This window comes from Oryza glaberrima, chromosome 1 (assembly GCF_000147395.1).
Source record: "Oryza glaberrima chromosome 1, OglaRS2, whole genome shotgun sequence".
NCBI classification, from domain to species: domain Eukaryota; kingdom Viridiplantae; phylum Streptophyta; class Magnoliopsida; order Poales; family Poaceae; genus Oryza; species Oryza glaberrima.
In genome coordinates, this window is record NC_068326.1 from 5,239,882 (window position 1) to 5,363,236 (window position 123,355).

At 44.2% G+C, this 123,355-nt stretch overlaps 11 protein-coding genes and 1 non-coding gene across 12 annotated transcripts in view; 7 read left to right on the plus strand and 5 right to left on the minus strand.

Moving 5' to 3' along the window:
• The window catches only part of LOC127774210 (WAT1-related protein At5g64700-like), a 1,985-nt gene extending 1,838 nt beyond the window's left edge, over positions 1-147 (plus strand). Inside the window, exon 3 of the mRNA XM_052300478.1 lies at positions 1-147. This exon is cut by the window's left edge and continues 930 nt beyond it. The gene's annotated coding sequence lies outside the window, so the exon portion shown is untranslated.
• A 6,406-nt stretch (positions 148-6,553) lies between these two features.
• On the minus strand, positions 6,554-8,671 carry LOC127774181 (peptide-N4-(N-acetyl-beta-glucosaminyl)asparagine amidase A-like). The gene has a single exon (XM_052300458.1). The coding sequence runs from the start codon at positions 8,612-8,614 to the stop codon at positions 6,764-6,766; it is 1,851 nt and encodes a 616-aa protein (XP_052156418.1). The 5' UTR covers positions 8,615-8,671; the 3' UTR covers positions 6,554-6,763.
• A 12,665-nt stretch (positions 8,672-21,336) lies between these two features.
• Positions 21,337-30,637, plus strand: LOC127782698 (SCAR-like protein 2). The gene is made up of 10 exons (XM_052309969.1): positions 21,337-21,979; positions 22,953-23,116; positions 23,593-23,716; positions 23,779-23,911; positions 24,470-24,573; positions 24,708-27,621; positions 27,717-27,806; positions 28,090-28,194; positions 28,470-28,577; positions 28,663-30,637. Exons 1-10 carry the CDS (start codon positions 21,756-21,758, stop codon positions 28,711-28,713), a joined length of 4,017 nt encoding a protein of 1,338 aa, XP_052165929.1. The 5' UTR covers positions 21,337-21,755; the 3' UTR covers positions 28,714-30,637.
• LOC127782709 (phosphoenolpyruvate carboxylase 1-like) lies at positions 30,527-40,455 on the plus strand. The gene is made up of 9 exons (XM_052309980.1): positions 30,527-30,865; positions 30,968-31,362; positions 31,463-31,547; positions 31,654-31,876; positions 31,975-32,078; positions 32,375-32,465; positions 37,770-37,924; positions 38,097-39,488; positions 39,906-40,455. Exons 1-9 carry the CDS (start codon positions 30,563-30,565, stop codon positions 40,200-40,202), a joined length of 3,045 nt encoding a protein of 1,014 aa, XP_052165940.1. The 5' UTR covers positions 30,527-30,562; the 3' UTR covers positions 40,203-40,455.
• Positions 40,456-41,033: 578 nt separating this feature from the next.
• LOC127759399 (dol-P-Man:Man(6)GlcNAc(2)-PP-Dol alpha-1,2-mannosyltransferase) lies at positions 41,034-46,149 on the plus strand. Its single transcript, XM_052283973.1, has 10 exons — positions 41,034-41,447; positions 43,038-43,125; positions 43,239-43,398; positions 43,506-43,726; positions 43,804-44,099; positions 44,663-44,774; positions 44,863-45,001; positions 45,337-45,533; positions 45,621-45,710; positions 45,799-46,149. The coding sequence occupies exons 1-10, from the start codon at positions 41,173-41,175 to the stop codon at positions 45,937-45,939; spliced, it is 1,719 nt and encodes a 572-aa protein (XP_052139933.1). The 5' UTR covers positions 41,034-41,172; the 3' UTR covers positions 45,940-46,149.
• Positions 46,150-47,134: 985 nt separating this feature from the next.
• On the plus strand, positions 47,135-50,591 carry LOC127754582 (uncharacterized). Its single transcript, XM_052280160.1, has 3 exons — positions 47,135-47,152; positions 47,376-47,621; positions 50,454-50,591. Exons 1-3 carry the CDS (start codon positions 47,135-47,137, stop codon positions 50,589-50,591), a joined length of 402 nt encoding a protein of 133 aa, XP_052136120.1.
• Positions 50,592-55,657: 5,066 nt separating this feature from the next.
• LOC127775739 (14-3-3-like protein GF14-G) lies at positions 55,658-59,413 on the plus strand. Its single transcript, XM_052302033.1, has 7 exons — positions 55,658-55,838; positions 56,969-57,275; positions 57,354-57,441; positions 57,960-58,069; positions 58,152-58,300; positions 58,626-58,678; positions 58,773-59,413. The coding sequence occupies exons 1-7, from the start codon at positions 55,775-55,777 to the stop codon at positions 58,773-58,775; spliced, it is 774 nt and encodes a 257-aa protein (XP_052157993.1). The 5' UTR covers positions 55,658-55,774; the 3' UTR covers positions 58,776-59,413.
• Positions 59,414-59,527: 114 nt separating this feature from the next.
• LOC127775733 (polyadenylate-binding protein-interacting protein 9-like) lies at positions 59,528-64,542 on the minus strand. The gene is made up of 10 exons (XM_052302025.1): positions 63,966-64,542; positions 63,027-63,140; positions 62,902-62,946; positions 62,028-62,100; positions 61,830-61,942; positions 61,667-61,726; positions 61,482-61,529; positions 60,232-60,300; positions 60,011-60,072; positions 59,528-59,926 (listed from the first exon to the last, which is right to left on the minus strand). Exons 1-10 carry the CDS (start codon positions 64,248-64,250, stop codon positions 59,869-59,871), a joined length of 927 nt encoding a protein of 308 aa, XP_052157985.1. The 5' UTR covers positions 64,251-64,542; the 3' UTR covers positions 59,528-59,868.
• A 5,799-nt stretch (positions 64,543-70,341) lies between these two features.
• Positions 70,342-79,438, minus strand: LOC127762374 (uncharacterized). The gene is made up of 10 exons (XM_052286870.1): positions 79,276-79,438; positions 77,201-77,327; positions 75,993-76,120; positions 75,626-75,809; positions 75,420-75,520; positions 74,609-74,692; positions 74,451-74,499; positions 74,274-74,365; positions 72,833-72,947; positions 70,342-72,678 (listed from the first exon to the last, which is right to left on the minus strand). The coding sequence occupies exons 2-10, from the start codon at positions 77,291-77,293 to the stop codon at positions 70,978-70,980; spliced, it is 2,547 nt and encodes an 848-aa protein (XP_052142830.1). The 5' UTR covers positions 77,294-77,327; positions 79,276-79,438; the 3' UTR covers positions 70,342-70,977.
• A 7,828-nt stretch (positions 79,439-87,266) lies between these two features.
• LOC127760896 (small nucleolar RNA Z247) lies at positions 87,267-87,405 on the plus strand. Its single transcript, XR_008015171.1, has one exon. It is a non-coding gene; the product is annotated as a small nucleolar RNA Z247 (small nucleolar RNA).
• A 6,472-nt stretch (positions 87,406-93,877) lies between these two features.
• LOC127777023 (gibberellin 2-beta-dioxygenase 3-like) lies at positions 93,878-97,552 on the minus strand. The gene is made up of 3 exons (XM_052303543.1): positions 97,060-97,552; positions 94,851-95,208; positions 93,878-94,333 (listed from the first exon to the last, which is right to left on the minus strand). Exons 1-3 carry the CDS (start codon positions 97,467-97,469, stop codon positions 94,094-94,096), a joined length of 1,008 nt encoding a protein of 335 aa, XP_052159503.1. The 5' UTR covers positions 97,470-97,552; the 3' UTR covers positions 93,878-94,093.
• Positions 97,553-108,759: 11,207 nt separating this feature from the next.
• On the minus strand, positions 108,760-111,008 carry LOC127776993 (cationic amino acid transporter 5). Its single transcript, XM_052303524.1, has 2 exons — positions 109,554-111,008; positions 108,760-109,457 (listed from the first exon to the last, which is right to left on the minus strand). The coding sequence occupies exons 1-2, from the start codon at positions 110,900-110,902 to the stop codon at positions 108,956-108,958; spliced, it is 1,851 nt and encodes a 616-aa protein (XP_052159484.1). The 5' UTR covers positions 110,903-111,008; the 3' UTR covers positions 108,760-108,955.
• Between the last annotated feature and the right edge of the window lie 12,347 nt (positions 111,009-123,355).

Sequence of the window (123,355 nt, forward strand, 5' to 3'; positions counted from 1 at the left end):
TCTAAATTCTCATTGTATGCATATCATACAAATTGGTTATAAAAAATATTAAAAAAATCAATTGGATAGAATAATATGTGACAGACCACTCCACAAATATACAAGTAAAAATTTAACTTCTATAAATTATAACAAATTAAACTATGGCTATTTAACGTATATTTACAGTCAAAATTATTATTTTTTGTTACTTGTAAAAGTTAAATTTGACCTTACATGTTTATCATATATTAATTTTTCTTGTTGATTTTTTTTCAATTTTTTCATAACCATTTAGATAACATACAAACAACGAAGGGATGTCTCCTCAAAAGTTTAGAATAGTTTCCCAACAAGAAAATCGAATATAGGAGCAGAGAATATGTATGTGATTTTCGGGCTGTCAGGTACGCTTTGAGATTCGTGCAACCTAATCCTCTTCTCTTTTTTTTTGAAACCTAAGCCAACATTGCTGGTTATATATTAAGAGAGGGAGAAGCTGTACAAACAAGAGACAATGATCCAGTTTATAAGGGAAACCGGACCTAAAAACCATACAACTACACGGTTAATTATGGGGAACTGGCTAAAACCCAACAGACAGAGGAAAGCATGGGACCTAACTACACAACTAACAACAACGACTGAGCCCAAACGCAGGACATCGTTGCCAAGCTAAACATAAAAATGGCACAACAGGTCCGACATTACAGAAGAGGTGTTATCATTGCCGAGCTTGCCGCCCAAGCGACCAGCAGTGCAGACTTCACCACCGCAGCGACACTGAAGCCATGGAAGTCGCCAAAACGAAAGCAGCTCCGACATCCACAATAGACATCAGCCAAGCCACCAAAGAGCCACTTCCTTCACATGGTCAGCACCAACTCTTTGGAAGAGACTACAACACGTCATCGTTGCTCCGACTTCCTCTGCAGAAACAACCGAAGAGCGTGTCGCCCACCACAAGAACAAAGCGGACCCAAGAGGCTTAGGCCTCGCCGAGCACCAAGGAAAGAAAGCTTTTGAACCGAAGAGACCATCAATAGTTGTCGATGTAAAGGAACTTCCTCGAAGCGACGCCCCCAGGACGACGCGTAACGCCGCCGCCGCTCGTCCGAAGCTGGAGCAAGGTTTTCACCTAGAGATTTGTGGGGCAAATAGGAGAGCGCCATGACAATGCATTCAAGAAGGGAAATGGCGCCAATGGCGTCGTCGTCATCGAACCGGCCAAAGGCACGGCAAGGCTTTCGCCATCGTCTGCACATTACCCACACAAGCACCCCCACATCAACGGCCACACGATAGTCCAAGACGACTCACAAGCAGTCAACCCTCGACGCATCCTACCGTCGCCCACACTCCTCTGCTGCACCGACCAGAACCGGCCAAGGGACCAGTCGTCGAAGCTCAGCTAGCCATCGTCTCCACGAGCGCCCACACCCCGCTGCGCCACTGCCACCGTCGCCACAAGCGCCCGCAGCCCCGCTGCACCGTCGTCAAGACGCTGGTGGGTGCAGCCGGAGGCTGCCACCGCACCGACAAGGGCCTCTCAACCGCCTCCGTCGCAGCACCAGACCCCCGCCTTCGTCACACGTGCCCGGCTCTGACTTGCGTCAACGGCCTCCCGCAGCAGCTCCGACGAGGGCACATCGGCCCCCACCTCGCCTTGGCAGCACGCCGTCGTCATCCAGCCGGGAGGGCGGTGGATCTAGCCAAGGGGCGCCGGATCCGGCCGCCCCCATCGCCGGGCCGAGGGCCACCGCCGCCTCGCAGCTGCCTCGCCATCGTCTCGCGGGGCCGCCCCCATCACCGGCCGAGGGCCGCCGCCGCCTCGCAGCTACCTCGCCGGCCGGGGGCCGCGTCCTCCCTCGCGCCGCTCGCCGCCCCTCTCCGCCTCCGTCACGTCGCCAGCCTGCTGGCCGAAACCGCGGGTGAGGGGGCCAGATTCGGCCACAGAGGCACCGGATCCACTACCCCAAACCGACCAGCCGTCTCACATCCGGCCGCGCCGTCGTCGGCCTTCTCCATCCTCCTCACGCAGAGGACGGTTCCGCCGAGCTATTTGGGCCTCGCCGCCACCTTCCCGGCTCACCACCAGCTTTGCCGCCGGCGAGCTCCGGCGGCGGCGAGGTGGAGGAGGGGGATGAGGGTGTGGCAGCACGGGCGGCTAGGGTTTCGCCCCCGAGCCGCCCACGTGAGAGCGACGTGGGGGCCACTCCTCTCTTTTCTTCTCTTCCCTTATGTTATAGTAGTACTGATGAATATCAACGTTTTTAGATTCAATCCTCTTCTTCTCCTCCACCTCTTCCGATGATTAGTGTAAGTAAAATAAACCACAACATAAAAGGAAGACTGAAAAAGCTATCGCACAATCAGTTTCACTTTTTCTGTTTTGAATAGCCTAAAAACAATACGCCTACTTTATATTTTAATGACTCTTTCCCCTGACGTATTTGAACAGCGCGCGTTAGCGAGGGACACCTTCCGAGACGGGCTGATTTTGTTCCCAATAAAACATTTGTTTTTCCCTTTTAGGGCCTCTTCGGATTGAGGGATTTTTAGAGGATTTCCAGAGGAATACTGTAGATAGAAAATATTTCCTTTCCTTATCGTTCGGTTCACATGAATCAATCTAAAGGAAAATCAAAGGAAACATTCATCTCCTGTGCAATCAATAGAGAAACAAAGGAAAATTTACATCCACTCCTACCTCATTTTTTCCATTTCCTACGTTTTTCCTCTGTCTATCCGAACACATGTTTACCAATCCTATCTACAGAATTCCTGTGTTTATCAATCCTCTGTTTTACACATGCATTCCTATCATATTCCTGTGATTTTTCTATTCCTAAGTTTTTACAATCCCGTTGTCGGTGATATGGACCCGGGGGTATCAGGTTTAGAGGGAGCAGGCTGCCCCCCCTATGCCACGTGACCCTCCCCCGAGGGGAGTCAAGCCCAAGGTGGGGTGGCGGCCACTCCTTCCCAAAAAGGCTAAACGGAGGAGGCTGCCCCCCGATGCCACGTGGCCCTCCCCCGAGGGGAGTCAGGCACGAGGTAGGGTGGCGGCCACTCCTTCCCAAAAAAGGCTAAACGGAGGAGGCTGCCCCCCGATGCCACGTGGCCCTCCTCCGAGGGGAGTCAGGCCTGAGGTGGGGTGGTGGCCACTCTTTCCCAAAAAGGCTAAACGGAGGAGGCTGCCCCCCGATACCACGTGGCCCTCCCCCGAGGGGAGTCAAGCCCGAGGTAGGGCGGCGGCCACTCCCTGGCCGAGACTAGAGGGAGAAGGCTGCCCCCAGGTGCCACGTGGCCCTCCCCCGAGGGGGGATCGGGCCCGAGGTCAGGCGGCGGCCGCCGCCTCCCGTGACTAGGGGTTGAGCTCCCTCGACCCCCTCTCTAGGTCACCATGTACGGTGGGCTAGGTGTCCGCCTCCAAGTGCCCACCTACCCGTATTTATGGCGACCCGAGCGGTCGCAATGCGGCGTGCTGCGCTTCTGACCGGTCGAATGACCGATGGGACGGCGACTGTGTACCCTCGCCATGTTAGTGTGTCAGGCGGCGTGCGGCGTGCTCCGTCCTGTCCCATCATATTGATGAGGGGCTCCTCAGCCTCTTATCCTGGTTAGAGCTGATGGGATGGCGACTGTGTACCCTCGCCCTGTCAGTGTGTCAGGCGGTGTGCGGCGTGCTCCGTCCTGTCCAATCATATTGATGAGGGGCTCCTCAGCCTCTTATCCCGGTTAGAGCAGGTCCAACCACTCTGAACTGACCCGGGTACCTGTTTCCTGGTGTGAACGGGAACCCGGAAGTCCTCAGCCATTAAACGGCGAATGACAAGGGCGCCCCGCATGATCTGATGGGCCCCACGCAGCAGCCGACGCGCAGATAGCTTCTGGGCTAAGGCACAAGACATGTAATGAACATAGAGAATATTTTTCCTTCTCCCTAGGTAGCACTCGCAGCATATGTGGGATTCCCTTAGAGTATAAAAGGAGGACCATGCCTAGCGAGAGAGGGAATAGGACTCTAGATCCCAAAACTAAAGCTTCTCTAACCCTAGCTTGTACTTGGGAGATTCAGAGGCTTTGCAAGCATAGAAGAATCATCATACACATAGGAGTAGGGTATTACGCTTCATAGCAGCCCGAACCTGTCTAAATCCCTGGTGTCTCTTTCGTCTCGAGGAACCTCGGATCTCACCCGCTCCCCCGGCCGAACTCACAAAGGGGGGTCTCACGACCTCCCGCTAGAGAGGATCACTCCTCGACACCCGTGATCCAAATAAGCCCTTAACTTGTATACCATATTGATCTACACAAAGTTTCTACACGAAAAGTTTATGCCTATAAAAATTCTATAAGAAAAGTTTATGTGTACAAATTTATATATGAAAAGTTTATGTGCATAAATTTTAAGTGGATTTTTTAATTTTGCATAATGATTCTAGGTCAAAATTTTCTATTCATGCATAATATTACAGAGTAGATTTTTTTTAATTTCGTATAGCGGTGATTTTTATGTAGAATATTTTTCACTAGAAATTCTGGTCTAGTTAAACGGAACGTTAGAACCTAATTCCGATCTAATCACGAGATAATGATGCACCACATATGAGCTAACGACAAAATAGATACATAGAGCTTGTTGATGGTTGGCAGGGCGTGTGCGATGCACATGGCCATACCCCATACACGATCGCGTGGGTTGTAGTAGTGCGATGCACGCGCAAAAGGGAAATCAGGAAAACACATTGGCACGTAAGTTGGCTTTCCTGATCACGCACCTAAGGGGGGAGAGCTGATTAGCGAGTCCAGCCCCTTAAGTCTCTCCTATATACTACTAACATACTATCATCCTCACTTTTTATACTACTATACTATGTATAGTATATATATACATATGTGTAAACTTTGTATTACACTATGTATAGTATATATATACACATGTATAAACATACGTATATAATATGTATTTGTACATTTATACATATAAAAACTTTGTATACGTGGGTAAAAATATATACATGTATATAAACTTTATGCATGACGTATACAAATTTTGTATATGGGCGTATACAAACTTTATATATGTATGTAAAAATATATACATGTATATAAACTTTATACACGTACGTATACAAACTTTGTACATATGCGTATATAAAGTTTACACATGCGTATACAAACTTTGTACACATGCATATACAAACTTTATATACGTGCGTATACAAACTTTGTACACATGCATATACAAACTTTATATACGTGCGTAAAAATATATACATGTACGTATACAAACTTTGTATACGTGCGTATACAAACTTGCTACTGAAAAAAAAAGGAGAGAAAAACCGAACAAAGACGGAAGAAACCAAAGAAGAAAAACGAGAGAACCGAAAAAAACAACAGAAGAACGGAAGAAACCAACGAATAAAACTAGAAAACCAGAAAAAAAAACGGCTTTGCTAAAATTATGTTGACATATTTCTGGGCTAAATACAGTCAGTTTGACGATCTGTCATCTAATCTTCTTCATGATTCGTGCAAAGTACATCTGATTAGCTGATCGAACAACTTGCTCCTAAGTTTCGCGACTCCTTTTTCTTTGCATGACACGTGTTGGTCATCAGCGAATATAATTACTCTATTTACACAATAATTACACATGTATAATTTAGGACTTACATATGTAATTTTGGTACTTACATTGTAAATACACTAAAATTACATATGTAGTTTAGATACATACATATGTAATTTCAAGACTTATTGTAAATATACTAAAATTACATATATAATTTAGGAACTTACAATATAAATACATGCCGACTATTTTTTTATGAAAAATATGGTTCCATAAATATATAGCTACTAAAAAAACCAACTAAACGAACGGAAAAAAGGAAAACCGAAAAAAACAGCGCTACCTAACTCCTCCGCGCGCAGTCCGCCGTCCCCTCTCCGCGCGCGCGCCACGTGGCTCGTCACGCGGGAAGGGACGCGCGCGAAATTAGCCTTTTCGCACCTAAGGACCGTGCGATCCATTGCACAATATTAGGGGCCGGCATCGCCAAAAGACCGAGAAACATGTCCAGTAGTTTGGTCTCAGCTTATAGCTAACCAAATTTTATCCGGACAAATCGATCATCACCAAATTTTATAAAAATTGTCACTTTGCTACAACTTTAACTTTGTACTTTGCAAAACCGCAATAATAGCAAATGATTTTATCAATATGTGTATATGACATGTGGGCCTAACTTAAAATGACATGAGTGTTATATGATAGGTGGCCCGAAAAAACGTCTAGGGTCTTCCGGTCACAAGGTGGTGGGCTAGACGACCTGGGTTCGAAGCCTCACCCCCTTCCTTTTTATCATAGATGGCCCAATTTTATAAGATAGCCAAAAGTTATAGTTTTCTGATAACTAGCTGGGTGCCCCGCTCAATTGTGCGGCTAGCACCAAACAAAATCATATATTTTTTTAATATGATTTTACTTAAAATTTATTAAATAGTTATCTCATTGTCTTAAGATTTTTTTTTTGCGGGGATCATTGTCTTAAGATTTTGAAAGACCAAATATTATCATCCTCGTGTTTTTATTTTACTTAAGATTTTAATTAAAGCTGTCCACATCTCTCTTATGCCAACAGATAAAACGATAAATCTTCACCAAAGTGTACACTTGACGGGCACATCTCTATGTGTAGTGTATAAAGTAATCATACAAATGAAAGGAGCTTAATTAGATCGCGCAAACACTCAAAAGTGCAGCCATTTCTCACGAGCTCAGCCGTGCCACTCCCGCAGCCGCCGCGGCGTCGCCGCCTAACTCCGTCGCGGCGCCGCCGGCAATGGCACGGCCGGCGGCAGGCGATCCCTTCGCGCAGACCTCGTCGGCGTGGTCGGAGACGACGCCGTAGCCCTGGCTGGCCACGTCCCGGTAGTAGCACCCGTCCGTCGCCTCGTACCTGTACGTCTGCGCCGCGCGCCACGACGTCCCGACGGCGTCCCCTTCCTGCACGCGGACGTCCACGGCGGAGTCCTGCGCGTTGCTCAGCGACCGGGACCAGAACCCCGGCCGGCCGGCGGCGACCCTCTCCTCCTCGAACCGCAGCTGCACGCTCGTCTCCTCGGTGAACGAGTCGTTCGACGTCTGGTTCACCTGGCCCTGGTAGATGTAGAGCGGGAAGCTCTGCTCCGCCTCCTGCGAGTACGCCACGCCGGCGTGGTCGGTGACGTGGACGCCGGAGTACGCGTCGGTGGTCTGGTTCACCGTCTGCTCCGTGTCCTCACGCACCTGGTTCGTGTTCACGAAGCTGAACCGCTGCGTCCATGTCGCGGTGATCTTGCCGTACGACGACGTTTGCACCCACCCGGCGGCGGAGATGCGCCGGAACGCCGTCGTCTGGTAGTACTCGTTGCCGGGACCCCTGGACGCGACGGCGGTGACCTTCTCCAGCGGCGGCGCGTCGTAGCTGATGATGCCGGCCGTCGTCGCCGCGCTCCTGGGGTCCAGCCAGAGGTGGAGGTTGCCGTCGACGTACCAAAAGTCCTGGGCGTCGGTCACGGCGAACCCGAGCTCGTGCTCCTCGCCGTCCAGCAACCAGCCCAAGAACGGCGTGAGCTCGATGTCGTACGACGGGAGGTTGAACGAGCCGATGCCGCTGATCGGCCTCCAGAGGAAGGGGCTGATGCCTCCGGTGTAGATCACCGGGAACGGCCAGACGGCGCCGACGACGTCCCCGTCGATCCGAACGGTGACCTCGCGGAACGGGCCATTGCCGTTGAACGGGTTCCCGTAAGTGTACCAGAACTCGTCGGAGCCGTGGTAGGAGAGGTACACCTCGAGGACGGCGCGGTAGGCGTTCGCCGGCACGGCGAGGCTCGCGGACTCAACGTCCTCGTTGTTGTTGATCTGGAACCACTGCCCGCCGTTCAACGGCAAGCTCTGCGAGATGGGGACGATGACGTCGGCGGGGCCCAACCCCGGCTGCGGCGGCTGCGGCGGGTGGCGGAAGTAGAGGTGGAGCGTGACATTGGCGTGGTAGACGCCGGTGTACTGGTCGTTGACGAGGTTGCCGAGGTAGACGGCGAGGGTGGAGGAGTTGCGGGCGGCGAGGAGGGACACGTACTTGGTGACGTCCTTGGACACGGACCAGACGACGCCCTTGGGCCTCGGCTCCGCCGTGCAGCTGCGGAGGAGCTCGACGCCGCCGAGCCAGACGCCGAAGATGCGGTCGAACTGGACGCCGCGGCAGGTGGCGCGCCACTCGAGGACGGCGAGGGAGATCGCCGACGCACGGCCCCCCGCGGCGGCGAGGCAGGGCGGCGGGGAGTACGGTGCCGTGACGGGGGGGAGCGTGTAGGTGAAACCGAAGGAGTGGGAGAGGAGCAGCGTGGAGCACGGGCCGAAGCTGCCCGGCGGCGGGCGGTGCGGCCGGTCCACCTCGAAGTAGGTCGTCGGCGTGTCGGGCGGGGGCGGCGGCGGCGGCGGCGGCGCGTGCGCCTCAAGCGCGGCGACCTCGGAGGCAGATAGCCGAAGCTTGAGAGGTGAAGCAATGGAGATCGGAAGGGGCGTGACGACGAGGAGGAGGAGGAAGAGGACGCGCACGTAGCACGACTCCGCCATGGCTGTGGAGTGAGGAGTGGAAGGAAGAAGAGTGTGGCCGAGTTGTGTTTGGCGCGCTTCTCTCCCGCTGGAATTTAAAAGTTGTGAAGAGTAGAAGTGAAGAAGAGAACTCTTTTTGCAGGGACCATGTAATGATCTGAAATTCCGATTCCTGCAGGTAAATTGGATTGCAAGTCTGAAGTACAGCGACACTTGGCCTCACCCCAGGGTCTAATGATGTGATTAAACTAAGTTTGGATTGCAAGCTTAAACTGCTAGATTAGATGCATATTTATATGTGTAAATAGCACTAATTAGCTGAGGATGCAGTAAATGTTGGTTAATTTACTGTTGATGCAGGATGGATTTTTATCATATACAGATCATACTCTTTCTTGATCTAGCTATAAGACATTTGGTGTAGAATGGAATTCCAAAATAGCTAACTTGAACAATTGTGTACTGAAAAACACATTCAGAATCCATTCACGTGCAAAATTGTTTGCAAGAGCAACAATTTCGTCACGGTTTGTGTTACTGTTCTGTTTAAGTTGCAGAAACCAAAAGTTTATTTTGTATCTAAACTACTCAAATCCAGTCCAATCAAGGTTGCAAATACTGATTTTGTCCATATTTATTGGCCTCCAAGTAATTAAATATGGTAACCGGCTAGTTAGTACGGGTTATCGGATTTTATCCGACAACTGCTTGCTATGTAAAAGAACTAAACTAAATTAGTTTTTTTAGTATCAACTGACTGTAAATTCAAATTTTTTGTTCGGAGTTTGAATTCATAGCGTCCTTGCAGGTAACCACCCTCAGCAGCCTCGGCTTCAGACCAGTAACCAACCTGTTACCACTGATTTAGGAACCTTGGTCCAATTAGCAGGGGCGGACCTAGCATGGGACATGGGGGTACATCTGTACCCCCAAAATTTTTGACAAATAATCTTTGAATTAATAGGTATATTACCTATATATATCATTAGTTGGGTCAAAACAGCTATTCTTTAGCCTAAAATCACAATACAACTCATAGAAAACGGCTCTGGCAGACCAACACAAGCTCCTCAATCTTGTCTCATGACCTTGAATCTCTGGTTTGTCTATGGGGCTTACAACCAGAATACTGAGCATATTGCGTGCCTTCCTATGGTTTGGGACAACCAACCAATGGCAGCCATCTGCAGGCGCTGCTCGTGGTCACGGACAGAAGCCGAGAACAAGCAGCTGATCGACAAGCTGCTGCACTGGAGAAGCAACCTCATGGCTCAATGGGTTGAATGTGTTCGTATCATATATTTTTTAGGCTCCTAACTCATCTTTCTGTAGTTAATGTTTGACTCAATTGATGGTTGCTTTTAAGAAATTTGATTAATGTGCATATCTGAATTTATATGGTAGAGCAGTCAAAAAGTTAGATGGTAGTGCAAAAATCTCTATGGAGTGTTTGGGATGAAAGCATCCTATCTCTTCTCCAAGATTTAATTTTTCTTTAGCTATTTTGCAATGTTTCTATTTTTATTTGTTCTAGCAAGAAAAACTTGCTCATTACTTTTCCTACTATTAAGCTTTAGTTTCTTTATGGAACAGCGATTTGATAACTCTGTACCCCTATCTTCAAAATCCTGCGTCCGTCACTGCCAATTAGGTAGCAAGCTAATGGATAAGTACTCAAAACCAAATGATATCTTCAGTTCTGTCCTCCAGATGGAATGGCCGACGTGGTGGACGACATCATTTGTCAGCAAACTCAAGTGGATTAGTGGAAAGAGAAAGAAAAAGGAATTATCTTGAGAATCACTCGCCCTCGACTGTACTGACCCTATATATCTATTGGGTGAAGCAGTGTTTTACATCAGCAACAGGCAACTCTGCTTTGCGTTGCTTTGCTTTGAGGCTAGGTCTCGTCTGATTTGGATGGTGCGCCTGACGCCACAGGATTGCAGTGTTTGATGCTTTGCGACAGTCTTTTGCTATGATTTTGCTAAGGGATTAGCAGCTACATAACATTCGAAATAACATTCGAAAGTCTTTTAAGAAATTACATATTCTTATAACTTTATAATTATTGTCAATTCACACCCCCGAAGACTTAATATAATTCAAACATTGTGGGTTTTTTTTTCTTGCCAAAGGAAGTACTACCTCCGTCTCAATATAAATGCAATTATGGTTTTCCGTGTATAATGTTTAATCGTCCGTCTTATTTGAAATATTGGGATGGAGGTAGTAGTAAATTTAGTCTAGCAGCTAATCCCACATTATAGATATGCCAATCAAGATATATTAGCAAAATATATGAATGTGGTATCAATATGTAACATTTTTTTTCATGTTGGCCTTAGCACTTGTTATAACCAAAGGGGTTAAATGACAAATCATGGTTTTTACCAACAGAATCACAAATTAACAATACAAATAATGCAAGATGATCTAAGACCTCGGCTTCTCCTGGAATTGAGGGTTTGAGGAGGAGGTGGCGACTTGCGAGGTTGAGTCCCACTATCTGTACTGTATGTCTTGATTTTTTTTTTCCCATATGTGTTTATACGAATCTTAGAGCATATATAATAGCCACAATTCGAAAGTTCTTTGTGCCAACAAAAATCTAGCAAATCCGTTTTGCTAAAGGTCTACCATGTGATTCCCCTCTCTTCTCCCCATTCAATGTGCATCAAAATTCGTGTTGGTCGTTGGATAAGCAAACAGTGTCGCTACGGGCAGGGCCGGCTCTAGGCCTAGGCGTGTTGTGTGATCGCCTAGGGCCTAGGCCAGCGGAGGTCACCAACCCAACCCCACCCCATACTGTCTTCTACCGCACAGGCTGTGAAGGGCAGCCGGAAGCCCAGTTGGTGTAGCACGTGTTCGCGCAATGTGATTAGCAGGGAAGGAGGAGCGAGCGCGCGGCGCCATCGAAGCGACGCATCGATTCGTTCTCTATGCTTCTTGTTTCTCCTGACGATAAACGACGCGATGATGCCACAGACAGCCCACACAACGAGTCCACGACGTGACACTAATGGGCGAGGGCGACCGATGATGGGGCAATTGCGAGTGCGAGTCACGGCTATGGAGTTCGAACTCCCTACTCTGACAAGCGGCAGCAGCATGCACTAGCTCTCGCTCCCAGCATCCTAACCTCATCAGGATTTGGATCATCTGCCTTCGCAAGCAGGGGCGAAGCTGGCATAAAAAAAGGAAGGGGTGCACTACCATTGAAAATCTACAAAATTTCAATGTAATATTGTACATTTTAGTGTTTTCAAGTAAGAAATTATGAATTTAGGGGAGGGTCATGTGCACCCTCTAGCTTTAACGTGGCTTCGCCACTGTTCAGGGTGAAGGCACGAGCATGCAGTCAGCCCCTTATCCACCGTTGAAGTAATCCAACGGCTCACGTTGCATGTGCGCTTAAACAGATTTATCTGTCAAATCCCACGATGGTTGTTTTGGACTGGGAAGTGTCAGCGTACGCGAGCTGAAGCAACTTACCAATTACTTTCTCCGCTTCACAATGTAAGTCATTCTAGTATTTCCTACATTTATATTGACGTTAATAAATCTAGATAGATATATATGTTTAGATTCATTAACATCACTATGAATGTGTGAAATGTTAAAATGACATACATTGTTAAACGGAGGAAGTACATTAGTGCTAATACACATGAAAAAAAAATACGGATGATATCACCAAAATAAAAATACAAGGAAACCGAAAGTTTCAATAACAGCACTAATTCATTACAAAGTAGTACTCCCTCTCTTTCATATTATAACTCTTTCATTTTATAAGTTATTTGACTTTTTTCCTAATTAAAAATCGTTAAGTTTGACCAATTTATAAAAAAATTAGTAATATCTAAAATATCAAATTAGCTTTATTAAATCTAATGTTGAATATATTTTCATAATATATTTGTTTTGTGTTGAAAAGTCAAAAAAAAAGAAGTTTGACTAGAAGTCAAGCGACTTATAATATGCAATGGAGGGAGTATGAGGTCATGTCAAGTCACATCATAAAAGCAAAAGAAAAATTATGATTAGAGCATAGGATTGATAAGAACAAAAGCAATGCCCTGGAATACAATATTCATAGCTAAAATATGCCTTCAGTGAAACTTGGATTGGAATACATTCACTAAATTTGTATTTCTAGCTTATGATCAACAGTGTTATTAATGGTTGAGTCGAGTGAAGATATTAATGATCTCATACCATCCAAAGTCACTAATGCTGTTCTAAGAAATGTTATCTTCTACCAGCATGTGTCATCAGCTGAAAAGAGAACGAAATTTATAATGCAAAGATTATTGGTATTCGGACTGAAATATAGCAGTAGTCCTTCGTGGGCTTTGACAGACCGATATCCATTCAGACGTGCACAGGCGACGTGAGCCGTTTGATTATTTGAACGGTGGATGAGGTGCTGCTGCATGCTCATGCCTTTAAGCCGTGAGGGTAGAGGCCCTCATCGGATGGCCCATTCAGTCAAAGAAAAAGCCAAATTTTTAATTTTTAAATTTAATTTTGAGATCGATTTTGAGATATTTTCAACGTAGTTTCTTTTTAGCATTGGCTTAAGTCACCAAGAATACATATATAAAAGTTTTACCTGCAAATTCATTTTTATTCCCTAATAAACTGTTTTGGCTTATTAAGGAAAAAAGCCAACCGATAGGGCCTAGAGGATCCAAATCCGCCTCATCATGACTTGGTGACAGTTGCGGACTTTGAATGATATGATTTTCTAGTAATCTCATTTGCCTCTAGCCATCTACTCCTATTTAGTTCAAAAATTAGGATACGGTTTTGTTTTGTGTAAAAAAATAGGTTAGTGTCTTGTTTAGTTCTTGTTTAATTTAATTAGCAATTTCAAGCATTAGAATGTTGCCTAAGAAATGCTCAAAGAAGAGACTTTTTAAGACAGATATTGGATATTTGTGTATTTAAGATATTCATAATCGTACTACTTCGTTTCTGCAGTTCTTTTAGTTGTTTATTATACTTTTTTTCGTGAACACGCAAAATGATTGCACGTCAATATATTAGAAGAAAAGAGTTAAAGTAACACCACGCAATCGGCCAAACCGGCCTATGCCAGGGGAAAGGAGAAAAAGCAAAATAAAAAAACTGAGGCTTAGAAAAAGAAAAAACTACGGCGGCTGAAAAAAAAATCCAAATAGCAGGAAGGGCAATATTTATTGAGAATAAAATACCATCGCAATTTGCAACTAATTACTTTACTGTTTATCATGTTAGTAATGTTTATTTGTGTGGTTTATAGAATATATACTCCCTCTGTTTTTTAAGATGACAACGTTGACTTTTTCTCACATGTTTGACCATTCGTCTTATTAAAAAAATTATGTAAATGTATAAGATATAAATCACACTTAAAGTACTATAAGTGATAAAACAACTCATAACAAAATAAATTATAATTACGTAAATTTTTTGAATAAGACGAATGATTAAACATGTAAGAAAAAATCAACGTCGTCTCTTAAAAAACAGAGATAGTATATTGCAAGAAAAAAATAGAGCTTAGCGTCCGAGTTTTCGGAGGGCCGTCGAAATTATAGAGAGTCGGCCCTGCTACAGGGACTCGATCCCACGACCCTCGCATCGCGTGCATGTGCCTCTCCCAATAAGTTAGGACACTTTTTAAAATTTATATAATGGCTTTATATTATAATTGCATGCTATTTATATTAAGTACGTTGTACTATAGTTACATTCATCTAGTGAAAAAAAATCTATGGTGATTCATGGGTAATAATCCTCCTTGTGCTTTATATAAGCTTTTACCTTTTTTTCTGCCGAGCAGATGGGAAATTAGGAACTAGCTTTTTACTTGGATCGTCGTGGCTAGAGGCCTCAAGCATATCGGCCCATCTCTTGGGAAGCCTAGGCCCATCACAAGGACAAGACGAAGGTAGTAGAAAGTTGGAAAAAGTACACCAAAGGTCCCTCAACTTGTCATCGGGATAAAAAAACGTCCTCGAACTGCAATACCAGATATGCGGGGTCCCTTAACTATATAAAACCGGTCACCCGATGTCTTGGGGGGTGGTTTTGGCCCCGGTTTTGGTCTAGGTGGCAGCTGAGTTAGCGTGGGACCCACGTGGGCCCCACATGTCAGCTGGCCACGTCAGTCTCCTTTCCCTTTCTCCTCTCTCTCTCCCTCTTATCTTATCTTCTTTGAGCAACTGGGCAAGCCAGCCGGAGGTGACTCCGGGCGCGAGGGAGGAGGGCGCGGGCCTCGTCGTCGGCGCTGGCGGCGGGGGTGGCCTCTCCGGCGGTGGCGGGGAGGGGGTGGCTCCTCCGGCTGCGAGGGCACAGGAGAGGCTAGTGCCGCCGTGCGGGGTGCAGTCGGCTGCGGCTTGCAGCGGCGTGCGGCAGCGCAGTGCGGGGTGCGGCCAGCCGTGGCTCGTGACGGCACTATTCGGGGCGTGTCGGCTCTCGGTGCGGCGCCATGCGGCGGCGTGGCCATCAGCGGTGTTGTGCGGGGCGCAGCCGGCAGCGCGCGCGGTGGCGCGAGTGGTGGTGCCCGAGTCCGCACCGGCATGCCGCGGCGCGGCTCGAGGGAGGGAGGCGGTGGCTAGGTCGGCGAAGGGGACGGCGAGCAGAGGGGAGGCGGCGGCTAGGTCAGCGAAGGGGACGACGAGCCGCCGCCGACGAGGCCGATCTCTTCATCCATGGCGGGGAGCACAGAAGCAGCGGCAGCCCTTTCCTTGCCTGGAGGTGCCGACGACGACGAGGGCGAGCGCCGTATCCTTGCCCCGAGCCGCCGATGACAACCGCCGCCGACGACGAGGCTGAGCGCTGCCACTCCCCATTCGTGGCGGCGGCCCGTGGGAGAAGGACATGGCCGCCGCCGTTCCTCTCCCCAGCCTGCTCCCGCCTCGCCGCTGCTCTTCTCCCCTGCCGGTCGCCGGCCGCCGGCCGTCGGACCTCCTCTACTCTCCCGCCTCTCCATCCTCGTCACCGCCGCATCGCATCAGCCACTAGACAAGCAAACGAGGAGAAAGTGAGAAAGAGAGGAAGGGAGAGAGAGATGATGTGGCATCCTGACATGTGGGGCCCACGTGGGTCCCATGCTGACTTAGCAGCCACGTAGGACAAAACCAGGACCAAAACCGTCGAGGGACCTATTGTGACCAGTTTTGTATAGTTAAAGGACCTCGTATATCTGGTATTGCGGTTCGAGGATGTTTTTGTATCTCGATGACAAACTGAGGGACATTCGGTGTACTTTTTCCTAGAAAGTTTAGGAATAAGTTCACTTGGACTCCCTTAAGTAGTGACCGAATCTGATTCGTATTCTCGAATCGCAATACGGGATATCTCGACGCACAACTATTAAAACCGATGCAATTTGACTCCCTCCCTCGTTGGTTTCGGAGGGCGGTTTCGCTGACATGGCGTGTACGTGGTAGTGTTAACCTGATTTGTGGTGTTGATGTAGCACTTAGGTGGTATTAATATTAAAATTATATAAGTGGTATCCATTTGTTGCTCATAAAAAAAATTATGAGGCCCACTAACGTGTGGCGCGGGGGGGGGGGGGGGTGTTTGGTGGGTGTCGGGAGACATCCATCTTGGGCCGAGACAGAACGGCAACCAGCAAGGCCCACAGATAGCAAACCAATTAACCAACCCGAGCCCAGCACGTCTCCGCTGTCACGTCCAATTTACCGGTCTCCTTCCTCTCTCTCTCTCTCTACACGTCCACGAGACCGTACAACAGTTCTAGGGTCTACGTACAGGGTACAGCTAGTAGTACACCCACTATTCTTCTACAGCCCCAGTCAAATCTGGATCTACTCCTACGCGACGCGAACCGCAAATTGTGGTGTGTCCGCCTCTAGATCGGGCAACCCATGTGTTCGTCGTCCTCATCCACACCACCAGTAGTACGGAGTACGTAGTACGACGCCCCCAACCGCCGTCGTCCACGGTCTCTTCCCCGTATTTTTCCCCCTTGGCCTCTTCCCGCTGCAACCAACTCCCCCCCGCGTGCAGCTGGAAAGCGGGACGCATCTCGATCTGGCCCATCTCTTCCATGGAGGAGGAGATAGCAGTAGTACCAGTACTGCTCGTCTTGTATCGTCGCTACGGCCATCAAATTACCTGCATCGTCCCAAACCAACACCAGCTCGGCGGCAGCTCACATCATTTTTGCCCCTTTGACCGGTAGTGCTGGCATGGCAGCGGTAGTAGTAACCGTCGAGCCATGCGGCCATCCATCTGGCCGTCTCAATTCTCGTCTCATCTCCCACGTGCCCTTCTGCCATAGTGGCATCACGCATGTCACTTGGGGTCAGAGAATATGGGCAGAGAGCCTTTCTTGAGTGGTACTAGCACTAGCTGTGCGTTTGTGCTCTGTTAAGTTTTGTCCAGTGATTGTTTGCTTGATGGTATTAGGAATCCGGATTAGGTCGATCGATGGGAACGGTCCACATGCATGCTGATGCTGATCATCAGCGAAGTTAGTACTAGTACTAGTATATTAGGTAGTGTCACGCTCGTGTCATTAGTACTTGACACCGACAGAGGCACGGAGCAGCATCGCGAGTCCACGACGCTGCATCGAGCAATAAGAATGTGTCTCACCAGCGAGAGCAAGCAATTTGGCGGCCAATCCTTTTCTGGCCAGCACACCATCACCGTCCATTCAGCATCATCCGCTCATGGATGACTCTGTCCCGGTGTGGATTAACCGAAGCAGTAATCTAATCGGGTCACCGTGCCGCCACTGGCACTGACACACTGACACCGAGTACACCAACTCGGCAATTTTCCAAGTGCGTTTTTTTACTGTGGCTAGCAATAACTGCCTACTCCAGCTGGTGGTCAACCAATTCAGATCAAGTTTATTGGTAGTACTAACTGCAGGGGATTAAAGAAAGGACAGTAGATTCCGGGCTGGGCGAGTGAACCGTACAAGGAGAGAGCTGACAAAGACAGCGTGGGACGGCGGTGGAGCAGGGGAGAAAAAGGCAGTCGATGTCCAAGGGACGGACAGCGGCTGCTTTCCACGATCAATGTCATGGCCCTCCTGGGAGGAGAGGAGCGGTTGGTAGCTTGGTGCTGGAGCTGTGGATGGATGGACCCATGCTCTTCACCGTGCAATTCAGCTTTCAGAACCGTAGCCTTCTGGAGTCCCATCTAGCTCAAGGCCAGCATCAGGGAATTAACCCAATTCGGATTGGTAGATCAGGATCAGGATGAGTTAAATTTCTAGCCTATAATAGGTTGTCGGCTATAATTAACAATGATTGTTGCGTAGTACGTTATACAGTACAAGATGTACAAGTAGTCGATGAAATTTATTTTCATAAATTTCGTATAAAACAGTGTCGGATCCATGAAACTTTTAGAACCCAAACAATTCTAACTAGAGTATTTATTAGTGAAAAAATCTATTTTAAATCTCTACATTAACATAATAGTTCTATTGCATGTTCGACAAGGCGATGGTTCATCCATTGATACGAAGCATTCAATTCCTATAGGCATGAGTAGAAGTTGTTATTGTTTCAAACACGTTAAGTATTTTTTTAAATGGTTATGATTTAACATATAAAGTGGTGATGTGTATACCTCGCGTGGTTAGTGAAATAATATGGTGACATTGGAAGCATCGACTTGTTATAGTACTAGCAGAAAAATGTTAAAATATGGATTTCCCTCGAAATAGCGACCTAACAACAAAATATAGATTCACATCCTAACTTATACAAAAGTCTCCCAAGTAGCATTTTCTCACTACTTTATGAATAACTTTATTTAATAGTGCACAAAAGTGACCATTTTACTCAACAGATCCTTACCTCCTACTCATGAGAAAGACAGCTCCCAGGTATAGATTAACAACACCTGATGCTGTACTAGATAAATAAAATACCATAACAAACAAACAAAAAAGAGAGCAATCCAAGGACAAAAACAACATTAATATATGAACAATATGATACACTAGCAAAGCAAGAAAATCACACATTTGCTACCCTGTGGGCCACAAGCAAGAAATGTGGCACCTAGCCACCTACTCAGCACCCCTCCTCTCCTAACTTCCTTCCTAGTATATGCAAGTGCCCATCACAAATCCTCACTCACTGACATCACTGGATATGATTCTTCCTGATCCTGTGGTGCACCCCACCGGAGAAATGATGTGGTGAGAAAAGTTTACCCATGATCATGTCGTTGGTCTTTTACTAGTTATGAAATGGTGGAGCCACTGAGCTAGAGATGGCCACACTAGCCCATTGAAGGAGAAGATAATAAAGCAAAGGCTCCAGCACCCTGCATGGCTGTATCCCCCAACAACCAAACTAAAATCCATGGTCCTGACATCAAATGGATGGCCCCCGTTCTGTTTCTGAGGTAGAAACTTCCAAATTCTACCGTGTGATTCATATATTGTCCGAGCTGGGAGGTAATAGTGTGTAGGACGGTAGGAGTATTATGTAGATGTAGATGGATCTGTATCAGTTGCTACTATGAACCTCCACAGTATTCGAAAGACGGCACAATAAAATGGTTACTATAGCTGCAACACTTAGACCAAGGCACAAGTTACTGTTCACAGCGACCCTATGTGTAAATTACTCATTCCAGCCAAACAAATAGGCCTACCACTATTTTACATGTGAATTTGATCATGAGCGCAATGCCTTCCTCTTTTTCCCCATCTATTTATAACAGAAGTGCAAGGTTCAACTCACATCATTAAAAAACTAGGAAATACTCATTCCATCCCGAAATATAAAATACAACAACTTCTAAATTTTAGATTTTTATCTCAAATATAGCAACCTAAGACTTGTAAAATGTGACTTTTACCAATAAATTACCCATACTATCCCCACTGGGTATTGGTTTTATTATAGCCGTAACTAATCTGATCTTATACCCCACCCATAAAAAAACCAATTTGTTCCTCTCTTTTTAATATGGGTGAATAGCTAGTTTAATCCCTCAAGTTTCATCGAAGGCTCAATTTGGTCTTTCAGGTTTTATTTTGTCCACATAGATCCTCTAAATATTTGTTTTGGCTTAAAATCATCCTTGGACCCACTTATATGCCATATGACTATTTTTAGTCAACAATTTTGTTAGAAAATGTCCCTTTTGCTCTTAATTTGTATACAACTATACACTAGAAAAAAAAAGAAACCCAAAATAAATAAACAACATTGCATATGTACTTCCCATTATTTCAACATGTGCACATTAAACTTGAGCCTAATGGCTATTGTATACACTTACAAATACATAATTTATTTTTGTTTTACATAAATTGCTATGGATTATCTCTAAAAAGAATTTATTGCATACAATTTTTTCTCTTATATATGTGAATGAGGGGTATAAGTGTCATTTATCAAGAGAGTTGTTGGTTATGTGAGTTCAAGGATAAGTTTGAATTAAAATAAAAACTTGAAGGACTAATATGTACAGATTGAAACATTAAGAACTAAACCAATCCTTATATGAAACTTGGAGGACCACTTTGGCTATTCACCCTTTTAATATCTATGGCGAATGCTATATCTTGTTATATTTTAGGATTGATGGATTATATATTTCTCCACGAAAATGATAAAGTTTTTTTTGAGAAAATTAGAAACTAGGCTTCGTTTCACTGATAAAGAAGAGACACGCTAAGGTTTCACCCAAAAAATGTCACATTTTCGTCAAATTTGACATGATCATTGATCACCACTATTTACCCACTTTGGTTCGCTTTCCAGCAGCGCTGCTGGACGGCTGATCTCCTCCAGAAGCGTGGCATCGATAGTCACTCGGCTTGCCCCTTTTGTGCTCAGGATCTTAAGACGGCGAACCACATCCTCCTCGACTGCGTGTTCGCTCGGCAGGTCTGGCTCCGGGTGTTGTCGCCTTCTGGCCGGTCTGCCCTTTCTCCACCCCGTGGCAGTTGGTTTCAGGACTGGTGGCCGTCCTCCAGGGCCTGCTTACCAGAGTACCTCCGCGACAGCTTCGACTCCCTGGTGCTCCTGGTCTCTTGGTGTCTATGGAAGGAGCGGAACTCTAGGGTTTTCGACTCCGCTCTTTCTTCGGTCCCAGTGGTTCTAGAGTCCGTCCATGCGGAGGGCCATTTGTGGTCTTTAGCTGGCGTCGCCACTTTTGGGGATTTGTTGGGAGTCTAGCATGGCTTAGCCCCTTCCTGCTGCTTGGAGTCTGTTTTTAGTCGCCGTAGTTTCTCTAAAGCTTCAGCTTCAGTTTTTTCTTCTTTTGCTTTTTCTTCTTTCCCCTAGCATAAGCCAGTCTGACTGATTGCGGTGTGTAACTAAAACTCTTTTTCTTCTAATATATTGATGTGCAATCCTTTTACGCGTTCGAGAAAAAAAACCACTACTTACCCACTCTACCACCATCATTAGCCAGGCTATATCTCAATCTCAAGCACAAGTATATCTTAGAGTACATGATAGTACTACACCTAGCTGCTACAAGTATCCTACACACACTTGTTTCAATTATTGTGTCTAACCTACGAGCCAAGCATACAAATACAACAATCATATTAACCCCCCCCCCCCCCCCCCCCCCCCTATTTTCAGTCCATCAAAACAAATCCCCCCCAAAATAAAACCAATTGACCTCTCATATCTGTGTACAGCGTAACGACACAAAACGCATGTCCCAACTCCCAGGTTCCATTTCCCTTTTTCTTCTTCCAACTTCCAAGCCTCAAAGTCGCCACAACACAAGAAAAGAAACAGCGAGAGAGAGACACACAACACGCACGCACGCACCGCGCCTCCGACCAGTACAAGCCCTCCACAGTAGTAGCCACCACCACCACTTTACACCCCCCTCGCCTCCCCGTCCCTTTCGCCCAGCACCTTGTCGGAGACCGACGCGCCTCCGCTCGCTCGATCGATCGAAGTCGGCGTCGCTCGTCTCCACTGCTGCTGCTACTACTCCTCGCGCCCCTTCCTTCCTTGCGGAGGCGGCAACCTTTGACGCCACGACACCACCGGGGGAGAGCTCCCGGAGTCGGCGGGCGCACCGGCTCCCACCACCACCGGGGGAAAAGTAGCCGTTGCGGCGTCGCCTTTTTTATTGTTGTAGGATGACGGGTGCCGCTCGGCGGTGAGGTGGAGGTGGAGGTGGGTGGGAGATGCCGCTGGTGAGGTTCGAGGTGCGGAATGAGGTGGGGCTTGGGGACCCCGACCTGTACGGCGGCGGCGGCGGTGGAGGAGGAGGAGGAGGAGGAGGAGGAGGAGGAGGAGGAGTTGGGGCTGCTGCGAAGAAGGGCGGGGAGGCGGAGCCCAAGGCGCTGCTCGAGGGCGTCGCCGTCGCCGGCCTCGTCGGGATCCTGCGCCAGCTCGGAGATCTCGCGGAGTAAGCGCCCCCACATTACTTCTCACCCTCTCTCCTTGGCGCTGTGATTCAGGCGAGATTCGAGTTGCCGCGTGAGTTTGTGGCTCCAGCGCGGGATCTGGTGCGCTTCGTGTGTGATGATTTCGGCGAGCCGCTGCAGTTCCGGGGGGAAGTTTCGCGCTTGTTCGGGAGTGGTGGTGTGTGTTGGTTTGTGCATAGGATTGGGGTGATGAGAAGAAGGGGGATCTGGGGTTGAGGTTGGATTTGATGAGACGAGTGGCACGCTGGGTTTTAGGAATTAGAGTAGGATTTCGGTCTGTTGGTTATCGAGAAATTTTGCGGAGCTGCCTGTCCAGAACTGGATATGTGTCTGGGATCTCTTTCTAGGGTTGGATGCGTTTTAGGAGTGGGAAATGGCTGACCAATGTGGTTTTTTGCCGCATTTGCTTTGTTCGGGTTTCATGCTTTGGTGAATTGATCGAAACTGTTTATGTATTTTGAGTATCTCACTGTGGTTTTCAGTAAGATCTTGTGTTAGCATGGGGGTAATAGGTTATGCTTTGGAAAATTTCCCTTTTGTTTTTGGATGACATCGCCGGTAATTCTGAAATTTTCCTTTTCCATCAGTTAGTCTAAGGGGTGATTGGATGCATTTGGGTTTTGGGATAGATGTTATTGAATATCTTTGCTACTTCTGGCTTGAGGATTTCAAGGGCTGTTGGCAATTTCCATTGCTTGTTGATGAAAAGCTCCCACCATCATTTTGGAAGTTGTTTCTGGCTATTGATTTACTTTTGAATACCGCCCTACATCCCTACATACCTGCCTGCTTTTACTATGTTTCTTTCTTTTTATTACCGCTATATGTTTCTTAACCGTGTCTGGTAAAAATTGAAGTGCTGGCTATTAGTTGGGTTCGACTATGTTGTGAGCCCTCTATTTTCATGTAATCGTTTAGTTTACTATGGCTAAATAGATATTTTGGTCTTACCAGATTTGCAGCGGATGTTTTTCACGACTTACATGAGCAAGTTATAACTACATCTGCTAGGGGGCGCAAGGTGCTGACTCGAGTACAGAACATCGAGGCAGCACTTCCATCTCTTGAAAAAGCTGTCAAGAATCAGAAGAGCCATATACATTTCACTTATGTACCAGGTACATACCGTATCAGTGTCAATATATCATGACCAGGAGTATAAAAGAAACCATGCTAAGGGTTCCTATGAATATTTAAATTGTCAACAACCATCTTAACCAATTACTTGTCACTGATTTGCCCACAAACCCATCAGAATGCGCTGAAACTAGTTGAAGTAACCTGATGTTGTGCATGAGGTCCATAATAGTTTATCACAAAATGCCAACCTGAAAAATGGCCAAACCCATAAGGAACTTCCAATTGAAGTTGGTGGTGTCACTAAATTGCTATAGACCTTTTTGGCGGTAAGTTAACCTAGCCGTATGATGCTAGAGCTGCTCTGGTTGTTGGTAATGAATTAAACTTTAGTTTTACTGTTACTAGATCTACACGGTACAAAGTCAGATGCTGTCTCATACTTGAACGTCACTTGCTCTCACCGAATAATTTGGTTTAAGTTGGTCTCACAGTTTTGTTGAATGTGCTTATGCAGGCTCTGATTGGCATGCACAACTTAAAGATGAGCAAAATCACCTGCTTTCTAGTGATCTACCTCGATTTATGATGGATTCCTATGAAGAATGTCGAGACCCACCACGACTTTACCTTCTTGATAAGTAAGACTTGATTGTTTTCTTTATTGATGCGCTTGTGGTTCCTGAAATGTTTTGTCTTTTAGATTTGATAATGCTGGAGCTGGGGCTTGTTCGAGGAGACATTCTGATCCATCATACTTCAAGAAAGCATGGGATATGATGAGAGCAGACAAGACAGGAAATTTCCAAAGAGAAAAGAAATCTCAGAAAATCAAGGTTCCGTTATTTTACTTTCTGCATTTCTGCATCAGAGGATCAGTGGCATGCTTGTCTATCTTAGCAACAGACACATTTAATACTAGTAGTTAATATGTATAATTATGGTATTGCTGCTCCACTGTACTCTACAGGCAAACATATCAAACTGGTACTATCATGTTATGATTTAAACTCAATGATTAGAAATCACCATACCTAGCTCGTGTCAAGATTTGGCAGAAGTCTGAATGTTGTCCTTATGAAGAGATAGGAAATAGTTATTTAGAGTCACCAAGCTTTGTTACTGGTTAATAATCTCGTGGGAACAAGAAATAACCATTTCCATGAATACATTCATGTGCTAAAATATTTGAAACTCATTTTCTATGGTCATATTCTGCTTGAGCCTCTGAGTGAATGTTTAGGAATTGCTAGATGTGTTACTGAACTATCATCCATAGCTGTTTCTGATATGGAACGGCTGTAGCTAATTGAAGTTAGAATGGCAATTGTAATCTTTTATCATGTTGGTAAATATGTGGTGAAAGACTTAATAAATCTTTTGAACTTGAACAGAGAAAAGGATCACGCTTGAGAGAACCGTATCACGGACAAACTACACCCAGGCAGAGGAATGGTGAATTGCAGCGAGCACTCACCGCTGTTCAGCTTACCAGCAGGTGCAACACAAATCCCAAATTTGAAGAGACATAAATTGCATATCCTTGTCACCTTCTCCTCCATGACTATTTTTCTTGTAGTATTTAGATCATGCATCTCGAACAGCCTTCTTAGTAATGTGTTTTGTCAGCAGGCACTTTGCGACTCCTAGTACTGATGGCCGGAGCCTTTCAGAGAATAGATCTACATCTGATGTAAGATCTAACCCTGACAATATAAGCAGATCTTCTTCGTTTAGTTCGAAAGCACGACTGAGTTTCACAGAGCAAGTTCTAGATACAAAGCCAACTGTAGTTCCTCATGAAAATGGCCATGACAAGCTGTCAAATAATAATCTACACAAGCTTAGCAATACCCCCTTGCACACACGGCTTAACGGTACCAGTGCAGATGACCTGGGTGATGATTTGAAGCAAAGTTCCCTGCTAGATGATATGACTGCTAGGTCACCTTCTGTTAAATGGGATGAGAAGGCTGAAATTACCATGTCTACAACTTCCGTCTACTGTGATGATGTTGTCATGGACAAGGCTGAACATGTACAATCTAAATGTATTAGCCCTGAGCAGCAAGAAATCGACCATAGGGAGATGGAGACTTTGGAGCAGCAAGAGGCATTACATCAAAAGGCAAAACAGTTATTAGTGTCATCAGGCTTGAACCACCATGATGAAGTCCCCAGTGAAACAGACAACTATGTGGATGCACTTAATACACTTGAATCTGAGACAGAGACTGAACCCGAGCTTCAAACTAAAAGTCGAGTGAAACCAGTACCTTCTCTCAATGTTGATGTGCCTCAGGTGGAGCTGATAGATAACATTGTCACAGAGTCTCCTGATTCTTCTGTTGCTGAATTCCCTGATGCATATCAAAATTCAAGTATGCCTCCTGCTCCTGAGAGCGCAGCTGATTTTCCCAGTTTGTCAAGTGCAGATGCTCCTGACATTTCAGAGCCAGTATTATCAGGCTATACAGCTAATCCTCATCCTGAAGTGTCAGCTATTGCTACTAATACCCCTGTGAGCAATACAGAGGATGCTCCAGGTCCTTTAGAGATTTCAGAGTCAGCATCACGAGCCTATATAATTACACTTCCTAATCAAAGTTTCCCTGATTACAAAGAAATTCCAGACAGTAAGGCAGAAGATGCACCCATAGATTCTCCTGAGAAATTGGAACCAGGACCTTCAAGCTATACACCTACAATTCCCATTAAAGAGTCCTCTATTGTCAGTCAAAATACTAATGCAGAAAATGTTTCCGGAGACTGTAGTGAAGGCACTGCTTGTGCTATATCCTATTCCCAGCATATCATTTCTGATAAGCCAACTAATGAGGTATCTGCTACTAATAGCTCACATGATGATACCTCTAGCAATGAAGATACAGTTGAAAGTGGTGGCATTGTTGAAGTGTCTAATTCACAGCCCATGCCACTGAATGACTCATTGGAGAACGGATGTGCAACTCAAGGCCTCCCAGCAAATGCCCCTACTAATTCTACTGGAGTATCTTCTGTTAAGCTCTGGACTAATGCTGGGCTCTTTGGACTTGAGCCATCTAAACCTCCAGTATTCGGTGCCCATGATGGTCCAAAGGAGGATACTACACCTGGACACACACAACCTCAGCTTTGCCATTCAACTGGGTGCCCCGAAGTGCATTTTTCAAAGCCCACTGAATCAGCACAAGTAGATGTTCCAAATGGCAATTCGCCAATTACCAGCAGTTTTGTGGGGAAACTTGTTGGTATCTGTCCTGGTTCTACAAGCCACAGCTCAGAGACTAATCAATCAACAGTAAGAACACCTGATACTGTTATTGGTCAAACAGAGGGGTCCACAGGTTGTTCCACATCTTTTGAGCACAGTGATCACAAAAATATTATTGGTAAGCAAACTTCAATAAGTGAGCTCCTAGAATCTGAAGACAGTGCTGAAAATGGTGCTGAAATGTTCTCTAAAACTGACATGACTGGAAGGAATAACATGAATCAGGTGTCTGCATCAAGCTTTTCAAGCATTGCACAAAGATTTCTTGCTAATACACTTCAGCGAAGAACTCCCAAATACACTGATCTTCCTATGTCATCTGTTATAGTTAACACTGATGCAAACGGGACTGATGAATCTACCCAAATATCTTCTCTAGCCCCCAATGAAACAACATTCGAGGCATCTCAATTTGAGAAGAAAACAGAAAATGACACAAATGGACTGCCCAAATCGTCACTCTTCTCTAGTAGCCATTACTCTGAGAAATCATCTCCGCCGCTTGAGTACATGAAAATATCTTTCCACCCTATGAGTGCATTTGAAATGTCAAAATTGGACCTAGATTTCTCTGATGAAAATCTTCATGAGAATGCCGATGATATGATGTTACCAACGTTTCAGTTACTTCCAGGGTCTTCCGTTCCACAGCTTGGTAGTGGTTCTGAATCGGAAGATGATACTTTTGGCAGATCTTATAGTTATTCTTCGTATGATGATCTAAGTCCACGGTTATATTCAAACTCTGAGTTGTGGGATCAAGAAGACGCAAATGGATTGGAGGATCATGATATGCATAACAATCCAAATCAGATAGGATCCTTCGGAGCACCAATCTCTAGCTTTGTGGAATTTGAGCAGATGGACTTATCTGGTGCGAAGTCCACTGTATCACTTACAGATCTTGGGGATGATAATGGACTTGGCACGTTAGATTCTCATCCTGCTGGAGAACTTCCTAACTTCGATACTTTGATGGCTCATCAAAATGAGGCCTTCATTCCGCACAATCCAGTAAGTTTATCACCAGATGAAGGTCAGTTGCCTCCACCTCCTCCTCTTCCCCCAATGCAATGGAGGACAATGAGACAAGTAGCTTCTGTAGAAGAAGGAAGAGGTTCTGCAGCTAAAGAAGATATGCTTGAGAGTACCTCAGATCTACCACCAGTACACATTCCTGTTCAGGAAGAACATCTTCTACCCATCGCACCACCAGATCAACAAAATCTTCTGCCCATCGCACCACCAGATCAACAAGGGCATGCGAAGGAGGTAGTATGTCTCATCTTTAATTGACTCTATTTTGAATAATTCTGTATCAATAATCACTGTCTTTTATTAATGATTCATTAACTTGACTTATGCAGAATGACAGAAAAGTTGATGGGGTAAAAGAGATAAGCAATCCTCTCGACATTGAGATCAGAGCAAGCTTGCTTCAGCAAATCAGGGATAAGGTTTGCTTCATTCTTTCTTAAAAAAAAATCTGTTGTTCTCTATTGTTTCATAGTTTTGTTACTCTTTTGTGTTGAAACCTGAGCAATTTTAGAATTTTTAGTTACGAACAGATAGCACCAGAGTATCATGTGACAATATATCATGGAGGCTCTGTGCCTTCTTCTTTTGCCAATACAAATATTTTTTTTCTGATGGTTGTTATTTGATTCTTGAACTTGAAAGCTAGTTAGCAAATTTTTGGCATTCAATACTGATATTTTTGTTCATTTTAATAACTTGCAGTCAGGTCAGCAGAAGCTGAATGGACATGAAAAGTCAAAAGCAGTAGGCAATGATACTAAAAACTTGGATGAAAGGGAGGAGTTGCTTCAACAAATCAGGAGCAAGGTATTTCCATTATCTGCCCTATTGTACTTGTGTAGTATAATGCTACCTGACAGGTCTTTATGTTAAGTTTTCTTGATCCATGCCTAGTCGACAGACTTGCAGTTGAAACACGATACACTAGAACACCCACATTGAGGGCCCATCTCTCTCGACCAAACCATAAACACACAATAAGAAGGCTAAATAACTACTTAGTTTGTTACTATGCTCGTATGATGCATAGTCATCTCAGAAAATAACTGTAGCTAGTTTGCTAATATGTTCACATGATGCAGACATTCAATTTAAGACGAACAAATGCATCTAAGACAAACACCTCATCACCAACCACTGCCAACTCCAGCGTTGTAGCAATCTTGGAAAAGGCAAATGCAATCCGCCAGGTTTGTATTGATTCTTTTTTTCCCCTTGATGTTAGTTTATGCGCTACTTTCCTTATGTTTTCCCTGATTGTTTCCATGCTATCAGGCTGTGGCCAGTGATGAGGGAGGTGATGATGATAGTTGGAGTGATATATGAATACTCAACTGGAACGCATATGAAACTCTTTTTCTGTATATTCAGCTAGTACAAGATGAAGTGAAAAAATGTGAATAACATCCTTTTCTTCATTGTAATTAGATTTTCCAGGTCTGTTTTGTACCCCTTTTTAGTTCACATTAGTGTATTCTCTCATAGGCCCATGCGGTTGTGGAAATGGTTAGATCATTTTCACATTATGTAAATTAACTTTATTATTTATTTTTGATAGTGAAATTAACTGGTAAAATAAGCATGTTAAACTGTTTTTTCTAGCAATGTATTGAAATAATATCTCTTTGCATTCATAATAATATGGGGGTGTATCTGTGCAACAGATTTATCTTTTCTCCCCCCCCCCCCCCCTACCCTTTTGAAGTATGCTGTTGACCTATTGTCCTTCCCCTCAACAAAGGCAATAATTCTGAATTGCAAATCATTCACATTACTCTATCAGCTTTGTTTGGTTAACAGCATTATCTGTGCTATTTACTTCATTTGTTATGTTGGACCTACGGAAAAATCTGGTAGATACATACTTAGTTGTGCAAACTTACTACGTACATGGTGTTATTTGTTAAGTTAAAAATGCTGCTAATCAGTTTAAGTCTAGGTTCTTAAGCTTTGCTTCCAACTTGGTATAATACTATTTATGTTTGTCCCTTCCTGTTCTTATTACAAACAAGAAAGGCAGAGTATAGTATGCTTTTTTATCCTTTGCATGAGTTGCACAACCTGATCCTAGACAAGCGACTTCTCATCTTGATCCTGTGGTCTCTTACTACTACTGTTTTGAACATGGGCAGACTATGCTACAGTTATATCACTTGTCCATAGTAAACTGCTAAGTGTTTTCCTTCTTTTATTAGATGTATAGCATGCAATAATAATTAGTTCAGTCACCAATTTGTTACCTCTTAGGATGCTTCTAATGCCTTTTATTTTTAACATGAGTTGTGCTTTCTATTTTATATCATTGGATGTTCTTAAATCTATTACTGTTTGTAAACAAGCTCTTCTACGACAATGCATTTTTTTATGCCACATATGGTATCTATCTGTCATCAGATTGACGTGGTACACAATTCTTGTGGTTTGTGGGAACTGGGAAATGGTCATTTGCAATTGTTACTAAAGCAAGTGGCCTTATTTGCAATATTTTGTTTCTCACGTTGCAAACTGGGCTAGTTGAATATAATTTCCTTCTGCATTTTTCCAATGTGAATTCCTGAAGCAAATTGTCTTCCTCTCCTATTCGTTTGTTCCCAGTTTTTAACAGATTGTTCCTCTTACAGTGCCATGGTCTCATGGGCAAGATTTTGCAGCCAGGCCTGTCTCTATCGGTCCAATGTTCTACCAGCTACAGAAAACGAAAGTCTCAGAATCCCAGCCATGAACCCGTTGTGCAGCTCTTCAGCCCTCCTAAGCGCCAGTTCCTGAAAGAAAACAAAACAAAAGAGCCACCTGGAACGTAAAATACTTCCAGGGATGCAAAGGCTGACTTCTCACAAATCCTCACAGAAAAATGAAAAGACAGACAAAACAACACGCATCAGTCTCGCAAACTGGGATAATTTTCGGCTTCTCGCCGTGCCACGGGCGAGCCGACGAGCAGCGTGCGTCACCACCGTACGGCGAGAATTGTATGGCACGCACGGGAGGGTTAGCCACAGCGGAGATGAGACATCAGCAGCAGCCGGTGACACCACAAAATCCTCTCGCGCTCTCGCTCGCGTCTCCTCCCCCTCCCCCACTCCAACGCTTTAAAAAAACCGGGGGAAATGGCGTGCCCGCGCCTACGCCTCGCCGTGCAGCCGCGCGCGCGGTATAAATTCGCCCGCGAGCCGCGATGATCTCCCTCCACTCCGCCCCCTTCACCCTCCTCGTAAAGCTCCCCGGCCGGAGGAGGAGCGGTCTTACGCCGCCGAGGTGCGCCGTCCGGGGAGCCGGGAACGTGTCGTCGGCGGCGGTGCGGGAGATGGCGGTCGCGGAGGGGCGGCGGCAGCATGAGTACTCCATCGACGCACGCCTCCGGCAGCTCGCGCCGGAGAAGGTGTCCGCCGACGACCGCCTCGTCGACTACGAGACCCTCCTCGTCGCGCGCTTCCTCGACATCCTCGAGGACCTCCACGGCGGCGACTTCAGACAAGTGGTACGGAAACCCACTCAATTTCTTCTCGTTTGATCGTGTCGATGTGCTGCTCTGCACTGCGAGAATGACGAGGATTTAACGGCGCCATGTATGGCGGCGTAGGTGGAGGATTGCCTGAGGCTGTCCGGGGAGTACCAGAGCGAGGGCGACCCGGCGAGGCTGGGCGAGCTGGGCGGCCTCCTGACGAGCCTGGACGTGGGCGACGCCATCATGGTGGCGAGCTCCTTCTCCCACATGCTCAACCTGGCCAACCTCGCCGAGGAGATCCAGATGGTGTACCGCAAGAAGGCGGAGGCGAGCCGGCGCGGGGACTTCGTCGACGAGGCCTCCGCGCCCACCGAGTCCGACATCGACGAGACGTTCCAGCGCCTCGTCCGCGGCCTCGGCAAATCCCCCCGCGAGGTGTTCGATGCGCTCCGCAGCCAGACCATCGACCTCGTCCTCACCGCCCACCCCACGCAGTCCGTCAGGCGTTCACTCCTCCAGAAGCACGCAAGGTTAATTACAAGGGCACTACTGATGCAGTGATATGCTTCCTTTCACTTGATCATTGACGTGTTTTGCTGATGGATTTGTGAATTGTGATCATTGTTTCAGCATTAGGAGCTGCCTGACACAGCTCTGCGGCGAGGGCATCTCCGACAACGAGGAGCAGGAGATCGACGAGGCCCTTCAGAGAGAGGTGCTACGACAACTCTCGAGCAATCAATCTCGTCTCAAATTTGCGACTGATCGTGTCGTGTAATCACTAATCAGATGGAGATGTGTTCGTCGGGTCGAATTCGCAGATTCTCGCGGCGTTCAAGACGGACGAGATCCGGCGGACGCCGCCGACGCCGCAGGACGAGATGCGCGCCGGGATGAGCTACTTCCACGACACCATCTGGAACGGCGTGCCCAAGTTCCTCCGGCGCGTCGACACGGCGCTCAAGAACATCGGCATCGACGAGCGCCTCCCCTACAACGCCCCCCTCATTCAGTTCTCCTCATGGATGGGCGGCGATCGCGACGGTAGCTAAGCTATCCAATCCATCCATTTTCAAAATTTGAGATGAGAGGTGAGGAATTTAATCTGCAAGATCGTCTACCTCGTGAATTCGACGGTGCAGGGAATCCGAGGGTTACACCAGAGGTTACCAGGGACGTGTGCCTGCTTGCCAGGATGATGGCTGCCAACATGTACTTCTCCAAGATGGCCGATTTGATGTTCGAGGTGCTTGCTGCTCTGAATTTTAGATTTGAATTTCTCAGTACAGACATTGTTAATTCGGATTTCATCCCTGGAGGGGATATTCCCTCGTTTCGTGCATGCCACCTAAAAAGTCATAAAAAAATTAAAAAAATTTGGTATGAAATATATCATTTCACAAACATACGAAACCAAATTCACTCCTACAAGTGGCCTGTGGCTCTGAACTTCTAGTTTATCACTGTTATGCTATTTGAAGCGCTGGCCTGTGGCCTCTGAATGCGCATTTGCTTCTGAGTTCTGACCTTCTGTCTCTGTAGCTCTCCATGTGGCGCTGCAACGACGAGCTCCGAGCTCGTGCCAACGAGTTGCACCGGAAGTCCTCAAGGAAGTACGCCAAATACTACATTGGTATGATGCTTGATTGATTGTATCTATCTATTATATTATTATATTATTAAGACAACTCGAAAAGGAGGTACCACGTTCGCTGTGGAGGCTAGAAATTCCCACATTAATCGGAGAAAAAATAAAAAAGAAAAGGAGAGTACAAATAGAAATACAATATAAAAATAGCTGAAATTCAGAATTAAAAATAAGCAATATTGAAAGAAGTTTCCATATAAGAACCCAATAAGAGATTAATCAAAATTCGAAATAAAAATAAAATAAAATCCAAAATTAGAAAAAGGAAAGGAGAGACTAAGTAGGAATACAATTTAAAAATAGCTGAAATTCGGAATTAAAAATAAGCAATATTGAAAGAAGTTTCCATATAAGAACCCAATACGAGATTAATCAAAATTCGAAATAAAAATAAAATAAAATCCAAAATTAGAAAAGGAAAGGAGAGTCCAAGTAGGAATACAATATAAAAATAAGCAATATTGAAAGAAGTTTCCATATAAGAACCCAATACGAGATTAATCAAAATTCTAAATAAAAATAAAATAAAATCCAAAATTAGAAAAAGAAAGGAGAGTCCAAGTAGGAATACAATCTAAAAATAACTGAAAATTGGAATTAAAAATAAGCAATATTGAAAGAAGTTTCCATATAAGAACCCAATACGAGATTAATCAAAATTCGAAATAAAAATAAAATAAAATACAAAATTAGAAAAGGAAAGGAGAGCTCAAGTAGGAATACAATTTTGAAACAACTGAAATTGAAAATAAAAAATTAAAACATTAAAAGAACATAATACGGTAGTAACTATTTTTTTTAAAAAAATAAAATATGAAATTAGAAAAAGAAAAATAAGATTTCAATTAGGAATACAATTTATAAATAACTAAAATTTGTGATAAAAATAAAGACTATTGAAAAAAAAGACCATCTAAAACACATGACGAGATAAATTAAGTAACATGCCTATAGAGGAGTAGAGTGGTGGCGGTTGATACGACATATAAAAATTGTTAATAAAACACCAGATAGAATCCTAATGACGATTAAAAGGAGGAACGTTAGGTAGGCCGTAAAGCAAACAAGTAAGGCACTTGCTGGGACTTTTAGAAAGTAAAAAAAACCCATTGATAATCATATTCGATTTTTAAAATCTCAATGACAATAAAAATGAGAAGCAGCGGGCGAGATGTATAGGAGTATAGTTGCAGAGCCGCTGACGGTTGACGGGACTTCTATAAAATTAAAAATGAATTCCAACGATAGTTATGTTCGATTTTTAGAATCACAATGACAATAAAAGAGTAGGCAACGGACGGGCTGTAGAGGGGCACAGTGACATCATTTGATGGGGCTTCTAAAAATTATAAAAAATGAAACTACAAGTCCAATTTTTAAAGGTTCCGAACTTCCAAAAAGTAAAAAACCCAATCATAATCATGTTCGATTTTAAAATCTCAATGACAATAAAGAAAGGAGGCAGCGGGCGAGCTGTAGAGGAGTACAATGGCAAAGCCGCTGATGGTTTGGCGGGACTTCTAGAAAGTAAAAATAAACCCAAACGATAATTATGTTTGATTTTTAAAATCTCAATGACAATAAAGAGAAGAAACAGTGGACGGGCCGTAGAGGAGTATAAGGTAACGTTTGATGGGACATCTAGAAATTATAAAAACAAAACCCAACGTGACAATAAACTCTAAAAACTATAAAATCCAATTTTTAAAGGTTCCAACAAGAATGAATAGAAATAGTGGTAGATCGAGCAAGCAAATAAAGAAGGAAATGACATAAGGGGTAGCAACTGATGTGACTTTTAACAACTATATAATTAGAAACACGAGGATGATAAGGTTTGGTCTTTTAAAGTCTTAAGACAATGAGATAGCTATTTAATAAATTTTAAGTAAAATCATACTAAAAAATATATGATTTTGTTTGGGTGCTAGCCGCGCAATTGCGCGGGCCACCCAGCTAGTTTGTTATAAAACCGGCCCCGAAATCACATCGGAAACCAAACGCGGAAGAAACGCCATAGGAGATCCAAACATGGTGACGACACCGAGGCACGATATTTGATAACGGAGTTCAGCCGGAGCCTACATCTCCGGGGCACTGATTACGGGCGCTCCTCCCCGATCCAGCATATTACAGCGTATCAGAGTTACAACGACTTACGGCCGGTCGCTGTCGGCAGCCGCTCCCTCTCGCTATGCTAAGTCGCCATGCAGTTACAACAGGCACGCCCCTCTATTTATGAGAGATTCTAGGATAGAGTCCGACTCATACTCTAGTCCTACACCTATTACAACTCCAAGTCCTAAACTATAACCGACTACGTACACATATTTGACACAAACTCTAACAAACTCCACCTTGGCGAATATGCCACGCCAACCTGAATCTGTTACTTGCTCGAACCTCCGTGTACCCGGACTTGAGTTGGTCCTTTTTCGCCGCTTACGCCGAGCTGCCCCGACAAGCCTCCACCAGGCTCACCGTAAATAAGAGACTCCGCTATCCTTGTAATTTCTTCCTCCTGACTCCACCTGCAACAGTGCTCCACCTTCTCTCATATCCCATAGTCGTCTTGCCAAATGAAATTGAATTCCTTCCTAGCTATCACATCATAGACTCTCCGAAGACGAAGACCATGTTCACCTCCATCTTCCGTCTTAAATTTGACTTGATCTAATCCATGGCCAGATAACAGATGTCATCACCAAAATAGATAAATCAAACTCACCAGACATGAAGAGAACCCTTTTTTCCTTGTCGTCTTATGAACCAAGCTAATAAATCCAACATCCACGCTTTCCCACATCCGTAGACTGAATTCCGGATAGTTTGAGAAAATCACCGTTGCTTTGAATCATCTGAAAAAATTACCACCACAGCGCTTGCTCTTCCTCTTCAGTGACGCAGATTCCATATATCCTCATTATGCAAACCCCACAGATTCTGGATATATCCTGTACTGCCAAACAGACCGTTGACACCCTCAATGATTTTCCCCCGCTGTTGCCCGGGAAACCATCTTGCCCATCCACGACTGCCACTGCCGAGTCCACGAGTTAACACAATACCTTGCAATTCTACATGCACGATCCTTCTCGCATATAACTTATCTCACCAGACTACTACACAAGTATGTGCTAACATGTTTGTCCTTCGATACATGTACTAGGGCAACACCATCACCATGTATGGACACATGCATTAGCCATCAAACATCACGTGCGCATAGTCTAGTCTTCATCAAGTTCCAATGCACTAATCACCTTGCATGCTTGCTTGGTCCCACGTATAAGCTGCCTTGACTCAACCACCATAGCCCATCGGCAAAACTAGTCCACCGCGGAACAGGAGATCGGTCAAATAGAATCAGATCGATCGATCCCCTTCTGCTTCCTTCTGCTCGTGCTCCTACCGCAACAAGAGACCGCCGCTTACAACATCGCTCTCCACGCCTGCTGTGACCGTCTCCGTCTCGGATCTGCACAAGCACCAGGAGCCCGCACGCCTCACCAGCTTCCTCAACGCCGCCACCGAAGACGCCGCCTCGGTTTCCGACATCGCTGCCCGTCCTGAAGCGCTTCGTCGCCTCCTGAGCCCCGCCGGTGAGGGCGCCGCCGCCGTCGCCGTGGGCTTCCCGCCGGTGAGGATGCCAACGCCCACGGAAGCCTTCTCCTCGACACAGGAGCGTCGCTGCCGCCCCTTCACCGGTACCTGCCGCCTCCTCGCCGGAGCCGGCCCGCGTCGAACTCGCTGGCACCTGCACGACGACTACACCAAGCCGTGCTTCTACCGCTCGCAGTTCGTCGCCCAAACCCCTGCCGCCCAAGAAATCGGGTCCGATCTCTTCATTGCTTTGGTTGGTTTGATTCGATCGCAATCTCTACAATCCCGTGGATTCCTCTTGTTGATTTACAGGGACAAGTTGAGCCCGATTCTATTTCCAAATCGAATTCTCCTCCGGTCCCCTTTCGTGTCCGACGTGGTATCCTTCTCGATCTCTTCTTGTCGTGTGTATTGAAGCCGAACCTGTGCTCGACTCCTTTTCTACCACGGCCTCTCCGAGTCGAGTCCTGCATGAAACTGCTACTACCAGCACTGCTTCTATCTCCACCGCCGGCTCGGCCTCGACGCAAAACCGCGCACACCGCCACGACCCTGACCTCCAAGCTTCACATACCCCTAGCAATGTCCTGGTTCCAGAGCAAACGCTTCTCTGTTCTGCCATCCATTGCATGTACGCTGCTAAGTAGCAATCCTCCATGCAGTACTTGTCTTTAACACCTCCAAAACAGCCTGTTGGATCCACCCGCTCCGACTTCGGATTGAACGCCATCAATCTAGTCGCGAGCCAAAGCCGACAAGTCGTATGCCGTCTTCCCAGCATCGAACGACCCGAGTGCTACGTCTAGCCATCTCCCTGTCGAGTGCAGCTCATCGAAAGGCCCAGGCCACCCCGCCCAGAGTGTTCGATCCACCGACCGAGAACGCCAATCGCCTCTAGCTTCAATCAACCCGAGCATGGGGCCCCACGTCTCCCTGTTGAGAGTAGCTCACTGGAAAGTCCGGGCCACCCACCTGAAGTGTCCGACCCACCGATTGGATCGCCAATCGCTTCCGCCGCCATCAACCCGAGCACCACGTCTAGTCATCTCCCTGTTGAAAGCAGCCATCGAACGGTTCAGACCGCCGCCTGAAGTGTTCGATCCACCGATCAAATTCCGTTGATCGCCGCCGTGCTCCACCTTGCGTCCATGTCCGTCCATAGACACCCTGTGTAGTCGTCGCGGCATGGAGCACCTCCCTCGTACCTCTACCATGGATCTCCCGTAGGCTCTGATACCACTTATTATAAAACCGGCCCCGAAATCACATCGGAAACCAAACGCGGAAGAAACGCCATAGGAGATCCAAACATGATTACGAAACCGAGGCACGATATTTGATAACGGAGTTCAGCCGAAGCCTACATCTCCGGGGCACTGATTATGGGCGCTCCTCCTCGATCCAGCATATTACAGAGTTACAACGACTTACGGCCGGTCGTTGCCGGCAGCCGCTCCCTCTCGCTATGCTAAGTCGCCATGCAGTTACAACAGGCACGCCCCTCTATTTATGCGAGATCCTAGGATAGAGTCCGACTTATACTCTAGTCCTACACCTATTACAACTCCAAGTCCTATACTGTAACCGACTACGTACACATATTCGACACAAACTCTAACAGTATTTTACTTAGATGAGATGTTGAAATTATTTGCGATAATTGCTAGTTTTATTCATCTATTGCAGAGTTTTGGAAGAAGATTTCTCCAGGAGAACCTTACCGCATTATACTCGGCGATGTGAGGGACAAGCTGTACAACACCTGCGAGCGTGCTCGCCAGATCTTGTCGAAGGGAATTTCTAGCATTCCTGAAGACCAGACTTACACCAATGTCGAGCAGGTTGCAAAATTTAAGCTCAAAAACTATCACAGTGTTTGAAACTCAGGATTTTCTCTGTAAAATATATAGAAAGTAGTTTAGTTTCTTTATTGATCGGGGAAAAAATTCCCCGCATTCTAAATGTGACTTCTCTAAACCATATGAAGTTTATACTTGGTGAACTTTGCTGCAGTTCTTGGAGCCGCTTGAGCTGTGCTACCGATCGCTGTGCGACTGCGGCGACAAGCTGATCGCCGACGGCAGCCTGCTCGACTTAATGCGGCAGGTCTCCACCTTCGGCCTCTCCCTCGTCAAGCTCGACATCCGGCAGGAGTCGGAGCGCCACACCGACGCCATGGACGCGATCACCACGCACCTCGGCATCGGCTCCTACCGGGAGTGGCCCGAGGAGCGGCGCCAGGAGTGGCTCGTCTCCGAGCTCCGCGGCAGGCGCCCGCTCTTCGGCCCCGACCTGCCGCAGTCCGAGGAGGTCGCCGACGTGCTCGGCGCGTTCCGGGTCATCGCCGAGCTCCCCGCCGACAGCTTCGGCGCGTACATTATCTCCATGGCCACCGCGCCGTCCGACGTGCTCGCCGTCGAGCTGCTGCAGCGGGAGTGCGGCGTCAAGAAGCCCCTGAGGGTCGTCCCGCTGTTCGAGAAGCTCGCCGACCTTCAGCAGGCGCGCGCCACCATGGAGCTCCTCTTCTCCGTCGACTGGTACAAGGAGCGGATCGACGGGAAGCAGGAGATCATGATCGGGTACTCCGACTCCGGCAAGGACGCCGGCCGGCTGTCCGCGGCGTGGCAGCTGTACAAGGCCCAGGAGGAGATCGTCGGCGTGGCGGAGCGGCACGGCGTGAAGCTGACCATCTTCCACGGCCGGGGCGGCACCGTGGGGCGCGGCGGCGGGCCGAGCCACCTCGCCATCCTGTCCCAGCCGCCGAACACCGTCAATGGCTCGCTCCGCGTGACTGTCCAGGGCGAGGTCATCGAGAAGTCGTTCGGCGAGGAGAACCTCTGCTTCCGGACGCTGCAGAGGTTCACGGCGGCGACCCTGGAGCACGGCATGAACCCGCCGGTGTCCCCGAAGCCCGAGTGGCGCCGCCTGCTCGACGACATGGCGACGGTGGCCACCGACGAGTACCGCTCCATCGTGTTCCAGGAGCCGCGCTTCGTGGAGTACTTCCGCGCCGCCACGCCGGAGACGGAGTACGGGCGGATGAACATCGGCAGCCGGCCGTCGAAGCGGAAGCCCGGCGGCGGCATCGAGTCGCTGCGCGCCATCCCGTGGATCTTCGCGTGGACGCAGACGCGGTTCCACCTCCCCGTGTGGCTGGGCTTCGGCGCCGCGTTCAGGCACGCCATGCAGCAGAGCGACGCCGGCGGCGGCCTCGCCAGGCTCCGCGAGATGTACGACGAGTGGCCCTTCTTCCGCGTCACCATCGACCTCCTCGAGATGGTCTTCGCCAAGGGCGACCCCGGCATCGCCGCACTCTACGACGAGCTCCTCGTCCCCGACGACCTACGTCCATTCGGCGAGCAGCTCAGAGCCAACTACGTCGAGACACAGCGCCTGCTCCTGCAAGTAAGCAATCATCACTTCATCGGGAAAGTATTTTCTAGCACCCATGTATACTTAAGCGGTTTAAATAATTATATAAAAATTATAAAATTTGGTAAGATAGATTACAAACATGTTTATCTAAATTTATTTAGACACGAAGAAAAAATATTATCTACACTATATAGGTATTATTCACTGCCTGATTTTATCTAGTTATATATCAAATTTAGTCTTACATGTTTATCAATTAAATTTGTGTCGTCATACTAATTTTTTCTATAACTATTTAAGTCATACATGAATAATATGTGCCACGGCACATTTTATCTCCATTGAACACGCCGCCGTCATGATATATTTTTCGTGAAAGCGTAAAAAATTGCACATTAATATATTAGATCGCCATGACATATCACACGCATTTGTTCGTATTCATAGGTTGCTGGGCACAAGGATCTCCTGGAGAGTGATCCGTACCTGAGGCAGCGGCTGATGCTGCGGGACTCGTACATCACGGCGCTGAACGTGTGCCAGGCGTACACGCTGAAGCGGATCCGGGACGGCGGGTTCAGGCCGGAGACGCGGGCGCCGCTGTCGAAGGAGCTTCTGGGCTCGTCGGCGGTGGCGGAGAAGCTGGTGAAGCTCAACCCAAACAGCGAGTACGACCCCGGGCTGGAGGACACGCTCATCCTCACCATGAAGGGCATCGCCGCTGGCATGCAGAACACGGGCTGATCGATGCAAAAGCACCATGGCCTTGCCGGTTAAAACTTTGTAGAGAAGATTGGTGGGAGTGGATTGAGACTGTAAATTGGTGTTGCTGACTTGTTTCTGGTGCTTATTGGGTCAAGAACAGATCGTACTGTTCTTGTTTCTTCAGTTATCTCTGTTTTTTAGCAGTGATGGTACACGGATTTCCTGGTTCTAGCTTGAACCGTGATCACTGTTTTCTTTCAGTAACGTAGCAGATTAACCTGGAGTGGGGATATACCTGAGAATTCAGCTTCCCAAGCATATCTTTTTTTGAAACTAACTTCCCAAGAATATCTCCGCCGGAAGAAATCCAAAGTTCTTGGTCTTACTGATCAGCACGATTTATAACTGTGGATCGCCACTTTTACGCTTTGAACCCATACAGCATGTTGGATCTGATCATCTAGTGAAGGAAGCAAAGTATGAAAAACTGAACTTTTTCTAAAGAAGGTCGGAAAGCAGCTAGTCCCGGATTCACAGTACTCAGGGACCCACCTGTAAAGATATGTTTGAGAAACTTAAAAATCTGAGAAACAGTTTGTTTGGTAGTAGTATCCAATTTTTTAAAATCTACAAAAACTTGAAATTCAGTTTCTAACTTTCAGTTAATTTTTTAAATTCTATAGCTGTTCATAATTCCAACGAAAACTAGTCGAATTCTGCTAAATTTTGATGTTTCGACATGGCTCGGAATTAAGTTTCGATTGGAATTTCGAAGGTTAAACAGTGATTTATCGAAATTTAATTAAAATTTATTGAAAACCATGATACCCATAGAACTCGAAATTTAGTGGTCGTAAACCCCTGCTGTGACAAGCTCCAGCCCTGAAGTCCCAAACCATGGCCTAAATCTGCTTCAAGAGAAGCAAGAATTCCCAACCCCTTCCCGAGGGTCTGGGCCTCGAAGCGGAAGCATTCACACCCGCAACCCTCTCGCCTCTGGACTCCGGCCATGTCGCTCTCGTCGGCGCGCCAGCGTCGGGCCACGGCCGCGTCGCCGCCGACCGACGACGGCTACTCCAAGGAAGCCAAGGACAGGAGGCGGCGCCCCAGCGGCGAGGAGGAGGAGGAGGGCATCCGGTGGTTCCTCCCGTTCCTCGCCCTCGGCCTCCTCCGCCACATGAGCGCGTCCTCCAACCTGATCCACGACTGCGACGAGGTGTTCAACTACTGGGAGCCCCTCCACTTCCTCCTCTACCGCTCCGGCTTCCAGACCTGGGAGTACAGGTCTCGCTTTTTTCTCGCCTCACTCTCCCTAAACTAAACCCTAGCTGTACAGTTCGTTTTGATGCTCGATGCGCGGGCGGAATCGCGGACCGGGATTAAACGGATTTGTGCTGTTGTACGGAGCAGGAGAGAATCGGAGGGTAGATTTTAACAAGTGTTCGTAGTGGTTCGATGGGGATGTGAAGATCTGCCGCTATTTGGGGATGGTTTGCTGACACTTCTGGGTGGGCGAGTCTGAGTGGAATGGAGCCTTGGAGATTACCTGGGAATGCGTAGTGGCGGGTGAGCATTTGAAGGACTTCGGCTTGGGAGCAATGGTGTAGCCGTGTAGGTTAGTGGAGGTGCTTGATTGAAGGGTTTTAGGTCGCGTGAGTATGCACTGAGTTACAATTCGGAGGTTTATGACATGAAGCGTTTTGTTTTAGATTTGGCACCAATGATGAGTCTGTGTGTTGGGGCTTTGCATTGTCTGCTTCTGTAGTTTGTCTGATTTGGGGTTTTGCAAATTGTGGTGATTTGATGAGGCTGGGGTGTCCAAATGATTTTATGAGGTCTTCAGATGCATGGCAGATTTATGGAGCAAAATTGTTTGATTTTCATGGATCTGGGGGGGGGGGGGGGGGGGGTGGAATAGTTTTAGGTAAGGGTGACTGACTATACCACTAGGATAAAAGGCACTGGTGCAGTGATAAACATGGCCAACTATCTTAGAATCAAAGAAAACGGTATTTAGTTGTTTCAATTTTTATTGGGTTACCATATTTTTCTTGTATTCTAAGATTGGAAATAAGCTGTGATACTTAACAGCTCATTGTAACTATATTGCCAAACTGACATTTAAAATAAATATTGACGGTTCATTCATGTTTGAGGATCCAATGTTTTGCATTCCTAGGGGTTCCATTTGAAGCCTGGTTTCAGAGAACTAGTGAAGTTGCTGGTATGATTTTATTATAATTAGCATGCGGAAGTTTGTTTCGAGTGGCTTCAGAATCGGATGATGATAAGGCAGTTGCATGGTTTCTGTAACTGTGGCTGAAAAAATGTTGCTTACACTAACAAGGATTTGTTTTGATAGATTTTGTTCTAACAATATGATTCCTTCTATTATTATTATTTTTGCTAATCCATACATGTAACAATATGTGTTCTCACTCGATGGCGCCTCCCTGGCTGGCAATATGGAGGTGGATGGAAATCTTCATAGTGTAGATGGGCCACTTTGTGTTTTGGTTTCAGCTTCTGCAGTCTTTTATCTTTCAATTCCAGAGCTTGTAATTTTGTTCGGGGGATCACACAGGCAGTAGGATGGCATTGTTGCAGTGTGCTTACCACTTGTTATGCTTTTTCTATTGTTAGTTTACTATGTAGCGGGATGCTTTTCCTATAATGGAAAGGGGGGACTGGGGGAGGCATGGCCTCTCTGTTTTGAAAAAAAAAAAGAAAAAAAAAAAAGCTCTAGTATCTAAACAGAATCAACTAGACATAGATCTAATTCGAAGAATTCTTGTATATAATTTCACAGCATTTGTGAGTACATGACGATATGAATGGTTTTGATATTGATTTTGTGTAATTCTATCCTTGCAGTTCCAACTTTGCTCTTAGATCATATCTGTACCTTTTCATTCACGCTCTTGTAGCTGGGCCTGCTTCAATGATTTTTGGGGAGCATAAGGTTTGTACTGTTCTATTCTTTGTTTCCTCACCTTTTAAGATCTGCTAATTAAATTCTTACTAGTCAATACCTACCACTAATCGTATTTAATTTATTCTTTCATGATTGTTAAGGTTCGAGTGTTCTACTCTGTGAGAATCTTTCTTGGCCTTATATCAACTATAACAGAAACTGTTCTGGTTGTTGCTCTTTCAAGAAAATATGGAAAAAGACTTGCTTGTTATGTCCTTGCAATGCTGTGCTTAACCAGTGGCTGCTTCTTTGCCAGTACCAGTATGTTTCTCAGATTTCAGTTCTATATTATCATATGGAAGCTCTATTGCAGCTGTGTAACTATTCAAACTGAAGTGGTAGCTTATATTTTTTTTTCCTTATTGCAGGTTTCTTGCCAAGTTCATTCTCCATGTATGCTGTAACACTTTCCTCTGCACTCTTCCTACTTGAGAACTATGCTGCTGCAGTCTCTGTTGCAGCTGTGGGAGTTATCCTTGGTTGGCCTTTCTCAATTTTGGTGTTTCTCCCTGTTACGGTTTACTCACTAATTAGAGGATCTTTCAGAAGAGTATTTTTATCTGGATTTCTGACTTCCATGTTCCTTCTTGTAAGTTGCACATGTATATTGTCATTGTTTTTACAATGAAGTCCAAATTTGATCTGATTGTGAAAGTTGCATGCCAGGTCCTTTCGGTTATTGCTGATTACTACTGCTATGGCAAATGGACAGCATCAGTGTTCAATCTTCTGAAATATAATGTGTTTGGTGGTGGTGAAAGTCACTTGTATGGAACAGAGGGGCCTTCATTCTATTTTAAGAATGGATTCAATAACTTCAATTTTGCGTTCATCTTGGCTCTGCTATTTTTGGGGTTTGTGCCATTTGCAAGGAAGAAATATGTCCCAGATCTATTGATAGTTGTATCTCCTGTCTACATTTGGTTGGCTTTCATGTCCTTGCAGGCACACAAAGAAGAAAGGTAATCATCTGAATGTAAATATTAACTTGTTTATCAGTTGAGTATGCAATATATATAAGATTTATTAATCTGAGTGAAACGATTTTTCTCTGCATAAACACAATGAAGAGATAACTAAACATGCTTATTCTGTTTGTTTCCTCTCATGAACTTAACACAGTATCTGCATTTGTGTTTTGTATAGCTGTATGCCCCTGTTGCCACTGGCCAACAGTAGCAGTGTTTTCTTCCAGTTGCTTTATCGCTGGCATGTTCTTCATCCTATAAATTTCATGTTTGCCCACAGTAACAAGTTAAACTTTCTGAATCTAGAATTAGATACAGCAACAAGGTTCTCCCAAACTTGTCTTAACCTGGCAAACTTCAAGGCAGTGTGTTTGGCACCTTGTGATTATTAATTATGTTGATGTGGAAAAAAAACACCATTGTTCTGGGGCATGAAAACAATTATCTGTTTGAGTGCTTCTGATATTCTCCTAGTTTTTTTTATGGTTAATGCTACTCTACAGATGAGAACTACAAAAACTGACCATTTTTTTTCTTTCCTCTATCTGTTTATGCAGGTTTCTTTATCCAATTTACCCATTGATATGTGTTGCAGCTGCAGCTGTTATTGACACCTTTCCAGATTTTTTCCATGACAAATATTCATCTGAACAGTCTATCTTTGAAAAGGTGATCTTAAAGACCTTGATTGCATTTTTATATCATTTTGTTAATGTGATAATATTTTTTAAAAAAATTCCTCTGATAAATATGGCAGATAGCAAAGGGCCTGCGGCCTTTGATCCTTGGCTTCATTTTGTGTGCTTCCCACAGCCGAACATTCTCCATGTTGAATGGATATGGTGCCCCTATTCAGATCTACCAGCATCTGGAACATCATGAAGATACTGGGCCTGGTAAGGATCTACCAATGTGTTGATCCACTAATTAAACATTTCTCTCCGTGATACATTTTTTCTCTTGTTTGGAGTTTTGGACCTGTGGTTGCTTATTGCACACTGCGCAGAGCTATTATGGATTCGTGATATAACAATGGCTTCAACCTTGTGCGTATTATTGCGAGGGTTTGCTGTAGTCTTGCTCTTGTAGGGCTCTTACTGTAGTGATAGTTACACAACTGCTGATTGAGATTTATTGAGTAATCTTTCGATAGAATTAAGCAATCTTTCATGGAACGATGAATTATGAAGGAAGCATTTTGAACTCACTAGCTGTGTCTCTTTGTTTTCAGGTTCTGTTCTCTGTGTTGGGAGTGAATGGCACCGCTATCCATCATCGTTCTTCATACCCTCCTATATTAGTGAAGTTCGGTGGATAGATGATGGCTTCCGAGGGCTTCTTCCATTTCCCTTCAATGAAACCCTGGGAGGCACCACTGCTGCTCCATCTTATTTCAATGACAAGAACAAGGCCTCTGATGAACAATATGTATTTTCTCTTGCCTTTAAACTTTACAGCACATATTTTCTCTTGACAATACTCCGAGTAACAACCTCCTTGCACTTCTGGTTGCAGCTGAAAGACATTGGGGCATGTAGCTTACTGGTGGAACTTGATCTTAGACGGCCTTACCCATCCCGAGGAAGTGATTTGTCGACATGGGAGGTAATTCCATGTTCACAATTTCATTCATTTGTTAACTCTCATGTCTGTTTTCCTACTTTTGCCATCTGATAATTCGTTTAAACTCCAGACACTGGCTGCGCTGCCCTTTCTGGATAGAGAGCTTTCACCTGCATTGTACCGGTCATTCTTCATACCGCACCGATGGCAGCAAAACAATGTTTTTGGCCTGTACAAACTGCTGAGGAGGCTGCCTACTGACCAAGCGTAATCTAGTACTGGAACCTCATTATCTATAACACAGTGAAGTAGCAAATCGTATGATTGATTAGTCGGCATAGACTGATTCACAAATTTTGATTACCAGATGTTTTTCACTGAAATGCCCCTTTTCCCTATTTGTGAAATTCTGAACAATGTTATGTGTAGACTAATCTATCCCAACGAATGGAGTTGTATAACTGAATCATTTGCTTTTCTATTTTTCTTGACGGAATCTGAGGATTGCGTGATTGTGCCCTGGAAAGTGGAAAATAGTGCTTAGGCACTTAGCCAGCACTATACTCGTTTCTACTGCATGATGAATCCTTGGCAATGGTAGATTGTGAAGTTGTTTACTGAAGTTTAGTTCATCATTCCGGAAATTCTTTTGTGAAGATCTGTCTCATGCTGAAATTGAATTGGCTATGGTTTCCAATTTCCATTTCATGTGTTCGGAGGACTCATGAATTTGTAAAAATCGAAATAAATCAAACTGAAATAGTTTGGCTGAACATTGGAACGGTTACATGTTGGTTGGTACTTTTTGCTAGTACGCTAAATTTTAGGCGTGCCATAATTTCTTAGGCTGGTTGGTGTTTGGTGGATTCATAGGCCCTATTTAATAGCTCTCTGGAATCTTGCTATTTAGGAGTATTAAACGTAGATTACTGACAAAACCCATTTCATAACCCCTAGGCTATTTTGCGAGACGAATCTAACGAGGTATATTAATCCATGATTTGCTACAGTGATGTTACAATAATCAACCGCTAATCATGGATTAATATACATCATTAGATTCGTCTCGCAAAATAGCGTAGCGGCCCGTTTGGTTGGGGGGAGTTTTTAGGAGGGATTGGGAGTTTAGAGGGATGAGGCTATTAACTGTTTTGTTTGGTTGGGAGACATGAAAATTTTGGTGGGATGGGGATGGGAAATTGATGAATGAACTCCCTCCTTTTCAATACCTGGGTAGGGGGTGGTAATTGGGAGGGAATTCCTCCTTTACTTCGCCTAAACAAATCTCAGCAATCCGTTTTCATTAATGACCTAATCTCCAACTAAACTCCCTATCAATTTCCACCATCTCTACCAAACAAGAGACTGGGATGAAAAATCAAATTCCCATCTTAATCTCACCATCAATTCCCTCGTGTAAACTCCCAATCCCCTTCCCTCAAGTTGCCAAACAAGCCGTAGGGATTATGGAATCGGTTTCGTCGGTAATCTACGTTTAATACTCCTAAATAGCAAGATTCAGGAGGGCTATTTAATAGCTCGGAGGATCCAAACAAGGCCATAGTTTCATACAGTCGAGACAATCCACACTTTGTTTTCCACAAAAAGTTTCTAACCAAAGCTTACCATACTTGTGCATCAGCCTGCAAGTGGGGCGAGTCGACCCGTTAGGTCCGTGGCCCGAACCTAAATTCGTGGCACCAATAGGTTTTCGGGCCGGCCCATATTTTCTTAGGTGACAATGGGTCCAGGAGTCAGTTGACCCTAGGGGTTTTTGGGTCGGCCTTGTTCGAGCGCTCCGCTTGCTCGCGTTCGCATGGCGGCGGCGGATTTAGGGCTCCCGGCCTAAGGCGGTGCGGCTCCACCGCAGATGGAGGCACCGGCGGGTGGCGGCTACCTGCTTGGTGGCCAACCGGCAAGGTGCTCCGGAGGACACTCCACCGGCAGCAACAGCGAGGGTTTCGGAGGACACCCGGCCACATCGCCACCTTCGTGCAGCTGGGTTTCTCTCCCTCGTGAGCACAGGTATGATTTCCTCCATGAACCCTGTCTTGTTCATATGTCTTGCTCGGTTTTGGTTTGATTTGTATATATAGTTCATGTCTCATTCAGGAGAAAGTTTAAGTGACTCTTATAGCTAGGCTTTCATGCCATTTTGCTAGGCCCAGATTTGTATGCCAGGAGAAAGTTTCATTTTGCTTTCACGCCATTCAGGAGAAAGTTTCAGTTACTGCTAATTTAAAGTTTCCTACTGCCTTGTGTTAAATAGATGGTCTTTTACTTTGTCTCTGTATAACCTGGATTTTCTCAATATTCAGGATACACTGAACGAAACACTGAATAAGTAGCATTTTTGCATGCTGCTGACAACATGCTGTTGTGCAGATTTTTACACCAAAATTTTCTTTCCATACATTATGTGATAGAAAATTATTTTAGATGGCAAATGATACATTTGTGTTGTTCGTTGCTTTGTTTCAAGTGAGGAAATGCGGACACCCAACGCATTTTTTGGACTTGGCACTAACAGTGGTGAAGATATTGAGATGGGTGATGGTGATAGTGACTCTGAACAAGTTGGTCCTGTAGATGAGCATGTGAATCCAGTAATACAAGCTTTAACAAGGAAATTCAGATCTGAGGCTTGGAAAGAGTTTGTGCCGATACTCATTGATAATGAAGTTGGTGCAGGAAAATGTAAGCACTGTGATACAGAGATCCGTGCAAAGCGTGGAGCGGGAACAAGTTCATTGAGGAAGCATTTGACAAGATGCAAGAAGCGAATTAGTGCTCTTAAGATTGTGGGGAATCTTGACTCTACACTTATGTCTCCGAATAGTGTAAGGTTAAAGAATTGGAGCTTTGATCCTGAAGTTTCTAGAAAAGAGCTCATGCGAATGATTGTATTACATGAGTTGCCCTTCCAGTTTGTGGAGTATGATGGATTTAGAAGTTTTGCTGCTAGTCTTAACCCCTACTTCAAGATTATTTCGAGAACAACTATAAGGAATGATTGCATTGCTGCTTTTAAAGAGCAAAAGTTAGCAATGAAGGACATGTTCAAGGGTGCAAATTGTAGGTTCTCATTGACTGCATATATGTGGACTTCGAACCAAACAATGGGATACATGTGTGTGACATGTCATTTCATTGACACAGATTGGAGAGTACAGAAGAGGATTATAAAGTTCTTTGGAGTAAAGACACCTCATACTGGAGTGCAGATGTTCAATGCTATGCTCAGCTGCATTCAAGATTGGATATCGCATACAAGATATTTAGTGTTACTTTGGATAATGCTTCAGCCAATGATTCAATGGCTAAGTTGTTAAAGTGCAATTTGAAAGCTAAGAAGACTATACCAGCAGGAGGGAAGCTACTTCACAACCGATGTGCAGCACATGTCATCAATCTCATAGCCAAAGATGGGTTGAAGGTTATTGATTCTATTGTTTGCAGCATCCGTGAAAGTGTGAAGTACATGGATAATTCCCCATCTCGCAAAGAAAAGTTTGAGGAGATCATTGCCCAAGAAGGGATCACATGCGAGTTGCATCCCACTGTGGATGTATGTACTCGTTGGAACTCCACATATCTAATGCTCAATGCAGCCTTCCCTTTCATGAGGGCTTATGCTTCATTGGCTGTTCAAGACAAAAATTACAAATATGCACCCTCTCCTGATCAGTGGGAAAGAGCAACTATAGTCTCTGGAATTTTGAAGGTGCTTTATGATGCAACTATGGTGGTGTCTGGATCTTTATATCCAACATCAAACCTTTATTTCCATGAGATGTGGAAAATCAAATTGGTCTTGGACAAGGAACACTCTAACAATGACACTGAAGTGGCAAGTATGGTTAAAAAGATGAAGGACAAATTTGACAAGTATTGGCTTAAGTCTTACAAATATCTGTGCATTCGTATCATTTTTGACCCAAGATTCAAATTCAAGTTTGTGGAATTTCGGCTTGGGCAAGCCTTTGGTGAAAATGCTAAAGAGAGGATTGACAAAGTTAATAAGAGAATGAACATGTTATTTAAGGAATACTCTGATAAACTCAAGGATAGCAATGCTAACCCACTTCGCCAAGCTGAACATGTGATTGCTATCTCTGAAAATGATCCTATGGCTGATTGGGTTCAACACATCTATGAACAATAAAGTGAGCAAGTTGATACTGAATTGGATATCTACCTCAAAGAGAATCCTATTCAGGAATTTGGGAACAAATTTGACATTCTAAATTGGTGGAAGACCAATCGCTCAAAGTATCCAACTCTCGCTTGCATAGCACAGGACGTGCTAGCATGGCCTGCTTCAACAGTTGCATCTGAGTCCGCATTCAGCACAGGATCTAGAGTGATCAGCGATTTCAGATGTAGCCTTACAATGGATTCAGTTGAGGCGCTTATCTGCCTCCAAGATTGGTTTCGAGCTTCTGCCGGTATACACGACTACCCTCGTTCATTTACTTCTAGTATTTATCTTGCTAAAACTAATTTATTTTTATGTTTTGATTGCTAGGTCCTAACATAAATGTGAGCTCAGTAAATGAAATCAACTACAGTGATAATTTTGTGGTTAGTAAATTGCTCGTGCTCTTCTTATCATCTGTCTATTTAATTTTCTGAAAGAGAAAGATGTCTATTTATTCATTATTTGCTTGATTGCTTGCAAGATCTCTTCCAGCTTTTCTCTTTCTATTTATCCAGTATTGCACAATGCCTATATGGGTTTGTTGTCCTACTTGCTAGCTTTCTGTAAAATTGGAATATGAAGTTACCTGGACCTGGAGGATTCCATGGATGGACAGGATGGTGGAAGCTAGTTCAACTCTTTTACAACATATGAGAAGCTCTAGATGTACAAAAGGAATAAGCCTCATTTCTGGTATTGCAATGCTCTGCTTTCTGAAATAAAACAATAGCCTAAAAATAGACTGTACTGCACTACTGCTAGATAAATGAAGAAAATTAGTAAAATCTGCAAATTTGTGTAGCACCTGTTAGATGATTCTTGTATTCCTTAATCTCTGATTGTGAATACTATTGGGTGACTGCAGATTACTTCTGTTTTTCAAGCATGTTTTATATGTCAAATACTCAAATGCTTAGAACACCTACTGCCTTGATTCCTCTGTCTGTCTGCATATGCTCATGTCTTGATTCAGTTGTTGCCCATAAAACATAAATGCACCATTTCTTTTTCTGAGAGATATTGCAGGTTATTACCTTTTTAAAACAATTATTGTATATTTTCTTCCTGTCATTATACCATGATCATTCGATCTCTCCATCATGTTAACCTACAGAATCTAGACCTGGGTGATTCAACGAACAGTGTAAGCTAGGGAATGCCAAATGATGCCCACTTTGATCTTGGAAGGCTGCATTTTGTTTGATCTCAATGTAATGAACCGGATATTTGGGTTGTTCAAATCGATTTTTGTGAATGATATGAGTACATGCATGTACTTAGTTTTAATTGAACTGGGTGCCAGTACCCAGTGATTGATGTTTGTACTTTTGAATGCAAAAGATTAAGTCATTTCGGAATGTTTGCATTGGGTATACAGTGTGTTCTAGTATGGTTTTTGATTATTTATTTATTTTGCTGTAGTGCTGTTGATTTGCTTCGCACAACCGAAATTTCTAGTATGTTAGTATGTGTTCAGATATCATGCTAGTGTATGTGTTTTTTTTTCCTTATTTCACTTGATATCTGATTTATATAAAATTAGTATAGTACAAAAATGATATCAGTTTAATATAAAATGATTGTTCATATTATTTTTGAATCTTGTATAATTGAATTGACGTATAGCTACTTGCTTTAATGGTTCACTGATAACACATTAACACAGCCAGTCAACCATTCACTGGACACGGTGGCTCAGACGCTCAGTGCATCTGGCCCGCGGCTACGGTGGGTCGGCCACGAACCTAACGGGCCGGCTCCACTTCCACCAGAGACGGGGCGAGCTCAGGCACCAAGATAGATAGGGTCAGAGGGTATAGGAGATGGGTCGGCCCGATCCGCCCCCTTTGCAGGCTGACTTGTGCAAACGCATGGTTCTTTTCCGTAGTGCAAATGCATCGGTGTACGGTGTACCTTTTGTCTGGTACGCATGATTTTCATCACAAGAACAGTCTATAATTTACGCAGAATTGCAGAAACAAGCAGTTTCCAAATTGTCGTCCTACTACATCTTACAGAGTTACAGTTAACAAAAACACAGCTTTGGAGTAGTAGTAGCAATTCCGTAACAAAAACACGTCAACCGCCTCAAGTCCAAACCGAACCGTCGCATATAATCGCATTCATTTCCGTCTGCCCGTCTCCACTCTCCAGTTCTAACTTCCCATTTCCCCCTCCACACGCGCGCGCGCGCTAACACGCAGTCGACATGGGCCATGCATCCACCGACCCGTCGGCGTCCTTTCACGACGCCCCGGCGCGCCGCCGCCGCCACCGGCGCCGCGGCCTTCTCCGATTCCGCCGGCACCGATCTCCGACCCCGCCCTCCGCCGACCCACCAACGCCAGAACTCACCCCGTCGCCCTCCGCGCCGCCCTCCTACTTCTCCTACCCGGACATCGCCGCCACCGCCTCCTACGTCGTGGTCGCCACTCTGCCGGTCTTCCGCGGCGACCCCGGCGAGTGCCCCGACGCCCACCTCGCCCGCTTCGACCGCGTCGTCAACAGCGCCACGTCGCCGGACGCCGCGGCGCGCACCTTCCCGGCGTCCCTCGACGGCGACGCGGCGCTGTGGTACGATCTCGCGGCCCCAGGCGCCGACGACTCGCCTCCGCCGTGGGACGCCGTACGTGCCGCCTTCCTCGACTTCTTCCGCCCTCCAGGCGCCGCCGACCGCGCGCGCGGGGACCTCCTGTCGATGAGGCAGCGCCCCGGCGAGCCCGTCAACCGGTACTACCTCCGCATGCAGGGCATCCTCCGGCGGTTCCCCGGCCGCGGCGGCGGAGGCGCGGACGTCCCCGACTCGTTCCTCAAGTCCGCGTTCGTCGACGGCCTCCTCCCCGAGTTCCACGACTGGGTGGCGCCGCAGCGTCCGGAGGCGCTGGACGTGGCCGTGGCGCTGGCCCTGAGCTGGGAGCGCGCCGAGAGCGTGCGCGAGGCGCGGCGCGCGGCGAAGGCGGCCCGGATGACCAGGTGCGAGTTCTGCGACACTGAAGGCCACGAGGAGGCGCAGTGCGAGACGCGGAGGAGGATGAGGGCGTTGTGCCTGAGGAGGAGCAGCAGCAGCAGGAGAGGAGGCGCCAGCGCCACCATGGTAGTGGAGGAGGCGGCGGAGGAGGAGGGGGGCGGGAGCATGAGGTTCGCGCGGCTCGGGAGCACGGTGAGCACGCGATCGGCGCAGTGCCAGTGCCGGAAGCATCAGTGCAGGAAGAGGGCGGTGGTGGTGAGTGAGCTCGCCGGAGACGGCGAAGGGCGATGATGCCGCCGGAGTGGCCGTGGACAAGTGAAGCAAGTGGTTTGTTCAGTACTGGAGTAGTTACTATATTAATGATCGATGTCATATCATGTTAGAACTTGAAGTAAGCTATAATTCTTGTTCAGTGTCGCAATCTCGCAGATAATTAGTCGATTTTGATATATATTTATCAATAAATTTTATCCTAAAATGATTAAATGTAAATACAGTATAATAAAATATAATTGTATTGTGATTAAATTATAACTTACATATGTAACTTGTACTACATAACTTTCCCATAATTTTTGGCGGTTAGATTTACATCAGGATTCATGCAAGTTGGGGAGAAAAAAAGATGATATTTGGTCGCACGAACTCCGCTAAACGAAAATAACGTGTTACCCTATGATTTTTAAAAGTTACAGATAAATTGTTTTGTAGTTATATACATACAATTTACAAATATAATTACACTATGATTGAGGAGAAAATTTGTCGATATATGTATAGCAGCCCTAACTTATTTTTTGTTGTTACTCACCTTATTTTGAGAAAATTCCTCTGATTTATAGTGAAATCAAACCATTTAGGATGAGTGATCCATAGTGAAATCATCCTATAAAATTTAAGTACTGACTCCATTTTTCATCCAACAAATTAGCATATGCCTTTGACGAATGAGGTGATGATGGTCTAACCCCATTCCCCTCGTCTCACCAGATCAAGATTTACAACTATGCAAAGGTGAGAACAACAAATGCAACATGTTAAGTGAAAATAAATGGGATTTCACTACTACTAGGAACATTCCAATATCAAATTTTACTACTTAGCAATTGAAGTATTAGAGAATAAGCTGTGAATCCTGATTTAGAGTGCAAGGGATTGCAACTATATGTGATGTTGTGTAGGAAGATGTATGTAGCGAAGATCTTCTCCTGATAGGTGCCATTAAGACACTGACATGTGGACCCATATCAACATATAAGGCACAACTACCCTTAACCAAAAATATAAGGCACAACTACCCTTAACCTAAAGAGCAAGAAATAATTAATATCTCATCGTTATCATGAATCACCCTAATTAATAAAATTCATGCAACCAATAGAACTAAAGATCTTGTGAGTATATGATTTAAAATAATAATAATTTAGGGAAGAGAATGTGCTAATTAACTGAGCATCACCAAGAGAATGGCTAAATCTCTTCCCCAAAAATCTGATTATGGGAATCCTAAAGAGAATTTGAAGTGTGAAAATAGTTCCTTCTCTAAGAGATTAGGTAAAATAAAATCCCTAAAATAAAAAAGTGGGTCCATACAAAACTACCATCAGGAATTAGTTTTTCCTCGTCTCGCGCCGCTCGGCGTCAGCAGAAGTTAAATAAAAGTATAGGATCAATCACATTGGCTATTGATTTAACCAGCTACAGAAACACTAAAATTGCAACGCTTTAATTTGTACGCCTAAACATCGTCAGTTTTTTACTTGCAACGAAGAACAGAAAAAAAAATGAAAAAAAGGGGAAAGAACATCTGCTTGCTGCGTCCGCAGAGGCTGTGAGCCCACGACGGCGATGTCCGCCAGCCACAACCACTCTGCGCCACGCTCGCTGCGCTGCCTCGTCTGAGATGGACCATGCTGGTCGAGCCGCGCCCGCAGCGCCACACGGAGGTCGCCGCGCCCGTGCCCACGCCAGAGCCATCACATCATACCAAGGTCGGGCCAAACTCGCGCCGTCGCTGCCATCGCACGGTCTCACTTTGCAACCGCAGGGCCACGCCGCTCCTCGCCGCCGTCGTGGAAGATGGTGTCGCCGGTGGACGACCTAGAGTTGGCGGCATGATGAATCGAAAAGTCTGGGCTTGGGGGACATTGTGATGGATTCCTGGCCGGCCGCGTGAAAGATAGGGCCGCTGATGGACGACCTAGAGCCAGCAGCAGGACAAATCGAGGCAACGGCGGGACAACCTTGCGATGAAACTCTGGGCAGGAATATTTCAGAGATCATATAATGAGCGCGCGAACTGGCCGCAGGAGAGTGATTGGGAGCGAGCGCAGCCGCCTACTTCTAGGGAGTGAAGACTCCGGAGATGGGAATTAGGACTCTAGGTTTCCTATATAGGGCTACTGTTGGACCTTGTTTTTTGTTCAAAACTCTAAAAAAATCTTAATTGGAAACCATTCCCAGATGCTGTTGGACATGCTCTATTACATGCCTTATATTATGAAACCAATATAGAAATTAGTTGTGTCATATATATTTTGGAATAGAGGGAATACTTGTGTAAAGATGATTTTTATCCTGAAATCTGGATGAGGAATATTTGGGGGCCTACTATACTTGCCAAGCGAGAGAGAGACCCCAGCACGGCAGAGAACCAAAAGCTCGGATCAGCCAAAACGAACGGCTCAGATCACACGCGCACACCACTATGAACGTCCCAGATCGGGCCGCCACCCCACCAGACGCATCGATCCCCGTGTCCAGAGCGTACTCTACGGCTACAAGTACCCCCTCCTTCCCTTCCTCACCAGTCTCCCCCCCTCGCCTCGCATCCCACGCCTTCCCCCCCATTCGTCGCCTCCTGTCCCGGGGGCCGAGAGCAAAACCCCCACCCCCAAATCGCAGCCTCGCTCAGCTCGATCTCTCTCTCGTCTCGCCATGGCCCCCAGCGACGACCTCGTCTACATGGCCAAGCTCGCCGAGCAGGCCGAGCGATACGACGGTACGCGATCCCCCCCGGCTCCCTCCTCCCCCCTGCCGTTCCTCCCTACCTCTGCTCGTGCTTGGGGGTTTTGTGGTGTTGTGCTGTGTGTGTGTTTTGGTGGCGATTCCGTTCGTGCTCGTTGTCGTTGGGTGATGCTGGTTGTGGTTTCGTGGTAATTGGTGTTGTGCTAGCTTCCGTGCGTTTGTTTTGGGAGGCGATTGGGACTTTGGGAGTTTTGGGATTAGTTCGCGTCTGTGTGCTCTGCGCCCGTTGGGGCACGGGGCGAGGGGTTTTCCGTTTTCTGGCTGGTTCATGTTTATGTTTCTGAAATGTTTGGATTGTGGGGGGTAATGATTCGCGTCTTTGCTCTGGGTTAGGCTCGGCTGGATAGTGCGCTGTTCCGTGCGGAGAAATTGGGCGTGGAATGCAGCTTTTGTTTGGTAATCTCGTTTGGCGTTTCGACGCGTGGGAGTTGGTCGAGAGAACCAGGATGTTTGGTTGATTTGCGTTGATTCGGCGCCCTACGACTATGGCGCATGGATCTCGCACACACCGTCCATTTTTTGGGGTTTAACTGGGGTTTGCGATTTCGAGCCGTGTCCTGCGTCGCTGCTGCATCGGACGTGGATTAGGGTGTTTATGACTTGGGAGTCCCCTTGTGATTTCTACTCTGGGTTTAATCAGGGGTTTAACAATAGCAGGGTGATTTTGGTTTGGTTTGATTCAAACTGGTCGGGGTCGCGGTGTTACGAATGGGCAGATGCCATGGGATGAGCGTTTCTACTGTTCCGTTTTACCCCGTATTGTTTTTGCTTTGGTCGTTATATTGGATTTCTGCTCAAATGTGCCAATGGATGCTAGGAGAGTTTTAATTTCATATAATATCTTGCATGAATTGCCTAGTGGCAAGGATTTGTGATTCCGATGTGGTATTGTTCTGGTGTCTATATTATATGAAGTTAACACATTATCAGTTCTCTCTCTAGATGAAGTGATCACATATTGGTTCTGGCGTTCTGCCAGGTTCTTATGTATGCGTGGTACGCTAATATGAGACAATAAGTAGCATGATTTATTTTGAGACAATAAATATGCATTTGATCAACTGTCCATTCCTTGTTTGAGATTTTTTGTCATCCATGTTGCAGAGATGGTGGAGGCAATGAATAGTGTGGCAAAGTTAGACGAGGGGCTGACAAAGGAGGAGAGGAACCTCCTCTCAGTTGGCTACAAGAATTTGATTGGTGCAAAGCGTGCGGCAATGCGTATCATTGGATCCATTGAGCTAAAGGAGGAGACAAAGGGCAAGGAGAGTCATGTAAGGCAGACTGCTGAGTATCGTCGCAAGGTGGAGGCTGAGATGGATAAAATCTGCTGTGATGTCATAAACATTATTGACAAGTACCTTATCCCACATTCCTCTGGAGCTGAGAGCTCAGTCTTCTACTACAAAATGTGATGCTGCTTTACCCTTTGTTAATTCTTGTTAAATGTGTTTGGATTATTGTCTGATCAATGCATTCCTGATTTTAGGAAGGGAGATTACTACCGGTACCTTGCAGAGTTCAAGACTGGGACTGAGAAGATTGAAGTGTCTGAACTGTCACTCAATGCTTATGAGGCATGTGATCCTTTTTTCATTTTCAACTTGTTTCTGTTTTCTCAAGTCACTTGTTTCATTGAGTTCACCATTTATCGAGTCTTGGTTGTATATGTGAGTTTATTTCCTCACGATTGTCATGCTTGGCTTGCATACGTTTGCTTTTTTAATTTATAGTGGATAGGCAGGTACTTGCTAAATTGAGATTCATCTTGTACAATCGTATTTGCATAATGAGGCTCATACAAGTGTGCACAGCTTGTATAGACATGCAGTACTGGCACTTGAATTTTATGGTAATTGAAGGAAAAATTGCTAGGTCCACACTTTTTGAATTATACACATCCTTGTAAAACATTTAGTTTGATGTTATTTTAAGCTGCCAATTCTGATCTTCCAATAATTTTGTGTTACCATAGAGACATCAGATTATACACAATATGTGATGGATTGTACTAACTCTGTACATGTGAGCCTGGTGATTGTTGTCACAGCCCCCATCTAATTGATGTTCTGTCTTTTGTTTTGCATGTGTTCAGACTGCTTCCAAAACTGCGCAGACAGATCTCACTCCAACTGACCCTATCAGACTTGGTTTAGCTCTGAATATATCTGTCTTCTACTGTGAGATCATGAACTCACCTGACAAGTATGTTGTTTCTCATTCCTTGCCTGCTCTGATCTATACCTAGTTGTTAAGTGGATTAATTATTGGTTTACTTGTATATCAGAGCTTGCCAACTTGCTAAGAACGCCTTTGATGAAGCTGTTGCGGAGCTTCCCTCCCTCAGTGAGGAGAATTACAAAGATAGTACACTGATCATGCAACTTCTGAGGGATAATCTAGCACTGTGGAATTCTGATATGGCTGATGATGCAGGTAACATTAAATCATTAATCCCTATGTTGATGTTGTTACATATCCTGTGACCTTGTCATGAGTAGGCAACACCTTTTTGTTGCTATGTACCCTGGTTTTCTTTTTTTGCGTGCTCACGAAACTACATTGTCTAGTAGTGGATAATCTACCTTATTTCTGCAGTGGATAGCATGCTTTACCGGCTGTATTTTGCTTGTGCTGTTAGGATTACAGATTTAAGTCTTTATAAGGATAGCAGTTAAAAGCTAATGTTATAATGAAAAAAACATGACGGATAGCTCAATGGACGAGATAATATAACTCACATATTTAATCCCTCTTGCAGACGATATTAGGGAACGAACATATACAACTGGTGCTAAAGGTGACCCTGCAGCGGTATGCAGTCGCACCCAATGTTCTCCCATAGATATATTGATCCACTCACCTAGTCACTGAGTAAATCTGTTTAACACGCCTACTATGTTTGCAGTGATGGAGGTGCTAATAGCTGGTAGAGTCGAAGCATAACAACAACAAGGGTGTGGTGGGGTGCGGAAGGACTACCATCTACTCACTGTTAGTGTTAGGTTCTGTAGTGTAGGAGTTGAGCTGCTGAGTAACCCTCGCTTGTAGTCTGGGCCTGATTCTTCGACTTCTTGAGCAACATCGTGTACTAAGCACTCGCTGATCGCTCTTTTGCAAGCATTGTTTTTTTTGGGTTACTCTTGATGATGATTAGGCAAAAGTTATCTGGTTCATCAAAGTTTCACTTCTTTTATGTGTTCCTGTGCTTGTTAAAACTATTCCGTTTTATGTAGTGCCAGGTGCGCATTGATACGTGTTGCCATCTAACTTATGAGAGCTCACCACCGCGGTATGTATGTGACCATGTTGGTTTTCTAGCCCTGTGAGTGCTGAGTGGCGACAATGATGACTGGTTTTCGGTTTTGCCTTTTGCCATACGGTTATACCCTTTGCCATCTAGTAGATGACGAGTTAACCTGATAATTGGGTCAGAATTCAGAAGCGGATTTGGCAAGTTCCGTCAATGGTTGACTGGTTGTTGGTTGGGTTTTACTTCGTCATCGTTGTTCACAACGGGTAGTGTAGTGGGAAAAATCAGGGGCACAAGGAACTTTTTGGAACTAACACATGTTATGTACGGCTAACGTGGTGCATGCGAAATTCTGTATATACAGCAATCAGGTCACAGAAATTACCCTGGCAAAAAAGAGGTTAGAGAAATTATAAACGACACTGAGATTGTCCTCAAGTGAAGACTAAAGACGTTAAATATCGATTCAGTTTTAACAGTTGTAACACTGAGAAAAAGAAGGAAAAAAAATCGGGAGCCAAAGAAATTAATCTAGTGGCGGATAGTCTATTGGTTGTTCTCCATCATGATGAATAAACTCTCAGACATAGATGCTGACTCGGACTCCCGGGGATCTGATTTAACCAGTTCCTTCCAACAGTTTTCGACAAAAGGGGTGAATGAAAAAAGCATCACAATTCGCTGGATCGCGGAAGGCTATAGGTGATGGTTAAGCGATCTTCCCGTAAACAATCCAGCTTGGCTCAAGCGGTCAGTTCGACGCCACTCGATTTAAACGTGGCTTCACCGGTGTCTTAGAAGGGCTCACCCTGAACATACAAGTGCCAAGATCAGCAAATCTACAATATTTTAGAACTTCCGATAAATAAATGAACAGGATTGGGGGATCATGCCTGACAGGCAGTGTACCCAAAATCATCCCACTGCAATTCAGAGCCATGATGGCACACTCGGCCTGCGGTTGACAGAGCTTAGTTAAAAATGGAATCAATTATTTGTTCATGATGACTTTGGTAAGCAAAGTAGCGTGCCAGTAACTCCAGGTAAATAGCTGATAAGCTACTAGGTAAATTTATATTGAAATATAAGCAATGCAAAGGCCCTTAGTTCTTACATGGACAAACTCAACAAAAGCAATCCTTGTAGAATGTACATTATCCCCTAGAAGTCTCAAACGAGAGACCTGCAAAGAGAACATGTTTTATACAACATATTAGGTTTGTGCCAGATCAGCTAATTCACTATATAAAATATGACAGTACAGCTACTAGGGAAAAAAAAAGAGAGAAATATACTACTAATTATAAAGAATAAAGGAAAACACTTTAATTTGGTTGTCCCTGATAGAAACAAATTCTAACCATCTGTTACTTGTGGAAACAAATTCTAACCATTCATTAAGAGAACTACCATCAAGAACAAAAAACAGCGATATGCTATTGATTAAATAATAAAGGATATCTTCAGTCTACCGTTGTGCATGCATGCAAAGTAAAAGCAGATCAGTACATTGGCTGCACAACAGCTATGCCTTGGCACCTGCTGCCGTTGAGGGCCACAGATGCTGGCAGTAGCAGCAGCCACAGCAGCAACAAGCCAACAACAGCAAAGGCAGCCGAGCAGATCCTATGCCTCTGTCAAGGAGTTGTGGACCGTATATTCGATAATTGATCAATCCAAGAACAATAATGCAAAATATATAAGTGTGTGCATGGTTCCTCAACATCTGATATGTTAGGTTTGGGATTTAGGACATCAATACTCAAGAATAGGAAGCTGATGGAACAAAACTTCGAGTGACAAGTATAGACAAAATGTCAAATTTAACTCAATCAGAACAGCATATACTAGCTGTGAAATTGAAATCTTGTGGGGAATCAAGCATAATAGAAACCCCGCTTATATATTAAACTGCCAATGGCTCTGTAACATATATCGTTACCAGGCGAGTACAGGCTTTGGAGTTGTGTTGTGGTTCTTATGTTTCAAGACTACAGCTGGCATGTAGCAGCTATAGAAGAAATGCAGGCCAACAAGGATATCTACAAGCAATTGAGTTGTTTCCTGCATTCACCATCCACCAACTAAGAAACCATGTTCTGTCCAACCATTCGAGTTGATTTTGTATTTTAAGTTAGATATTTGGATCAATTGCAAATAAGGAACACATCAAACATAAAAAATGGAGCAATGGAAAGGATAATTATGACGATAGACAGGATAGTTATGATATGCAAGCTTTCATCCTGAATTGAATATAAACAATAGGATTAACCAGAAAATAGTATCGCCCACTTAGCAAGAATTCAAACTTATGAAATAGGATAAGTGAAATTTGACCAATGGTTGAGCTTCAAAGCTCACCTCACCACAAAGTTCTTCAAAGAAATTCTTTACATCTAATTGAGTAACCTGCAGGGAAAGGTGAAAGATGTCATATGTTTGAATTCTATAGCTTCCGAAGCTTGAAAAAATATAAATAACCAGAGGATGAAAAGATAAACAAGTCAAAACTATAGCACACTATGAAGTAAAAAGGAGACATGTACCTTCTTATCTATGTTTGTACAATAAACAGTTCTTATGACCATTTCCTTCTCATCCTCCGTCTATGGGCCAGACACAACACAGTATGAGTACTAAGGTTATGTGGAGAAGAGGAATAATTCTGGCATCAAAAGGTGAAACAACGCATACAATACAAGAACTTACCCTAGGAAGGAACTTTGGATTCACAGGCAATATAGCTGTCTTTGAAGGTAAGACTCTAACAGGGTAGAAACCAAGCATTGTGCCACCAAGGTTAAGTGCAGTTCTTGCGCCCTCTTTAGAACAAATAAAACTTACATACATCAAAAAATAGATTCACTATGGGAGAAGGCACTTCAGTAGAAGGTGAAACTATATTACCTTCATCAGCAAACTCAATGAATGCAAACCTTAGAACTGAGTGTGGATCACCACAGATTCTGCAGTCAACGACCTTCAGGAGAGAGAGGGTATTAGTATGGTTTTGGAAATTTTCATTCCATAATTTCAGTAGCAAAAACAATAACCCCAGAAATTGCAGTACTTGATATTGTACACAATATAAGCAAAAAAAAAAACCGAATAACCAAAATAGTTTCATTTCCTTTCTTAATAACAAGATATAAGCAAAAAAAAAACCGAATAACCAAAATAGTTTCATTTCCTTTCTTAATAACAAGAAAAAAATTACTAATAGAAGAGATGTTGGGTTTTTATTCTAACATACAAATGCACTCACCCTTTGTCACTCATGTACTTACAGTTTAGAGCATAAAAAACCATCATGAAAAATTTTGAAAGAAGTTCTAGATGTACTTCTCAAGGTCCTGTACATATGTATAAAACTTCAAATATATTCTATAGTCAGCAGGGAAAAAAGAAAAAGGGCCAATACTACCACCCATAGCAAACTTGTTTTTCAAAAATGTTTCTTTTAGTCCATTTTAAATGTAAAAATTTTTCAAGGGAGGTAGACTGCATCATCAAATCCTTTCTCTGGAATTATTTATTACGATTTGGAACCCTAACCGAAAGTTGAGTGCACGAGCGCAACAAAAGGGTGAGTGCACATGTTACCTTTATTTCCATCAATTCGACGGTCATTAAGTACAGACTTGCTAATAAGTGGAACAATATGATCAACTAGTAGAAATTCTCTAGTTCAATGCGAGCATTGGAATAGTGAAAAATCTTATTTGCAGTATTTCATACATAATACCGGTACAACTTGATACTTCAGGTTGAAGGAACTTACTTGCCCACAGTTAGCAAATATATCAGCAAGTCTCTCCTCCGTCACCTAACAGATGCTCAGCTCATCAGACATAACAGCTCCTCTAGAATACGTATGCATGCTTAGAAAAATCCTCAACTACTCACAGTATGGTCAATATCAGAAACATAAACAGTTCGCCGAATGCTGTCTTCCCTGTCTGCATGCCTTGCTCTCTCGTTCATCCTCCTCCTTCCTTGACTGAGGTATCCATTCCTCCTCTGACAAAAAAAAACAACCATTACATCCTATTCTGACCTTATATTAATTTTCTTTTTCCATGGACTTGCCAACTCCAAACTTAATTCTTACAAGCAGCTGATCATCATCTGTTAAATCCTAGTCAGCAAAATAAACAAAGAAACCAAGTGGGAGAATAATAGAAACCCTGAAAGGGGAGTCTAATCTCAAACTTTCCCCATATTTGGGGAAAATAGTCTCAATCTTTGTCGTCTAATATCTGAACCACTAAGAAAAGTTATGCTAAAAAATAAAAAGAATTCTCAGCATGGGTTGCCTCATTACAAGACGATTTGAGCGCGGATCAAAGAACTAGCAGTTTCAAAGAAAAAATAGCGTTTGGTAATTTGGATTGTCTACCTACTATAAATAAATAAAAAAAGCAGGAATTCTCAGCATGGATTACCTTAATGCAAGACGATTTGATTTGAGAGTGGATTAAAGAACTATTCCATGCCCATGGCAGTTTTGAAGAAACATTACGGTATTGTACAACTATTCGAAATGAAATATAATAGAATTGTGCATAGTGCATTGACTGGTTTTGCGGTGTCATAAAAAAATTAATCATCAAAAATAAAATAGGTAAACCTTTCACGAAAGAATACCAACTACCGCACCACGAACCACCAACCGATAATGCAATCCAACACAAGGGGAAAAAAGAATCCAATCTTTACCTACCAAACTAATGGAAAGAAATAATCAAATAAACAACCAAATCCCCCACACAGGTACAATCACAACCAACCAATTCAGTTTCTCAAGAACAGCAGAGTTTTAACTCAGATTTTTTTTTCTTTTACCCGACGCTGCTGGTAGGCGTCGGCGCCGGATTCCTTGCCGCCCCCGTTCCAGCCTCCGATCGAGTTGTAGTCGAACACCGGCGCGTCCGCCGACAGCGCCTTCCTGGACGGCGACGAGACCGCCGCCGACGAGGGGACGAACTCCTTGGCAGCCGGGTTCAGCTTGGACAGCAGGTCCACCAGCTTCTGCACGCCCTTCTGGTATTCCGCCTCCTTCGCCACCGCCGCCACGGCAGCGGAATCCGCCGGTGGAGCCGCGCGCGATCCCCCCGCCACCGCCGCCATCCCCCAGAGCCGGGCTCCTCAGACCAGACGGCGCGGCCGACCAATCTTGGTCAAATCAAATCAATCGCCGCCTTCCCTCGCGCTGGGCTCTACGCCTCTACTCCTACAGAAGCGAGGCCATCCGGTGGCTCTGGGGCGGGCGGAGGAGGAGGAGGAGGACGAGGAGGTGGAGGTTGGGGGAGGCTACCGCGTGGTGGTGTTGCGCGCTCGAGCTCTCGCCAATGGCGTCGATTAGTGGCGAGTGGGTTTTGCTTTTTACAAGGTTTTGGCCATTTTTTTTTTAATTCATCGCAACAGCTGCGAATTGGAAGAAATGGTACTATTTTGGAAAGGAAAGGACGGTGAGGAAGGAGAGGGTATAGTCTGCGTGGACGCGGTCTATGCACCGGCAGGTGTGAAGCACGTGCGCTACTGTGCACGTATACTGTACCAGCATGGTCCATGTCCATCGGTCCATAGCCATGAGGCCGTATTAAATGATGGAGTAGTTAGTGTGGTTGATTTGATGGATTAAAGCCTACCAAAATTTCCATGTGGAAAATTAAACTATTTTCTATGCATTTTTTTTTGTTTTCAAGGAGGCTAAGGTTGAATAGTAAATACACATTCATCCCTTTGTAGTACTTTTTTTTCTAAGCCTATTTAGAAAAAAAAAAGTAAAGAGTAATTAGGGATCCACAGAGTAGTTATTTTTCTAATTCCAAGGTGTTGATATCACTACATGTCAAACTATATCAGCCCTTTAAAGCAGCAAAGGCAAAATGTGGGAAAACTGCAATAGCAATATATTTGTCGTTTTCTAATGGAAGACATTGTGAAACAGATTTTCCTAATAAGAAAAGTATGTAAAGGAATTAGTAATATGCCTCGCCAAGAAAGGAAGTGTACTAATATGCCTCGCAAAGAAAAAGGATTTACTATCTAATTAAGATATTACTTATATGTAAAGTACACGATTTTGGTTTCTACACAATAGTGGAATCCCTGTAAAAACGTAATGTAGGGCAATGCTCAATACTAATTATTTTCTTCCATTTCGAACACTAAAATAATACTAGTAGTACTATCTCGGTGGAATAAGAACTCAGACTCTGACTCTGTTTTGGAAGGAAGGTCGTTCGCGTTAAACAAGATGAAGCACGAAGAAGGCTGAACTCCATATCAAGAGTATTCATCAAATCGCCAAGATTCTCCATTAAGTTTGTCCATGCTAATCCAGGTGTACGTTACAACTAATTGCATTAATGCTCGTACCTTCCCTAGACCATAATCATAGCTTATTATCCCCTAGCCATTGATTAAATTGCGGGGTATTACTCATTTAGTTTAGCTATTATTACTCTCTCTATTTTCAAAATATAAGATGCAATCTTCACTAATATAAAGACCAAGAAATAATTATTATCAATTATTTGTTTGGATTACTTCAATAAAACAATCCATTGCATACTCCACCCTCAAGATCTTGGAGGTGTTAGTTAACTTGAGGGTGGAGAAATCCAATGGGGGTTAATATCCAATGAAATTAAACATCTCTAATTTTTAAAAAAGGGTTAATTTCACTAGATCACCCTAAAGATCTCTAATTTAACAAAAATAAAAGAATGATGGTGTTAGTTAATTACATACATGCATACATGTGCATGTTTATATTATGAAACGTTGAAAAAGTGGTTGCGCATCTTATTTTGAGTTGGAGGGAGTACTTGAATTAGCAGGAATAACTTACTGCTTATCATAATTATGTAGATGTACTTTCAAAATGTGTTTACTCCTTAGAATTTGAGTCATCCATCATCTTCTCCCCACTCTAATGCCGCACGAAGCGTAGCCACCTCCTTCCTAAAAAAATAAATAAATAAATAGTTAGTTAACGGAAAACCGGTTAGATCTAATGTTTTATGCTCAATTCACATTCTTAGCCTATCCTTAGTTTGTATGGACAGGTGTAGCTCATCCCACATCGTATGGGCTAAAGATTCTCTGTAGCTTTCATCTCTTTTGAGTTTGTGTTGTAGGTAAGATATCCTTTTTTATGTTTCTCACAATCAATATCTTTTCTAGACATTAGCTCATTACAGAAAAATTCACTCAAGTTTTTCAAAAAGAAATGATGCATACTACTTTAAGCTCAGTTCGTTTGTCTAGGTTCCCAACCTCTCCCTCTCGATTTCCGTGCGCACGCTTTTCAAACTACTATTTCGGTAAGTTTTTTTTTAAAAAAAAGTTTCTACACGAAAGTTGTTTAAAAAAATCATATTGTTCCTTTTTTAAAAAAAATAGCTAATACTTAATTAATCACGCGTTAATGGATTGCTCCGTCTTCCGTGCTGGAGGCAAATGATCCGAACCTGCTCTCTCCAACAGAGCCTAACTACAGTTTAGAGCTATGTTAATGGTACTAAATACCGATGTAAAAAAAACAACCAAATATATTTTATGGATAAATATTTTATATCTATGTTATTAACGGTGTGCAAGTCAAGAAAATAGACCATGATGAAAAAAAATTGTATGTTTGTACAGTAATGTAATTTATTGTATATTTGTATACTATATGTGATACTGCCAGGGGAAAAAGAAGCGCCTGCTGGAATCAACACCGTCGAAATCGATGGGTTTCTGACGTATCATTTCTTGGATGGAATCGGACCACTTCTCGGGCATCATTTCCCTTGACAATCTTTTTTGTTATTGATGGGCTAATCAACGGCAATTTTGGTCTAACATACTGGTTGCCAACTTCAAAACAGAGAGAAAGAAAAGGTTGCTAGAAATGTTGGGGAAAATGTCCTGTAATTCTCCTCAATCAAATCTCAAGAAAATACATGTAGTTAGATAAATTTCTTAAGAAGAGTTATTAATAGCAGACCAAGTGGGACAGCTCACAGCTAGCTCCGACGCCATCGTCAAATCCCAAGACTGACGAGGAAGTCGATGTCTGTTCATTGTTCGTTTGCGCTGGTTTCTTCTCCAGTGCAGAATTCAAATGAACTGAGTTTTTTTTTCTCCGAAAGATGGACACTTTGAATGAAGGCAACCACGACAACTTTGAGTGCGAAGCCTCTAATCTCCCGTTTTTTTTCTTTGGCTCAAGGTACCAAACTACCAATGTCCAATTAGCTGACGCGCGCGCGCGCGCGAGAGAGAGAGAGAGAGAGAGAGATGTCTGAAAGAAGCTTCCTTTCGCCAACTAACAAAACACAAATTGGTAGAGAGGGGAGAGAGAGAGAGAGAACATAAAGCTGTTGTTTGTGTTGTGTTGATGCATGGATTGTTTGAGTCAGAAGCAATGTGCTTTGCCGCCTGACTCTAATGGCATGTGTAGTGAAAAGTTCAGAGGACGAGAGGAGGGGCTGAAGAGATCTTGACATTCACATCCCCCAGCGCATGTGTCAAGACCTGAACTTAGGTACTTTACATGTAGTACTACCGTACTTGTTGCGTTACATCACGGTGCATTGACTATATATTTGACATGCGCAACTCAACATTTCTCGACTTCATAAGTGCAGGGAAGGTGCTGATCCAGGATTTCAAGGTTTCTAGGCCTTGTTTAATCCAAACTTTTTCTTCAAACTTTCAACTTTTCCATCACATCAAAACTTTTCTACGCACATAAACTTTTAACTTTTCCATCACAACGTTCCAATTTCAACCAAACTTTCAATTTTGGCGTGAACTAAACACACCAAAATTGAGTTCAACAATATATCTTTTTAACCGATTCAACAATTTAGTATTACTTTCTGTCTCCCTCCATTTCAAAATGAACACAACTAAATTCCTTTTAATGTTTCCTAATACAAGGCGTGCATACAAGCATGCAATAAATAGCACATTTTACTCCTCTAAATTTTTTTAATCCTCTATTCACAAGATCTCTAATCTAATTGGTTGCTTGCATTGTATTTATTAGGGTAATATAAACATTATTATTATTATTATTATTATTATTATTATTATTATTATTATTATTATTATTATTATTACTCCCTCCATCCACAAAACTTAGACATATTTCACATTTAAGTTTTTTCAAATAAGTTGTTTCTATTTGTAGTCTTTATGCATTCAATACTTAAATAAAGAGATAAATTAAATGTTAGATTAGAACCTAACGAGTCATCTAAATACTCATTAGTTATATGCTTGCATTCACTACTTTGTAACATTCAAGATGATTTAATTTCTCTTTGATTTTGGTGACAAAAGTAATAGGTGTAACTTTTGTGAATAGAGGGAGTATTATTTATTGGTCTTTGCATTAGTGATAGTTGTGTCTTATATTTTGAAATGGATGGAGTACTATTGCTAAATGGGAATAGAAATCAAGGTCCATAATTGCATAAACTCTAATGCAAGTTGTTCCAAATATAGACAACGTCACACAATAGCTTAGACAAATTTTAAAATCATTAATAATATTACTGCTCGATTATTAATTGTGCTTTGGAAGCCAGGTCACATCAGCACCCTCAACATGTGAAAAAACTCAGCGCTAGCAGTCCTATCTTTTTTTTTTACTTCTTGTTTTAGACATCAACATAATCTTCAATTACATCTCTCATCATTGTGTTCTCTAATTGTATGTTTACAAAAAAAAATATTACAAAATAACCATATGAAGTGTCTTCATGACAAATCTATTAATGTCCTTTTTCACATATTAAATTCTAATATTTTCAATCTACTAATGATTTAAGAAATCGAGGTGCTATGGAACTTGATATTACTGAATTTAATCGAGTGGTACTTCACTTCATTGAACTTTAGCAAAGCCGGAGCGACATAGTTTTGCCACGCCCAATGTAATATTACACCGCTTTACTATATTTACGAGTACAAGGAACATACATGTAATTAAACAGGATATAATTGTCAATAAAACTCAATCTCAGCTCAACTACAATTGTGAAAAAAAAGGAATGCGCTGGTGTTCAGCTTGTGGACACTGTAGCCCGTCCGGCACAGCTCCGGTAGCAGCCTCATACAAGTCTTGCCTGTCTGACACGAGGGAACGGAATTGTGCTCCCACGCAACTGCATGTTTTGCTCTCCTTAGCAAGCAAACAACTAGTAGTAGTAACAGCTAATTAAAGGCCATAATCAACACACATGACCTAGTTGACGAACAAAGAGAATCTAGTCATGCAAGTAGTAGATTAAAGCCGACTACTGTCACTTTACTTTCTAGCTAAGGATTTTTGCAGCAGTCCTATTGTTTCTAATTAAGGAGACACCGAGTCCTAAAAGCAATGGCTCACATCCTTTGCCCAGAGAGGAATAAAATTCCAGAAGAATATCACCATCATTGATTTATAATATGATGAAGGGAATGAGTATGATGATTAATAAGGTTTGCTCATTAGCGAGACCAGCACGAGCTACTGATTTGGCTCGCTTGCAACAGCAACAGAAACAAAGGAAGCAAAAGAAGGCCCAACTTTGGCCCACATGCTGCAGGGAACAAGTCTATCTTACCTTCCTCATCTCTTGCCTATGATTGAATCGTCTCTCTCAACCACAAAACCGGGTATAACGCGTCCTCCATCTTCTAAACCGCCACCACCTCCTCGAGCACCCGCCTCCCCGAGTGCCGCCGCCTCCTCTGTCCAATTCTAAGAACAAGTGAAAGTGAGCTCTCTTGGTGAGAGATAGGGGAGGGGAATAAGAAAGGGGGAGGTGGAAGGAGAGGGGATTGGCTGCTCCTCCATAGCCTAGCTCAGTCACCGCCACCACTACCTTGCTTGTCGCTCAGATTTAATTTGGGGCAGCGTGGGCACGATTGGCGACTGGTAACTGGCGTGTAGCTCGGTGGCGGTGCAACCTTGTTGAGCCCCTATCTCCAAGGACATGAGCGGAGCCAAAGCGTCCATGGTCCTTGCACCAGTAGTGGAGTCTCGAGCCTACACCATTACATGATAGATTTGTCCCTATTTATATGTTTCTCTTTGTGAAAACATTTTTCAGAAAGATGAATAGTCAAAGAAATAAAATATCAATTACATCATACATTAAAAAACAAAGGCAATATGCTGTATTCTTATGGCCAAAATGTTGTATTGATGGGATCAAAGTGTAATGGGGCGCTCAAAGTGCTTGTTAAGCTTAAGCACTATTTTTTCGCTTAGATAAGCACCAGTCCATCAAGGAGCATTTACATGTAAGTCTGTGTTTACAAATTAAATTTTTGCATCTCGGTGTTGCAATTTCTCACATTCACTGATGGTTAGCCTTTTCGTCCAATTTCTAGAGACGCATCGAATACCAGATAAGCATGCTCTATGCACTCTAGTTCACTACTCCCTCCATTTCACCGTTTCACAATGTAAGACATTCTAGCATTTTCTACATTTATATTGGTGTTAACGAATCTAGATATATATAACATCAATATGAATTTGAAAAATGCTAAAACGACTTACATTGTAAAACGGAGGAAGTACTTTGAAACACAAGAACAAGGACATCAAGATGTAAGAAATGGAGGCCATCTGTACAGCAATGGCAACGCACTCAAACGGATTGTTCCATGACCAAATGTTCACAAGTACTCTAATTTTTGTACATGAAGCTCCACATTTGGTCTTTACAAGCTTCAGCAGACGAAGCATTTTCGTTGCCAATGTCGCTACCACCCACCATTTTGCAAGCTAGATTAGCAGGTATGCATTTTACTTGTACATCTATTGTTAGGGGTTGCGAAGGCAAACTCCGCCAGGTCGTCAGAACAGCGAGTACATGGGGTATGTATGATCAACCTGTGGGCTCTTCAAATCTGAATCAGCACTTCCCGTGGTCCAGTCATTGTAATGAACAGGTGGCGAAGGTTGTTGGGGCGATGTGCCTACCATACCAGCTATCATGCCTAATGTTGCACTTTGACTGAATACATCATATCCCCCAGTAGACATGTAGCTATGGTCACTTCCACTCCAGTATTCAGGCATGTGATTTGCTATGCCACTGACAGATGGATGGGAACAGCAGCAATTCATGGTATTTTCAATCCGACCCACCGTGTGCTGTGACAATCCTCTAGGGTACGGTGATACTAGAAAGTGATTTGATGCACCAGAAAAACAGGAGGCAGGATACTGCATGGATCTCCAAGTGGCATCTGTGGAACTGAGAGTAGAAGGTATGCTCCTATTACTTTGTGTAGTTTCTCCACCATCTTCTAGGCACTCTGAAACCCAGCTAATGAAGTCTGGCTGATCTGTAGCAGAGCATGAATCTTGTACCAGGGTATCAGGTCCAGAGCACATAATAGAAGTTGGGGAGCTTACTGATGTAATCTTGTCAGAATCAGACGGCCTGTGAAGCTCCTCAAATCCAGGAGGACAAACGTGCCTTTTAATTCCTTTATTTTCCTTGGCAGTTATATCAATGGATGACAGTGAAGTGAGTAGTCTTGGTGAGAAAACATTCCCAGGATGCTGAGATGAAAGTTGATCTCCTGACTGACTCTTATCCCTCTTGTACAAGCTGTGATCCTCCCCTTGTGATGAAGTTTGATGTTTACCACCAGGGAACAGCACCTGATTATTAGCGATGCCACATGCATCACTTGCATTGGCTGTATCTGAACTACAAACAGCAGTTTTTTTATGATTTGAGGGCTGCAATTGAGTTTTAGATGCTGACTGTGAATCTGAAGGCTTGTCTGGCACAACTGATATCTGAGATTTGACATCCAATGTTGGAAGATTATTGGACATAGGATTGTCCCTCAAACTCTGCAGCACAGTTGATCTGTGTGCTGCAGTGCTTTCTTTAAGCTGCATCTGAATACCACAAACTGTTTTTTCATTTATATCTGAGCGAGCATTCTTTTCATCTGTATCAACGTGGGTCTTATCAATTGCTCCGGTCAAATGATTAGCTATCATTTGGGAAGGTTCCTCTGGTCTCTGCGAAACTAACTTTACATTATCACTCCTAGAAATTTTAATTCTGTCACTGTGCTCATTGTTTGCCGAAGTAAGCTTCTGGGAATCTGAAGAGGCATTACCGACTTGTCCTGTTGCTTTAGACCGAGTATCACTAGAAGCCGTCTGCCTAGTAAGTACAGTAAATCTGCGACCTGAACCACTTGATCCTTGTGAAACTACATTAACATATTGTTTTGCTGATAAGGTGCCCACCGTTCCATTTCCTGCTGCAGTTACTTGCTTAGAATTCAAAACGCCATTTGCTGACTGCACAGATGCTTGGGGCTTATCACCACAGGAAGCCAACTGATCATTGAGGTGGTGAACCTTGGGTCCAAGCGGTGGTAATTCCTGAGACACGGAGGCAGACAATCCTTGCTGATTATTAGGTGTGCTATTACGTTTCTTCTCTTCTTGAAGAGTTGTAGCTGGCAGCGTGCCAAGATTCTTGTTACCGTGATTGTGTAGTACTCCATAATCATCGCTGCAGGTCTTCACATGCAAGTATTGACTGTTAGAACAATGCTGGGCCAGAAACCCATGCATGCGACACCAGATTTTTCCATTATAATTACACTACCAAACTAGACACAGGCAAAGCACAGACAAATACTCTATGTTACTTCACTCAAAATTAAGCTGTTACCTTATCTTTGGAGTTTCCATTACAAACGGTAGTTCTTGATACACAGTCACCAGGAGGGGGCAAAGTATTTCCTGAACGGAGACCCTTTGTATCCATTCCCAACAAATGCTGAAGCCTTATCTCCACAAAGGAAAAAGAAAAAAAAATGATGAAATACAGTTTTCAACAAAATGAAATGCAGGTATATGGCATGATAGATCTACACATGGAACATTAACAAGCTAATTAATAAAACGACCATCAACTAAACATGGAACATAATGAAATGCACTTTGGACAAGTTAACCAAAATGAAAGGGAAAAAACTATGTTTTATTCAGAAGAAGACAATAACATCTACTTCCTCCGTTTCACAATGTAAGTCATTCTAGCATTTCCCACATTCATATTGATGTTAATGAATCTAGACATATATATCTATCTAGATTCATTAATATCAATATGAATGTAGGAAATGATAGAATGACTTACATTGTGAAACGGAGGGAGTACTTAACAAAAAAACCAGGTCAAGTAGCAGCAACTTGAGGGATTGGCAAGCCAGTGAACGGATTCTCAAAATATAGCAAACTTGAGAGAGTCCACATGTTACCTTATGCATCAGAAACACTTAATGCAACACAGCTCTCCTAAGATTGATTTCACAAGACAGGGGCAGAGCAGCTAATCCGCTAGTTGTTGGACTGGTGATGTTAGCTACCCATAAATTCAGTTGGCCCCAAATTGCACAATGCCAGAATACAAATGAGTAAAATATATGCTTTAGATACGGTTCTTCAACTTTAATATTTGAAGTGTTTGTTCAAAAAAATATCTATAGATGTGTCAGCAGTAACTAATGAGACAAAAAATAGTGTAGGAGTACAAGGAAATAGGAAATGAGTCAGACAACACGTGCTGCTCATTCAAAAAGGTGGCGAATGAAGAAATTCAAGAACCACGCTATGAAATTGCCACATCAGTAGAAGCTAAAGAAACGTCCTCAAATGTACACAGTAAAGAGAAAACAAGAAGCTGCAAAATACCTTGTTAATTTTTATTCTCATTGCTTTGGATGAATGGGATTCATAGAACCAAACATAAAAGACGCTATTTCAATTATAACTTTGTAACATCTACTTCTTTTGGATACTCAAGATTCTAGAGATGTACATGTACTGCAATTTCAAAACCATATAACCCTTGTATTTAAGAATTAAGAATATCCACACATTTCAAGTGGGTATTTGCATGTGCAATGTAAAAACAACCAAGGCATAATATACATCAGAATCTTTAGATGCCCGGTGAATGCAATGTCAATAAATTAGCCAGACAGACTTTTCAACAATCATGACTAATTCAGCGTCCAATAAAGAAAAACAATTTTGACAAATGACAAATGACCATGAAATAAATCAAATTCCACATGCCTATCAAAAAATGCATTAGCAATATGCACCTTGCACAGTACACAGCGACATCATCCTTCGTACAAATATCTTCTGGTGGGGCTTTTTGATGCACGTACGAACAGATTGGCTTTCGGCAAACCTGGGACACAACACAGGGAAGTTAAGTACAAAGCAGACAAAATAAGAATTTGCAGGAACTGAAGTATTAAATTTGTATAAACCACCTTATTGCTTAGCCATACATGACAATATCTTGTAACGCCAAAAGTTGCCCTACATGATCAGCATATAAAAAAAGGTAAGGCATACGCTGCATAGAAGGCAAGACAGAGATGGTTGTTCCTTCAAGTCAAACTGTCGTGTGTTCTGTGACCAGACTTACTTTAGAGGTCTACCATCCAAGATGAAACCATTAACTGCCTCAATGCACCGAAAAGCTTCTTCCTCCCTTGAAAAGGTAACATATCTATAGGGATAGAACCAAAGGATTACATAAAATAACAACATCTCAACCAAAAAAAAATTACTCTCTCCATCCCAAAATATAAGACGTGCACAATTAGGCCAATGTAAATTAAATTTTATATAATGAAAATAATATCATTGGATCGACATTTGAATATATTTCCTATGGCTATGATTTTGTTGCTACAAGCACTGTAGTATATGCGAAATTAAAAGTCGGAAGACTAGTTTCCGAGACCATGCCAAGTTTGACCATGCCTTATACTTTGGGATGGAGGGAGTATAGTCATTCAGTTTATTGACAGTTAGATCTGCTGGGGTTAATATAGTAGCAGTAGCTACAATTAAAATAGGGCAACCAAAAACTAGAGATCCACAGCATATGCTATTGGGCCATATTGCAGCAGTACATATAGAGGTGGATTGTGGCTTGGACCATGAAATCTGCAAGGTATATGGGATAAAAGTTGAATAATGCAGGCACTTCGTGCAAAGGTGCCTACCACATATTGTGGCAATGTGGATGATTTCTAGGTTTAATTGATGTCCAAGAAAGGTATCTAATTCAAGAACTGGACCTGTTTCACTTGTTCCCGCACTAATATAAATAAGTAAAAGTCATAAACTTCTGAAAATTAATATACGTGGGGGCCTCCGTAACTGTAGTTTGCTCAAAAAAATAATATAATAAGTAAAAAGTATAAATGCATTTACTACCAAAAACTTACACACGGCCAGAGTCAGGAATCTGTTGGTTAGCTCCAATATTGTCAATAATAATACTTTCTATTTTTCCATATTGCCCAAGAAAATTATGCTGCCTCAGCACCTGCATGAACAGGGTTTGGTTGGCATTTGTTTCATCTAACCGATACATATGGGAATCATAGTTATAATCTTATATTAAAGCTTTCACAGGACTAAACATTCTTACCTTGTCACTCGCAAATTCAGAAGGCATCCCAACAATATAAACAAGCCTGCGTTGAATCACACGAACACTATATGGGTCTATTGATTCTTCTGTCACTCCTGACTGAACTTTTACTGGTTTCTGCTTTTGAGACTTGGCTTGTTCTTTTTGAAAGTTTGATTTGTCAGCACAAAGTTCCTTTAATCTGCCATTAGAAAGGGCACAGTAATTACTTCACTGGTAAGCTCCATAAATTAGAAAAATTAAGAAGCCATCCTATATATACTATCATAAGAAGGATTCCAAATCAGTTTCTTTTCTACGAGATACAAATTGCATATAACAGCAGAAGTGGAAAGGAAATAGTAGGATAAGTTAATGCACGTGCATTTGGTTGCTGATGCTTGTTCCCATGATCCTGTCCTTGTTGTAGATAGAACGACACGCGGGGCATCTCCCGCCACATTCTTCCTTCTGATCCATTTCCATTATCTGATGCCAACACCAAAGACAAATCTGCCAGAAAATTATAAACACACATATTTTGTTAATACATAAGATTCACAACAGAAGAAATTAACCAAGCCACAAATGTGCATATTTTATAGAATCTGCAGCATGCAAATACACCAAATACATAAGGCAATATACAAAATTAACAGACCATGCATTTAATTTACCAAAATATGGACAATAACTATCTGAAATTTATTGCATTTGATAGTTGCATTACCCAAATGCCTGTGCATTTGCTAAAAATTAAATTCAATCCTACATGTCAAATAAATGTCAGTTAACATGTCCTTCACTTGTGTTTTTAAAGGGGCATTTAACAGTGTTACACACACTAGTTGTAAAATTAATTCATAAATACTATATATATATATATATACACGAAAATATGGTCATGTAAGATCTTTCCATGTTAATTGCGCTTTTAGAAAGTCAAACAACATGGAAGGTCTATTCTGCACTTTTAAAGAAATTCAGAGAGCAATTTGTATGAAATGTAGCGTGGAGGTGGTAATGGCAGATTCACCACTACCACTATGTTATTTTTAAAGGAAGCATGTGGATACAATTCGTATATTTCATGTTGCGTGCAGCATCTGTATAGTTTTGACAGTTACTAAGGACTTTTGGCTAATAACCTAACTGAATGATGATATGCTGAAAGAAACTGAAAAAAATCTTAGGTACTTTTACATTGATGTTAGATCTTTAATGATGATGTCCTGAAAGAAACTAAAAATGTTAGCGCGATTACATTGTGTTTTACAATTTTACTATGATATAAAATGTCTGAAACAAACTGCACTAATACTTCAAGGTTATTAACCTTTCATTCAGAAAAAAAAAAAAACCTCTAATTGAAGAAAGGACATGCATCCAGAGATAAGAGTTGCTCAATTTCACCAAAATAAATAATCTACAAGCAAATGAACTTCGACTCTTTAAGCATTTGAAGAACAACAGACTAAAGATGTCTCTCGCCGTTAGGTATTTTATCACAAGCATATAAAGCATGATATCCAAGGGAAAAAAGGAAGCACATCAGATGAACTACAAATTGGTGCTCAAGCATTGAATTTTCACCTCATATCCACATTTACACGGCTTCAGCTGTTTATCTGTCAAATCCATCTCCTCTGTGCAAAGTGGGCATTTTTCTTTAGCTTGGGTCGTCATGGTAGCTCCAACTGATACTTAGAAAGCAGGGAAACTGAAAAGGGGGAAAATTTTATTACCAATTATCAAGTGAAAAATGTTATCACAAAGATTAGGCTAAGGCCACCAGGTTACACCTGTACACTGATGCAAGATATTCATCACAGAAAAAAATGCAAATCACTTGATATAGAAATATCGAAACCGATTAAACAACACTGCATTTTGTTCCCAACAAAATGACTCGATGAGCTGCAAAGCATGCCTTAAAAATGACATTGTTCCCGATCCATAAAGATCATACCAGGATATCTTTTCCACGAAGATCAGTGTCAGATGTAATCAAGGTGATGATCAATTTTTTGCTAAAATCAAGCCCCAAAAGGAAATCTAGTAAAAGTCCAAAAAAGTGACTGCATAGTAAGCAATAGTAGTATCAGCACTTGCACGATTTCTAATTTACCATTTTTTTCCAACTATGTTAATTAGTTTCACAGTTAAACCCGCATTTAGTTCATTCATACTCGGAAATTACAAATACACTTAAACTATTCTTCAACTCATATGTATGGCCTGTACTCTGAAGTGCATTGGCGTTTGGCATCTCTCCAAAAAGTTCTCAATTCTCATACAGCCATACAGAAGCAGAGAAGCTTACTATGTAATTTACAAAAGATCGAGAAACAAATTATGCCGGGATAGGCTAGGGTAGTTGGTTTGGTTGAGTATTGGGGTATTACATATTGCATGGCATGCCCTGTTCATAAAAATATCAAGCCTAGAATGTCACAGTGGTTTGCAAGAAGTTGTACACAAAAGAATAAAGGCACAGTCAAGGCTCTAAACAAATATCACGCATCATGCTAAGAAAATTCTAAAACAAAATTATCTTTAGATAATATCTTCACATATAAATTGGAGTAACAAATGTAAACAAGCATGTCAGTCTATCAGAAAGTAAATAAATATTATTGGAAAAACTATGAAGGGAGGTAAAACCCTACTGGTTGCAGTATCTTAACTCGAGACAACCAAAGCAAAGATAATCAAAGCTACAAAATTACCATGCATCTTGATATACAGCATGTTATAAATGTGTTGGTGAAGACAATTTCACCATGAGTGTTGCAATTACTAACATGTCCCATCCAATGGTAATCAAATTTCTTGATTACCACATAATGGTGAGAATGATATAACAAACAATGCACAAAGCTAATCAATCTCTTAATCAGGGTTCTACATGCAAATCCGCAAGTCCACGAGGTGCATGCAGCAAAACTACACCTCGAACGGAATTTATATAATCTAATGCTCTCTTATCCGGTAATAGTGGATGTTTTACAAATAAAACAAATTAATCTAATAAATTAAGAGAAGTCGCCATCATTTCGCAATAAAACCCACCCTGACGTAGAAGGATACGCACAGAATGGTTGTGATAACTGCCACTAAAACCCAAACTTCATAGTACCAAAACCCCACAACATCGAAGCAATTTTTTTGTGGGAGACAACAAATTACGGGTAAAGCAAAACCGACGATTAGTCACTTCACATAAGACTAAACTGCTAAACGTGAAATTTCTCCATTAAAACCGACCCCTTCAATAATACACAAAATAAAAATCCAACCAACCAAAAACGCCATATGGTAACATGCCACATTTCATCGTGATCAAAACCCACCAGCAATCGCAACAACCAGCCGCCATTTACCAGCAAAAACTACCCAAACCACTGAAAATTTTCAGAAATTCTCCACCAAAACCTCCGCCTAAACCAAAGCCCTAGTATAATCCCAACCCCGTACACTTCGAAGTTCGAAACACTAATCCCACCCACCAGAGTCCACAAAAACCACCAAACACCACCCGCAATTTGACCAAAAATCGCACGGAAAAACCCCCCACATTGCGACGGCCGCAAGCCCTAGCCGGATTGAAGCACCGAGCGGCGCGAGCGAGCGAGCGATCGGGGATGGGGAGCGGTTAGAGGACTCACGCCGGAGTTGATCGGAGAGGCGCGCTGCCTCGGGATTAGGGTTTCGTGCTTCCTTCGTCTCCCCCCCTTCTCTCCCTCCCTCTCTTCTGCCCTTGGGCGTGGAGAACTGAAGAGAGCTTTTGCTCTGCTCTTTTTACCCTTTTGTTTTCTTCTCGGGAGCCAGATTTTTTTTTTCTCTCGCGTCGTGTAGATAGATAGAGATAGCAGCCGAGGGGCCTTAAATAATCTAGAACCTACTACTACCGCCGAAACACATATTACGCGCCCCATCCACGTCACGCTGAAGAGTAGGGCCCAATAGGGTGGCGCCACGGTGGGATCCACCACGCAGTGACCTGGGGGCCTTTCTCTGCTTGGTCTGACGTGGCCGTACTTCTGATCTCCGCCCATTCTCCTCACGCCGTTCCGGAGCCGGGACCACCCGTCGGTGACGGGGTGCCGCGGCCAAAGAGATTGCCGCTTGTCGTTAGCGGGGGGCGCAGCCGCGCAATCGTATATCCTCCCGGGCGAGCGAGACGCTTTCCACGCAGGAACCCAGTCATATCACCCACTGAGATATGGGCCCTACACGAGGCATGGCCCGCATGTCAGTGGAGGTACGGAGAGCGTCGCTTCGGTGAATTGGTTCATTGAAGGCTGGAGATATGGATTCTGTGAGTGGGGAAAGTGACTTCGAGCCGTGCTGTCACGCCCGCGGAAGCAAAGCACCCTCGGACGTGGGCCCCGGTTTGGAGTTTGGACTTTGGAACTTTTTGGACCGAGTTTAAGTATGGGGGCCCACGAACTGATGGGGGGAATTGCACTTGGTTACAGTGGTGCGTGGGGACCACCGGCATCAACTCACTAAACACCCAAAAGGAGCATTGGATGAGCAGGTTCTGAGCCAGCTGCTGCTCTGTTTTGGTTTTGTTCACCAAAAGTTAGTAGAACTTCCATGGTTATGTTGGGTTTCTGTCAAATGATCTTCAGGTGCAAGGCGAAACAAAGAACTGTTTTGCGATCCAAGCATGCACCTATCTACTTTTAAACAACAGAAAATGATTAAAAATTAATTAAAAATCCTCTTGTGTTGACATGATGTACGAGAGAGAAAATCAGATTGGGATAGAAGCTCTTGGTGTAACACCGTCATACACTTTCGTCAATAGAGTCATCTTTCATCATCTGATATATATATCAAAATTACCACATAATATTGCTAGCTGCCCTCATTGAGACTGAGATAGGTGCTGAGATTTTCTAAGTTTGTCTCAGGCTCGAATTTTGGAACCATCATCATTTCTTGCTCACCACCATCACTTCTCAGTTCTCACCCCTAACATCTACTCCCACCGTCCCATAATATAAGAGATTTTGGATGGATATGATACATGATCTGTCCAGATTCATTGAACTAAGATGTATCACATCTACCCAAAGTCCCTTATATTATAGGACAGAGAGAGTAGATGAAGAAAAGGGAATAGTTAATCTCATCCCTCGTACAAATCGGCATGAACTGCCTCTACATTCTACCCCTCACAAAAAAAAAACAATCCTAGCTACGTATATGTCCAAGTTCATAGCTATAGTTTGCCTTTTTTAGGACGGAGTAGTACACCAAGAGGATATGACTGGAATATCATTGATCAATGGACTATAACCTTTCTCTTATTCCATCAATTCTAAAATATAATAACTTTTAGCCTTCTGAATTTGTCTTAAAATATAACAGTTTCTGCATCAACATTCTCTTCTCGTTCAAACATGATTATTTCTTATTCAATTTTTTTCACCTACCTTCATTTCCCATTCAATCAAGCATTCCCTCATTTAGTTATACCTACTTTCTTACTAATTGTATCTCACTTTATTTTTTTAAAAAAACGGAGATAGTACTTATTATATGCCAGATGAGGAAGAATATTGACATCACTCAAAAAATACAAAAAACTTTCATGCTACATGTGACTCACTATGAATACCGTGCAATGGCTTATGTTATACTTATAAGCTAAAATTTGAATTTTGAACCTTAAATCTAGTTTAAATTTAGAGTTGATTTTTAAGATTTTTTTCATCGTAGTTATTTTTTAGCCTTTGCTTTTAAAACACAAATAATACGTTTATAAAAGTTTTATTTATAAATTATTTTCTGTTTGTAAATATGTTGTTTACGATGGAGTCCCAGTCTCGTGGAGAAACCCAAAAAGCGTGCATATGCTCTCGATGACAAATCAAAACAAAGCTCATTATTGAGCGGTGGCATATTGCTTTACTTTTTCTTTTATTTTCCCATTTACTTTTTTGGTAGCATGCATTCACTCGATAGATTGTGATTCCATGACAAACTTTCACCACCACGGTATGCACGTGATAGACAAACCTAACTGCAAATTCATCATGCACATGGTAATATAACCTGTATCCCTCCGGCATTGTGGCACAGGGGCTTGGTTTTGACATTTTGAAGGTATCTCTCCGACTTGGCTTTGACATTTTGTGGCACAGACTACTCACTATTTTTTTTGTTTGATATTGCTACTCACTTTTTCACCACATTATAAAGGATTTAATAACATTTCAATCCATCCGCTTATAATTAAACTATAAAATATTAGCCCACACACAGATATGCCATGTTTTCTGCCCATTTAACTAAGTAATAAGTTCACTTTAGTTCTCTCATTTTGATGTTAAATCATATCCTTAAATCGCAATACCATATATGGAGTACCATGAACTATTAAAACCATATCAATTTATGTCCATTAGTGGTTTTGATGATTGTTTCATCCTAAATGGCCACCTATGTGGCATTTCAGTTAGAAAAAATAAATTAAGAAGTAGTGGACCCCACATGTCAGTGACATGTCCCTCTCCTCTCTTCTCCCTCATCTTTGTTTCTCTGTATCCTTCATCTGCTTTTTCTTGATTTCACTCCGACAACAGCCTGTAGTGGGGCAAGCAACGGCGGAGGGGCCACGCGATGCTAGCGGTGGTCGGGATAGAGCTAGCCACTGGTGATAGCAGGTCTGTCAGCGGTGTACTGCATCCCACCATAGTCATGCACGCTGCTGAATGTACACTAGGTGTCGACGGCAACAATCTCTCGGCCGCACCGAGCATCGATAAGGTGAGAAACCACACGGATGGATGGAGACGTCAAGTCGTTCTTCCATAGAAGCTCCTACAGAGTAGGGAACAGCCCGACAACATTGACAAAAGCAAGCCCCCTACTTCGGGTGTGAAGGTGACTTTGAACTCGCCAGAACCATCGGACGGGAGGAAGAACCGCCGCCAGGTTCTCTAAGGGTGTGTTTGGATGGAGGGATATGGGTGGATAGGACATGGCCGTCCATTTTTTGTAGGTGTTTGGTTGCTGGGCAGGGGTGGGATGGGGCGGCCCGGGAAGGAATATTCCCCCAGATGCTGGATGGGGGGATCCGGCCGATTTGCCCGGATCCAGCCGCCTGAGCGCCCGGGCGAGCGAGGGAGGCGGTCGCGTGACTCGCGTCACCTCGGGCGAGCGAGGGAGGGAGGCGGTCACCTGGGCGAGCGGGCCGGCGCGTTATGCGGGCGCGGCGGCCAGCGCTGGCGCGGCAACAGGAAGAGGGACGATGGCGACGAGCTCGGAGACGTTGGCGGAGACGACGATGCGAACCGGCGACGACGACGATGCGAACCCGACGACGACGACAGTGCGAGAGGCAATAGCCGCGTCGGCGGGAGGCGGCGGCTGGCGGGAAGAGGCGGCCAGCGGGAGGAGGCGGCCGCCAGCAGGAGGAGGCGCGAGCTCGGAGACGCCTGCCGGTGACGATGACGATGCGGACCCGACAACGACAATGACGACGGTGCGGGTGCCGAGAGCCGCGTCGAGAGCCGCGTCGGCGGGAGGCAGTGGCACCTGCGGCCGGCGGGAGGAGGCGGCCGACGGGAGGAGGCGAACAGCGGCCGCCGGCGGGAGGAGGCGGCGGCGGCAGTGAGGAGGAGGAGCCCCAGATCTAATGCTTTTTTCTTTTTTATTTTTTTTCTATGTGTATTTATAATATGGATAGGTAGCGGTGTAAAATTGCTAGAGAATTTATAAAATGCATTATGCATTAATTTGATGGGGGTATATTCACCATCTCAAGTGAGAGGTGACCACACCTACAAATCCAACCTACTCCCTCCAACCAAATAGAAAATTGGATCACCAAATCCACCTTCATCCCTACAACCAAACAAAAAACTGATCGTTATATCCACTCCACCAAACAAAAAACTGGATCACCATATCCAGCAAAATATGGACCATCATATCCCATCCTACCTTGACCGTGAATCAAACACACCCTAAGTCACCGTCCTCTCCAGCTTTCCCATCCACAGGCGCTGACGCGAGGTCCTCGAAAGTGGCAAAGATAGGGAACATGGCACCGCGTTGACACTGAACAGCCTGGCAACGTTGGCAACCAATGGTGTTGCAAAGTCAAACACTACGACATTCGGGCGGAGCCTTGCAACGAGTAGCTCCACCTGTGGTCATCCAACCGGACCGCCTCTGCTACCTCCTTAGCCCGACCTCTCCGCGTGGTCTCCACTGCTTGATGCCTAGATTTGGCAACTGGTCGGCTACTTCTGTCGGGAGCCGAGAGCGTGGCGCAGCAGGGGCGGAGCTGAACCTGTCGCCGAGGTTCCGCTTCCACTCAACAGATGAGGAGCTAGCGGCGCACTTCCTCTATACGTGCACCTCCAACAGCCCAACCCCCATACTCATCGTCGAGACATTGTTCTGTCGCTAGGAGAGGTGTTGAACCTGTTGCCGAGGTTCCACTCCCACCCGACGGATGAGAAGTTGGTGGTGCCCTACCTCTACATATGCACCTCTGGCTACCCGGCCCCTTTCCCCATCATTGCCCAGACGATGATCGGCTAACGAGACTAGTACTTCTTCACCATGCGTGGCCACAGGTACCCCAAATGGTTCCCACCCTAACCACGTGCTGCCGGGTAGCTCCGTTCGGGCCGTCGCCGATGTCGCGAGGACCCTTTGTCGTCACTCACCCCGCTCGGCTGGTTGTCGATAGTGGAATCAAGAAATGGCAAGGAAAGTGCAGAGAGAAATAGAGAGGGAGAAGAGAGAAGAGGGATGTGTCACCGATATATGGGCTCCACTACTTTTAAATTTATTTTTCATAACTAAAATGCCACGTAGAATAAAACCACCATCAAAACAACTTATGTACGTAAATTGATCTGATTTTAATAGTTCGGTGTACTCTATATCTGCTATTATGATTTAAGAACAAGATTTAAATTTGACGATAAGATGAAAGATCTAAAACTAATTCCTTCAACGAAGGCCTAAGCTTGTTGAGCGGGGCTTCGTTAGTCAATTTTGGCCTGAAATTAAAGTTAGACTTGTCTATGGTCCGTCCAGAGCCCAGCCTGGACTAAAAAGGCTGCTTCTACTGGAAAGGTCAACGTGGGCTGTAATATGTTTGATCTGCACAAATCTAGAAGGGAGAACTCAGCAGGATTAGCTGTAGAATTGTGCATCCAAATCTCCAACATTACCGTGCATTCGTGCATCATCATTAGCGCCCTCCAAATTCAGACATTTCTAGATCAACTGTACCAACGATTTTCCGTGTGGCTGACCTTCTTCCAAAGTAAAAAAACATCACATTGCTCGCTCAAATAGAAGTCCCTCCTTTGCTGTAGAACAAGCATGATGCTGTCAAATCCAATCAGCGAAAGGAGCACTCCATGATAATCACATCTTCTCTTTATTTTCGCGGTTAGGATGGATGTTATGATATCTTAGGCCGAGTTTAGTTGTAAACTTTTTATTCAAACTTTCAACTTTTCATTACATCAAAACTTTTCTACACACATAAACTTTCAACTTTTCCGTCACATCGTTTTAATTTTAATCAAACTTTCAATTTTAGCGTGAGCTAAACACACCCTTACTGGAAATAGAGGCTGAGATGTGGGCACGAAAGATCGATTGTATTTGGGATTGATTGATGGCAGAGAACACATTGGGAGCCTGACATTTGCACTGAGCAGAATGGTCTCTTGGACATCCAAACCCGATCGACGCATCGTCACGGGCCGTAGTCAACTCGTGTACTGCAAAACACACGCCCGTACGTCAAGAAGCAGAGCAACCAGAGAGCGCCGCGCGCGCATGCACGAGCTAGGCGGAGTACCGTACGTACTAGCACGCCCACACACCGGACACCGCTGCCGTGCCGTGCCGGCCGGGAGGCCGGCCCGCGCCCGGGACCATCGATCGATCCAACGTCGACTCAGCCGTACCGTGCGTGAAAAGGGCTAGCTATAGCTAGGGCGGGGCCGCGCTGATCTGTCACGCACGCACGCACGGTAGTCTCGCCCGACGAGCGAACGTACGAGCGCCGGGCCGGCCTCACCACATGCGCCCGGCTCGTACCGATCGACCGATGTGTTTTTTCTGTACGTTAACTTCCTTGCGTGTAATTGCATGCACGCACGCACGTACGCACGCCGACGCCAAGGAGATGCCGCGCCCGCGAGGGTGGCTGGCCGGTGCGTGCGCGCCCTGGTGGCTTGGCTAGCGAATTAGCGATCGATCGCATAATCAGTGGATCAGAGACATGATGCGCCTTGCGAACTTGAATGGCATCGTATACACACATTTGCGAGGAATGGCCGATCGATCGATCAACTCGACTGGGAGACACGGGACCCTACTTTACTTTGTTTCTCAGCAGCTAGCCCATGGCTGGCCTAGCTATAGATAGGTGACTAGCGATCGATGGAGAGGATCATCCAGTTGCTATCGTCACTGTTACGTGTTGCACGACGGACATGACACCATCGGTCTTCTCAGCTAGCTCATACTAGCTGTCTCTCAAGCTCAAGCGTTGCCCGGTGTTAAATCCATGTCTCTTGCACAGTGACAGTGTCGAGTGTGAGTAGGATTGTCGGAGTATATCGATCATTTCTGCTCGAATAGCTTCTTTGACTAGTTATGATGATCAGGGTTCCTCAAACCACCGGTTACCACGCTTACCGCGGGAGTACTCCTTCCATCCAAAAAAAGCCAACCTAGGAGCACCCCTCCACGGTTAGTTTTTTTTAACGGAGGGAGTACGGTATAAGGAAAACCGCGGTAACCTAGCTCCTTAAATTTAAATAAATTTAAAAAATAATTTAAAATTTTGATAAACTTTTTACGGTTTGCCACGGTTACCGTGCGGTAACCATGCTTACCGCTGGGGCACGGTAACCCCGGCCCCGGTAGTTTGGCATGTTAGATAATATTGGTTCTGTTAGGATAGATAGAACCGAATCTTCTTAGCTAGAGTTTGTTGTAACTAAACACTTGAGATAAGGATGTATTCTGTTGAGATGTAAACACCACGCTGGGGGGTTTTCCCGTGCCTATATAACACGTAAGCGAGCCTGGAGGAAGCGCATCGTTTCACCGCACATGGTATCAGAGCCTCCACCCTCCATCACATCCAATCTCTCCAATCTCTCCGAAATCAATGACATCTTCGTCCAGCTCCATTCCATCTGCTCTCCATGGGCAATCAGTCTTCGAGAAGCTGACGAAGAGCAACTTCGTGCTCTGGAAGGCGCAGGTCCTAGCGACGTTGCGCGGCACTCAAATGGCGGGCTTCCTTGACAGGAGCAACAAGGCGCCTGAAGCCACCATCGTCATCACCAAGGACGATGGGAAGACCACTGAGAAGGTGGCAAATCCTGCTCTTGTGCAATGGGTTGCGCAGGAACAACAAGTCCTGAGTTACTTGCTGTTGTCGCTCTCTCGCGACGTCCTCACCCAGGTGGCCACGCTCGGCAAGGCCACAGAAGTCTGGGAGGCCATTGAAAGCCTCTTTGTGTCGCAGTCTCGAGCTTGCGTCATCAACACCCGCATGGCGCTCTCCACCACCAAGAAAGGGAACAAAACTGGCACCGAATATGTGGGTAAGATGAAAGCTTTAGCAGATGAGATGTCTTCTGCAGGAAAACCACTGGACGAGGAGGATCTCGTCTCCTACATCCTCGCCGGCCTCGACTTCGACTACAACTCGGTTGTCTCCTCTGTTGCCGGGCGTGCAGATTCAGTCTCAGTCAGCGAGCTATATGCTTTGCTCGTTGGCTTTGAGACACGCCTGGATCTGCTTCAGAACAACTCCTCCCCTTCTGCCAACACCGTGTCGCAAGGAGGGCGCGGCGGCGGTGGCGGTGGTAGGGGACAAGGCGGCAACAACGGCGGATGCGGCGGCGGTTTCAGGCGCGGCCGTGGTGACGGCAAACCCAAGCCCACTTGCCAGCTTTGCGGCAAGATTGGTCACGTGGTGGCCAAGTGTTGGAAGAGGTTTGATCCCTCTTTCACAGGAGAAGAGAAGGTCACAAACACTGCTGCAACCAACAACTCCTATGGCATCGACACAAACTGGTATGTTGACAGTGCCGCCACTGATCACATTACCAGCGAGATGGAGAAGCTGGCGATAAAGGACAAGTACCATGGCAACGACCAGGTCCACACTGCCAGCGGCTCAGGTATGGACATTGATTATGTTGGTCATACTGATATTTGCACTCCCACTCGTGATCTCTGGCTCAAGAACATTCTTCACGTCCCTGAAGCTTATAAAAGTCTTGTCTCTGCCCATTGTTTTGCTAGAGATAATAGAGCCTTTGTTGAACTTCACCCCTATTTCTTTTTGGTAAAGGATCAGGTCATGAGGAGGCCACTTCTTCGAGGCAGGTGTGAAAGCGGCCTCTACCACTTGCCAACTGATAAGGTGTCCAGTTCATCCAATAAGCAGGCCCATGGTGCCATCAAGCCGTCTCTGTCTCGGTGGCATAGCTGTCTAGGGCATCCTTCTTTTTCAATTGTCGATCGAGTTGTTAGCACAAATAATCTCCCTGTCACTAGGGATTCTAGTCGTGAGTCTGTTTGTGATGCTTGCCAGCAAAGCAAAAGTCATCAATTACCCAATCCTAAGTCTGTTAGTATTTCTTCAGAACCTTTGCAGCTTATTTTCTCAGATGTATGGGGCCCTGCCCCTAGTTCAGTTGGCAATAAATGTTATTATGTTAGTTTTATCGATGACTTTAGCAAGTTCACTTGGGTTTACTTGCTGAAACACAAATCTGAAGTTTTTGAGAAATTTCGGGCCTTCCAAAACCTTGTTGAACAACTCCTAAATAGGAAGATTAAAACCATGCAAACAGATTGGGGAGGGGAATATCAGCGCCTCAATAGTTTCTTTAACAATGTTGGCATTGAACATCATGTCGCCTGCCCCTATGCTCACCAGCAGAACGGATCAGCTGAGCGCAAGCATCGCCATATCGTCGAAGTTGGCCTTTCCTTGCTAGGTCATGCGTCAATGCCACTCAAATTCTGGGATGAGGCGTTTACCACCGCTGCATACCTCATAAATCGAACCCCTACCAAAGTTCTGTCTTATGAGACTCCTCTCCAGCGCCTATTCAATCTTCCTCCCGACTACTCCCTGCTTCGTACCTTCGGCTGTGCCTGTTGGCCGAATCTTAGACCCTACAACACGCGCAAACTTGCCTTCCGATCTAAACAGTGTGCTTTCCTAGGGTATAGCACGATGCACAAAGGGTTTAAGTGCTTGGACATTGCTGCCGGTCGGGTATATATCTCTCGTGATGTTGTGTTTGATGAACAAGTTTTCCCCTTTGCTCAGTTGCATTCCAATGCTGGTGCTCGTCTTCGGTCTGAAATCCAGCTTCTTACTCCCAATCTCCTTCCTTCAATTATGCTTGATCACGGGGGTGCAGTAGTACATGATCAACCTCTAATTAATGATCCTAATCCTACTAATTCCAGTGGTGAGAGTGCAGGACAAAATTCTGGAGCAAACGGAGAAAACGGCGCAGCTAATGATAGCGAATCCACATCAATTAACCATGATTTTATGCAGAACGGCGATCTGGCGAGTTCCGGCGGACATTATACCGCTGACAACGATCCCGATGCTGATTCAGCTGACTCGGTGTCACGTCAGGCGGATCCCGAGGCGGATGCGGTGGCTCATGGCTCGGCGGTGTCATCTCCACCAACCACGCCGAGCCACGTTGACTCAGATGCGTTCGGGCCAACCGCGTCTCTGCAAGATGCGGGCCCGACACCGACGCCAGCTATCGGATTGCCTACTCCAACCATCTCTGCAGCCGAGTCCGAGGCAACGCCAGAAGCACAGCCAGTTCCAGGTCCGATCACACGAGCGTGCCATGGAATTCACAAACCCAAGAAATATACAGATGGGACGGTAAGATATGCTTGCTTAACTTATACTGGAGAACCATCTAGTTTACAAGAAGCACTGCATGATAAAAATTGGAAGATAGCTATGGATAAAGAATTTGCTGCTCTTGTTCATAATAAAACTTGGCATCTAGTTCCACCACAGAAGGGAACAAATGTTATTGACTGTAAGTGGGTTTATAAGATAAAAAGGAAGGCAGATGGTACAATAGATAGATATAAGGCCAGGTTGGTAGCTAAGGGGTTTAAACAGAGATATGGGATTGACTATGAGGATACCTTCAGTCCTGTAGTTAAGGCAGCAACTATTAGACTTGTTTTGTCTTTAGCTGTTTCACAGGGCTGGAGCCTGCGACAGTTGGATGTCCAAAATGCCTTTTTACATGGATATCTTGAGGAGGATGTGTATATGCGACAACCTCCTGGATATGAGGAATCTAAGGTGCCTCACTATCTTTGCAAGCTTGATAAGGCATTGTATGGTCTTAAACAAGCTCCTAGAGCTTGGTACTCCAGATTAAGTAAGAGGCTGCAGGAGTTAGGATTCACCTCATCAAAGGCAGATACTTCGTTGTTCTTCTTTAACAAGAAAGGTCTTGTGATGTTTTTGCTTGTTTATGTTGATGATATTATTGTTGCCAGTTCTTGTTCTCAGGCAGTCACAGTTCTACTTGAAAATCTGGAGAAGGACTTTGCTCTTAAGGATCTTGGTGAGTTACATTATTTTCTAGGTATAGAAGTAAAGAAAGATGGAGATGGCTTGCTGCTAAGTCAGGAAAGGTATGCAAATGAGATCCTTAAGCGAGTCAGTATGACTGGATGCAAACCTATAAGTACTCCACTCTCCACTGTAGAGAAGCTGTCGGCTCATGAAGGAGAAAAGTTAGGAGTAAATGATTCAAGTCAGTATCGTAGTATTGTTGGAGCTTTACAATACTTGACACTTACAAGACCAGATATATCATTCTCAGTCAATAAGGTCTGTCAGTTCCTACAGAGTCCTTCTGTTGTTCATTGGGCAGCAGTTAAAAGAATACTAAGATATTTGCAGGGAAAGGTTAAACTTGGTCTCAAAATTGAGAAATCACCTTCTAGTGTTGTAAGTGCCTTCTCTGATGCTGACTGGACAGGATATTTAGATGACAGAAGGTCTACAAGGGGTTTTGCAGTCTTCCTAGGTTCTAATTTGATCTCATGGAATGCTAGAAAACAAGCTACAGTATCCAGGTCTAGTACTGAAGCAGAATATAAAGCTTTGGCAAATGCAACAGCTGAAGTAATGTGGGTACGTAAGTTGTTAGAGGAGCTTGGAATTCCTCATCCTAAGCCATCACAGCTATGGTGTGATAATATTGGGGCAACATATTTGTCAGTTAACCCAGTGTTTCATGCTAGAACAAAGCATATTGAAGTTGATTATCACTTTGTTAGAGAGCAAGTGGCGCAAAAGCAATTGGAAATTTGCTTTGTGTCATCGCAAGATCAGGTAGCAGATGGGTTCACCAAGTCTCTTCTGTTCGGCAATTGCAAATGTTTCGTAATAATCTGAATATTGGAGATTTGCAATTGAGGGGGAGTGTTAGATAATATTGGTTCTGTTAGGATAGATAGAACCGAATCTTCTTAGCTAGAGTTTGTTGTAACTAAACACTTGAGATAAGGATGTATTCTGTTGAGATGTAAACACCACGCCAGGGGTTTTTCCCGTGCCTATATAACACGTAAGCAAGCTTGGAGGAAGGGCATCGTTTCACCGCACATGGCAAACCCTGATGATGATAGCTGTGATGATCAGTTCTTTCTTATGTTTTTTCAAAGATTGTTGTGTGATGATCAATCGATCATGGGATGGCGCCAATTGATGGGTAGAAAAACAATGTCTTCGGTGATGTGTTTTTCTTTTGTTTTTCACCTTATCTCTACTACCTTAAAATCAAAGTCGTCCTACTTCTCTTCTCACCCATTAATTCCCACATATAAAATAACCGTGAGAAAATCCATTCATATAGATTGATAGAAAAAATGCTCCAAAAAGAGGGATCCAAACAAACTGAGAGAAAAATCGTTAAGAAAAAAAAACACCTAAAACACCGTACAAAAAGAAAAAAAAGGTAAAAAACCGTTCCGAAAAACCACAAGAAAACCCGCTCCAGAAAACCAAGATAAAAAAAATTAAGAGAATAGACGTTTCATAAAAGGTAGAAAATATGGGCCAAAAAAAAGTGAACATTTGAACCACGTTCACTAGAAAAACCAAGAAAAATTTGACATTACTAATGATGTGTAAAAGCGGTTAATTAACCAATTTGTGGCCATTACAGTAATGAAATGGTAGAACACTCTATCTTCCTGAGAAAATATCAGTTGATCGTCATGTATGCACGGTGAACCATGATCACCATGGAAGAGCGATCCGAACGAAAAGGGAAGAGGTCCATGTATGCAACTCAAATAGCTACTTATGCTTCTTTTTGTGCATACAAATTGGCTATTTGCATATTTGCTTGCAAATGGGAAAAGAAAAACTTTTTATGAAATACATATCATTTTAAGCTACTTCCTCCGTACATCAATATGAATGTGGGAAATGCTAGAATGACTTACATTGTGAAATAGAGGGAGTAGAATTTTCTATATATTTCTGTAAATCTGTTATGACGTCCGAGCTTCTTACTAGTATAATTTATATATGGCCAAATGGTACCCTCTATTTACTTGCAACTTGCAAGCCATTGTGATGTGTTTCACTATTTCTATGTCGGGATTATGCAGAGGGCAGTCGGGTTCGTACTGCATATTACTGTCATGGCGGGTGGAACGCAGTAGACAACTGTACGGATTCCTTCCCTTGTTTGCCTTGATACTATGGCCTTTTGTCCTGTCATCAGTGTTGCAAATGCTGATGATAGAAGAAGAAGGGCCACAACCTACAGGTACTGTACGTGCTAGTAATGCAGAGTGACCTGATTTCAGTTGTTTGACCCAGAACATGAATGCGATGAATTCTCTTGCTGAGCGGCTGAGCAGGCATCAGTTGTTCGGTAATCAGTACTGTTAAGTTAGTACGGTACATTTGCACCTAGCTCCTGCTCAGCTCGTGATGGGCTGCTGGTTGTTTCTGTCAGTTCAAACAGCACAGGAGACTACTCCCTCCGTCCCAAAAATTTTATAATTCGTATTTTTATTGTTGTTAAATAATAAAACATGATTAATATTTTATGCGTGACTTGTCTTTTTATTTTTTTTATAATTTTTTCAAATAAGACGGACGGTCAAACGTTGGGCACGGAAACCAGGGTTTGTCTTTTTTTTTTTTTGGGACGGAGGGAGTATGTAGCACATGAAACATCGGAAAATACTAGTTCTCCTATAAAAAGTGCGACTGGTCACCGAATATCAATTCCTAAGGATGGTTTCATAAAAAACCTGTGAAATTTACATAAAGTTTACCGAAAACTCACATTTAGTTTGAAGTTAACCGGTTTATTGTGTGGTTTCTAAATGCAGACCGGCCGGCTCCAATCATGCAAGATACTAGAGGATTTATTTTCGCATTGTTGAACCCTAAACAGAGATTCCTTAATTAGGCTCTATGTTGCCGCAGGTTGCAGCATAAGAGTATTAGCTTCAAATTATCTATAGTCAACTTAATAATCAATTATAATTATTACTTATAAATATATACTATACTATTAATATCTGGTCCCACCTGTCATATACACACTGTGTTTTGGAGTCCGTGATATAGTTGGCTATAAATCTATAGCCCTCTGCTCATCTCTCTTTTCTTTTATCTCATCGATATGTGTTATAGTTGTTTTATAGTCTGCTGTTGTAACTGCTCTAAGAGACTCGTTTTATTCCCTTCATTCTAAAAGCAAAGAAATTAATTTCTGCATCAAAGATTGAAGATTGGAAACAGGGGAACTGGCAAGTAGCAACCACCCCTTTCCAAGAAACAGATGATCACATCTTCATATCCCAAACATTTTTTTTTTATCTATGTACAGGCTTTAATTTATATATTGGTGGAGAAAATATAAATGACCAAAATCCCTTATAATTGTGGACGGGGGAGTATTAGGTTGTGCTTTCGATTGTATGTTTGAAACATTGAATATTTAGAATTTGGTTTTAAGGGTTTTCTCTCTGTCACTTCCATTGGCCAGCTCTATTTCCATGGTTCTTAATAAGATAAATAAACAAAATTACCTATAATTATTTTTAAAATTAAACTCTAAAATTTAAGAACAGTTTGGACTACAATCCAAACCACAACAACGTAAAGCCTCACCTTAAAAGTTATTTCTGGGCTCCAGTGTACTAGCAACCATCATCTTAAGAGAGCTCATTTAATTGTAATCAAACTAAACTGTCCACAGAGCACTTACATGCATGCAACTTTTGCTGGAAGCTTATATATAAACAGATTAACACATACTGAAATTTACGTACAAGGCTATTGCTAGAGGCAAACCACAGTGATAATCACTACTTGCGAATTAATATACACAAACGTACATAGAAGTCAGATGACTGCTACTACTAGTTCTCAAATCTGCAGAGCCTGTCGTCGGCGAGCCGGCCCTTGCAGCCGCTGCCCTTGTACTCCTTCCAGGTGAACTCCCTGTACCGGCTCCGGCCGCCGTCCCCTAACAACGCCGGCAGCGGCGCCAGCCTCTCGCCGGGCGGCGGGCCGCCGAAGAAGACCATGGACACCCTCGACTTCTCGCTGTTCACCACCACCCTGTGCTTCACGCTCCTGAACCTCCCGTTCGTTAGCACCTGGGTGGGTTGCAAAGCGCAAACACACGAGCAGCACAAAGAAATTTAACCTCAGGGATACAGAGAAATGTAAATAATTAAGTCAATGATTAATCGATGTGATGTGCAACAATTTGCATGGCCTTTTCTTGAGAGTTGGCAAATTGCAGTGACCGATCGATCTCATCACCGTTCATGGACCCATTAGTAGTAGTAGTAGGCATGTACGTACTAGCATGCAAGTGTACGTGTTTTCACGTGCAGGCTGGGCCCTATATATGCATGGCATGCAGATGATTGTGCTAGTTAACCATACAAGTAACCGTGCGTTGATGGCGCTTGCTTGACGCATAGTACACCGTGCAGTCGATCGTGCACTGATCACCCTGATTTGCTCGACTGGATTGGAGATCGATGGAACGGTCGATTCGACATCGACAGGGGCACGTACGCGAAACAGCAGAAGTGACCAAACTTTTTGACCTTTAATTTTGTGTGTGCGCGCAAGCAACGGAAGTATAGTACGTGTACTACATACCTGGAGGGTGTCGCCGACGTTGACGAAAAAGGAGTCGCCGTCGCCGTCGTGCGGCACGGACGCCCAGGCGCCGTCGCGGAGGGAGATCTCCAGCCCGGGGGCGCCGTTGGAGCGGAGCACGGAGATGATCTGCGGGTCGGTGTGCTCGCCGAACCCCGTCAGGTTCGGCCCGCCGCCGCCGCCCAGCTGATCGGGGCGCGGCGGGTAGTGGTTCACCCTGAGGATGGAGTCGCTGTCCTCGCGCGCCACCAGCCGCGCCAGCGCGTCCGCCGGCCCGACGCCGAGCCCCTCCGCCATCAGCTCCAGCACGCCGCACGCCACCCGCCGCACCGCCGCGCTGTACTCGCGTAGAAGCTCCCTGCACCGCGAGCAAAATAAACAAACCAGACTAAACCACCGATCGCGGTTCACGCAGAACGCAACTGAAGAAGAAACCAACAAAGAGATCAAGCCAAAATCGCGCAACGAATTCGATCGGCGGCTTGGATCGTGATGGTGTAAAAGGTTTGTGGATAGAGACGGGCAGATCCGCAGGTCAGGGGAGATGCATCATGCATGCATGGATCGATCCGAAGGTGGTGTTGGTCGATCACCACCATGCATGCGACCGATGTGGCGAGCTGCGCCACGTACGGCGATGCGACCGTGCGCGCACGTGAATCAAAACGGCAGCGTCAGACGGAGCCGCCGGCGCCGGCCTCCGTACGTCGGCCCCGAGATATTGTGAAGCGACACGCGGCCACGATGGGCGATCTTATCCACACGATTTTCTCACTATTAATTTACCAGATGGGCAACACTACAATAAATGAACGCTTATTTATGAATGTATCAAAAGCCCCTCTAGAAGAATTAACTTAAGACTGAACGTGACACTTCTACGACGAATTTAAATATACATATGTCTATATTTATAGTATTACATTCGGTTCTAGATTTACTTTATATGGAACTGAAAGAGTAATGCTGAAAGTCTGAAAACATATGCGTGACTCGAATTAATTAATGGAGGACGATACCCACGTCATGAATTTGAATCCCGAATCTTTTCTCAATCACACAACACTACACTATTACACTCTAAGACTAAAAAGATAAAAACCAATGATAAATTAAGTATATGCGTACGTGTGTATTTTGGGTAATATAATTTAGGGGTGTTTGGGAATTAGAGACTAAACTTTAGTCCCTCTCACAAAAATATAAGTCTCTATTTTATGGACTTATGTTTTTGAGAGACTCTCCCAAACACCCCCTTAAACCACTGGTAATGAGTGAAGTCATGCGCACGTGGGTGACATGGCTCCACCACACACCACACTTAATGAGCTTTTTAGAATGTTGCTGACGTTCCTGTGAACTTCAACTCAAGTAAAATGTTCCACGTGCCAAATGGAAATACACGGGGAAAAGAAGAACAGCAAGTCCTAAGGTATCCAATGCTGGTGCATGCGAACATCAGAAAGATTCCTGGACAAAACTATCGCTTGCTTATACTACTACACAGCAAAATGGAATGGAACTAATAATAGCATGATTCCGTTTTGCTGCTCGCGCGCGCGTATAACGACTTCAGATCAGTCCCTACACTACACCCCAATAAACCCTGTGTTGCACACATCATGTGTCCGTACTGTCGAAACAAGTACTCCACTTGTCCGAGCTCAGCTCACTAGGATCGGACCCTCCATCTACTGTTTGACACGAACGTTCCAATGGACCAATTATTAAAGTTTGTTAAAGGAAAATAAAGTGATGCGAAGAAAATGATGATTCAACGATGACTGGACTTAATAATGCCCAAAGGAACGGAGGAGAGACGTGACATGCGTGAAGCAACGGTGCATGTATCTGTCTGCGCAGGCAGCGGCACGGAAGCAACAGTGACCCGCCGGTGCAACGCGCAACGCAGACGTAGATGTCACCGCTTTGTCCAGCCGCCTGGTGCCTTCGCTCGCTTCCTTCCCGGAACGGTCAAAATCCGACGCACCCCGCACGTGGTGGCGTGCCAAAATACGATTCACCGTTTAGATTTATTACAGTGGCATACTCATATTTATGACTAATTTTTATGATAAACGATGTATTTATCGATAATAAAACGTTTATAATTATACTTCATCAAATCTTAAAAGATATAATCTAGAACACCGCGAGATAGTAGCAGTAGGGCGCTGCTGCTGCTGCGTTTGGAAAGATCGGTATTTACCGTAAGGGGCGAGGAGGCGTGGGCGACGTCGCGGCGCACGGCAATGCCGCGGCGGCGGCGGCGGGGGCGAGGCAGAGTAGCAGGTACTCGATCCAGCCGAGGTCGCCGGCGCTGCCGATCCGCTTGCTGGCGTACCCGAGCGGCGCCCCTGCGGCGGCCTCCTTGTCGGGCTGCGGCAGCGCGAAGAACCGCGCCGCGGCGGCCTCCGCGGCGCGCACCAGCCCCGGCGGCACGCCGTGGCCCGTCACCCGGAAGAACCCCTGCTCCTCGCACGCCGCCACCAGCGCGCGCGCCGCCGCCGCGCGGGCGGGACCCGTGGCGGACAGGTCGATCGCGCGCACGTCGGCTGGCGGCGGGTGCGCCGCCGGCAGGGCTATCTGCTCGAGCTCGCCCTTGGCAAGCACCACCATGGCCGGCTGTTTTGGACAGAGGAAAAGCAGAGCAAAGCTTGGTGTGTTCGTTCGTTCGCGCGCGCTACACACTACGCAGCCAAAGCAAGGATGGTTGAGTTTGATACGATCATACGAGGCGAGAGCTCTCTATTTATATAGGCGCGGCCGCGCGGGGGAGGGCGAGACCGCGAGAGCGAGCTAGCGGCGAGGTGGCAATGTGGCATCGTACACGCGCTGCGCGTGGCCGTGGCGCCGTGCTAGTAATGCACCGATTTGGGCCGTTCGATCGAGCGTAAATGGATGGAGAGAGGCTTGGTCGGTAATGTACACGGTTTGCTAGTGGTTGCTGTTTGCGCGTTGGCGCTGTAGGCAAGCGTCTGCCCAGGTTAATCTCAGCCGTTGGAGGTCCGAGCGGGAGGTCGGAGAAGCTAGGCAGTCATTGAGAAATGAGAAGGTCGTACTGTCGTAGCCGGCTGCAGGCTGGACGCACCTCGGCAAAGTTTGCTGGAACATAGTTAGTAGGAATTTTACAGTTTTTAAAAGATACCTAAATTTAATGTCAATTTTAGTACCTTCTACTAATACGGAAGGTATGATATGATATTTTTGATACCTTCTTAAAAATTTGTAAAATCACTCCATTGTTAAATGTCTAAATTTACTAAAACACCGTACTCCATCCGTTCCAAAATATATCAACTTTTGGTTAGATAGGACATCATAGTACTACGAGTCTGAACATGTCTCTTATCCAAATTTATAGTACTAGGATATATCTCATCCAACCAAAAATTACAATATTTTGGGGTATAGGGAATAAAACTTATATTCAGCCAGAGGACAGTTACAAACGTGTTCATGTACTTGACCATACTTTATCATTACAATAATGGTTATATTTAAGAGAGATAATAAATAAATTATCTTCCGCACGATGCTTCTTCCCTAGCTAATCAAGCACCTCTATACGAAGCATCACGAGAACTGGCACCGGCACTAATGCCACTTGCTCAAAGTGGCTAAGGGTGGTGCCCTAGGCCCTAATAAGCACAGAACGGCAGCACTTTATCATTGATCCTGTCGTGGTGTTCGTTTGTTTTAAACAGAAGGCTAAGCTGGTGTTATATTAATATTAAGCAGAAAAGAAAGTATTTACAATGTCAACAAGAAAGGTGAAAGAAACAAGGTAAAGGAAAACACAAAAAAAGCATACTAATGAAACCTAAGCGGATATTCTCATAATGTTTTTTCCCCACGCATGCTCTATATATATCTTGATTTCGTCTTGTATTTTGGCGAGTAGTTGTGATAAGGTAATATTAAGGAACAATGAGAGACTTAGCACAGATTATTAAAAAGAAAAAGAATGGTGAGAAAACCTGTGTTGAGAAGGATTTGAATGAGAATGAGAATGCCAGCCGAGCTATATATATGCACCGTTCTGTCCATAATGAGAATGCCAGTGAACCTACTAGGGCAATTAGTTTTCAAAATTTTTTTCCTAAAAACATTACATCGAATTTTTGGACATATACATGGAGTATTAAATATAGATAATTGAAAAAACTAATTGCATAGTTTGCATGAAAATCACGAGACAAATCTTTTGAGCATAATTAATCCATAATTAGCTATAAGTGCTACAGTAACCTACATATGCTAATAAGTTATCAATCTATTTTCTAACCTGTTACAATACACAAGCCTATTATTAGTAGGATGAAAAAAAATACGTGAATCTCGTTGTGTGAGCTAGGGGCACTAGGGCATGTTCGATGATAGAGACGAGTATGGTCTCTTAAATAATACAAGATTATTTAGAGATCATGTCTTTACAATTGTTGAGACGACAAAAACTCTAATCACTAACTCAAAAAATATTCCTTATGTTAATATTATTTCCTTTTTATACCCTCATGCAACCATATTTTCATATTATAGTGATTAATAGTCGTTGTTCAGCCGTTATTATGCATAATAATGATTTTTTATCTCTCCTCTTTCTCTTTCTTCCATGTCAACAAGTTTTCCTAATTAGCAACGCTAAGAGACCATTATTGGCATCCATTGTACATGTCCTTAGCGTCATTTGTATATTTTCTCCCCCAACAAAACTAAAACAATAGTTTAACTGACAATGTATTAGAAATGGAAGTATTTTTTTATGTTCTAAGCTAAATATTACTTTTATGGTTGTTTGGACTAACAGATTATGCTGGTTGCTTAGCAACAATATGCCTTTATAATGCCAAGGCTGATTTTGTTTTCTGCATAATTTCTGTGCAAGTGTGCATACAAGAGAGCTCACTGATAGTTTCAGTTTAAATTTCAAAGGACTTTTTTTTTTTGCTGAAGAGTCCTAAATGGCAAACTTTTTGTACAGAATTTTACTTCGTCTTGATTTCCTAAAGTTCCCTCGCAATTTCAGCACGTACTTAAAATTCTCTTGCAAAGTCATCTTTCAAGTTATTAGAATTGGTACTCCCTCCGTCCCAAAAAAAAAAGCCAACCTTTGCATTGATGGGACATTATATAGGACAATGAATCTGGCTATAAACATGTCCAGATTCGTTGTCCTAGGTAATGTCCCATCCATATTCAGATTGTCTTTTTTTTGAATGGAGGGAGTAGGTAGCTACCACATAAAAGTTACTCACTCCGTCCCAAAATATAAGCTTTTTAGTTGTATTCATAGCCAAAAATACCTATATTTTGGGACGGAGGTAGTACAATACTATATGGATTATTAGTTTATTACTGTGTTGTGATGTGAGTCTTTAAGGCACAGTAGTATCTGTGGGACCCGGACGCAAAACGAAGCATGTATTACTATGGGACCCGGCACGCAAAACAAAGCATGTATTACTGTATGATTAATTAAGTATTAACTAATGTTTTTTAAAAATAGATTAATATGATTTTCTTTAAAACAACTTTCGCATAGATTTTTTTTCAAAAAACACACCGTTTAACGATTTGGAAAATGAGGAAGATCGGTTGGGAAAAAAAAAGTGCCGAACACAGCCTAAGAGATCTTTTCACTGTTCTACCTATCTCTTCTGTCGGAATTTTCAAACCTGAAGTCACGTCCATGTTTCTTTTTTCTCCTCTTCTTCTTCTTCTTTCCGTTTTTTTAGTAGAGTCACGTTCATGTTTCTACCTGACTAAGGGCATGTCTGAGAAATAGAGAATCGGATGTTTGGATATTAATTTAGAGTATTAAATATACACTAATTTTAAAATCTATTCTATAACCTTGGACTAATTCACGAGACGAATCTTTTGAGTCTAATTACGCTATGATTTAACAATGTGAGGCTACAATAAACTTTTCCTAATTATGGATTAATTAGGCTTAAAAAATTCGTCTAGCAGATTAGCTCTTATTTATGAAATTAGTTTTTTTTATTAATCTATGTTTAATACTCTAAGTTAGCGTCCAAACATCAGATGTGACATGGGCTAAAAAGTTTTAGCCCCACCTAAACAGCCCCTAATGGTCGATAGCATTTCACACAACTGGCATGCTCCCTGCACACACCGACTCGCTATCGATCGCATTATGCCTTGACAGCAACTAATAAAATTGAAATGGATCCGATCGATCGACTAATTGACGTGATACGAAGAGAGACGTGGGATTCGATTGTTGGAATCAAGATACTTATATGTGCAAAGTTCAGATCGATCGATGAAAAACTGAACCTCATGTACAAGCTAGTATGTGTACTAGACCCTTAATTTCTCTGCTACTAATTTGCTAGTAGGAGTAGTAATTTGCAGTAACTGTTGGTTTGTTTATTTTTCATACACGTTGAACAAGGAACAGGGTTCTTACTGCTGACATGTTAGTTGTTCAACGTGCAAGAGTAGTAGTGTACTGCTACTTTATTTAGAGCACTATTTGTTTCCATCTCTGTGTAACATCATACGCCACTAGTCAACTTGGAAATCCCAAGATTCTAAGCAAAACCTACATGGACGTCGACTGATTTCACTCGGCCTAGTGGCTGCAATCAAATGGCTCTCTCTCGCCGATCGAGTAGTAGGTTGAAACTGCCAAACTGGAAGTGGATCGAATTCTGTGTGCTAACTTAAGAGCAGGAGAGAAATGCCTAAAAAAATCCAGAGTAATAATCTCTTTTGCAGATACGATTAAACTTGCGTGCAAGAAACGATATCTCTCCTGGGATTAGTTACATTGTTGTCCATTTTATGATTCGTCGAAAGACCATTCCAGTTAGAACTATAGCCACAGGACTGTGTTTGAACAGTAAAAACTGCTACCTCCGGTAAAGTTGTGAATTGCTTGCGGATCTCTAATTCACCGGCGACAATTGGTTGGTGATGTGTGTCACCGTTTCAGGGAGAATTAAAGTTGACGAAACCGTTCGGCGAGAGGAGGCCGGCGTGCAGCCTGGAGCTTAATTTCTACCTACTCCGTCCCAAGAAACCAATCTAGATTGACATTTCAACTAGTAATATCCAGATTCGTTGTTCTAGATAACGTCAAATTCTTATCTGGATTGATATTTTTAGAACGGTTGGAGTACTTCTCCGTCCAAAACTAAATTTACTTTTCACATATCTCACATACTAAAAAAATATTTCTATATGGTTAAATCATAATAACCTTTTTTTATTAAAAATACTTTTATAGTAATTATTATTAAAAATAATTTTATTTTGAGATAAATATAATAGGTAAAAAAGAACGGTGGGGTCGCCAAGATATCGGTATAGATCGGATCAAGCTCCTCTACCTTTAAGTGTAGGTGTCTATGTAACCGACGTGTGGGTCTGATGAAGCATGTATCCACCTGTGAGTGATAAAGGCACGGCACCAATAAAAGCAGAGGATCTCAATTTGTATAAATCTATTTGTCGTTTGTCAATTGTCAATTTGTCATTGACGAATTTGCTCCGCTACAGGGACCGTCTGCTCGCTGCTCGTCGTGAAATTTGCTCACATATTTTAGCTCCACGTAAGCATTAAATTCTTCATTTCTCGTGTCACTCAGTCACTGTGCTATAAAATATAAAATAAAATACTCAAATACTATCAACAACATGCACAAGATCCGACCTTCCGTCCCGTGAATCCGTGATGAAGAATCGAGGATAGTACTATAGTATGTGCATCATCTTAAAAAAAATATATGAGAGGATACGTGTTTGTGGTTTAGCCTGTCATGTAGGGGCCTCAGGTATCTAGTTGTATTGATTATATTATTATTACTTCCTCGTGGTTAAATGAACCGAATAAATCAAAGCGGTATCTGAATTGATAGCACGTTGTACTTTAGCCTGCTCGCTCTTTGGCCGTTTACGTACACCGCCCATGGTTCTATCAACTCTTTAGAGCCGGGTATGGATGCATGCCCGTGGATTTAACAATCATGGAGCAGGAGTACCATTTACGGAGTAGCATGTTGGTGTACAAACCTATATATCAACATAAATGAAGGTACATCCTGTTTTACAACTTAAAACTTGGATTAAGGTCTTAAAAAATAACCTTACACTTCAGTTTTTCATTTTGTTTTTTTCTCCCTTCCCCTGACATAAGCCGGTCTGGCTGATTGCGATGTGTAACTACAACTCACTTCTTCTAATATATTAACGTGTAATCCTTTTGCGCGTTCGCGATAAAAATAACCTTACAATTTAAATATGGAACTATTCATCATAAACTTTTCAAACCGTTTACTTTAGACCTAAACTTTCGAACCTAGAACTATTTATCACTCTTTTTAAAGATAACAGAATATTTCGTGAACCGATGAAAATATCGGGCCTCAACAAATGGATAATACCAAGACTCTTCTCTATCGAAGACATTGTAGCTCTTTGTTTTTTTTCTTTCGATTACATGGCAGACACATACGCACATACATAACTACACACGCCATACTATACTCATACACGAATATGTCTCCTAACACATGCTCTCTAAGCCAAGCCATTGTAGTTCAATTCTACACAGATGGATAACTACATTTATTCATTAGTTATCTACTAAACTTTAATTTGCTAGAATAATAGACACCGAGCTATAGATAGAAATCAACTTTACGCATCTGCATAGAGATATAGATAGATAATCCCTCCTTTTTTACATCGTTGACTTTTCGATATATACTTGACAATTTGTTATATTTAAAAATTATGTGTGATAAACTTGAAGTCATGCTTAAAGTACTTGTAATAATCATAACAAAATAAATAATAATAATATACTTTTGTTTAGAGGAATGGTTAAACTTATGTCCGAAATATCAAATTACCAAACATATATAAATAAACGGAGGAAGTACATCAAATTTATTGAAGTGTTCTGGAGTACGTGTTAGGCCACCTATGGTATCGGTCGATGGAGCCGCCTCCACGTCGTACCATACGCACGCAGCGCGCGGGCGCGCGCTCGCATCGGTGCTCCCCGGCGGCCATACGCCGCACACGTAGACGCGCATACAAAGCTGCAAACCTGCAACGCGCGTAGTGGCTCCCGGCGCCGTTCGATCCACACATATCTCGCTCTCGCTCGCGCGCGCGGGAGCGTGACCGTGTCGCGTCGCGATCGCAGCACCGCGCCCGCGCCCGCGCGCACGACGGCGAGGCAGACGCGCGCGCGACGGGAGCGTGAGCGCGGGTACGGTGTGGCTACGCTTTCTAGCTAGTCTCGATCAGTCGATCGATCGATCGCGATCGATCTCCCCCGCCGGGCCGGTCGACGGTCAGGTACGTCAAGGCGCGCGGCCGGGCCCGGCCGGAGCTAGCTAGCTAGCCGAGGTAGACAGAACCCTCCGGTCATCCGGTGTGTGCGTGGTCCAGGGCGGGAACGCGAACCTTCTCCATCGCCGCGGGCCCGACACCCGCGTGGGGGCGGCGGTCGCTGTCGTTCGCCGTGCGCCGGCTGGGTCTGACCTAGCTTTGGCCGGGGCCGCCCCTCGCCCGCCGATCGCGACGTACGGCGTCCCGTCGGCCGTCGACACTGACCCGCGCGCGCTGATCGATAATATCGATGGATGTATTGGAGGGTAGCCTTCCGGCAGCGCGCGGCGATCGATCGTTTACGCAGTTCGGGACGGCCTTCGATCACGGGCGTAGTACGTACCATATATATCCAGGGGTTTACCGAGCCGTACACGGTACACTCGACATGAACTAGCTTGCTTGTCCGTGAGTCGCGATCGATCGATCGGGCGAGACAAGTGACAAGACGATCGATGTCGTAGCTGGCTAGATATGCGCCTCCATTAGCGGCCCGGGCATGCATGAATGTATCAATAGCATTGGCCCCGTTCGATATGACCATGTCACGATCGATCGACGGTACAGGGCACTGTAACCGGCGAGGGATGATTCGCTGAAAAGAGAGCGAGCAGTCGCTGTGCCCGGTCGTCGGCCGCCAGTTGTACAATTCGATACTTGATAGCCGGTCCCCGTGAACGGGTGAACCGCGGGCCGACCGGCGCCCGTCCGATCTATCTAACTTCGGTCGATCTATCGATCTCAGTACGCCATCCATCAGATCCATCCGCCTCGATTTGCGGCTGTGACCGTGGGGCGTTGCCATCCATCTGTTGTGCAAGACAATCTGGTAGGGTCGCCCTGCGTCTCCTCTAATCATTCGTCCATAATTATGCACGTACGAGTGCATTTTAGTAGAGACGCATGCACTTGTTAGTCCAGGGTGTACGTGAATTCAAATTTCAATCCCATGGTTCTCCGATGTTGAATTCACCAAGTTTCTACTTGGTTGTCCAATATTTTAAGACCCATTTGAAACGCAGGACCGAGAAAATGATTGAGAAAACACATAAATAGAAAAAAAATGTACGAATAGAATACCATGCTTATTGAATTTCTATGGGATTTTGAAACACAGGAAAGTCTCCAAGCTCTCATTTGATTAGCACATAGGAAAAATGCAGTAATTGTAAACACATGAAGAGAAAAATATAAGGTGAGACCTCATGCTTATTTTCCTCCAAAATTGCTCTAGCAAGACCTATTCCATAGGAACTTTAAGGCCCCCTTTGAATCAAAGGAAAAACCATAGGAATTCTAGAGGATTTTATCCTATGAAAAATAATCCTATAGAGTCATTTGAAACAAAGGATTGTTTCCTATCAATTCCTTTGAAATTCCTATGGAATGAACCTTACTAGAGCAATTTTGGAGGAAAATAAGCATGAGGTCTCACCTCATGTTTTCCTCTTCATGTGTCTAAGGTTCCTGCGTTTTTCCTGTGTGCTAATCAAACGACAGTTTGAAGACTTTCCTGTATTACAAAATCCCATAGGAATCCAATAAATGTGGCATTCAATTCCTACATTTTTTCTATTCCTCTGTTTTCTCAATCCTGCGATTAAAAAATGCCCTAAAGGAATTGATATGTGATAGTCCTTTGTTTCGACTCTATAGGATAAAATCCTCTATAATTTCTATGGTTTTTCCTATGTTTCAATGGGGTCTTAGCATTTTGAAATTCACTAAGTACGTTTTCTTTTTTGTGCAGACTTGTTAAACTCGGTATCTATTAACTTATTAAAGGAATAAAAAAGGAGCATCCACGTTCGCTCTCATGGACTAGAAATTCTCATATTAACTAGAGAAAAAGAAAAACAGAGTCCATATAGAAATACAATTTAGAAATAGCTGAAATTCGGAACTAAAAAATAAGGAATATTGGAAGATGAGACTAGAGTCCATATAGAAATACATTTTATAAATAACTGAAATTCAGAATTAAAAAATAAAAAAATATTAGAAGAAGAGTATAGAGTCCATATAGAAATACAATTAGGAAATAATAGAAATTCGGAATTAAAAATAAGGAATATTAGAAGTAGAGTATAGAGTCCATATAGGAATTTAAAACTAACTAAAATTCGGAATAAACATAATAAAATTAAAAGTAGAGTTTAGAGTTCGTATAAAAATACAATTTACAAATAACTAAAATTATAAATTAAAAAAAGAGAATCTAAATTCAATATAGGAATACAATTTAGAAGTAACTAAAATTCGAAATTAAAAATTAAAGAATATTAAAAGATAAGTTTAGAGTCCACATAGAAATACAATTAGAAATAATAAAAAATTAAGAATTAAAAATAAATAATATTGGAAGAAGAGCCTAGAGTTTATATAGAAATATAATTTACAGATAACGAAAATTCGGAATTAAAAAAAGAAATATTGAAAGACGAGTCTAGAGTCCATATAGGAATATAATTTACAAACAAATAACGAAAATTCGGAATTAAAAATAAATAAATATTGAAAGACGAGTCTAGAGTCCATATAGGAATATAATTTACAAATAACTAAAATTTGATATTAAAAATAATTAATAACTAACACGTATATAAAATACAATATAAATATTACACAATATATTATACATTAGTAGTTTCGTAAAGTTAGTACAAAATTTAGAATTATGTTATCATTTTAATATATTTGAAAATTATATTAAGAAAACATATATACTATTATATGAGAGAAAATATAATGACACTAGCCGCGCAATCTGCGCGGGCCACCATGCTAGTTTATTTGAAAAGAACACACTATCATGGATATATAGAGCAACTGAGTAAGAAAGATATTTATCTATGTTTGTATTTAAAAATGTGACGCCACAAATAATGACAAAATTATTTTGTTATATTCCTGCCTTCTCTGCATTATCCGCGCTAGCTGCTCTCCTCTAGCTCGCTATCTTATATTCTATGCCCCTGCATCTCGATCGGCGCATGGCGTGGCGCGGTGGCGGAATATACGCACGCACCGCTCCGGTCAGTGGCCACGGAGCGTCGCCCCGTCCAGTGGAGATCACCACGGAAAGCGAACGCCGATGGCGACGACGCCCGCGCGCGCATCAACATCACGGCGGTTTCAGTGCACCGTACCCGTCCATGCATGCAGCGCGCTGTAGCTAGCCACGACGTGACGCGCTGGTTTAGCGACACGTATACTCGCTCTCCAGGACAGCTAATATGCTCTGCTAGCTCACACGTTTGTATCTCCGTCCTGTCGATCGTTGGGGATCACGTAAGATCGAAACAGTGGCGACAGCATTGAGCAGTGGCGTGACCGAGTGAGGTTTGATGAAACCTCTCCGCAGCTACCACATCAGCGGCATACTAGTACTACTTTTGACGATGAAACCTCTTTTTGAAACTGCGTCCTCTTTTATGGGGAAAAAAAGAAGGGAACAAGGGTATCATATAGATTGAATACCGTATATTGCAGAATTGCAAGCACCAACGTAATTTCTAGTTCGGTCCATAGCTTCGATAAACGATCGAACACCATCTGACCATCCGTGTATTTCAGGCACTTCTCGCACAAAAATAAAGTTTCCCACAGTTGGCGCAATTTAACCAGAGTCTGAGTTAAGCCATGAGTTTTCCAATTTTTCACAGAACACACCAACACGGTAAACCTTTTCTTAGAAAAAAGGTTAGGGCGGGCAAACGTCCTTCCTATTTTTCACAGAACGCTCCAGCGACTGGGTTTCCCCGCGCTTACGCCCTCGTTCAGATGGGTTTCCATTCCGGCCCATCAACATGTCAGCCACAAGCCCATAACCAAAACGAGCCTACAAAGCTACCAACAAATGCTGCCCACATGAGCCACGCCCGCATGGACGCATGTGGGTAGGCCACTCTCCGCTGCTTTGCACTCTGTCGATCCGTCTTTCGGAAGGCCTGAATTTTGTGGGCTTGGTGATTACTTGGGCCTAAATCATAGCGATTTTTTTTTGGAAAAGTCCACTTTAGGTTCCTCAGATAGGGGCCGAGCTTCGAATCACATTCCTCAACCGCAATATCACCCCTCGACTTCTAAAACCATGGCAAATTTGAGTCCCTCTGCTTTGGGCGGTTTTGGCTTGTGGTGGTGGCGTCCACGTGGTATGTTGACCTTATTTTGCGGTTGATGAATGCTATCAAAACCCGATCCCTATTTGAGAGAGAGAGAGAGAGAGGGAAAAAAAAAGAAAAGAAAAGTGAACTTATTCCTTGTTCTTTCGAGACCTGATATGTTTAGCCACATTGGTGGGGAAACTCTTTTAATCTCATTTCTTATATGTTACTCATATAGTTATAAAAAAAATAACAAGATAGATTAATTTGATATATGTCACTACACAAAATGTAAATTTAAATTTTAGTTTTGCAAGTGAAAAAAATATGATTGTGAAATTAATTTTTTTTATGACATCAAATTTAAACCTGGAAGTTTGGGTGACATATCACATTTACTTTAATAAAGAAACCTTTGATATGTGAGATAGTATATGTTTGTTTTTCAATTATTTTCATAACTATTTACATGACACGACAGACGGAGGGGATATCCCTATCCCTCCAAAGTGAATCCATTTCCCACTTTGGTGAGATACTGTTCAATAGATAATGATATTTGCAGTTGCACGCTACAGTTTTGAATATTCTTCGCATCAATGTACCAAATCATTAGGCATGTGATCAGATCTTCGCGCCCGCCCTCTCCACGTCTGCGTTGGCAGCGACCGCGGCCGCCGCCTTCGCATCGTCCACGTGGGCGGCGTCAGCGTAGACCTCCTCGTCGACGTCGTCGCCGGAGCACGCGCCGTGCGCGACGTCGTAGGTGGCGTGCAGCCCGACGAGCACGTAGTAGAGCAGCATGATGGCGGTGCAGACGCCGAAGCGGATGAACGCCTGCGCGCCGAGCGAGCCCATGAGGAAGAGGTTGGTGGCGATGGACAGCGACGGCAGCCACGGCACGAGCGGCACGCCCCACACCTTGGGCGCGCGCGCCGCCGGCACCAGAAGCTGGATGCCGAGCGTGCCCGCCGCCCACGCCGGCACCAGCACGGTGTACCCAACCCACCGCTCCGGCGCCGCGCCCCAGTACGCCGCGATGCCCGCCGACGAGCCGATGACCACCGATAGCAACGCCACCAGCCGCCTCGCGTGCGTCCTGCTCGTCACGCCCCGCACGTAGTACCTGCGCGCGTTACAGGAAGCCATTGTTGGTTACAGAAAACTACGTGCCGAACTTGAACATGTGCACCGCCGCCGTAAGGTGGGAGAACGTGCGTACCGGCGGACGAGGAGGGCGGTGGCCATCATCATGAAGATGAAGAGCGTGCTGACGGAGAGGAGGCTGGAGAGCACGTCGAGGCTGGAGAAGAGGCCGATGCAGGCGCCGGCGGCGGCGATGAGCACGGTGGCGTGCACCGGCGTGCCGGTCCTGGGGTGCACCAGCGCGAACACCGGCGGGATGATGTGGCTGCGCGCGATGTGCGTGGTGTACCGAGCCTGACCGAGCGCCCCGACCAGCAGCACCGTCGTCATCCCCTTGAGCGCGCCGAGCGCCACCACGTACTGCGCCCACCGCATCCCGACGTTGCTGAACGCCACCGAGTACGCCGCGCTCCGGTCGATCGCCGTGTACGGCTGCATCATGCTCAGCACCAGCGCCATCACGCAGTAGATGGCCGTGATCACCGACATGGAGCCGAGAAGCCCGAGAGGGATGTCTCTCGACGGGTTCTTGGTCTCCTCCGCCATGGTCGCGATGTTGTCGAACCCGCCGTAGGCGAAGTAGACGATCGCCGCCGCGCGGAACACGCCCGGCACGCCGTGCGGCATGAACGGGGTCAGGTTGCTGGTCTTCGCGTGGAGGAAGCCGGCCACGATGACGAAGGCTATCACGAGGACGTGCACGGCGGAGGCGACCCAGTTGACGCGGGAGGTGCCCTTGGCGCTCAGAATGGCCAGGGTCGCCGTGACCGCGATCACCACCACCGCGATGGGGTCCAGCTCGTTGTACCCCTCGGCGAGCGACGTCTGTATGCGCAACGCGCTTGCCGGCTTGTTGATGAGCGACGCGAGGTACGACGTCCAGGAGCGCGCCACCGCGGCCGTGCCGATGATGCTCTCGAGGATGAGGTTCGCGGCGGCGATGAAGGCCGCCACGTCGCCGAGCTCGACGCGGAGGTAGGCGAAGGAGCCGCCGGCCACGGGGATCTCGACGGCGAACTCCGTGTAGCAGAACACGGACAGCATGGCGGAGAGGCCGGAGGCCACGTAGGAGAGCACGATGGCCGGGCCGGCGTGGTCGTGCGCCTCCTGGCCGGTGAGCACGAAGATCCCGGCACCGATGACGGAGCCGAACCCGAACCACGTGAGGTCCCACCACGTGAGGCAGCGGCGCATCTCGTTCTCGCTGCGGCGGCGCAGCGCGCCGAGCTCGTCGGCGTCGGTGGAGCGGCCGGCGAAGCGGTCGCGGAACCGCGCGGGCGTCGCGGCCAGCGCCGCGCGGTACGCGCCCCAGCTCGCGAAGGACGGCTCCGGGAAGAAATCTTCCTTCTGCCACCGCCAGTAGCTCCTCGCCTCCGCTGCCGGCTTGCCCTCGTACGGCTTCTCCGGCGTATCGACGGCCGCCATATCTTCGTGTGGAGGGGATCGACCACAGCTTTGGTGGTGAACTGGACAACTGGTGATGGAGCGTGGTGAGCTGCAGGCAGCTGCAGCCTTGGAGATATCCGAGTGTGGATTTGTCACTTTGTGAGACGATCTCTTTTGTAGTACTCCCTCCGTCTCATAATATAAGAGATTTTAAGTTTTTATTTGTATCGTTTGACCACTTATCTTATTTAAAATTTTTTAAAATTATTATTTATTTTATTTGTGACTTACTTTATTATCTATAATATCTTAAGCACAACTTTTTGTTTTTTATATTTGCAAAAAAAATTTGAATAAGACGAGTGGTAAAATGTTACAAGTAAAATTCCAAAATCCCTTGTATTGTGTGACGGAGGGAGTAGCTTTGTTATCTGATTTTTTTTTCTTCTTTTTCCTTTTTCTTTTTGTTTGTGTGTGTGAAGCGGATGCCGAGCATTTCCGGCAAACCGGCGCCTCGGTGTTACTTATGATTGTAAGCATTCGTTTACATGACGTGTAACACTTTCAGTTCACTAAAATTCTTCATCTGCTTTAAGTAGCATGGACTACTTCTAGATGGACGGAGCTCCTCTGACGTAAAGCTAAAGGGACGTGGGTCGCTGATAGGTAGGGCCCACCTTTATAGGCCCACACGTTAGTGACGACGTTTCTCTAATGTAAAACTGGAACTTTATCCCTTCTAGATAGGATAAATGAAGTCGTAGCAGTAGTGCCATGAGCGAGATGTACTGGAAGTACGGTCTTGTTTAGGTCCTAAATTTTTTTCCCAAAAACGTCACACCAAATCTTTGGACATATTTATAGGCATTAAATATAGGTAAAATGAAAAACTAATTATACAGTTTGTATGAAAATCGCGAGACAAATCTTTTAAGCCTAATTAGTCTATGATTAGCCATAAATGCTACAGTAACCCACACGTGCTAATGGCGGATTAATTAGGCTTAATAAATTCGTCTCGCGGTTTCCAGGCGAGTTATGAAATTAAAATTTTCATTCGTGTCCGAAAACCCCTTCCGACATCCGGTCAAACGTCCGATGTGACACCCAAAAATTTTCTTTTCACAAACTAAACAAGGCATGCCTTTCTGTCATGGCCCTTAAGTCCAAAGTCTGAAGCCCCTTGATTTATATAAAACAATACAAAAAATTTGAAAAATTTCAATCCTGTGGAAGAAATTGTTTAGTAAGTCTTTGAAACAAGGGGATTGAATCCAATCAATTTCTTAAAAAAAAACTATGAAATAGGCAATGCTACGTATATTTTATAAGTCATCAGCACAATCTAAAAGTCCATCCCTAAAATTCTACTTTTGGATAAGTAGTTAGATTTTCAGGTGTCAAAAATTTCCTCCATCTAAGGACTAAGTAAACATTAACTCCTAAAAATGAAAATTGAATAAACATTAACTCCTAAAAATGAAATATGGATCTAACACTACACCAACATAATTGTCTCATCTCTTCACTGCCTTGCCGTCGCCCAAGCAGGCCGCCGGCATGCCGAGCGGCTACGTGGAAGGCGGCGGCATGGCAGTTCCTTGACAGGGACCTTGCTCCCTATGTGACGGAGGGGGAGGGGGCATCGGGTCTGGGTTCCTGCCTCTAGATCTGGCGGCGTAGGAGACGGTAGGGATGTGGGCAGCTGAGGCGTAGCGGTGGTGGTTAGGCCCGTGCCTGGCCGAGCGGGTTGGTGACAGTAGCGGAGGTGGTCGGGACAGTGGCAGGTAGCGGTGTGGCATCGGCGGCAGCGTCCCTTCGAGCGGCGATGAGTGTGGCAAAGGACGGTGACGGCCTAAGATCCTACGGAGGTGGTTCCGTAGGCAGCAACTGCCCTAGGTGCAGCGGCGGCCTGGGAGTTTGGACAGAAGAGGGTGGCGGCCCATGACAGCAATGACCTGAGTGCTAGTGCAAGGATCTCAGCGAGTAAGAGGCGGATCTCGTCGTCGGCAGCCCTAGGTGCAGCAGAGGCATGGGAGTTCGAGCAAAAGAGGACTGCGGTAGAGGCAGCAGTAGGCTAGGAGTTTGGAAGGTGAAGGAGGATCCCGACGATGACAGTAGCCCTATGGGCGGCAGAGTCCTAAGAGTCCAGCGAAGTGGAATCTGATCATGTCAACTCGCGTCTGGTCGGCTAGTTTTGACTAGATGACGAATTGACGATGGATGAAGGCGGGCTAACCAGCGGCGCGTGACACCAGCTTACCTGAAGCGGATGAAGATGTCACCAATAGAGGTTCGCAGTGACGGCACACTAGGGGCGGTGAGGACTAGACGACTTCTACTCGACGAATTTGGCCGTTTCAGGAGAGGATTCTGAGAAGTAGGGATGTGTCGAGGTCGTATTTTTTTTTTAAGGGGGGGTATTATGTTCCACTCTTTATTGAGATGTGAGACTAGGTGATCTTGTATCTTTTTGGCTGATATCTTTCGTGGATATAGAGGTCAGATTAACGAAAATCCATTATTAAAAAATAACTGCACTAACATAATCGGAGGTCGACTCCTCTCGTCGAGCGTGGCACGACTGTGCTCCCTCCACTGCGCCAGGTGCCCACGTACTCGCGGAGAGCGAGAAACAAGACATGGGATTAGGGATTCTAATTTTTGGACATCTCTATAAAGAAAATGTTGGAGCCATTTTTTTAAGAAAAACAAAGTTTTAGTACCGGGTTTTATTTTGGGATTCTATTGGACATGCTCTAAGCAAGAGCTCCAAACTTTGACTATCTCTAGTTCTGATTCCGTTCTTATGTTTATCCAGCGATCTACTCGAACAATCATTTCCTTATTATTTTTTATATTTTACACTTATATTTCTATCATAATTACGTGTTTTTATTTCATATTTTAATCTGACGTTTTATCATTTCAAACAAGTTGGTCGTGCACTGGTGCCTGTGGTTTGATGGCTGCGGAAATTTAGCAACTACTCCATCCGTCCCATCTTAGATGTAGTTATGGTTTTCTGCGTCCAACTTTGACCGTCCGTCTTATTTGATAACTTTTTTAAAAAAATTAAAAACATAAGCCACGAGTAAAGTACTATTCATGTTTTATCATCTCATAACAACAAAAATACTAATTATAAAAAAAATTCAAATAAGACAGATGATCAAAGTTGGACGCGAAAACTACTTATAGTCGCACTTAAAATGGGGCGGAGAGAGTATTGTTTTGGTTGGTGTCTACTAGAGTAGCTTTTGTGCACGGTACACCCATGCACACATCCGTTTCCAATTGCATCAGCAGTGTGGTCAAAAAAGAAAAATGCAATCAGCAATTCAGCACTACAGGGCACAGACAGCTCCACAAGCGTGCAAACAAAACAAGCATTTCCGGTAGCTCGTCCGATCGATGCGGCGCGATAACGCAACAGGGGATCGATGGATGGGAACATGTGGCCGGCAGGCGAGCAGCGAGCGAGGCAATTGGAGATTGGAGATCCGTGATTGGGTGCGATCCGCGGCCTCTGCATCTGTGGATTCCGGAGGCACATTCGAGTGTGGGGCTGGGGCAACACGCGGGGCATGCGCAAAACGGCGCAAGGCTCCAAGGCTCCGGTTCGCCATCATCCCAGCCGAGCAGGTCGCCTCCTCTCGCTCTCCCTCTCCCTGTCCAGTGGATCAATGGATCATGCCATGCCGTTGCGCTCGCGTGTTCCTTTGGTTGGCCTGGCTCGTGCTGTGCGGCGTGCGTGATTTAGGATTGGACCTTTTTTTTTTGTTGGGGGGTGTACAGACTACAGGTAGTGCTCCTGTATAATCCAAAGTGATTAGTTAGGCGGTGCCAATTCATTTTGTTCAGATCACTCTCTTCATCGCTCGCCTACTCATAACAAGTTTAATAGTCTAGACAGCTACCGGCAATAAAAAAGACCATGTCAGCAGCAGTAGGTAACCAAAAGATGGTGTATATCTAAAAGATGGCTATACACATAAGCTCGAGAAACTATTCTAATCTCTCGAGGGGATGTTCCCTCGTTTGCTTAAAAACCATCTAAACAGTTTTGAAAAATTCTAGAAAAATTTGACAACATTCATACAACACATGTATATAACTCCACAAAATCTTAAGTCCAAACTTAACTCACACATCGAGATATAAAAAAAAGACAAATTCAGCATATGAATAGCAGCGTACTGTTTATATCTAAATTTGTCTTTTTTGTTTCTCGATGTATAGATCGAATTTGAACATGAATTTTGGTGGACTAGTAGGTACCATTATACTCTATATTGTCAATTTTTTTTTAGAATTTTTCATAACTATTTGCATCGAATTTGAAAGAAAAAGGTATACGAGGGGATATCCCCTTGAGGGATTAGAATCCACTCCCCATAAGCTCCAATGGATTAAGGCTGCGTTCGTTTGTAGAGCTTTACAACTTTCTACTCTCATTTTCCGTGCACACGCTTTTCAAACTGCTAAACGGTGTGTTTTTTAAAAAAATTATATAGGAAAGTTGTTTTAAAAAATCATATTAATCCATTTTTTCAAGCTAGTTTTAGCTAATGCTAAATTAATCATGTGCTAATGTGCTTCTACGTTTTTCGTGCCAGAAGGGAAGATTTCCAACCAGCACAAACGAACACAGCCTAATTTATCATTTATTTCCTAATTTAACTTCCCACCAGGCCATCACTCATACCATACATCACGTCGTGTGGAGCCCACATTTGTGTTGGATAAGATTGCATTTATGTTGAATAAGATTTTCCACGGTTTCTCTCGTCTTGGAGCTCATGTGTAGTCAGCAAGAATTTTGTCGTCGGCTTACACACTCTCCTGGTTTTTCTTTCATCCAATTCATCAGTTTCGTCAGGTTGGTTACGCTATGGCTGATTTCAACTTCTTAGGGCATTAGCAAAGCGCTATTGAAATATGCCAAACCTCACCAGCCACGTAGACCAAGAACAATATAAGCTAAATATCTCACAATGAATGCCACGTGGGTCCCATTAATATCAACTTTACTTTTCATCTCCTCTCTTTTTCTTTCCCCCAACAACCCCACCAACAGAGAAGCCAAGACGCTCCTCTTTTTTTTTTCCCACCGCGTGAGCAGAGCTACATTGGCGTCGAGCTGCACGATGGATGACGGTGGCGGCGCCGAGCGGCGGATCTCTCCGTCGCAACTCCGGACCACCACGAGCCCCTCTCCGTCACCTCCCTCTCCCTCTCTTAAAGACGGCTGGGTGTCGAAGCCGCGGACGACGGCAGCGCAGGAGGCTCCTCGCCCTTTCAATCGTCTCACTCTTCTACTCCGGATCAACCTCGAGCTGCTCTCCCTCGACCACCTCTCGGTAGCAGTGGCATGAAGCCACGGACGACGGTGGCGCCGAGCGACGGATCTCGGGAGACTCCTCTCCCTCTCCGTCACCTCTCTCGCCGGCTCCAGATCAACCTGAGCTGCTCTTCCTCTACCCCTTCTTGGTAGCGGCAGCGCAATGAGCGTCACGGCAGTGGCGCGGAGCCACGGATGACGGCAGCGACGCTTCTCCCCTCTCTCTCCCTTATTCATCTCTTTTCTTGTGGGCCCAAACATGCGATTCTGACAACGAGATATGTCTAGGTAGAGATGAATCTTTGAGTTGGCTGGATAAGAGCAGGTACAATAAGCTATGAAAGCCGGCGATAAAAATGCCACGTTGGCTTGGACGCTGAGCTAGCGCAGAGAGAAGAGCGAAAAGAGAATAAGCCGGCGACTAAACAATCCCTGGGCTGCACACACAACCCGAGAGAAGTGGGCCCACTGTTGTACACTGCAAGGGCTGATAATCACACTCATTGGCCCAGAAGAGTAAAGGAAGAGAGAGGGTATGATGATTAAAGAATAAAATAGTATCATGTGGACTGATGAGCAGATATTTTACAGCCTATTTATTATGCATGTTAGCTGTTAGTTTGATTCTAGCTGACGTGGAAAAAATTATCGTCAGCAGCAGGCGCTATTATTAAACATGCTCTAAGGAAGGACGACAGCTAGGTGCACTGTGAATGGTCACTGTGAATGGTCTTATTGTACCTACTCCCAGTGACTAAGCACATACTGACACACGCAGTCAAAACACTGAGGGAATCTTGGACCGGGGCTCGTCTTTTTTTTCATGCTCTTTAACATGATCTTGATTCTGAAGGGGATTGGCCCGGTGATAGGCCGCAAATCACCGTCGGTGGTAGACTGCGGTGGCAGGGAGTTCAGACCTCAGACGACGACTTCAGACGACTTGCGAGTGCGTGGCTGCCACGAGTCCCGGTCGACGCTTGACGTCAAGAAATCTCGCTCGTGGAATTGTGGTGCTCTCGACATAGGCCCATCACCCTGTTATGCGCGTCGGCTTGTCCGCTAAGAAAATCCATCCGTTTCATATTATAAGTCGTTTTAGTTTTTTAATAAAATTAATATGGTGGTCCGCGTAGATTGCGCGGCTAGCATCATTATATTTTCTCTCATATAATGGTATATATGTTTTCTCATTATATTATTCAAATATATTAAAATGACATCATAATTTTAAATTTTGCAATAACTTTACGAAACTACAAATGTGTAATATTCATATTGTATTATATACGTGTTAGTTATTAATTATTTTTAATATCAAATTTAGTTATTTGTAAATTATATATATCCCTATATGGACTCTAGACCCGTCTTTTAATATTTCTTTTTTTAATTCCGAATTTTCTGTAAATTGTATTTCTATATAGACTCTAGACTCTTCTTCCAATATTATTTACTTTTATTTCTGAAATTTTATTATTTCTAATTGTATTTCTATGTGGACTCTAAACTCATCTTTCAATATTATTTAATTTTTAATTTCGAATTTCAGTTACTTCTAAATTGTATTCTTTTATTGACTTTAAACTCTTCTTTCTATGTTTTTCTTAATTTCGAATTTTAGTTATTTGTAAATTATATTTTTATACAGACTCAAAACTCTACTTTTAATTTTATTATGTTTATTTTGAATTTTAGTTAGTTTTAATTTCCTATATGGACTCTATACTCTACTTCTAATATTCCTTATTTTTTAATTCCGAATTTCTATTTTTTTTCTTAATTATATTTCTATATGGACTCTATACTCTACTTTTAATATTCCTTATTTTTAATTCCTAATTTCTATTATTCCCTAATTGTATTTCTATATATAGACTCTATACTCTACTTCTAATATTCCTTATTTTTAATTCCGAATTTTAGTTATTTCCTAATTGTATTTCTATATGGACTCTTGTCTCCTCTTCTAATATTCCGTATTTTTTAATTCCGAATTTCAACTATTTTTAAATTGTATTTCTATGTGTACTATAGTCTCCTCTTCTAATATTCCTTATTTTTTAATTCTGAATTTTAGCTATTTCTAAATTGTATTTTTATACGTACTCAAAACTCTACTTTTAATTTTATTATGTTTATTCCGAATTTTAGTTAGTTTTAAATTCCTATATGGACTCTATACTCTACTTCTAATATTTCTTATTTTTTAATTCCAAATTTCTATTTTTTTTCTTAATTGTATTTCTATATGGACTCTATACTCTACTTCTAATCTTCCTTATTTTTAATTCCAAATTTCTATTATTTCCTAATTGTATTTCTATATGGACTCTATACTCTACTTCTAATATTCCTTATTTTTAATTCCGAATTTCAAGTTATTTCCTAGTTGTATTTCTATATGGACTCTAGTCTCCTCTTCTAATATTCCTTATTTTTTAATTCCGAATTTCAACTATTTCTAAATTGTATTTCTATATGTAGTCTCCTCTTCTAATATTCCTTATTTTTTAATTCCGAATTTCAACTATTTCTAAATTGTATTTCTATATGTACTCTAGTCTCCTCTTCTAATATTCCTTATTTTTTAATTCCAAATTTCAGCTATTTCTAAATTGTATTTCTATATGGACTCTGCTTTTTTCTTTTTCTCCGATTAATGTGAGAATTTCTAGGCCATGAGAGCGAACGTGGAGGTTCCTTTTTCTATTCCTTTAATAATATAATAGATGTTTCAAAGTTTAACTACATTTATAAAAAAAATATAACAATATTTTTAACACAAAACAAATCTACTATTGAAATATATTCAATATTATATTTAATAAAATAAATTTTGTATGGTAGATATTGCTATTTTTTTATAAATTTGGCCAAATCTAAAAAAATTAAAACAACTCGTAACATAAAACAAATATGGAGTTCTAAGAAAAACCGGTTGCACGCACCATACCTTGACCTCGAGGCTCGAGAGGGTACCGACAAAACACTCTCGGTCTTTCCATCCATAGGTGTAGCCCCACAACTACATTGCAAATAGCAGTAGTTCATATATTACACAGTCAAATATATTAGGACTTTTTTTTTTCTAAAACAGACGTATTAGGATTTGGGAGCCACATTTTTCCTGTGCTTACCAAAATTCAGCAGGAAGGGATGCATTCGTGCATGTGTTTGTTTAGATGGATGGGAAAGTAGGATTCCTAGCCCATCCACATGATGGGCCAATTTTTTTAAAACAAAAATCTTAAACCCATACTTGCTGCATACATGAAATAATAATAATTAAAAAAATCTATTTCCCTCTTTTTTTTCTCTCCCCTCTTATGCACGGTGGCTACTGCCACCATTTTCCACTTCTATCCCCATCTCCAGTGCTTTTCCTTGGCCACAACCAACATAAAGAAACGCACCACATTCTCTACCATTTCCTTCACCGCCGAAATCGCCGTCGTCGGAGTCAAAAGGGCCAAAGTGTTTGTCCTTAATTTTTCTCCTATTTCCAAAGTCATTCGGCCACCAAAGCTCGTCGACAACACACCCCCACCGCCCCACGGCAACCGCCCTGCTCGGCCTTGCTTTGCCACTGACCAGGCCACATGACTGTGGAGATTATAGGTACCCCATACCCACACGACATGGTTATCCGACTAGTTATAGAGGATAACTTATATGTATGGAATATGTAACAGATCATGACATGTGTATTACGTTTCCTTGTGTATTACGGAACAGTCTAAAGTCCTTATTTGATAATATTGTAAGGTAGATTTAGGAAACTGATACCGTATTGGTTAAGGTTTCTATCTTGTAATCCTGCCCCCCATCCTATATAAGGTGGGCAGGAGGCCCTCTAGGGGGCATGAGACAACTAGATCGTCAGATCTATAATTCACCCGGCGAATTCAAATCTCCAGACAGAAGTAGGGTATAACCTCTCATTGAGAGGGCATGAACCTGTCTAAATCCTTTGTCTTTGCATCCATCCACTTTTAGGTCTCGTGCGCTATCCCCTTTTATTATTGCCGAATTCATGTTTCGACAGTTGGCGCGTCAGGTAGGGGTGCGTCGAGTTTCCTATCGACAAGTGCGATGGAATCAACACCAGGAGTCGCCGGTATTATCTTCGCTTCTGTAGCATGAGATCCGCTGCCATCGACACCACCTGCCGATCAAATCAATCTAAAAAGAGATCGGGTTTGCTGTTCTAATCTGTACTTATTGGATTGATTTCCAATCACTCAGATTAATCTACCTTATATCTTTGTGTTACGTGCATATATGGATGGCAATTGAGATCGAGCTTGTCGCCTACTGGAACACCGGCGCCGTATGCTTCAACGTGGTCATCAATAGCCGAGTGGATGTTTGCAGGCGTGCCGTGTGCGAGTCAGTAGTCGCTGTCTATCGGACTAGCACCGTCCTCAAATTAATCTACTAATTACTTTCTTTTGCATATACTTATGCTAATCAAGCTCGGCTAACCATATCCACGGCCAGGCGGCTAACTATTCTGGTCAGTTTGATCTATGGTTTATTATTTTACATGTACCCCGGTCGAACGTGTTCGATCCCCACCACAAGAAGCTTCTGACTGGGATTTGATCTGGACTCGGACCTGCGATCTGTATGAGCGCATGGCAAGACCTGTTGGGTGATGTGTGGATGTGTCTGACGTTCATGCCACACGAGATTAGTTGGCTATTTAATCAATATATGCGAACCGTGTATATGCATTGATATATGCAAACATACATGCACAAGCTTATTTATGCCTATATTTTATTTATGTGGTACTAAGCAGACGATCTTTTGATTGATTTATTTTGCATGTACCCCTGTCGGCTACCTTTGTTGTTGCCGACTAATTTCTTCGCCTCCACGGTTGGGTGGTCACACCACCGTTGTTGGGCGTCGTTGTCTTCACCGACCGGCCGCCTCGTCCGCCACCGATTGGTGTCCTCGCCTCTACGGTTGGTTGGTCACACCACCGTTCATGGGCGTCCACGTCTTCACCGACCGGCTGGCCTTCGCCATCGCCGACTGGTGTTTCCGCCTGCGCAGCTGGCCTATTATGCCGCCACTGTTGGGCGTCTACGACGTCACTGCCGGCCTGCCTCCGTCGCCGCCGATTGGTGTCCTTGCCTCTACGGTTGGTTGGTCACACCACCGTTCATGTACGTCCACGTCTTCACCGACCGGCTGGCCTTCGTCGTCACCGACTGGTGTTTCCGCCTGCACGGCTGGCCTATTATACCGCCGCTGTTGGGCGTCTACGACGTCACCGCCGGCCTGCCTCCGTCACCGCCGACTGGTGTCCTCGCCTATACGGTTGGTTGGTCACATCACCGTTCATGGGCATCCACGTCTTCACCGATCGGCTGGCCATCGCCGCCGCCGACTGGTGTTTCCGCCTGCACGGCTGGCCTACTATGCCGCCGCTGTTGGGCGTCTACGACCTCACCGCCGGCCTACCTCCGTCGCCGCCGACTGGTGTCCTCGCCTATACGGTTGGTTGGTCACACCACCGTTCATGGGCGTCCACGTCTTCCCCGATCGGCTGGCCTTTGCCGCCGCCGACTGGTGTTTCCGCCTACACGGCTAGCCTATTATGCCGCCGTTGTCGGGCGTCTACGACCTCACCGCCGGCTTGCCTTCGCCGCCGTCGACTGGTGTTTCTGCCTGCGCGGCTGGCCTATTATGACACCATTGATGGGCGTCTACATCTTTACCGTTGGCTCACCTTCGTTGCCGCCGACTGGTGTTTCTACTTAGACGGCTGGCCTATCATGCCGCCGTTGATGGGCATCTTCACTTTCATCGTCAGTCGCCTCAAGCTGCTTCTATGGCTGGTGTTTTCATTGCCATTGATGGACGACGTTGTACCTGCAGCGGCCACCTCGGCCATCACCAAGGGAAAGACCAGAAAGCTAAGTAATCATTAATTTTCTTCTTTATATGATATTTTCCTTTTCCTCTGCCTCACTACATCAACTGGTTAGCCGTTGACTAGTGAGTCGGGGGCTACAGATATTATATCATATTTTTTAAACAATTCTCATAATATTTATCTTGATTGCTTACGACATAATCTGAGTATAAAAGTGCCTATCGAGTTATGGAGTTCTATCTTTCTATGCTTTCCGTTTGGTTTGTCGATGGATAGTTGCCTTTGGGCCGATTCCTAGCACCCGGGGGCTCGTTGGATAGACCGAGTAACGCAAGGTGCTAAGTATTATTCGGAATAAATCAAAAGCATAGAGATAAGATAAATTTATTTTCTTCTCTTAACAATTGCAAAAGTACCCGAGTAGTAAATTCAGATTCGTGAAACTTTGTTCCATTATTGACGAACTCATGTCACTCATATGCATGTTTGGGCAGTGCCTAGGCCGACTCCCGGTGCTTGGGGGCTATGGCTAGTCGGACAGAGCGTTTAAACGCAATGAGTCATTTGCTCGGGGAAATCAAAATTGACAAGAAGAGAAATACATATTCACAAACATTTTAAAATGTTTGAATTTTCCTCGAGTATATATTTATATCATATACTACTCATCCTATATGTTTGTTCTGCAGGATTCAGATCCAGATATGTTTGTTCTGCAGGATCAGTCAGAACATCACCACCGGCTTGCCGTCGTCGCTGCCGACTGGTGTTTCCGCCTACACGGCTGGCCTATTATGCCGCCGTTGTTGGGTGTCTACGTCTTCACCGACCGGCTTGCCTTCGTCGCTGCCGACTAGTGTTTCCGCCTGTACGGCTGGCCTATTATGTCACCGTTGTTGGGCATCTACGTCTTCACCGACCGGCCGCCTCATCCGCCGCCGACTGGTGTTTCCGCCTGCACGGCTGGCCTATTATGCCGCTGTTGTTGGGCGTCTACGTCTTCACCGACCGGCCGCCTCATCCGCCGCCAACTGGTGTTTCCGCCTGCACGGCTGGCCTTTTATGCCGCCGTTGTTGGGCGTCTACGTCTTCACCGACCGGCTTGCCCTCGTCCGCCGCCGACTAGTATTTCCGCCTGCACGTCTGGCCTATTATGCTGCCGTTGTTGGGCGTCTACGTCTTCACCGACCGGCTTGCCTTCGTCACTGCCGACTGGTGTTTCCGCCTGCACGGCTGGCCTACTATGCCGCCGTTG

Coding starts and splice junctions, on each gene's coding strand:
- LOC127782709 (XM_052309980.1), top strand. CDS start 30,563: ATGATCTCCCTCCACTCCGCCCCCTTCACCCTCCTCGTAAAGCTCCCC. Junction 31,363..31,462: donor CTCCTCCAGAAGCACGCAAG/GTTAATTACAAG, acceptor TCATTGTTTCAG/CATTAGGAGCTGCCTGACAC. Junction 37,925..38,096: donor CTTACACCAATGTCGAGCAG/GTTGCAAAATTT, acceptor ACTTTGCTGCAG/TTCTTGGAGCCGCTTGAGCT.
- LOC127776993 (XM_052303524.1), bottom strand. CDS start 110,902: ATGGCGGCCGTCGATACGCCGGAGAAGCCGTACGAGGGCAAGCCGGCA. Junction 109,458..109,553: donor ACCGCCCTCCTCGTCCGCCG/GTACGCACGTTC, acceptor TAACGCGCGCAG/GTACTACGTGCGGGGCGTGA.
- LOC127775733 (XM_052302025.1), bottom strand. CDS start 64,250: ATGGCGGCGGTGGCGGGGGGATCGCGCGCGGCTCCACCGGCGGATTCC. Junction 63,141..63,965: donor ACGCCTACCAGCAGCGTCGG/GTAAAAGAAAAA, acceptor TTTTTTTGTCAG/AGGAGGAATGGATACCTCAG. Junction 62,101..62,901: donor TATTTGCTAACTGTGGGCAA/GTAAGTTCCTTC, acceptor TCTCTCCTGAAG/GTCGTTGACTGCAGAATCTG.
- LOC127775739 (XM_052302033.1), top strand. CDS start 55,775: ATGGCCCCCAGCGACGACCTCGTCTACATGGCCAAGCTCGCCGAGCAG. Junction 55,839..56,968: donor GCAGGCCGAGCGATACGACG/GTACGCGATCCC, acceptor TCCATGTTGCAG/AGATGGTGGAGGCAATGAAT. Junction 57,442..57,959: donor TGTCACTCAATGCTTATGAG/GCATGTGATCCT, acceptor GCATGTGTTCAG/ACTGCTTCCAAAACTGCGCA.
- LOC127759399 (XM_052283973.1), top strand. CDS start 41,173: ATGTCGCTCTCGTCGGCGCGCCAGCGTCGGGCCACGGCCGCGTCGCCG. Junction 41,448..43,037: donor TTCCAGACCTGGGAGTACAG/GTCTCGCTTTTT, acceptor CTATCCTTGCAG/TTCCAACTTTGCTCTTAGAT. Junction 44,100..44,662: donor CAGGCACACAAAGAAGAAAG/GTAATCATCTGA, acceptor CTGTTTATGCAG/GTTTCTTTATCCAATTTACC.
- LOC127754582 (XM_052280160.1), top strand. Junction 47,622..50,453: donor CACTCCACCGGCAGCAACAG/CGAGGGTTTCGG, acceptor GAATATGAAGTT/ACCTGGACCTGGAGGATTCC.
- LOC127762374 (XM_052286870.1), bottom strand. CDS start 77,293: ATGACGACCCAAGCTAAAGAAAAATGCCCACTTTGCACAGAGGAGATG. Junction 74,693..75,419: donor ATTCCTGACTCTGGCCGTGT/GTAAGTTTTTGG, acceptor CTATCCCTATAG/ATATGTTACCTTTTCAAGGG. Junction 72,948..74,273: donor GTCGCTGTGTACTGTGCAAG/GTGCATATTGCT, acceptor TGTGGAGATAAG/GCTTCAGCATTTGTTGGGAA.
- LOC127782698 (XM_052309969.1), top strand. CDS start 21,756: ATGCCGCTGGTGAGGTTCGAGGTGCGGAATGAGGTGGGGCTTGGGGAC. Junction 23,117..23,592: donor ACATTTCACTTATGTACCAG/GTACATACCGTA, acceptor GTGCTTATGCAG/GCTCTGATTGGCATGCACAA. Junction 27,622..27,716: donor AACAAGGGCATGCGAAGGAG/GTAGTATGTCTC, acceptor TGACTTATGCAG/AATGACAGAAAAGTTGATGG.
- LOC127777023 (XM_052303543.1), bottom strand. CDS start 97,469: ATGGTGGTGCTTGCCAAGGGCGAGCTCGAGCAGATAGCCCTGCCGGCG. Junction 95,209..97,059: donor ACGCCTCCTCGCCCCTTACG/GTAAATACCGAT, acceptor CTCGCGGTGCAG/GGAGCTTCTACGCGAGTACA. Junction 94,334..94,850: donor ACGTCGGCGACACCCTCCAG/GTATGTAGTACA, acceptor CAACCCACCCAG/GTGCTAACGAACGGGAGGTT.
- LOC127774181 (XM_052300458.1), bottom strand. CDS start 8,614: ATGGCGGAGTCGTGCTACGTGCGCGTCCTCTTCCTCCTCCTCCTCGTC.